The sequence below is a fragment of the Oncorhynchus mykiss genome, chromosome 27, assembly GCF_057628025.1.
Source record: "Oncorhynchus mykiss isolate SJ-2025 chromosome 27, ASM5762802v1, whole genome shotgun sequence".
Taxonomy (NCBI): domain Eukaryota; kingdom Metazoa; phylum Chordata; class Actinopteri; order Salmoniformes; family Salmonidae; genus Oncorhynchus; species Oncorhynchus mykiss.
Window position 1 is genome coordinate 24613954 of NC_143048.1, and position 127975 is coordinate 24741928.

At 42.1% G+C, this 127975-nt stretch overlaps 6 protein-coding genes across 59 annotated transcripts; 3 read left to right on the forward strand and 3 right to left on the reverse strand.

The window, feature by feature from the left end:
- The first annotated feature begins 4106 nt into the window (after positions 1-4106).
- On the forward strand, positions 4107-7281 carry lim2.3 (lens intrinsic membrane protein 2.3). Of its 2 annotated transcripts, XM_021588100.3 has the most exons (6): positions 4107-4302; positions 4401-4485; positions 5848-6035; positions 6395-6544; positions 6692-6826; positions 7118-7281. In XM_021588100.3, exons 2-6 carry the CDS (start codon positions 4439-4441, stop codon positions 7177-7179), a joined length of 582 nt encoding a protein of 193 aa, XP_021443775.1. In that variant the 5' UTR covers positions 4107-4302; positions 4401-4438; the 3' UTR covers positions 7180-7281. The 2 variants fall into 2 exon arrangements, with proteins under 2 accessions (XP_021443775.1, XP_021443776.1); XM_021588101.3 differs by lacking the exon at positions 4401-4485.
- A 518-nt stretch (positions 7282-7799) lies between these two features.
- hspa8b (heat shock protein family A (Hsp70) member 8b) lies at positions 7800-18242 on the reverse strand. Its single transcript, XM_036964715.2, has 9 exons — positions 17531-18242; positions 11407-11616; positions 11101-11306; positions 10776-10928; positions 10089-10644; positions 9709-9911; positions 9276-9474; positions 8531-8763; positions 7800-8349 (listed from the first exon to the last, which is right to left on the reverse strand). The coding sequence occupies exons 2-9, from the start codon at positions 11609-11611 to the stop codon at positions 8161-8163; spliced, it is 1944 nt and encodes a 647-aa protein (XP_036820610.1). The 5' UTR covers positions 11612-11616; positions 17531-18242; the 3' UTR covers positions 7800-8160.
- Positions 17972-27850, forward strand: LOC110507815 (zona pellucida-like domain-containing protein 1). The gene is made up of 11 exons (XM_021588103.3): positions 17972-19138; positions 23821-23885; positions 24224-24336; positions 24549-24775; positions 24905-25089; positions 25242-25314; positions 25425-25522; positions 25668-25748; positions 25882-26053; positions 26369-26471; positions 26663-27850. Exons 2-11 carry the CDS (start codon positions 23872-23874, stop codon positions 26680-26682), a joined length of 1086 nt encoding a protein of 361 aa, XP_021443778.2. The 5' UTR covers positions 17972-19138; positions 23821-23871; the 3' UTR covers positions 26683-27850.
- Positions 27851-28914: 1064 nt separating this feature from the next.
- Positions 28915-50154, reverse strand: sytl2b (synaptotagmin-like 2b). Of its 4 annotated transcripts, none has more exons than XM_021588038.3 (19): positions 49769-50154; positions 46328-46578; positions 43400-43554; positions 41116-41233; positions 39827-39893; positions 39559-39661; positions 38130-39059; positions 34981-37983; positions 33926-34039; positions 33740-33790; positions 33414-33508; positions 33195-33311; positions 32710-32879; positions 31056-31158; positions 30774-30935; positions 30311-30389; positions 30005-30113; positions 29562-29767; positions 28915-29421 (listed from the first exon to the last, which is right to left on the reverse strand). In XM_021588038.3, exons 2-19 carry the CDS (start codon positions 46426-46428, stop codon positions 29273-29275), a joined length of 5832 nt encoding a protein of 1943 aa, XP_021443713.3. In that variant the 5' UTR covers positions 46429-46578; positions 49769-50154; the 3' UTR covers positions 28915-29272. The 4 variants fall into 4 exon arrangements, with proteins under 4 accessions (XP_021443713.3, XP_021443712.3, XP_090079737.1 ...); XM_021588037.3 differs by having other exon boundaries at positions 49498-49838; XM_090223611.1 differs by lacking the exon at positions 33195-33311.
- A 1685-nt stretch (positions 50155-51839) lies between these two features.
- Positions 51840-73543, reverse strand: picalmb (phosphatidylinositol binding clathrin assembly protein b). Of its 50 annotated transcripts, none has more exons than XM_036964796.2 (23): positions 72632-73543; positions 65357-65499; positions 65003-65078; positions 64723-64840; positions 64224-64317; positions 63865-63976; positions 63526-63632; positions 63296-63337; positions 61820-61905; positions 60745-60868; positions 58832-58959; positions 58462-58562; positions 58142-58297; positions 57524-57607; positions 57071-57166; positions 56566-56670; positions 56373-56486; positions 56145-56175; positions 55935-56034; positions 55285-55347; positions 54227-54334; positions 53744-53848; positions 51840-53272 (listed from the first exon to the last, which is right to left on the reverse strand). In XM_036964796.2, the coding sequence occupies exons 1-22, from the start codon at positions 72759-72761 to the stop codon at positions 53756-53758; spliced, it is 2211 nt and encodes a 736-aa protein (XP_036820691.1). In that variant the 5' UTR covers positions 72762-73543; the 3' UTR covers positions 51840-53272; positions 53744-53755. The 50 variants fall into 50 exon arrangements, with proteins under 50 accessions (XP_036820691.1, XP_036820688.1, XP_036820694.1 ...); XM_036964793.2 differs by having other exon boundaries at positions 58832-58965; XM_036964799.2 differs by having other exon boundaries at positions 64723-64825; positions 72632-73512.
- Positions 73544-81450: 7907 nt separating this feature from the next.
- Positions 81451-86478, forward strand: LOC110507136 (zona pellucida-like domain-containing protein 1). Its single transcript, XM_036965150.2, has 10 exons — positions 81451-81715; positions 81837-82057; positions 82243-82424; positions 82604-82676; positions 82867-82964; positions 83437-83517; positions 83753-83924; positions 84159-84261; positions 84578-84607; positions 84871-86478. The coding sequence occupies exons 1-10, from the start codon at positions 81574-81576 to the stop codon at positions 85044-85046; spliced, it is 1278 nt and encodes a 425-aa protein (XP_036821045.2). The 5' UTR covers positions 81451-81573; the 3' UTR covers positions 85047-86478.
- The last annotated feature ends 41497 nt before the right edge of the window (positions 86479-127975 follow it).

Here is a 127975-nt window from a genome sequence, read left to right on the forward strand (position 1 = left end):
CTGGTTAAATGAGTAACGGAGACCTGTTGAACTTGCTCCATATGTGGATGTTTGACTTGATAGAAGGCACCATCTAGTGGCTGTTATATAGCATTTATCCTTCTGCCCAGTCATAAATTGCATGTAGGATCCACAGATAATTTTGCCATTGGGCCACACAGAAGCTATCACAATGTAGTTTTTTTGTCTCATCCTTGAGCTAGATAAGAGTCTGACTCAAAATTTGAACACTAGGAAATGAATTCACAATCTATCACAATTTAGGAGGTACTGTGTGGCTAAATTGGTAAGAGCATACTGCCAGCAATGCCAGGGTGGTGGGTTTGATTTCCGCATTGTGCTACATCCACCCATATGAAAAAAATGTATACACTCACTGATGTAAGTTGCTTTGGATAAAAGTGTATGCTAAATGGATTTCATATTAACAGAACTCTCAGCAAATCACTGGCTGTTGACAGACATGTTCAGCCTAAAGAAACACATAAAACATACCAGTCAACAGTTTGGGCACACCTACTCATTCAAAGGTTTTTCTTTATTTTTACTGTTTTCTACATTGTAGAATAATAGTGAAGACATCAACACTATGAAATAACACATAGGGAATCATGGAGTAACCAAGAAAGTGTTAAATAAATCAAAGTAGCCTCCATTTGCCTTGATGACAGCTTTGCACACTCTTGGCATTCTCTCAACCAGCTTCACCTGGAATTATTTTCCAAAAGTCTTGAAGGAGTTCCCATATATCCTGAGCACTTGTTGGCTCAATACAAATTTGGCCCGCAGTTGAATCTAGTTGATGATCCCTGATGTAAGCAAAAAAAGGGGGAAATTATAGGATGGGCAACTGGCGACCCCCAGCCCCCCTTTTGTAGACAGCAATTTAAGTCTAGCTATAGATTTTAAAGAGATTGAAGACAGAGCTGTTACTTGGCCACTCACTGTCTTCTTGGTAAGCAATTCCAGTGTAGATTTGGCCTTGTGTTGTAGGTTATTACCCAGCTGAAAAGTTAATTCTTCTATCAGTGTCTGATGTAAAGCAGACTGAAGCAAGTCTTCCCCTACGATTTTGCCTGTGCTTAGCTCCATCCCAATTCTTTTTATTGTGAAAAACTCCCCAAATCTACACTGGAATTGCATATCAAGAATGTGAATGTTCCTAAGTGGCCAAGTAACAACTTTGACTTCAAGCTCTTTAAAATCTATAGCAAGACTTGAAAATTGCTGTCTAACCATGATCACCAACAACTTGACAGAGCTTGAACAATTATGAAAAGAATAATGGGCTAATACTGTACAATCCAGGAGTGTAAAGCTCTTATAGCATACCCATACCGTGATGCAGCCACCCCCATGCTTGAAAATAAGTAGGCACTTACTCAGTGATGTGTTGGCCAGTAGCTTACCACCCTGCATCCCACTGCTGGCTGGCTTGCTTCTGAAGCTATGCAGGGTTGCCCTGATCAGTCCCTGGATGAGAGACCAGTTGGTGTTGGAGGGCCAGCATGAGGCACCCTTTCGTCTGGTCTATAAACATATCCCAATGCCCCAGGGCAATGATTGGGGACATTGCCCTGTGTAGGGTGCTGTCTTTTGGATGGGATGTTAAATGGGTGTCCTGACACTTTGTGGTCACTAAAGATCCCATGGCACTTATTGTAAGAGTAGGAGTGTTAACCCCGGTGTCCTGGCTAAATTCCCAATCTGTCTCTCATACCATCATGGTCACCTCATCATCTCCAGCTTACAATTAACTCATTCATCCCACCGCCTCTCTGTAACCATTCTCCAGGTTGTAGTTGTAAATGAGAATGTGTTCTCAGTTAACTTACCTGGTAAAATAAGGGTTAAATAAAATGTGTTGTGTTGGATTTGCCCCAAACATAAGGCTTTGCATTTAGGCCAAAAAGTGTATTAATTTGTTGTTGTTTTTCCCAGTATTACTTTAGTGCCTTGTTGCATACAAGGTGCATGTTTTGGAATATTTGTATTCTGTATATTTGTATTATTTTCACTATCATTTAAGTCATTATTGTAGAGACACTACAATGTTGTTGATCCATCCTCAGTTTTCTCCCATCACAGCCATTGAACTCTGTAACTGTTTTAAAATCACCAATGGCCTGATGGTAACATCCCTGAGAAGTTTCTTATCTTTGATGTGTCTGGGAGGTTTAATACATAATCCACAGCATACTGTAATTATTAACTTGACCATGCTTAAAGAGATGCTCAATGTCTGATTTTATATTGTTACCCATCTACCAATCACTGCACTTCTTTATGAGGTTCCCTGGTCTTTGTAGTTTAATCCGTGCTTGAAATTCAATACTTGACTGAGGGATTTTACAAATGTTGTATGAATGGAGGACAGAGGAAGGGTTAGTTAGTCATTCAAGAATGATGTCAACAACTCTTATTTCACACGGAGTGAGTCGATGTAACATATTTTTTAGAATTTTTCTTCCACTTTGACATTACAGAGTATTTGGAGTTCATTGTTGACAAAATATGACAATTCAATTAATTAAAAAAAAATATTTGACCTTTATTTAAGGCAAGTCAGTTAAGAACAAATTCTTATTTTCAATGACGGCCTAGTGGGTTAACTGCTTGGTCAGGGGCAGAATGACAGATTTGTACCTTGTCAGCTCGGGGGTTTGAACTTGCAACCTTCCAGTTGCTAGTCCACCGCTCTAACCACTAGGCTACCCTGCCGCCCCTGAATCCCACTTTGTAACACAATAGAGAATAGAGTGTGAAGAAATCCAAGGGGTATAAATACTTTTGCAAGTTACTGTACACATAGTGTACTTGATCCCTCTAGCAGTTTCATTTTTTTTTAAATCTTCAACTTCAACTTAAAAACAACTCCAAGTGTATTTTGAATGAATATATTCAATTACAATTAAAGTGTTTGAAATTGAAGTACAGTGTCTTTAAGTTTAATGATAGTGAACATGTACTATACTAAAAGACTGAAAAAACAATGAATATAAAGTGCACTTTTAATAAGTGTGTTGAAGTGTAATGATAGTATATTTATAGTATACTTAAGGTATAAAGTACATTTCGTATTTGAAGTACAGTATATTAATATCATTGTTTTATATATTTAAGTATACTTATAATTAAAATATTTCACTTGGGAACTCTGGACTTGAAACCCTATGGTTTGAATTGAAGAGGGCAGTCTATTTCTCACAGACAAAGGAGATCAAGGATCTGGAAGGATTCTGTATAAAGGAATGCTGTTAAGATCCCTCCAGATGTTCTCCAACATAAAATATTTTTAGGGAAAAAAAGTATTAATTGTTTTAAAAAATATATTTCTCTGAGCAATTGTATTAGTTTAAAATAATATAATTTCCCCATTTATTTGAGCATAGCTCAGTATTTGAAGTATTTATTCCATTGTCATTTTTGCTCATTTTTATCAAGGCTGTTAATAATGTAAGACCCCACTGTATATATAAAAATGTAAAAACACTCACTGATAAAATTTCATTTGATTATTTTCCCGCCTCCTAAACAACTTTACTCTCCACCGAAAATGTTGAATACATAATTATTGATTTATTTTACTGAAAATGTGTTAATTATGGAATAGCACTGAATAACTTGAATCATTGCTTTGTGATTATAAAATACATCTACCACCATTTGTTCAAGACACCTGCTACCCTAGAAAAGGAAAGTGTTACATACTGTAGTGACTCATATGCATCACAGTGTGTGTTTGAAGCTGATTTTTGGACCACAGTCTGAGATTTACTGGGCAGTTTAAATTCAATGAACTGGCAGGGGTTTTGGGAGTTCAATTGTAGTTTCAATAAAGATTTTAAAACCTTAACATCTGATGTTGAGAGAAAACATTATCTCAATTTCACTGAACTAACATGAGAGCCCCAACTATACTTGTGTTATTTTCTGCGTGAAATAACTACGTGAAACTTACTTTTACTGCATAGTGTGGGATCCTATTGCCAACCCATGTCCACTGTGGATGGTAGGGCAGTATTTTGAATTGAAACCCCTGTGTCATCAGTATTACTGTGACTTACCCAGGGCTTAAATAGTTTTGTATTTTCAGCAGATTCCCTAAAACACAAAACTCATCCCATGTGATTGGTTGTGGCTCAGCATGCTCTATTGTGCCCCGGGGCCGTTTGTTCGCCTGGTTTCCGACACACAAACAAAACTTTCCTGTCAGCCTGGGCAATATTTGGCTCCGGAGTGCTTTGACAACCCCCTTGTAATATTGGAATCTCTGACTTTTTCTCTAAAGGGATAATAAAGGTAAGTTATTAATTAGCTGAGTGGTGTGGGTAAAATGTCATGTTATGTGTTTTGATATAATGTACAGTAGGTGACTTAAAGATCATATTTCTTCATAGAAAAACAGAGAGAACAGAAGAGAGAGGACAGAAAAGAGATGACAGAAGAGAGAGGACAGAAGAGAAACAGATCAGTCATGTCAGGGTAAATACAGTATATCAAAGCTAAAACTACACTGCCGTTCAAAAGTTTGGGGTCACTTAGAAATGTCCTTGTTTTTGAAAGAAACACATTTTTTTTTTGTCCATTAAAATAACTGGTCTTCTTTAAACTGGCAGCTTCATTAAATAGTACCCGCAAAACACTAGTCTCAACGTCAACAGTGAAGAGGCGACTCCGGGATGCTGGCCTTCTAGGTAGAGTTGCTAAGAAAAGCCATATCTCAGACTGGCCAATAAAAATAAAAGATTAAGATGGGCAAAAGAACACAGACACTGGACAGAGGAACTCAGCCTAGAAGGCCAACACCCCAGAGTAGCCTCTTCACTGTTGACGTTGAGACTTGTGTTTTGCGGGTACTATTTAATGAAGCTGCCAGTTGAGGACTTGTGAGGCGTCTGTTTCTCAAACTAGACACTCTAATGTACTTGTCCTCTTGCTCAGATGTGCACCGGGGCCTCCCACTCCTCTTTCTATTCTGGTTAGGGCCAGTTTGTGCTGTTCTGTGAAGGGAGTAGCATACAGCGTTGTACGAGATCTTCAGTTTCTTGGCAATTTCTCACATGGAAGCCTTAATTTCTCAGAACAAGAATAGACTGATGAGTTTCAGATGAAAGTCATTTGTTTCTAGCCATTATGAGCCTGTAATCGAACCCACAAATGCTGATGCTCCAGGTACTCAACTAGTCTAAAGAAGGACAGTTTTATTGCTTCTTTAATAATAACAGTTTTTAGCTGTGCTAACATAATTGCAGAAGGGTTTTCTAATGATCAATTAGCCTTTTAAAATGATAAACTTGGATTAGTTAACACAATGTGCCATTGGAACACAGGAGTGATGGTTGCTGATAATGGGCCTCTACACCTATGTAGATATTCCATAAAAAATCTGCTGTTTCCAGCTACAATAGTCATTTGCAACATTAACAATGTCTCAACTGTATTTCTGATCAATTTGATGTTGTCTTAAATGGACAAAAAATGTGCTTTTCTTTCAAAAACAAGGATGTTTCTACGTGACCCCAAACTTTTCAACGATAGTGTATATAATGGCCATTTGAAAAGACCTTGCTCTAACAAACTGTCTAAAAGCAGTAGGCCTATGGTAAAACAAGTGGAATATGAATAAGATTATTAAGATTATTCTTTGAAAAAATATAATTGATTCAATGTTAAAACGGTCTGTAATGTCCATCCAGACCCTTTCAACTATTCAAAGCAAACAATGTACTTTATGTTGTGTTACTCTATGCTGTATTGACCAGCCATGAGATGTAATTGTATAGAGATGCTTCAGTGTCCCTGACAATTGTGTTGTAGGCTAACTGTCTCCTCTGTGTACATCAGTGTGCTTGGCAGGATGTACAGCTTCATGGGAGGTGGGTTGTTCTGCGCTGGAGTCGGGAACATACTCCTTATTATCTCCACAGCAACCGATTACTGGATGCAGTACCGTCAATCCAACAACTATATGCATCAGGGCCTGTGGCGCTACTGTGTGCCTGGGAAATGCATGACACACACAGATAGCATTGGTAAGCGCAACATGTCCCATTTGTCATCAAACGTACAGTAAGTGAACGAAAGGTCTTTATAAGGTCCTGTTCCATGCTGTGAATATCTAGAGTAAAAAAGAATTTCAACAAAGGAATCAGCTCCTTTTATTTGAGCAGGTTTAGTTGGGAATAAGTCACCATAATTCAACATTTGGTGCAAAATATAGAATATTGTGTAGTAAGTAAATGTTCAGTGATGTCACATCTGAGTAAAGTGTGAAATGTAATTCAGTACTATGGACAGGAATGCCACTAATAATATTAGTAGTAGTGCTTATTGGGTAAGTAGTACCTGTACTGGGTCTCAGCCTTGTCCTCTCTGTGCCCTCTGTCACCAGCGTACTGGGATGCCACCCGTGCCTTTATGATCCTCTCCCTGCTGGCCTGCTTCATTGGCATCGTGATCGGCGTCATGGCCTTCATACGCTCCTCCTCCTTCAGTGGGTTTGACAAGACCTTTGCTGCCGGCATCCTCTTCTTCATCTCCTGTAAGTGTCTCCTCCTTCTGTCATTTGTCCCTGTAACTCTCTTTCAAGCATAGAAATACAATAAATTACATATTTCTATGCTATCAAGGCTATGTTGATGGATGTGATGAAAGGAATAAGCAGCATTTGATTGACTACTCTCCACAGGCTTCTTTGTGCTGCTGGCGATGGCTGTGTACACTGGGGTGACTGTGAATTACTATGGGAAACGATACGGGAACTGGCGTTTCTCCTGGTCCTACATCATGGGTTGGGTAGCCGTGGTCCTCACCTTTTTCTCAGGTAGAATAATGTGGTTCTGCGTGTAGAGCTAAAAGGGCTTAATTTACTATTGTACATCCCAAATGGCACCCTATTCCCATTAGTGCACTACTTTTTATCAAGGCCCATGGGGCCCTGTTCAAAAGTAGTGCACTATATAAGGAGTAGGCTGCCATTTGAGATGCACCCTATGGCTCAGTCCAACAAGAGTCATTTGAAGAAAAACATTTTTGACATCAGTGGATAATCCAGTGGACAGTATACAGTATGCCCAGGAACTGAATGTTAATCTCTTCCTATTTTCTTTTTCAGGCATCTTCTACATGTGTGCCTACAGGATGCATGAATGCCCAAGAAACTCCAACTCACGCTGATCTGACAAACACACAGTTCACACCTGGGTTTACACACCTAACTACGTAATTTCCTGTTTACCTGACCACTATTGAATAAGCATAATAAAAGGATAAAACCAATTGTCTGTTTTTTCTATTTTCTATTGAGTGGTATTCATCTGTTTAATAATAAAGAATATGCACCAGTTATAATTTTGAAAGTTTCTTTAAAGCTGCAATATGTAACTTTTTGGGTGACCTGACCAAAATCAAATAGAAATGTGAGTTATAGATCAGTCATTATTGAAAGTCTAAGTGGTAAATATGTTCTATGTGCACCATTTCTATGCTTCCCATTCTTAAGCTTCGTTTTTGTGTCTTTTATTTTCAGTTTTGTACACCAGTTTCAAAACAACTAAAAATACAATATTTGTGGTTATAGAAAATATATTTCACAGTGGTTTAGATTGTACAATGATTCTATTTACTATAGGGGCTTTTTTTTACAAAATGAAATTAGGAGAACTATTATAATTTTTGCAAACAGGAAATGGCAGAGCTATTTCTGCATAGAGCAGCTTTAACATGTAAATTAAACCCTGATTGTCATCAATACTGTCACAGGTGTCGAAATTAAAGAAGAGACTGGTAGAAGAATGTGAATTCAAGAGATTTTATTTTTTAAGATTTACCTTTAGCCAAGAGCGCAGTGCAAAGGCAAAAACATTTTGCAGTCGCAGAATGCAACTGGTGAAAAACATGCTCTGTATAGTAACCATTTATTGGCTAAACTGAAAACGTTTGAAAACGTAAAACATTTAACAATAGGTAGAACAGTGCCCATGAAAAGACTCAATCCATGGTTGCTTTCAGCATAGATTAATGACCAAAATAAACAAAAAGTTGTCAATGCAGATTCTGAAAATAAAGGTTCAGTCCATTCCAAGCCATAGAATGTGGACCACTATTTAATGTGGACCACTATAATATCCAATCAAGAGTAAAATAATACTAAATGGTTTAGTCGACTTCCTCAATTGTTGGTCCAGAGGATCCACCTGCTCCAGGTGCGGCACCACCAGCCCCGGGCATCCCCCCAGGCATCCCCCCGGGCATCCCCCCAGCACCCTGGTACAGCTTGGTAATGATGGGGTTACAGACCTTCTCCAGCTCCTTCTGGTGGTGCTCAAACTCCTCCTTCTCTGCAGACTACAAGGAGAAAGAGGAGAAAGGAAGAGATAGCAAAAGAGAGTGCTCCAACCTTGTTCAACCACCAGACATTTGTTTAATCAAATTACAATGAGGTGAGGGACTCAGTGCTTTACTTCACTTTAGATATGAACATCAACCCACTCCATTCTGGTTGAAGAACCCAGAGCCCGTACTGTACCTGGTTCTTGTCCAGCCAGCTGATGACCTCATTGCATTTGTCCAAGATCTTCTGTTTGTCCTCATCGCTGAGCTTGCCCTTGAGCTTCTCGTCCTCCACGGTGGACTTCATGTTGAAGGCGTATGACTCCAGGCCATTCTTGGACGCCACCTTGTCCCTCTGGACATCGTCTGCAGCTTTGTACTGTTCAGCCTCCTGGACCATGCGCTCTATGTCCTCCTTACTCAGACGACCTGTGGAGAGAGGGGCAGACAATGAGATGGAGGCTTTGTTACCAAGCATTGTTAGAGAGGACATGCCTATTTAAAATGTTGTGCATACTTTACAATGGCATAGTTTTAAAGCTACATTCTGGGATTCAGATGTTCAAGAATCAATGGGTAAATATCAAGAATTGAAATGAACATTGAACAGATTTCCAGATCCCAGACCATAGCTTATGGTTGGACTTTTAAATATATATTAATAATAAAAAAATAATAAAAAAAGCTTGTTTAACTCCTTTTTTTGTAAACAATGTGATTGTAAACAAACACTGTATAGCCTCAAAACATGTTTAAAACTATATTTTAATATCATGGGATGGTCAGTCCTTGCATCCATAGCTATGTCTATACATTTGAGAGTGGTAGCATTTTTCCAGCCTCATCCCTCACCTTTTCCCCCAAAACAGTGGCAGGGTGCATGTTTTGTTATTGTTTGAACTGCCGATTTCCCTTTTAACTGTAAGAACTACTAAGTGTACCTTTGTCATTGGTGATGGTGATCTTATTCTCCTTGCCGGTGCTCTTGTCAGCGGCGGACACATTCATGATGCCGTTGGCATCAATGTCAAAGGTCACCTCGATCTGAGGCACACCCCGGGGGGCTGGTGGAATCCCACACAACTCAAACTTCCCCAGTAGGTTGTTGTCTTTGGTCATGGCTCTTTCCCCCTCATATACCTGAGGACAGGACACAGACACATTCAGGTCAACATTAAAGTGGATACATTCAAAGTCTAATCTTAAGTTGTAATGTAAACAATAACAAATAAATTACCATGTAGTTCAAGACTGGTTCAGATCCAGATTCAGCAAAAATGTAAAGTTAAATCTCAATTAGAGTATATGATAACATTTTGACTCCGATGGACACAATCCATTGAGGTACCTAAGAATGAGGTACCTCATTCTCACCTGAATGAGCACCCCAGGCTGGTTGTCTGAGTATGTGGTGAAGGTCTGTGTCTGCTTGGTGGGGATGGTGGTGTTCCTCTTGATGAGCACGGTCATGACCCCTCCGGCCGTCTCAATACCCAGGGAGAGTGGCGTGACGTCCAGCAGCAGCAGGTCCTGCACGTTCTCAGACTTGTCTCCGGACAAGATGGCCGCCTGGACAGCTATCAACAGGCACAGGGGTTGTCACTCATTCTTAAATCATCAAAGCATTTACAATGCCCTTATCCATATTCGGGCTTCTCTGGATGAAGGTTAGGGAAGGCAGAACAGGAAAAGACACAGCTGACCAGAGGGGTTAACTGGGCAAAGCTTTAGATAGAAAAATAAAAGAGCCTCACCTGCACCATAGGCGACAGCCTCATCAGGGTTGATGCTCTTGTTGAGCTCCTTCCCATTGAAGAAGTCCTGCAGCAACTTTTGGATCTTGGGGATGCGTGTGGAGCCTCCCACCAGGACGATGTCGTGAACCTGGGCCTTGTCCATCTTGGCGTCCCTCAGAGACTTCTCCACGGGGTCCAGGGTGCCTCTGAACAGGTCAGCATTCAGCTCTTCAAAGCGAGCTCTGGTGATGGAGGTGTAGAAGTCGACGCCCTCATACAGAGAGTCAATCTCAATGCTGGCCTGGGTACTGGAGGACAGGGTGCGCTTGGCACGTTCACAGGCGGTGCGCAGACGACGCACGGCCCTCTTGTTATCGCTGATGTCCTTCTTGTATTTGCGCTTGAACTCAGAGATGAAGTGGTTGACCATGCGGTTGTCGAAGTCCTCTCCTCCAAGATGGGTGTCTCCGGCCGTGGACTTCACCTCAAAGATCCCGTCTTCGATGGTCAGGATAGACACATCAAACGTACCGCCGCCTAGGTCGAAGATCAGGACGTTTCTCTCCACTCCCACCTAAAATGATTATAAAATGTTTTTAAACGCGAGTTAAATATGCATTTTTATGAAATTTGTCTCCCAAAACACTTGGATGCATTATAGTTCTAAGTATAGTTGTTAGTGTTGATAAACATATATACATTAACCTTCTTGTCCAGGCCGTAGGCGATAGCAGCAGCAGTTGGCTCATTGATGATGCGGAGTACGTTGAGTCCTGAGATAGTCCCTGCATCTTTGGTGGCCTGGCGCTGAGAGTCGTTGAAGTAAGCTGGCACAGTGACCACTGCATTGGTTATAGTCTGCAAGAGGAAAGATTCAGTATACACAAATTAGTAATGCTTCACTAGACAAGACAATCTTAATTTTTTGAATGTGTTAGAAAAATGCATTTATATTTGGTTAAACCATTAGGTAACATCCCAAAGACCATAACATGTGTTGCTATGAAGACAGAGTGATAGGCATGCTCACCTTGCCCAGGTAGGCCTCTGCAATCTCCTTCATCTTGACCAGCACCATGGAGGAGATCTCCTCTGGGTAGAAGGCCTTGGTCTCTCCCTTGTACTCCACTTGGACCTTGGGCCGTGTCGAGTCGTTGATCACTGTAAACGGCCAGTGTTTCATGTCTGCCTGGACGACACTGTCGTCAAACTTCCGCCCTATCAGCCGCTTAGCATCTGGGAGAAGATAAGGGGGTAAACATGAGTTAATGCCACAGATGGAGAGACTATGTAAAGTACATCTTATTTAATCAATTTCTCTAAGTTAATTTCTTACCAAACACTGTGTTTGTGGGGTTCATGGCCACTTGGTTCTTGGCTGCGTCCCCAATCAGCCTTTCTGTGTCTGTGAAGGCGACATAACTGGGTGTGGTCCTGTTTCCCTGGTCGTTGGCTATGATCTCTACTTTGCCATGCTGGAACACACCCACACAGGAGTAGGTGGTGCCCAGGTCAATGCCAACTGCTGGTCCCTTTGACATGGTGTCTGAAAAGGAAGAGATAACAAAACAAACTGTGTGGTTGGGCTGGGCAATATGACCAAAATCTCATATCCCGATACAGGTAATTTCATATCACAATATAGCAAATTTTTTGTAAATTCAATGAATAAGTAGTTTATATAAAATGACCACATCTAAAGGCCTATTTTTTATTACATTTTGAATTATACTCAACAAATAAAAAAGGTACTTATTCATATTTTATTATTTCTCCTTTTATTTAGAACTTTTGAGCAAATTTTCAATTAAGCATGTAACAAAATATTAATGTATAAAATCTAAAAAAAAAAGTAAATAGTAAACACTTCAACTACAGTTGCAAACAAAATAAATAGGTCTAAAATGTGAATATGGTCTAAAATATCCAAACCAAACATAATACTCTTGAATAGTAGAACTGTTTGAATTGTAGCAGCAAACAAATGAATACAGGCCTAACAAATATTGGTATATAAAATACCAAATGTAAACATGGAACACTTTCAAGTTTAAACTATAACAGCAAAATAAGGCTCACAAATAAATATATATAATATAACAAGTAAACAAAAAACTCCTTCAAGTTTGAATTATAGCATTGTATAAAAACAACCAAAGTGCTGCAAAAAAAAATGATATTTGGCAACATTGCTTCAAAATGTTTGCCTTATGTTGAAGAATCTCAGGGAGTTAGTTTTACAGGTTGAGAGCCAGGAATACAAGCTGGTCAACTCTTTCTGGTTTAAGTGATGACCTCTGACATGTCACAATGTTCCCACTTGTACTGAATGCCTGCTCTGATGGGGCACTTGTGTCAAGGATGCACAAGTATCTCTTTGCTAGCTTGGCCACTTGTGGGAAATGTGCCTCATGCTGCCTCCACCATTCCAGTGGGTTTGCCTCTGGACCAGCCTCCAGTTGGAGATGGAGGTTGAGCTCCTTTTCAATGGACTCTCCGCTTGACCGAGGGGGCGCATTGCTTTGCTGCTTTTTCAAAGTAGCTGCTCAAACTCTTCTTTTTCCTCTTAGCAGGACGCTCTGGCTCATCTCTAGCAGCTGCAGCTGATGGAAGGGGGGCTACCTCTACTGACGCTGCCTGTTCAGCCACCAGGCTCTCCAGTTCTGCAGTAGCTCTTGCCTTCATGTAGTCCACACTCTCTTCTTTAATGTATATGGTTTTAAACAGAAGGTCAACAAGAGAAGCCATGTCAAGCAGCTCATCGGTGGTCTGGTCATCATACTTCTCATTTAAGTAGTTTAGAATGCCCTCTGATGGTCATGGTGAGCGGAGTGTCATCATCTTGAGGCTTGAGTACCTGGTTGTTGAAAAGAAGGAGGACCAGTTTCAAGTAGGAAACACTTCTGTACTGCTCCCCAGATAAGGTATCTGTAAACTCCATGAGAGGACTCAGTGCCTTGTTCATGGACTCCAGAAAGTCCAAGTCCGACCAAGTTGGGACCAGATGTCGCATTTTCTTGTCGGCATGGAGGACCTGTGAGAGAGCTCTCCTGCTCCAAGACCCTTTCAATCATTTGTTGCATAGAGCCCCACCTGGTAGGGTTTTCTGTGATTAGGCAAGCCCAGTTCAGCTTGAACCTTGGCCAGTTCACATCTTCTCTTCCATGAATTAGAGAAGGCCAACTGCTCGTTGCACTTTGGGTAGTTTCACACTTCGCTCTGTGTAAATAAAAGGAGAAGATAAATGTAAGATATATACATTTATAGATTACACTTTACAGGACAGGTAACACATTCACTGCATTGTGTGTGTGTTTCTAAATGTGTTTAAATGTGCATTATTGTTGCATTGCTGAGCCATGTAAAAAGGAGAATATGTTTCTTTGTGACAGACAATAAAAGTTATTATTATTCACTTAAAACAGAATTTACTTTGACTACACCCCCATATTCATCCAAGCTTTTAGCATGCTTGCACGTCACATAAAACATAGCACCTTCAAGACATTCAAATACTACATGGCGTGGCCTACTAGAAAAGGTTTATTATTACTGAAATATATTTTTACATTGATTTAGACACTCACCAATGGCTAGATGAAGACGGTGGCCAAAACACTGTAAGCATGTCCAGTCATTCAGCTGAAGTGCAAGGATGTTGTTTGTGGTGTTATCCGTGGTGACACAGACTAGGCGTTACTCGCGCAGTCCCCACAACTCAAGAGCTTCCCTGAGACCTCTGGCTATCATTTCTCCCATGTGGTCATCTGGGAAATAGCCTGTCTGTAAACACCAACTGCAGTGTCCAGTCTTGGATGAAGTGTATCATCAGGCTCATATAGGGCTGTGTCGTTCGGCCCGTCCACATATGTTGTAGTAGCTTAGTACAATACCTTGTGGATTTCCCCCTCTACTTTGGCCCGACACTCTTGATATAAATGAGGCAACTCGACAAAAGTGTTTTCGGATTGGCATTTGGTACCTTGGGTCGAGTGTTCGCACCAACTCACGAAACCCCTGGTTTTCGACCGTGTAAATTGGGGCCATGTCTTTGCAGATGTAAGTTGTAACGGAAGCTGTTATCTCCTTCCATCTTGCTTTGCCATATGGTGTGTCGCGGGCAAAAGCCTCTTGCGACGTCTGAGTCGAGGGTTTGTTGATCACTCGACTGTACTTTGTTGGGACTCATCCGTAGACTCTCTCCATACTGTTTCATATGAATCTTGCGTAGGTGGCAAAATAGGTTAGTGGTATTTGAGCCTGTTGTCAGGACCGGCCTGCGGCATATTTTACAGAGGACGGTTTTCTGGTCCATGTCAGACTTTTCATACCCAAACCACATCCATGCAACCGAAGTAGCCCCTCTTTTAGTTATGAGCGCCTTATCTCCGTGCCCTGTGTTACGTTCACTTTCCTCCATGTTTGTTTGTGTTGAACATTTCCTTCCACATGGAAAAATATAGCCATAAAAAGGGTGATTTGTGACAACGAAATGAACGATAGAGCATAATATGAAACGATAGATGTTTTTCTGTCGTCACACAATATATATCGTCATATCTCCCAGCACTACTGTGTGGTATGAACTCGTTGACCCAGGTGAGTTATTCTGAGGGTAGACTCTAGGGGACAACTCTATACAAACTGGTCAAGTTGGGTCTATTTTAGTATAGACCCATGACACACGATGCTATTTTCTGAAAAGTTAATGCAATAGTAGCCACAACAGAGCCCCACCTGATTTGCGCCCCACATGTCTTTTCTTTGGGTTGCCTGTTTTGCATGTTATTTTGGCATTAATATGTCACATATTAGTTAGCAAACAATGTAAAAAAAATGAATAGAATAGAATCATTGAGTTAATAAATCTTCAATACAAACATGGTCTCTTTTTTGCTTTCTTGAGTAAGGCAGCTCCAAAATGCAGGTGTTTCAGCCTAGCTCAGTGCTTTCTGTGGTGGTGGGGCAGCCAGCAGAAAATACAGAATATAGGGGTTGGTAATGTTCTCTAGTTGCGCCGTGATTGGCTCAGTGTTCTTTCACTCATGGGGACACTACAGTACATCACTGCCAAATCTAAGGGTAGAGCTAGACATTTCCAGCCCCTTGGGTGCTGCCATAGAGTTACATTAGAAGTGCCCATCCAAGAAGGCACAGATAAATTGGCCACAGATAAATCAAACATTACACAACAAGTTGGAAATTCAACAATGAGTGGTTTGGAAAGAATCAGTGGCTAACTGCAAGCATTGCAAAGCAATCCCTAGCCTGCTATTCAGTGGAGTGGGTGTGTGATCCCTATTCTGTGTTTAAGGGTCGCTTTTCCAAGCTTAAACTGATTAACATCCAACAATGGCCTGCTGTTAGTGAAGCATGATTTGTGCCTCGCTCCAAACAACTTGACTCGGAACTGGGAAATCTGACTTCAGCCAGTTCAAGACAACTGGGAACTCGGGGAAAAAAACAAGCTCCGACTGGGAAAATACATTTTGAACGGTCATCCAACTCGGAATTTTAAGCAGGGAACTTGGGCCTCTTTCTAGAGCTACATCCTGAAGATCACTGACATCATCATGATTCAACCTTTGAGTTCCCAGTTGTCTTGAAAACACCATAAATCCAGAGAATGTCAGACTTCGATGACAAAATTTGTACACAAAAGGACCGCCGCACCACCTTCCTTTTCAAGTGAACACAACAATGGGAGTCTAAAAATGTCTTGTATGCTGCTGCATAAATGATGCAATATGCCAGGTAGATATGTATACTGTAGCCAAGAAAATCATATTTAGTGTATGTTGTGTAGTAAGCTGTTAGTAGCCCATGTGCCTCACCCTAATAATTTGGTATATTTTCCCCTCTTAATTTCACCTAATGTTCTGACTTGGTGATGAACATTTGGCCTATAAACTGTTTAAGAGAAATGTAATCATCGAATGTTGTAAGAGCTTTCATTGTCTGCTTATATGCCCCTGTTATTTATCCTACGGTTCTGACTTGGTGTACAGGGAGAACACTGTAAGAACGATTCTGTCGCTGTACATTTCAAAAGTGCTGAACAAAGTTATGACTACATCCGTCCTAGCTCGCTCATTAATGTCTTAACCAAAATTACGGATTGTTGTCCCCTTCATGCCATAGTTTGTACATCTGAATTGCCAGTAGAAAACAAAAAAATTTAAGCAAGTCAGCCTTATCAGCTGTTTTATTTTATTTTTAAAGGTAGTAAATGAGGCTAAATTAACTGTCATATGCCAGACAAGGCTTCGCTCATAGCCAGGTGTAGCAGTGGTAAGGTGTTGGGACTGCTGTTGGGACAGTTTTATGTGGGCACCGTTATAGTACAATTCATGTATTGTTTAGTGTTGTGTAGTGGCTTTGCTGGCATGCATCCCCCACATTTTTGGGATTGACATACATAACTTTGTTACAAAGAAAACAGGACAGGTTGTACAATTTAATGGTTATGATCTGATTTATTTCAGAAATTCTGACTTTGATAAAATGTAGTGTATTTAATTTAACTGCTAGTAATATTTGGTCAATTTCATATTCAAATGCTAATGGTCTAATTCAAAACCTAACTTTTTTCACTTTATAAATTAATTTAAACAATATGACACTACTTTAAGTGAAAAAACAAAATTCAAACTTGAATTTTCAATGAATACGTTTTGTTTGCTTAGCATCCCTGGCAATGTAAATAGTTTGTATGTATGCATGCATGCTTGTTTACGTGTGACTATTCGTATTTTGTTTGTTGATATTCGTTTGTTAATAAATAAAACACCAAAAACATCTCGAGCTTCATTTTAACTGAATAGCTAAAGCAACTCCATACTTATTATCACTTTAACCAAATGAACATGGATAGAACACATCCTGGAAGCTATTCCTCCCTATCACATATTTAAATATAAAACAAACATTTTGCCGGGAGTTTGTCACAGTGGACTCGCCCCTGCGCTGCGGCGGTGTGTTGGGAAATTGCTGGAACATTCCGTTCAGCTTCATCACCATCCAGTATTGCCAGCCAACTCACGTAGTCTAGACTAGGTAGGGTTTCCATTCAAATAAGTTTCACACGCAATTATTTAAACTAACATTTAACCAGCGCATTAAGCAACATCGATAGAACAAGCCAATGGTTCAACTGTATAATGTTGGAAGGCAAAACCCAGGTCTTCATACAACGTTAGCTAGTCTAACAAGAGAGCGCCCTTTAAACATCTAGCAAGCAAACTGATACTGACATATCCAATGATGTAATCGTTGAAACTATTGATGCATTAGAAAATAATGTAACAACTTTGAACCTGAATCTGGGTTTACAGGAGAAGTTGAATATGGCGATTATCCTACAGGAGACGTTGAATTTTGGAGAATAGCCTAACTTACTGTTCGTAATTTCCAACAACTATAATGCTGATATTCAACAACTTCCATTTGAAAATGCTTACCTTATTAAATATTACAAATCAGCCTGAAAATGTCGCTTCACCCTGATTAGTACAGAAGTACTCCTCGCAGAAGCTGACCGTGCTGGTGATTTCCGCAGAACAGTCTAGAACAAACTGAGCGATGTCGCTAGCCAATCAACTGCCAACAGTTGCTTCATCGCGAGGTCAAATGAACCAATAAAAATATTTCCACAGTAGATAAGTTAGTTGCTACAATGTTTCCTATTTTTAGAGGAACAGTGTTGGACCGTTCCACAATTTGAGTAGTGTAACTTGTTGAGAAACACCCCCATTTTATTTCACCTAATTATAACATTCTGTCATAAAGTTCACATGTTCATCTTAATGAAAAACATTTTTTCCCTTCTCAAGAGCAATTTTTTTAAATTATTATACTATAGCAAGTGCCTATTAAAGCAACAAGGTTGACTGTAAATCAGCCATAAATCCCCTTGTGACAGGGGGAATGGAAGCTTGTGTGTCACATGGAGGCACAGTTAGATTAATACAAGCTTCACTAAAAAAAGTAAATTGCTAAAGGACCAATTCAGCTTTTTTCATCTAAAAATCAAATCATTTCTGGGTAACAATTAAGTACCTTACTGTGACTGTTTTCCATTTAAAAGGTCAAAAAGAAACAAAAATAGCTTTTTAGCAAAGAGCAATTTCTCAATCAAGAATTGTGATGGGACTGTCTAGGAGTGGTCTGAGTGGGGAGGAGGAAACTGAAAAAAAACTGTTACTGGCAGAGAGGTTTGGAACTCTCTTTCTTATTGGTCTAACATCTAACTTACTGCCTGCTGACATCAGGCAGGCCAAAACTCTATCCTACCTAAGCATTTTCATAGTGTTATTCCAACCTCATGGAGTGGATATACAGTACCAGTCAAAAGTTTGGACACGCCTACTCATTGCAGGGTTATTTTTACTATTTTCTCCATTGTAGAATAATAGTGAAGACATCAAAACAATGTATGTATTAAACAAAAAAGTGTCAAACAAATCTAAATATATTTTATATTTGAGATTCTTCAAAGTAGCCACCTTTTGCCTTGATGACGGCAGGTAGCCTAGTGGTTGGGGCGGCAGGTAGCCTAGTGGTTATGAGCATTTGGCCAGTAACTGAAAGGTTGCTAGATCAAATCCCTGAGCAAATCTGTTGTTCTGCCCCTGAACAAGGCAGTTAATCTTCTGTTCCTAGGCCATCATTGTAAATAAAAAATTGTTCTTAAATGACTTGCCTAGTTAAATAAAAAAGTTAAAATGACAGCTTTGCACACTCTTGGCATTCTCTCAACCCACTTGGAGTTTTCCAAAAGGCACCTAAAGGACTCTCAGACCATGAGAAACAAGATTCTCTGGTCTGATGAAACCAAGATTGAACTATTTGGCCAAGTGTCATGTCTGGAGGAAACCTGGCACCATCCTTAAGGGGAAGCATGGTGTTGGCAGTATCATGCTGTGGGGATGTTTTTCAGTGGCAGGGACTGGGAGACTAGTCAGGATTGAGGGAAAGATGAACGGAGCAAAGTACAGAGAGATCCTTGATGAAAACCTGCTCCAGAGCGCTCAGGACCTCAGACTGCAGTGAATACTCACATAAAGAAGGTATTTCTGTTTTTTATTTTTTTAAATAAATTTGCAAACATTTCTAAAAACCTGTTTACGCTTTGTCATTGTGTGGGATTGTGTGTAGATTGTTGAGGATTTAAAAAAGAAATACATTTTAGAATAAGGCTGTAATGTAAAAAAAATTTGGAATAATTCAAGTTGTCTGAATACTTTCCGAAGGCACTATTTATATATATATATATACAGTGGGGCAAAAAAAGTATTTAGTCAGCCACCAATTGTGCAAGTTCTCCCACTTAAAAAGATGAGAGAGGCCTGTAATTTTCATCATAGGTACACTTCAACTATGACAGACAAAATGAGAAAAACAATTCCAGAAAATCACATTGTAGGATTTTTAATTAATTAATTTGCAAATTATGGTGGAAAATAAGTATTTGGTCACCTACAAACAAGCAAGATTTCTGGCTCTCACAGACCTGTAACTTCTTCTTTAAGAGGATCCTCTGTCCTCCACTCGTTACCTGTATTAATGGCACCTGTTTGAACTTGTTATCAGTATAAAAGACACCTGTCCACAACCTCAAACAGTCACACTCCAAACTCCAATATGGCCAAGACCAAAGAGCTGTCAAAGGACACCAGAAACAAAATTGTAGACCTGCACCAGGCAGGGAAGATTGAATCTGCAATAGGTAAGCAGCTTGGTTTGAAGAAATCAACTGTGGGGGCAATTATTAGGAAATGGAAGACATACAAGACCACTGATAATCTCCCTCGATCTGGGGCTCCACGCAAGATCTCACCCCGTGGGGTCAAAATGATCACAAGAACGGTGAGCAAATATCCCAGAACCACACGGGGGGACCTAGTGAATGACCTGCAGAGAGCTGGGACCAAAGTAACAAAGCCTACCATCAGTAACACACTACGCCGCCAGGGACTCAAATCCTGGAGTGCCAGACGTGTCCCCCTGCTTAAGCCAGTACATGTCCAGGCCCGTCTGAAGTTTGCTAGAGAGCATTTGGATGATCCAGAAGAAGATTGGGAGAATGTCATATGGTCAGATGAAACCAAAATATAACTTTTTGGTAAAAACTCAACTCGTCGTGTTTGGAGGACAAAGAATGCTGAGTTGCATCTAAAGAACACCATACCTACTGTGAAGCATGGGGGTGGAAACATCATGCTTTGGGGCTGTTGTTCTGCAAAGGGACCAGTGGCTGGGTCTTTCAGCATGACAATGATCCCAACCACACTTCCCGGGCAATGAAGGACTGGCTTCATAACAAGCATTTCAAAGTCCTGGAGTGGCCTAGCCAGTCTCCAGATCTCAACCCCATAGAACATCTTTGGAGGGAGTTGAAAGTCCGTGTTGCCCAGCAACAGCCCCAAAACATCACTGCTCTAGAGGAGATCTGCATGGAGGAATGGGCCAAAATACCAGCAACATTGTGTGAAAACCTTGTGAAGACTTACAGAAAACGTTTGACCTCTGTCATTGCCAACAAAGGGTATATAACAAACTATTGAGATAAACTTTTGTTATTGACCAAATACTTATTTTCCACCATAATTTGCAAATAAATTCATAAAAAATCCTACAATGTGATTTTCAGGATTTTCTTTCTCATTTTGTCTGTCATAGTTGAAGTGTACCTATGATGAAAATGACAGGCCTCTCTCATCTTTTTAAGTGGGAGAACTTGCACAATTGGTGGCTAACGAAATACTTTTTTGCCCCACTGTATATAAATGTATTAGATATGTAGTAGTAGAGTAGTGGCCTGAGGGCTACTACTCTAATCTGTAGTGAAATGTAATATAACGTTTTTAATTGTATATAACTGCCTTAATTTGGCTGGACCCCAGGAAGATTAGCTATATTTAACACAGGAAAATCACATTTTTGACTGCTCTGGGCCATTAGAAAATTTCTAGCCTGTCTATCTGTGGGTAATAGGGTTGACGTATTTGTATTTATTATGGATCTCCATTAGCTGCTTCCAAGGCAGCAGCTAATCTTCCTGGGGTCCAGCCAAATTAAGGCAGTTATATACAATTAAAAACGTTATATTACATTTCACTACAGATTTCACAACACATTAAGTGTGTGCCCTCAGGCCACTACTCTAGTACTACATATCTACAACATAAAATCCATGTGTATGTGTGTATATTATCATGTGTGTGTACGCATGTGTCAGTGCCTGTGTGTATGACTCTTCACAGTTCCCGCTGTTCCATAAGGTGTATGTTTATCTGTTTTTTAAATTTAACTTTACTGTTTGCAGTTACTTGATGTGGAATAGAGTTCCATGTAGTCATGGCTCTATGTAGTGCTGTGCACCTCCCATAGACTCTTCTGGACTTGGGGACTGTGAAGAGACCTCTGGTGGCTTGTCTTGTGGGGTATGGATGGGTGTCTGAGTTGTGTGCTAGTAGTTTAAACAGACAGGTCGGTGCATTCAGCATATCAATCTCTCCTCTACTTTGAGCCAGGAAAGATTGACATGTATATTATTAATTAATGTTAGCTCTCCGTGTACATTTAAGGGCCAGCTGTGCTGCCCTGTTATGGACCAATTCTCATGTTCCTAAGTCCCTATTTGTGGCACCTGGCCACACGACTGGACAGTATTCCAGGTGTGTCAAAGCTAGGGCCTGTAAGACCTGCCTTGTTGATGGTGCTGTTAAGAAAGCAGACATACCTCTCCCCATCTTACCTACTGTTGCATCAATATGTTTTCACATTGACAGTTTACAATCCAGGGTTACTTCAAGCAGTTTAGTCTCCTCAACTTGCTCAATTTCCACATTATTCATTACAATATTTATTTGAGGTTTAGCATTTAATACAATGCTTTTAGTTTTATAAACATTTAGGACTAACTTATTTATTCGAAGTTATGCTCGACCTGCTCAGATTTCCACCACAAAACACAAAAAAATTAACCAGCTCACCTGCTTTTACACTATGTATTAATATTGAAGTAAACTTGGAGTCACGCGATGACATGTTGTGTGGTCCTCCCACTACGACTAATCGGGAAAGCCTACAGCAGTTGTTTGTGCTTGGATGAAATTGAACAGGTGAACTAGAGTACACGAGATGAGAGCAGAGAACACGTTCTTGCTTTGTCTCCTCTCCTGCCATCTGCTTGTATCAAATGTATATGTCCCTGCTCCCATGGGAGGTGTGAAGTATAGCTTACTGGCACAGGGGAGCTACAGCTCACAGTACAGTAGCCTAGGCTTTGTTGTACTGTGGGAGAGATACGTTCCTTGATAAAGGACAGCCCAGCAGAAACCCTGACATAACCCTGTGAGTCAGATGGGGGAGCGAGACACACACACACACACAGAGAGAGAGAGAGACTCACTCTGTGAAAGAAGGTTGGGATTTAGCTAAAGAGGTTGCCTCACTTAACAATTGCTGCCAGTTGGCCTTTGTGTCTGGACTGGAACAGGTTGTTAGAGAAAGAAGAAATTGTGCTAAGCATATCTGCAGGGAAGAGTTCCATTATCAGAAAAATAATGAAAGATACATGATGGTGGCAGTCCTATATATGTGTTGTTGTTTATGGTTCTTATGTAATGGTAAAAGCAACACTAGGCCTACAGTAAACAACACCAATGGTGTGCCTTGGAGAAAAATAGATGATTAGACAGCAAAGGTGAGATCAAAACTGGCATTTATCGTTGGATACCACTAGAGTAATTTAGCATACGTTTTTATTGGGCTGTACTAATACAGGATATTGTAGTGCTGTCTCTGGGGGATCCAGGAAACTCCCTTTATGTTGGGGTGCCACACAAAATACCCTGTCTCTCTCTTCAATAGGTGTGTCTTTTATTCCTGAACAGGGAGAAAATTGAAAGATTTTCTAAATCCAATTTAGATGGCTGGCTGAGGCGCCTAACCGCCAAACCTGATACATTATGAAAACCATGCTGTATCAAATAATGACACGTTTATCACCATACAAAAACAATGGCAACAGAATATCTGACGACATCACTTTATACACCCTCCGTCTGCTGATCCCAGGGATCAAGAGCATAATTATAGTAATCATTGTAGAGTGTCGAATGTACTTAATATATACTTGAATTGAATGTGCTTATTACATTATGTCTGAGACAATTAATTATGTAGTCCTTACATAACACCATTAATGGCTATTCACACCTTTATAATAACACCTTCCATCCCACCTACCTTCACGTCTCCCTATCCCATGGACAGTATGTGCTTGGTGTGGACTTGATTGTAACTCAACTGAAACAGTTAGAAAATTACTTGAATTATGTCATCAAGTTGTTCCTCGAGCACTGAGCTCATCCTGTGGCAGTCTATCTCAGATGCACAACGCTGTTGAAGTACATTGGCTATAATCAACACAAAATCATACAATTACTGTCAGAGGATATTTAATGAAATTGTCTTACTTTAAAGTGCATCTGTGTCCTTCATTTCACCCCATGTTGATAAATCACCTTTAGTCTTGCATTCTAAAGCAGCATTGTAGGTATGTCTACTGACAGAGATCATTGGTAAAATATGAAAAATGTATAAAAAATACTTGATAATTGAAGTATATAGCAATGTTGAAAATACAACAACATGCAGTACTGAGATGTTTCTGAACATCCATATCTCATGTTACTATATCTTTTGTATGGGATATTCAGTCTCACGCCCCTCTGCTCCTCAGGAGGCCAGTATAAATATAGGGAGCTGGAGACACAGATAAAGACAAAGTAAGATGAACACCTACAGGTGAGTCTTTGACAACATATTTTTTTAGCCATTTCACTGGAATGTCATCAACTAGAATACATATTTGCTTATTTTCTTAATAATAGATGCATACAAATGTGTGCTTTAATTAGTGCACAAATGTAAGAAGTGTGCTTGTCTTTAATCTATGCAGGATTATTCTGTATAATCTATAATTTCCTGTTTATTTGTGATTTTGTAATTGGCTAGCCTTTTCAAAAGGGGATTGTGAGTTTATGGACAAAGTCATATCGATGTGTAATGTTTTTTCAGATAATGGCCTCAGAAGAGGTTGGTGAATGCCTTGGTCCTCATTGTGGAGTGTCTTGTACTTGCAGACTGAGAACAATGTGGCTGCCCCTGCTTGTGTGCCAGCTTTGCCTGATTCTGCAGAGTGAGGCCCAGACACCCAGCACTTTTTGCAACATGCACTCAACATTCAGACCACCAGGTTAGTGAATACACTGCTCAGCTGGTACAAGTACTTCCATCCCCTCTTATTTCAACAGAGGTTAGGGTGATGATAAAACAACATTTTCACACACATCAACGTCACCAAAATGTCAGGTAATTACTATTATAGTATTACAGTATTGCTGTTGTACCACATTGTGAGCTATTCCATTGTCTTATCTAATGGTTCATATCTCTGGTCTTTCCCAGTGAACTCGGACATCACAGTGACCTGTGGTACTGAGGTTATGGAGTTGAGTATCTTGTTATGCCCAGTCTACTTTGGTGGATACAACGAAACCCTGATGGCCCTCAACGCACAGTTCATCCTCCCCGGGTGCCATGGAATACCTGACTGGAACATTGACCCTCCAATCCTGAAATTCAATCTGTCAATAACTGCTGATGCTGTGGCTGTCTGCTCCAACACATTCAGGGTAAATCAATTACAGGAATGTATTTACCTGCTTAGTTAATTATGGTGAGAGAAAATGTGTTTTTGATTCTTCGTGTTGCCACCTATTGTTCTAAGCTGGGTGTTTTGAATCTCTTTGTCTTGACTCTAGATAACCAATGAAGTTGGTACTGGGTTATTTTCTGACTTCTCAAATGTCCAGTTTGTTAATATATCTGGCACCATCAACTCGCTGGACCCCAGTGCATCTATTGTCACCTACCGCCGACAGATCATCTACATGTTCTCCTGTCGCTACCCTCTGCAGTATCTGGTCAACAACAGTAAAGTCACAGTGTGAGTACTTAAATTCATCACCTACTCTACTGTAACTCCCAGTATAATTCTGCATAATTTTGTCTAATGACTCAAACAGCCTGTTCATTATTGAGTGTAAACCATGTACAGTATGTGTCACTGTAACATTCCCTCCCCTTGATTGTCCACAGATCGGGTGTGAGTCTTGCAGTGAGGGACAATGAAGGCAGCTTTGTCAGTACACTGAGCATGTGGCTCTACAGTGTAAGTGTCTACCTTCAGCACATTACTGCCAGAAGTACACAGTGCACTTCTATAGGATATGAAGCAATTGTGTTGTGCTTATAATAGACTGGTGTTTTGCTGTGAAACAGGACACTGACTACACTCAGCAACTCATTGTCCCAGAGAATGGAATAAATCTGAAGACCAGAATATTTGTGGGGGTGAAAGCCACCAGTCTAACAGAGAGGTAGGACTACAGATGTTGAGCCTTTTGTAAAGTACCGTACTGCAAAACATACCATTTCTCACAAATAAAAAACAAATATATTTAAGAAAAAAAGTGCTGTAGCTATACTGCATTCTAGAATCTGTCCCTCTGTTCCTCTCTAAAGGTTCCACGTTCTGCTTGACCGATGCTATGCAACAACAAGTCCCGTTCCCAACAACAGCACCTACTATGACCTCTTTGTTGGGTGAGTCAGTATTATTCACCCAGTTTAAGTTCTATAGATTTATAATAACTCTAACTGAAACCCAAGCATTTTTGGTTTCTGGTCACGCCTAATTTGTGTATGTGTATGACTCATATCTCTTATCTCATCAAAGGTGTACACGTGATAGAAAAACCAGGGTCGAGTTGAACGGAGCGTCTCAGAATGCACACTTCTCCTTTGAGGCCTTCCGTTTCATTGAACACAAGAACATGACCATCTCCACTTTCTACCTGCACTGTGTCACCCGACTCTGTGAGGTGTCCTCCTGCTCGTCCTTACTGCCCGTAAGTATCAACAATTAGAAAATAACACACGTCACTGCCTTCACTCAGAGAAACAAAACAAAACATTTTACAATTGTACACAGTGGCGGTCACAATCACATTCATAATATTGCCCTTGCTCTCTCTCTCTCGACATCCGGTTTGTCTATAACAACGTTCAAAGATTCCAGCTTAACACCTGTTGCCTAGAGTCTGGGTTTCCCAGACTATATTGCCCTCTGTTCTGAAGAACCCTAATTTATGATATTCTAAGCGTATCCAACTGAATAGATACATGTTTTACTTCCTGTCTGAACTCTGCCTGTTTGATCCCAGAACTGTTCAGGTTCCTCCAGGAAAAAGAGAGAAGCCCAGGGAGGGTTGGCCAACGACCAGGCCACAGTCTCCTCCGGGCTCATCAAGACCAAAGTGGACGACGGTGCGGCCATACTGTACCAGTGGTGTGATATGATAGCAGACATTAATGATATATCAGACATGAATTAATGACACTTGATGAGAGTGAAATTGATTAGTCATTTCATTGCTTATACAGAATGAGTAATTAAATGTATTGTAATGTAAGTCACTTCATTCTTGAACATCTTACTCTGTTTCCATCTCCTACAGGTCTTCCAACAGCTTCATAATGTAAGAAATTCTTCCAAGCTGCCCTTGATAATCACAGTCATCAAAGCCTATGCCTTTCAATAAAATAAAATAAATGCTCCCATTGGCTACAGTATGTTGATGTAGCCCTACTTTCTGCCCCTCCAACAGTCTCATTCCAGTCCCAGAGAAGCCCAATGGGCCGTGTGGCTGTCAATACTGCGGGGCTGGTTGTCATTTGTCTCTCCATGGCCCTGTTCATTGGTCTTTTCCTGAGGAGTAGAATGTTATCCATCCTCCAATGAGATTTGGTCTAGGACCAGGGAAACACTCAGTGGGGTACTTTACATCCCCAGAGCACGTAGACAGCTGTTATGAAGACACAATACAGTGGCAGGTAAAATGAGCAAAGGATGGTTAGTTCTCAATTTATGAGTAAAGGATGGTTAGTTCTCAATTCATGAGTAAAGAAGGGTTAGTTCTCAATTTATGAGTAAAGGATGGTTCATTTTCAATTAATAAGTAAAGGATGGTTAGTTCTCAGTTCATAAGCAAAGAATGGTTAGTTCTCAGTTCGTAAGTAAAGGATGGTTAGTTCTCAGTTCATAAGTAAAGGATAGTTAGTTCTTAGTTCATAAGTAAATTATGGTTAGTTCTCAGTTCATAAGCAAAGAATGGTTAGTTCTCAGTTAATAAGTATAGGATGGTTAGTTCTCAGTTCATGAGTAAAGGATGGTTAGTTCTCAGCTCATAAGTAAAGGATGGTTAGTTCTCAGCTCATGAGTAAAGGATGGTTAGTTCTCAGTTCATAAGCAAAGAATGGTTAGTTCTCAGTTCATAAGCAAAGAATGGTTAGTTCTCAGTTAATAAGTATAGGATGGTTAGTTCTCAGTTCATGAGTAAAGGATGGTTAGTTCTCAGTTCATAAGTAAAGGATGGTTAGTTCTCAGCTCATAAGTAAAGGATGGTTAGTTCTCAGTTCATGAGTAAAGGATGGTTAGTTCTCAGTTCATAAGTAAAGGATGGTTAGTCTCAGTTCATGGATTACAACGTTATACACGTTAGTGAGAAAGTATTAAGCAAAATTTCATGCATAATGTTACAGAAACATAGCATTTTATAATTGTAAGAAAGTGACAGCAGGGTACTAGAGGTAATCATCTTCTACACACCTAAATGTATAGTTCATAAATAAATACGGCATGTACAGATTTTTTGTATGAATCTTTTGTATGATAGCTGACTAATAGTCAGAGTAAATTCTGTGTGATAGCTATGTTGTATGCATTTGCTTGACAGATGTGTATTAAAGTACACAACAAAAATATAAACGCGACATGTAAAGTGTTGGTCCCATATATATGAACTGTAACTCAGTCAAATCTTAAAAATTGTGGCATGTTGCGTTTACAATTTGTGCAGTAAGAGAAAAGAGCAAAATGTTGACAAGCTTTGTCAGGACCTACACAGGTCATTATTTCAACTATTTGCCTTATTTAAGCAATTTCACCTGGCACCTATCTTTTGGTTTCAGTATATTCAGTAGCCACTAACAGTTTCATACAGTACTTATATTTACCCCTGAATCATGGGATGCATCCCAAATGGCACCCTATTCTGTTTTTAGTGCACTACTTTTGACCTGGGCCCTGATAATGCACTATATAGGGAATAGGATGCCATTTGGTACGCTGTTGATTTTTCTCTCCACTGCCCTGGCTCAGGTGCACCTGTTCCTTGTACACTCTGGGAGCCAGACATGAGGCTGAGGTCCTTTGAGACAGTGAAGACGGACCGTCAGCTGCACTGCAGTGACACGCTGGCACAGCTCTGTACCTCCCTCTGCTTCTCCAGTGTCATGGAGTTCATGAGCAACCAGCCGTCTCACTGACCACTTCTGTCATCATATATGTGTGTGTGTGTAATGAAACAAAAAATATAGCTTTTTTATGTCTACCAAAAAGATCCCATTCCAGAATGTTACCAACAGTCACAGGTTCCCAAACCCACCATTTCCTGACCATGTATGGTAAAATAATAGTGCCTGCTGTCGGTGTGTCTGTCCACCAGGTGGGGCTGGTTATCCAGAGTGCTCAGTGCTTTCTGCCCGAAGTGATCTGGCACATCAAGTACAAAGTCACATGTGAGGGCCATTATACAGGCAGCGATGTTTGAAGAGATGGGTACAGAGTAGACTGTTCATCAACGTCACACACAGACCACGGATCTACTAAAACTCTTCACTTCTTCTGGACACTAATCAAAACTTTGAATACTCATCATTGCACATTCTTTAATTGTGGTTAATGTTAGGATGAACATTCATGTCATGGAAAATTGTCATATCAAATATAAATAATGGAGTGAGTAAACTTGTTGTGATTGAGAATTAAACACAGAAAATAAGTGTGTTTTGACTGATAATAATCATATTTGGGTTGTATGATTATCATTAATATAACATTTGATCAACTTGTTCAGCAGATTTTTACAAAAGCTTCTTCATTCCTATATATTTCAATATAAAATGTCTGATTATTCTAGATTACACATCACATGTACAGTATATAACATAAAACGCAACAACGTTATTTGAACTGTGGCAGGTTGAAGACTTTCTCTCAGTCGTTCTCATTTCAGCACAGTCTTTGCTGTGGTTAGCATTCTTAGTGGCAGTACATCCTCCACCCATTCATTTGGAGAGGTCATCATTCGTTCCCATAGAGCTACCTCGTCAGCATTCGAGTCCATCCAATTCACCAACGCCCCATAACTTCTGCCTGTAGGGTGAGATGGAGAGAACCTAGGCTTAGCCAATGAAGTCAATTGAATAAAATGAATGTACAGAACCTGTGTTTCTGTGGAGAAATCTAGAATATAAAATAAAATCATATAATAGAATAGAATAGTCCATTAGTACCTGTGCCAGGCCCCAGTCTTAGACCCCCTAGGAGGTTACTGGCCAGCTTGTCACGGTCCCACACAGTCAGCTCCACGCAGGCCTCCTTCAGGTCCTCCTGTCTGAAGCCATCGTACACCATGGTGTGGTTAAACACCGGCTCCACCGTCCTCCTCAGCACCCGAGTTTTCTGTCGACTCTTTCTGCTCGTGTCCGGGAGCACAAAGCTACAGAGGAGTCAGGCAGTCTCACAAGTCAGGCAATTGTTTCAGAAATATTACATATACCTACAACTATCACGAGCAAAGTAAATGTGAAAGGCTGGAAATTGGGGCTAATTGATATGTCTAATGATAGGCCTCCACATTTTCTGTTCTCCCCAGATGCTGTAGTTGTCCTTGATCATATTGAGCAATTCATACATTTCAAATGTTGATATTATTTATGGCATGTGCTGTACGTACCACTTGACATATGGGTTGATGGTGGCCCCTCTGATGAGGGGAAGGTTCTTGCAGTCTTTCATCCAAATATGAACCTCACCTTTGTTAGAGGGGGGATCCTTTCCTGGGCCTAGTGGTTATAATCAAGCATGATTCAGTGAACTTGTGTACACTGTATCTTTCTGTTGCACAAAATTGATATTTGACTGTATGGTAACTAGTTACCGAAAGCAACACATTTTCTTCATAAAATATACCTTTTCTATTTAATAAATTGCTTATAGACACTGGTGATGGTTAAGACATGTCAGGCGTGCAGACTCTTACTGTGGGAGACTTGAGGCAGGAAGCGTATGGCCAGTTTCATCTCCCCTCTGTAATCTGAAGGCTGCAGACTGGAGGTGGGCTGAGGAGACCAGGCAGAGACCGCCAGCACAGAGAGTACAGTGAGAACACCCTAATTTACTAAATAGCACCACCACCTTACTGGACACACTCCAAACTACACTCACACTTCCACAACCCACTGTGTATAGCATGTCATGTCACACAATTCTATTTTATTTTATTTAACCTTTATTTAATTAGGCAAGTCAGTTAAGAACAAATTATTATTTACAATGACGGCCAACAATGCTAACATGCACAGCATGTCATGTCACACAATGCTAACAGGCACAGCCATTTAAATAAATAGCAAAAGCATAGAGATGGATTTCAGTCTTGGATGAATGTTTTGGCACAGTACTGAGACCATTACACAGACAAAGCAGGTGTGATGTTGTCTCACCCTGGATTTCAGAGCTAAGTAGTTCATCTGGGTGTGGTCAAAGTCCCATTTGGACAGGTCCACATCCACCTCACCCAGAAAACTGTTCCTGCCAAAGGTGTCGTGGTGCCAGACAGAGAGAATAAGGGTCTGAGTTCGGAGGTGCTCCATACGAAGCCGATACTGACAAAGGAACAGGAAATACTTTTTGTTAAAAGCACTTTATGTCAGACCTGATGTACATGTAATGATACATTTCTCTATTCAACTTAAATTATATATAGTTTTTAGAAACTCTCGTACTCTGAGGAGCTCGTTGAAAATGGGGTTGAGAGTCTTCTTCTTCACAGACGTTTTCCTCTTCCCTATGTTGGCTTTGTCAGGTACCAAGTAACTTTTAACATACCTACAACAAGAAACACAAGACTCATACACACAAAGCACCATGTATTTCAGCAGTGTCCAATCAATCATGGAGGAGTAAATAAGAAAGCAAGGCTATATAAACTCAGCAAAAAAATAAACGCCCTCTCACTGTCAACGGAGTTTATTTTCAGCAAACTTAACATGTGTAAATATTTGTATGAGCATAACAAGATTCAACAACTGAGACATAAACTGAACAAGTTCCACAGACATGTGACTAACGGAAATTGAATAATGTGTCCCTGAACAAAGGGGGGGTCAAAATAAAAAGTAACAGTCAGTATTTGGTGTGGCCACCAGCTGTATTAAGTACTGCAGTGCATCTCCTCCTAATGGACTGCACCAGATTTGCCAGTTCTTGCTATGAGATGTTACCCCACTCTTCCACCAAGGCACCTGCAAGTCCCCAGTCATTTCTGGGGGGAATGGCCCTAGTCCTCACCCTCCGATCCAACAGGTCCCAGACGTGCTCAATGGGATTGAGATCCGGGCTCTTCGCTGGCCATGGCAGAACACATTCCTGTCTTGCAGGAAATCACCACAGAATCAGCAGTATGGCTGGTGGCACTGTCATGCTGGAGGGTAATGTCAGGATGAGCCTGCAGGAAGGGTACCACATGAGGGAGGAGGATGTCTTCCCCGTAACGCACAGCATTGAGATTGCTTGCAATGACAACAAGCTCAGTCTGATGATGCTGTGACCCTCCACCTCCAAATCGATCCCGCTCCAGAGTATAGGCCTCTGTGTAACGCTCATTCCTTCGACGATAAATGCAAATCCGACCATCACCCTCGGTGAGACAAAACTGTGACTCGTCAGTGAAGAGCACTTTTTTGCCAGTCCTGTCTGGTCCAGCGACGGTGGGTTTGTGCCCATAGGCGACGTTGTTGCCGGTGATGTCTGGTGAGGACCTACCTTACAGGCATACAACCCCTCCATCCAGCCTCTCTCAGCCTATTACGGACAGTCTGAGCACTGATGGAGGGATTGTGCGTTCCTGGTGTAACTTGGGCAGTTGTTGTTGCCATCCTGTACCTGTCCCACAGGTATGATGTTCAGATGTACCAATCCTGTGCAGGTGTTGTTTCACGTGGTCTGCCACTGCGACTGTAGCTCTGTCTTAGGCGTCTCACATTACGGACATTGCAATTTATTGCCCTGGCCACATTTGCAGTCCTCATGCCTCCTTGCAGCATGCCTAAGGCACGTTCACGCAAATGGGCAGGGACCCTGGGCATCTTTCTTTTGGTATTTTTCAGAATCAGTTGAAAGGCCTCTTTAGTGTCCTAAGTTTTCATAACTGTGACCTTAATTGCCTACCATCTGTAAGCTGTTAGTGTCTTAACGACCGTTCCACAGGTGCATGTTCATTAATTGTTTATGGTTCATTGAACAAGCATGGGAAACAGTGTTTAAACCCTTTACAATGAAGATCTGTGAAATTAATTTGATTTTTACGAATTATCTTTGAAAGACAGGGTCCTGAAAACAGGGGAAGGGGCCTCGTATAATAGTTGCCACTGTACTCACGGGTCAGAGCGGCCCCTCTTAGGGTCGACGGCGGCCAGGTCTCGGCATTGAGCCACGAAGATGTGTAACTCCCTGAGCTTCTGAACGTAGTTGATGGAGAACTGGATGTTCCCCTGCACCTCCACACCTCCATAGTCCCCACTGTACATGGTCATCACACTGCCACTCAGCTAACATACATACACACACACACACACACAAACACACACACACACACACACACACACACACACAGTTAAAACCTTCTAAACAGTTTACATAAAACCTTAGCATTTCAGGCAGTTCTCATTAAAATCATGATGTGAAAAACTATAAAATGTGTGGTTAATGGGACAATTAAGAGATTTAATAAGACTGTTGATATTGTATAATCATGATAGTTGCCAATAAAAAATGCCAGCTAAGTTTGGTTAGGCAGAACATGTGCGTGCTTTGAATGTGAACAGTGGTTGCGTGTTAGCAGAGCATGCGTGAAGTGAACATACAGAGGACACAGATGCCATGCCAGAGGAGCTGCTGAGGTTAGTCATAGATCTGCCTGTCTTCTGCCTGCCTCCATGGTAACTGTCTTCAGAGGCGGAGTCAGTTTCTCTGCAATCACTCTAGAATACAGACACCATCGCTAGAATGCCCAGTGCACATACAGACATACAGTGTTCTTTGACCTAAAGAGCTCGCATGGAATAAAGATGTTGTGGCTTTACCTCGTTCTGCAGGAACGAGGGAACAGACTTGCTCATCTTCTTCAAATGTTCAGGGTCAGAGTAGAGGGATGAGGAGGGAGAGGGGATGGTGGATGCTGAGGGAGGACAGAACAGAGAGAAGGATGAGAGGCTAAAGGTTCCATAATACTCTCATAACCTTATTACAGATCACTTACTGTAGCTATTGAATTACCCAGCAATGCTAGCATTCTACAACACAGAATAAAAAGCCTGTATTCTATATTATATTTGGTATAAACTGTCTAACCCAATATCGACCCAAAGGCTAATTACATTTCCAAGAAAGGTATAAAACAATTCTTAACCATCACTGCTTTGCCTGAGGACATCAAGGGGAGCCAGTCTTCTTTCTTGTCCTGTTGGGAATTATGTAAAACATAGACAACATTACATTTTCATCCCAACATGCACTAATTCTGGTATATGGGCCAACCTGACAGCACCACTATAATGCTGGTATAGTGGTTGAGGAGACAAGGGACATTTCTCACGTGGTGGCATGGATGCTGTGATATCCTCAAGACTTTTGGCCAGATTTTGTGAGCGGGCCTGAGCTCTTTTCAATGCCTTCTGTATAGGGTCTTGATCCTCATCATTATTTTCACCTAAAACATCAGACATTAGAGAAATAGTTGCTCATACTGTACATGTAGATGCCTTCAACAAAGACCACACATAGACATGTTAAAAAAACATTACATGTGGCCTCTTTACACTGATCATTTACAAGGAGCATATAAAACATTAAGAGCACCTTCCTAATATTGAGTTGCAACCCCTCCTGCCCCCTCCCCCCTTTTACCATCCGAACAGCCTCAATTTGTTGGGGCATGGACTCTACGAAAGTGCCATTCACCCTCCGAATGGCACACAAACACAATTCATGTCAAAATTGTCCCACGGCTTAAACATCCTTCTTTATCCTGCCTCGTCACCTTCATCTACACTGATTGAAGTGGATTTAACAAGTGACATCAATAAGGGATCATAGATTTCAACTGGATTCACCTGGTCAGTCTATGTCATGGAAAGACCAAGTGTTCATAATGTTTTGTACACTCAGTGTATGTAGTCTGTTGTTTACAGATAGCCAAAGTGTCTCTAGAGTTAAGTTGGAAGAGAGAAATATGTTTGAAGTTGTAGAAAATATTTTTTTTACTGGCTATATTATATCATTACTCATAAAAGTAAACTCCGGAATGTATCCTGGAGAGGAATGCCTAACTCAAACAAAGCTAAACTTGGCTACTTAGTTGCTGGCTCTATCAGAGCACTATGTGGTGTCAATAAAGTTACAAAAGAGTATCGTCCAACCCACAAATGAAACACAGGCAGCTGATTCACTGCACACACTCTATTTACAATGAAACAGACAGGACACTGCATCCTGGATGCTGCCTGATCTAGAAAAACATCTATCAGAAGATTACTCCACAGGGAACCCAGATAAACAAATAACTATTATATGTTTTCATGATATATCACAGGTCACATAACACTTGTACTAAAACAACAGGGCGCTACCGTATTGATCATCAAAACTTACGGTTTGAACTGGTCCTGGAGTTGGACCAAGTTTCAGACGCGCTACTCGATGCTATTTCAGATGCACTTAATGATGACTCCCGTCCAGTGTCAGTGCTGCCCTGGTTTGACCAGAGGGCCAGGGGCCGCTGGGTTATCTTGCTGCTCCTCCTACTGTAGCGCTCCTCTGAGTCCACTAGGGTGCTGGATCTGACAAGCCCACCACTCAGGTCAAGTTCAGCCCCAGGCGGGCCTGCTGCCGGGGCCAGAGCAGTGTGGACGCTGGTCTCTGAAAACTCCAGGTAATAGGGGTAGTCTTTGGGAACAAAGACCCGAGTGCGAGGGGTCAGAGATTCAGACTCGTCCAATGATTTTGAGGACCTCCTTGGACCAGGAGGAGCGTGCTTGTCACCACTCTGTCGTATACTCTTGGGCTGGACATGACTAATATCCAGTGTCTTTTTAGGGTACAACATAGAAGTTTGGGCCTGTTCCTCATTCATGTCTAATGTGTACATACTGGTGGCGCGCCGAAGGGAACTTGCACGTCCACTTCCACTTGAGTTTCCAAAACTGTCTTTTCTAGCTTTATGAGACCGAGATTCCTTTCCTGAGGTGCTTTGGGGCTTCGGGGCCTTTTTATCTTTGGTGAAGTCCCGTTCTGAGTCCCTTGTTACCTGGGGGACACCAGGGGCTCTTTGCTGCTCTGACTCTATGGTGATTTGAGGTGGGAAGTTGGGTTTAGTGTCAATCATAGCTCCTGATCCCACCTCAACTGATCTAGACTTTGACTGGTGCTCTTTAGTGTCAATCATAGCTCCTGAACCCAGTCCAATCGATTTAGACCTTGACTGGTGCTCTCTGTCTTTGTTCCCCCTGACAAAAGATGGCAGGGGAGATGGAGAAGATGGTGAAGAAGGTGAAGATGTTTTCTTGAGCTGGCTCTCATCCAAAGGTAGTGTAGCACTGACCTTTTGTGGCTGGCTGGGGGCAGATTCAGGGTCAACACATTGCTTTAACTCCAGTATTGAGTTCTGGGCATCCATTGGCTCCTTATTTTTGGGGCTTTTGAGTTCGTCAGAAGAGATCGGCCCTCTGTTATTCGAAGTGGCCTCACCCCAGAAGTTGCAGAGATTCTTAAACTGTGAGCGTTTTGCTCCGAGGCTTGGGGACGACTTCTCCAGTCTCTGATCCATCGTGAAGACTGTGAAATTCTGTATTTTTCTGTCAGAGGAAAGGTTGGAATCCCCTTCATGGTCGCCGTCAGATTCATTGCAGATTGACCTCAGGTCAAACTCAGACTTGGTGTACCTTTTATTCAGCTTTTCTATGGCCGATGGAATTTGAGTCACGCTGGCGTCCCCTGCTTCTTTTGATTTACCCGTGTAAAATATAGGCCTGTTCTTCTCCTGCTCCCAGAAGGACTTGAGCTGCTTTATACGGTCTGCTTTGCTGTCCTGTTGAGGGGGAACCTGTTTCAGGGTGTGTGGGCTATTTCCTTGATCTTTAATGGTGTGGTCTTGTTTTTTAGTGGACACACTTGACTGTACATTGACATTGCTTTGCTGAGTTTTGGGGGAAAACTGTTCACTTTCTTTTCCAGCCTTGTGTCTAAACTTCTCAGAGTCTAGGCTGTTTGTAGGCTGGGAGAGTAGTTCAGGCAGTGGGCTGGGACTGGGCTTGGACCCGGCCCTGGATGGCATTTCAGGTTGGGGTTTTGGTATGGCAGGTGAGAGCGTCACAGGCTGGGGGTTGACTGTGGGCTGGATGAGCAATTCAGGCTGAGGACTGAGTGTTGATGGGGAGAATCTCTGATGTTCTGGGCTGAGTCTGGACTGGGACAGCGTGTCAGGCTGAGGATGGAGTCTACTTAGATAGAGTATTTCTGCCTGTGAGCTTCTTCTGTCTACTGTCATTGGGGATCTTCTGAGATCTTCTTCTGTTAAAGTCAAATTGTCCTCCTCACTTTGAGCCCCATGAATGTAGCTATCATCCCAGGTTGGCAGTGTACGTATCTCTATAGAGGGAGCAATAACAACACTATTTTGGGGTCTGTATACCTCCTGTTTGTAAGGGCTAACACTCGGCTGAACACTTCTCATATCTCGACTAGCAGTGCTTTGTTGAGTATCTAGGTTTAACTGTTCATCTCCTTTTTCATCCCTGAGATTCTTCCTCAAAGACCCCTCCACACCGTTTGACTCTGGGACAGAAATAGTTCTATGAGACTTCTCTGCTAGTGCTCTCTCTTTTTCTTTCTCCATTGGTTTCTGTCTTTTGTCAATGATTGATCTACTGATGAGTATCTTGGGCCCAGTGTTGCCCTTCTCCCAGAAGGACTTCAGGTGGGTCATTTTGGGTGGTTGATTTTCATCTTGGACCTCTTTCTGTTTGACTTCTTGTGTTGTGACCTGTGGTCCAACAGCCTTGGCTGGAGGGCCACTGACCTTCTTCACATTCTCTTGCCTATCTATCACATCCTCTTCTCTATCTAACATCACTTGCTTGATCTCCTTCCAATATGCTGCTCTCAGCCCCTCAGACTTGAGCTGGTATGATCTTAATGTATTCAAAGGTGACTGGTCCGTAGGTTGATCCATAGAGGATTCCGACTGAGAGCCATCCTTTACCTCTGGTGTTAAACACACTGACACTCCTCCTCCAATACTTTGCATATCCAGGCTGGGGTCAACATGTAGGAGCTTTCTCTTCCCCTCAGGAGCTTTCCTCTCCGTCTGCTGAGACCTGCTCTCAAAGGTAGGCCGGTCATCTGTATCTGTTTTCACAGAGCTAATCACGTCTTCCTCCATGTCTGGTTGATCGCTCTCAGTCTTCAGCCAGTCGTTGCTGTCTGTGCTGCGGCTGAACCACTCTAAGACTTTAGAAATGGAGTCGCCCTGCTCCGCTGTGGGCTGGGGACTACGAGGGGCTGATTTAGAGGCAGGTTTGTGGTTTACTGTTTTTTTATGAACATGCTTATCAGGCTTATCCCCAGAGTTATGGAGATCAGGATGTTTCCATTGATCTGAAGAAAAAAAAAAAGATTAGACATTTCAACAGTATAACAATACCCTTGGGCCAAGAACTTTAATGAATTTGAATTCATCTTCACACTGGTTTTAAATTGTAGTGTGGGCTCCATGAATTTTCACTTTCTGTCTTTGGACTTACCCACAGTGGTTGGAGGCAGACTAGGGTCCTCCTGTCTGATTGAGGTGTCCACATTGCAGGTTCTTATCACCTCCTTGTCCTGCATCTCAATGAGTTGAAAGGCTGCATACTGTGAAGGCTGGTGGTGAGTAGGGGCTGTTAGTTCTGAGCTCGGAGAGAGTGGTATGGACAGAGGTTTTGAAAATGGACCATCAGACCTCTCTCTGCCCTGAGGAGGACCCTCACTGACAAACTCTCTCTGGATGAGACCATCGCTACCTTCACTCTTCTGATGACCTGTGTAGGATGTATCTGTGTGTCTGTCATTATCAGAGTGTGTGGCTGGTCTAAGGTTCAACAGCCTGAGAGGCTTTGGCTCACTCAAGGGCCTCAATGGAACTTTGGAACTCTCAGTTTCCCTAAGATGAGAGGGGGTTCTCACTAGGTGTCTGACAAGTGAGTTATCTGAGGGCTCTGCTCTCCTCTCTCTTTCATGGGCCTCTTTCGCTCTCTCAAAATCAGTATTGGCGAAGACTAGGGTTAAAGGCTTCAGTGGCTTGTGGGAGTGGTGACTCAAAGTGTTCGGTTGTTGACTGGAGGGAGATACTGGAGTAACATTGTTCTGTAACTCAGAGATGGGAGTTGGATACATTTTCTGTGACTGAACGTCCAAAGCCCCCTGGCTAGACTGGTTTGAGCCACAGCTGGAGCCATGTTGGAGACTTCCCTGAGAGGCAGGGGCGATGACCTTTGACCCAGCTGGATGACCCTGCAGCCCAGGAATGGAGATATCACTGCCCGTGAGAGAGCTCTGCGAGTGCCGGGAGAGGATGGTTATTTTCTTGGGCACAGGCCTGAATCCTAGAGAGGACCCCTCGGAGGTGGCAGAGCCTGCTGAGTTGTGACTGGTGGAGTCTGCTGTCATGAGAATGATCAGGGGAGATAAGGGCTCTGTGTGTGTGAGAACACAATGGTGGAACATGAGGAGATGTGATACTGTGATAAATTATTTCCATGTCAGAGGCCTGGTTGGCATCAGTATCACCTTACTCCAGATGTATGATCTTAATTTTACCTATATTGCCACATCAAAAATAATCCAGCAGCAACAGGATTTGAACGTTTAGTCCATAATGTTGCTTGGTCATGATTATGCTATTAACTAGCTAAAAGTAGGCTAAATGAAAACTGCAATACTGTTAATATAGCCATCTGTTTTTTGTGAATTTATGCAAAATTACGAAGCTCATCTGCAGTGCAGGAACATTCTCAGCAAAAAAATTATGATCAAATTAAGATCCTACATCTGTAAAGCACTATTGTGAACCGGGCCAAAAATTGTTCTCACACTATCCTGAAAGATCATGTTATTCAATTTGACTCAACCTCCTATTCTTCAATGTACCATAATGCTTGATTGTGTAAAAAGGTATATGCACTGCACTCTAACCTGCTTCAGATGCTTTCTCTGTCTCTTGATTTCCATTGGACTGTTTTTCTGTCTTCTCTACCTCTAGAATAAGGGATGCTCGATTGAAAGGATTGTGCCTTGGCTGGAATGAGAAGAGAAGAAAATATATATTTCACAATACTCTAAAAGTCATACTGTGATATGATGATTGGAACAACAGAAAAAAATCTGAACAGCATGAAAATACTTTGTTTGTTTATTCTGTTCATGCTTCACATATATTCTCTGCAAATGAAATCTCACCTACCCTTCCCGGGGACTGCACAACTGAATTCATTCTCTCTTTCTCTGCATCTGATACATTGAGGCTTTTGCTGCAAAGGAGACAGAATGATCACTATCAGAATATAATAGGAATTGGGGTTTATACTATAGATGAGTAGCCCTCAGAGCACCAGGATAAAACATTTTTTTAAAGTTTTTAATTAACTTTTATTTAAGTAGGCAAGTCAGTTAAGAACAAATTATTATTTACAATGACAGCCTACCCCAGCCAAACCCTCTCCTAACCCGGACAGCGCTGGGCCAATTGTGCGCCGCCCTATGGGACTCCCGATTACGTCCGGTTGTGATACAGCCCGGTATCAAACCAGGGTCTGTAGTGACGGCTCTAGCACTGTGATGCAGTACCTTAGACCGCTGTGCCACTCGGGAGCCCAGATACACTGTACTGGATGTCAAATCAGATGGACATTGGAGACCACTGTTACACTGTGGCCTTGTAAGGAAAGGGCTTAGTATCTGCACTTCCTCATTCAATTCCTGAGCACCTCTGTGACCGGCTGTTCAGTGAACAAGCCTCCTGCATAACTGATGCCTGCTCACATGTGATTCATTGTGACATCAAAGGGAGGCAGAGCTGTGGAAGAGTCGACTCACCTAGAGATCTGGCTGCTGCCCACTGGGAGTCAGGGAGGTCAACACAGCCCATATGACCTCATGCACAGCATGCCAAACACACCAAGCTTCACTACAAGACTTATAGAAAGCTTCACTTTGTATTTACTTTAGGAAGTGATGTAAGTTATAATACAAGTGACTGGGCAGAGAATAATACAGGCACGTTACCTGTACATTAACAGCCACACATAAAGTTACAGGCCTCTCTAGTTGAATTACTTGCTTCTCAAAATAATAACTTTTCGTAGCATTCCCATACTGACTGACTCCTAGCCTCGTGAGACCACATCCTGTAAATATAACAGAGCAGATAGATTCCATGTAAGCGTGAGCACCACCTATGTTGACTCAAATTGAGATTGAGTCACACCTAAGACACACACACGTGCATCCCTGCGCGTGCACACGCGCGCACACACACACACACACACACACACACACACACACACACACCACAGGACTCACTCTGTGCAGGCAAGCGCTATGATTGATCACTCATGCTGAACTACTATACTGACCTAGCCTCAAGGCATGGTTCTGAGACTGGGTAGAGTAATGGGGTACAGCAGAGAGAGGGATGGGTTAGGACGGAGGATGGAGGGGTGGGACGAGGAGTGCAGTGGAGCAGTGGATCACCTGTTCTTCTGGGGCTGTGTTGGCTGTGTTGGTGCCTCCAGGAGCCTGGCAGGTTTTGGAGGGGGGGTGATGTCTGAGACTTTACCGCTGACTGCTCTGGGTCTGGAAAGAAACCCATCTGCAGGACAGACAGACATACAGATAAAGACTGACAGACAGGGAATACAGTAAGTGCTTACAGTATACTCTCTATAAACTCAATAACCCTGCTGATGATCTGAACATACCGTACAAACCCGATAGCATAAACTTGACATATTAATACAACATTCAGCACTTTTTAATTTATTTTTATTTCACCTTTATTTAACCAAGTAGGCTAGTTGAGAACAAGTTCTCATTTGCAACTGCCACCTAGCCAAGATAATGCGTAGCAATTCGACACATACAACAACACAGAGTTACACATGCAATAAACAAAACATACAGTCAATAATACAGTAGAACAAAAGAAAACAAAAAGTCTATATACAGTGAGTGCAAATGAGGTAAGTTAAGGAAATAAATAGGCCATGGTGGCGAAGTAATTACAATATAGCAATTAAACACTGGAATGGTAGATGGGCAGAAGATGAATGTGCAGGTAGAGATACTGGGGTGCAAAGGAGCAAAATAAATAAATACATTCCAGTATGGGGATGAGGTAGGTAGATAGATGGGCTGTTTACAGATAGGCTATGTACAGCTGTATGCTCCGACAGCTGGTGCTTAAAGCTAGTGAGGGAGATGTGAGTCTCCAGCTTCAGAGATTTTTGCAATTCGTTCCAGTCATGGGCAGCAGAGAACTGGAAGGAAAGACAACCAAAGGAGGAATTGGCTTTGGGGGTGACCAGTGAGATATACCTGCTAGAGCGCGTGCTACGAGTGGGTGCTGCTATGGTGACCAGTGAGCTGAGATAAGGCGGGGCTTTACCTAGCAGAGACTTGTAGATAACCTGTAGCCAGTGGGTTTGGCGACGAGTATGAAGCGAGGGCCAACCAACGAGAGCGTACAGGTCGCAATGGTGGGTAGTGTATGGGGCTTTGGTGACAAAACGGATGGCACTGTGATAGACTGCTTCCAGTTTGTTGAGTAGAGTGTTGGAGGCTATTTTATAGATGACATCACCGAAGTCGATGATCGGTAGGATGGTCAGTTTTACGAGGGTATGTTTAGCAGCATGAGTGAAGGATGCTTTGTTGCGATATAGGATGCAGATTCTAGATTTAATTTTGGATTGGAGATGCTTAATGTGACTCTGGAAGGAGAGTTTACAGTCTAACCAGACACCCAGGTATTTGTAGTTGTCCACGTATTCTAAGTCAGAGCCGTCCAGAGTAGTGATGCTGCACGGGCAAGCAGGTGCGGGCAGCGATCGATTGAAAAGCATGCATTTAGTTTTACTTGCGTTTAAGAGCAGTTGGAGGCCACGGAAGGAGAGTTGTATGGCATTGAAGCTCATCTGGAGGTTAGTTAACACAGTGTCCAAGGAGGGGCCAGAAGTATACAGAATGGTGTCGTCTGCGTAGAGGTGGATCAGAGAATCACCAGCAGCAAGAGCAACATCATTGATGTATACAGAAAAGAGAGTCGGCCCGAGAATTGAACCCTGTGGCACACCCATAGAGACTGTCAGAGGTCCAGACAACAGGCCCTCCGATTTGACACACTGAACTCTATCAGAGAAGTAGTTGGTAAACCAGGCGAGGCAATCTAAAGTATATAAATATCTCCCTTTAAGCATCAGCTGTCAGAGCAGCTTACCAATCACTGTACCTGTACACAGCTAGTCTGTAAATAGTACACCTCATCCCCATATTATTACTTACCCTCTTGCACCCCAGTATCTCTACTTGCACATCATCATCTGCACATATATCACTCCAGTATTAATGCTCAATTGTAATTATTTCACCTCTATAGCCTATTTATTGCCTACCACCCTACTCTTCTACATTTGTATACACTGTACATAGATCTTTCTATTTTTATTTTATTTTGGGTTATTGACTGTACGTTTGTTTATGTGTAACTCTGTGTTGTTGTTTTTCTTGTACTGCTTTGCTTTATCTTGGCCAGGTCACAGTTGTAAATGAGAACTTATCAACTGGCCTACCTGGTAAAAAAAAATATATATATATAATAATTACATAAAAAAAATATATATATATATATGTTTTACTCTGATGTATGGCTTTTTCATTATACTGCAGTATGTTTGAACTGCACACATACTTATCTTGCATGAGAATGACTTACTGTATGCAGCGCTCAATTAGTGTTTGAACAGTGTTTTTGACCCACCTAAAGAACCTGCTTTCCTCTGCTTCATGGAGGCCAGGATTACTTCGGAGCCATGAATCTTTTCCCGGTGTCTCAGAGACTTGGCCTCGTAAAACCACTCCCCTGTCAGGTACTTGAGCCTGCTGTTCACTGGGGCACTGGTTTTCTGCAGCTGCCTGATGGGAAAAACACACCCAGGTACATCACAGTATACAGGGTACGGTACAGTTACCCATTAAACACATTACATAAGCACAAAAGGTGGAACACAGTTCAGTCAAGGATGTGATTCTGAATAATTACCTTTAGGTAATGCCATTGATTTATTCTGGTTGAGAGACACACTATAGGCTAAACGTTGACGGGAAAGGTACATTTACCACCACATGAGTTAACAATCTAACCCAATGGAACACAATGCAGCGCTTGTGCTAAATAGTTCACATTCTTTTTGAGGAGAAAACACTTATTTAAGGGACTCTGCTGTCCTAGCTTCAGGAGGAAGCTGGTCCCACCATTGGGGTGCCAGGACAGAGAAGAGTTTGACTGGGATGAGTGAGAGCTGCCATCCTGTAGGGGTGGAGAATTCTGGATAAGTTGCAGGGGTTTGATGGCACAAGTGGGGAGCCCAGTCAACCTCGAGTTACAGTAGTCCAGACGGGAAATTACAAGTGCCAGGATTAGGACCTGCGCCACTTCCTGTGGGAGGTAAGGTCGTACTCTACGGACGTTGTAGAGCATGAACCTTCTACCAACTCGACTCCTCTGATGTCAAAAACTACAACCGGTATCTCTTCTTTGGGGTGGCAGGTAGCCTAGTGGTTAGAGCTGACAAGGTACAAATTTGTTGTTCTGCCCCTGAACAAGGCAGTTAACCCACTGCTCCTAGGTTGTCATTGTAAATAAGAATTTGTTCTTAACTGACTTGCCTAGTTAAATAAAATAAAAAACCTGCAGGAGTGAGTCACTGCTTTGATGTTTGCAGAGAACAACAGGGTGTTGTCCAGGGTCACACCAAGGTTCTTTGCACTCTGGGAGGGGGACACCGTGGAGCTGTCAACTGTGATAGAGAGGTCTTTGAGCGGGAGGAGGAAGAGCTCGAGGTGGTTGGCTGACATCCAAGCTGAGATATCTGCCAGGCTCGCAGAGATGCATGTAGCCACCTGGGTGTCAGAATGGGGAGAGGAAAAAAGTAGTTGTGTCATCCGCATAGTAAAGATAGGAGAGACCTTGTGAGGATATGATGGAGCCGAGTGACTTGGTGTAGATAGAGAAGAGGGCCTAGAACTGAGCCCTGGGGGAAACTAGTAGTGAGAGATACGTGGTGTAGACAAAGATCCTCTCCATGTCACCTGGTAGGAGTGGCTGCCAGGTAGGATGAAATACAAAAGTGTGCAGAGCCTGAGATGCCCATCCTTGAGAGGAGGATCTGATTGTTTATGTTGTTGAAGGCAGCGGATAGATCTAGGGGGATGAGAACAGAGGAGAGAGAGTCAGATTTCGCAGAGCGGACAGCCTACGTGACACAGAGAAGACTAGTCTGGTTGAGTGACCCGTCTTGAAGCCTGACTGGTTAGAGTAAAGAAGATCGTTCTGAGTGAGATAGCGAGAGTTGGTCAGAGACAGCACGGTCAAGTGTTTTGGAAAGAAAAGAAAGAAGTGATACCAGTTGTAGTTTTTGACATCAGAGTCGTCGAGTGTTGGTTTCTTGAGGAGGGGGAACGACTTGGGACATTTTGATGTCAGAGTGGATGCAGCCAGTGGTCAAGGGTGAGTTGATGAGGGAAGTGAGAAGTTCTCCAGAGATGGGGTCGAGGAGGCAGGTGGCAGGGCAGCCGGACCTCAATACTCACAGCATTTCATCTTGAGAGAGAGGGGAGAAAGAGTTCAAGGCGTAGGGTAGTTCTGTGGGAGTGAGACTAGTGGACTCAATAGGCTGAATGAATGAGGAGCTTCTTTTCAAAGTGATTGACAAAGTAGTCCACAGAAAGGGAGGAGGGAGTGTGTGGCGGATTAAGAAGAGAGGGGGGGTGGAAAAGAGAAGGTAAACAACCCTGGTCATGTGAAAGAGGGGTAGCACATTAATACATACGATTGGTGTTAATCCTTTTACACTAAGGCCATGGCTGAACACAGACAAGTCGACCATACAGAGTCAGTCTCCAGTCTTCTACTGTTAGAAATAGACTTGTCTAGCCAACTCCATTATAGAATCAAAATGAATAGGCCTTTGTTTCTCAACTTTTTTCTCACTGTGGAACTGCTTTGACAAGAAGGCTTAAGACTAAGCTAATTTAAGATCCAGTTGTCCTTAGTTGGCACGTCTGAATGTGTAATGACATGACAAGAAATTCTAAGACTGTCTGAGTATACATCAACATGACGTTGTTTATGTAGTGGATGTGCCTCAGGATTCCATGGTTAAACGCAGTGAGGTGTATATATGTGTTCTACCTCTGTGGGTATCTATTTCAGACCATTGAGCCTGCATTTTTCTCTCCCACGTGGTTCTGTAAAGTTGAATCGGAGGGTCAATCTAATTGCTTATCTCACATTGAGGCCTCTCTGTGGTGGAGGCTGTGTCCATATCTGGCTGAGTTGTTATTATATTACAGACAAACGAACATCACTTCACCAGCCTTTTAACCTCTCCCACACAGGTGGGGGGAGGTTGACAGAGAAACCACTCTCCTCATAGAATGAAAGGGAACGAATAGGCACTAAAAAATACAACAATATTGAATACATTACATTATCTAAAACAATATAGCATATTTACATGCAATACACAAAGCATGTATTTGATTACATAACTATAATTTTAGCTAGAGGGTGGAGAGGCTAAGTGGGGCAACACAAATGTTTTATCAAAATATGTGGGAACTAGGAAATACACAAATGACACAGTCGTGGTTCAGAGCTGTGAGAATAGGGCTATCACAAACTCACTTGATCCTCTCCTCCTCTGCTTTCTTCAGCTCTTCATCTCTCTTCAGCACAGTCATGATCATCGACTGTTCCTCCTCCGTCAGATGGCTCAGGTCTATCATGGTGACTCAGGTTCTCTCTCGCCAGGGCTGATGTGGAAAGGGCTTGGAGTTGGGCCCTGAGGCCTGTTGAGGCAGTCCGTGATGGGATGTGATGGGCAGCGTCTGTCTCTAAGCTCGGAGCTCCAGAGGCATCGCTCAGGTAGCTGGCACCTGCAGAGTTGATAAGAATATTCAAGGTGTGAGCTCCTGGAGGCTTTGTTTTCATCATCCCATAATTCACACATTGCTCATCATAGTAAAACAGTGCCTCTAAGCAACAACAGACACATGACCAAAGGCTTGAGTATGTGATCATAGCATGGCCTTGCTCTTGGGGAAAACATTTCCAAGCAGGTGCTTTTGAACTGATGCTACATTACAGCATAGTATATTTTGTCCTTAGGTAAGGTTGATAAAACTGTTCATGTCAAGGTTAGGCTCTATATGGAGAATGTTGACTGTAAATGAACAGTGAACAGTGAATCATGCTGGATCAAACACTAATTCAGTAAATCATGTTGGATCAAACACTAATTCAGTAAATAATGCTGGATCAAACACTAATTCAGTAAATCATGCTGGATCAAACACTAATTCAGTAAATCATGCTGGATCAAACACTAATTCGGTAAATCATGCTGGAACAAACACTAATTCAGTAAATCGTGCTGGATCAAACACTAATTCAGTAAATCGTGCTGGATCAAACACTAATTCAGTAAATCATGTTGGATCAAGCACTAATTCGTTAAATCATGCTGGATCAAACACTAATTCGGTAAATCATGCTGGATCAAACATTAATTTGGTAAACCATGCTGGAACAAACACTAATTCAGTAAATCGTGCTGGATCAAACACTAATTCAGTAAATCATGCTGGATCAAACACTAATTCAGTAAATCATGCTGGATCAAACACTAATTCGGTAAATCATGCTGAATCAAACACTAATTCAGTAAATCATGCTGGATCAAACATGAATTCAGTAAATCATGTTGGATCAAACACTAATTCAGTAAATCATGCTGGATCAAACACTAATTCGGTAAATCGTGCTGGATCAAACACTAATTCAGTAAATCATGCTGGATCAAATAGTAATTCAGTAAATCATGCTGGATCAAACACTAATTCAGTAAATCATGCTGGATCAAACACTAATTCGGTAAATCGTGCTGGATCAAACACTAATTCAGTAAATCATGTTGGATCAAACACTAATTCGGTAAATCATGCTGGATCAAACATTAATTCAGTAAATCATGCTGGAACAAACACTAATTCAGTAAATCGTGTTGGATCAAACACTAATTCAGTAAATCATGCTGGATGAAACACTAATTCGGTAAATCATGCTGGATCAAACACTAATTCGGTAAATCATATTTTTTTATTTAACCTTTATTTAAATAGGCAAGTCAGTTAATAAGAACAAATTCTTATTTACAATGACAGCCTACACTGGCCAAAACTGGACGACGCTGGGCCAATTGTGCACCACCCTACGGGACTCCCAATCATGGCCGGTTGTGATACAGCCTGGATTCGAACCAGGATGTCTGTAGTGACGCCTCTAGCACTGAGATGCAGTGCCTTAGACCGCTGTGCCACTTGGGAGCAGAAAATCATGTTGGATCAAACATTCTAATTCATTAAATCATGCTAGATAAAACCTCATTAATTTAAGTTGATGTGATTTGTCTCTGAGGTCACATGGACTAAGTGTACTCTGTATTATTTTATCTCAACTACAAAATACTCTGATGATGCAGTCAGTGGGTGGAGAGTTTAATTACTGTGCTTTAGATGTTTCTGAACACCGGGGTGATCAACGCCTTGTTAAATAAATTGCGTACAGTGAGTGAAATAAGGTAGTAATCATGATTTACAGTCATTGAGAAACAAAAGAGTAAGTTGAGTTGACAGTCTGCTGAAATCAGCATGAATATAATTTGCCATACCTATGCTGGGTGTAATGAAGCCCCAAATAGATTAGGACATATTCCTTTGTAAACCATCTGACGAATAGGCTGCGTTCACACAGGCAGCCCAATTCTGATATTTTTTCCATTAATTGGTCTTCTGACCAAGCACATCAGATCTTTTCACATCAGATCTTTTTCAGAGCTGATCTGATTAGTCAAAAGTCAAATTATTGAAAACATTATCAGAATTGGGCTGCCTGTGTAAACACAGCCACAGAATTCCATGCTGAAAACCCTAATTCAAACATTTATTTTTTCCTTCTCAATTAAATTCTGTTGACTTACCTTAGTTTAGATGGGTTGCCTACTTTACTTAAATCAATCAATAAAAATCTCTATAAGATTAGGGTCAACTCTGATATAAATTATGAATAATTTGTCCTCCATTATCAACTGTTAACATATTGTAGTGTCCACTGCCTTAATACAAACCCAGCAACCTTGTGAAGACTTCTGAGTGAAAATGACTTATAAATATTGGGCAAACAGCTAAAAAGCTTACAGCTAAACATTTGTCAGATAAAAAGATACATGAGTATGGAAGCCTCATATGTGTGCTACCTGGGTTCTGTCCTGTCTCATGGATTTCGACATTGATGTTAGCTATTCACATTATAGTTAAATGTAAAACATTTCATAAATTTCATATTGTGGGTGTGAACTGTCAGTAAATCAAAGAGATAGGCTTTAAAACATTTTTTTTTATAGTAGCCTACAATAGTAGCAGAGAACAGTCGATAACCTATAAAATGGAAATGTTTTGTGCAATGTTATGTTTTTGCCTGCTTAATCCGTCTCATAACTAAATTAGTGTAATTGGATAATTAAATTGCATAGACTCATGTCTTCTTCTCAGAAAGAGAAGCCCTAAAGCTGCAGTATCGTAGTCCTCTTTAAAATAAGTTTACATTTGTTGTATGTAGGAAAACAATAAGATCAGCTTCGGAAAGAAAAATAACATTTTATTTATATATTTTAATTGGCACCGGCACATGATGCTGGCTTGAAAAACACCATCCTAAAAAGTAGCCCACATGAAGAATAAGAATTAATACACAGGCCTCTGAAGTCTAAATTCCTTGTATGATAATTTCTTACTAACCTTAGGATATGAGGCAGCTCGTAATCATTTTCGTTCACAAGTGTTGCCTTCAGGACAGTGGGTATAGACAGCGATTAAAATGTCTGTGTTATGTCAATAACTTGAGTTTTATTGTTTCCCAAAAGTCATTGTGGGTAAGGCTTCACAGCGCCTTCATGTTCTTCCTCATCAGACGTTAAAATCTGAAGAACAATAGATTGATATCTTACTTTGTAACTTTTTGGAGAGACAAATATAGGCCAAACAAAAAAATGTAAATAAAATGTTTTACCTTGTTTTGGAAACTACCTCTGTCTGTAGAGAAATTCGGACATCCACTGGAGGTAGGTGGGTCAGACTCAGGGAGGTGTGTGCTTCCCTCAAACGGGTTTAGTGCCCATTATGACTAGTGGTCACTGTTCAATGCCAGCAGTCAATATTGATAGCAGCCTATACTGTAGAAACGTTAAGTGTAAGAAGAGCAAACACCATTGAAAATAAAGTTGTCCAATAAAAATTGTGTTGTTGAATTTTCATACGGGAATCTTAAACATATGCTAATGTAATCGTATTACACTGCGCCAATGGAAATATGTACAATTGTGTAAAAGGAACACGAACAAGGTGCTAATTTATTATCCGTGTCATGTGGCATAGTCCCTGCCAGTTGTGAAATTCTTAACCTCAAGATCCAACCCACAAAGTAAAGATGATTGTTGAGATTATGGCAGTGAGTCTGTTTGTCAAGGAGGAGTGTAAACCGGAGGCTTGATGGAGCACAGGTGTTTCAACACGCTGCCCTGGACAAATGCAAAAGTGAATGTTGATAAGTAAAACACTGTAAATAGACTCCAAGTGATTGCATACATTCTGTTGGAGTAAACTACCTTTCATCCAAATGCAGTATACAGGTATACAGTAAACTAGAATAACCACAATAGGTCTGTTTTATAGAAATTGGACACTGGGTGGCAGTCTTGTTCAGATAAAGTATACAAGGAAAGCTGCAAATAATTTTAGTGGAGGCTGAGGACATAAAATATTAAAATACAGAAGGCAAAAAGTCATCCAGAAGCTAAGAGAATCCACATATACTACATGACCAAAAGTATGTGGACACATGCTTGTCAACCATCTCATTCCAAAATCATGGACATTAATATGGAGTTGGTCCCCCTTTGCTGCTATAACAGCCTGCACTCTTCTGAGAAGGCTTTCCACTAGATGTTGGAACGTTGTTGTGGGGACTTGCTTCCATTCAGCCACAAGGGCATTAGTGAGGTCGGGCACTGATGTTGAGCGATTAGGCCTAGCTCGCAGTCAGTGTTCCAATTCATCCCAAAAGTGTTTGATGCGGTTGAAGTCAGGGCTCTGTGCAGGCCAGTCAAGTTCGTCCACACCAATCTCGACAAACCATTTCTGTATGGACCTTGTCTTGTGCACGGGGTAATTGTCTTGCTGAAACAGGAAAGGGCCTTCCCCACACTGTTGCCACAAAGTTGGAAGCACAGAATCATCTAGAATGTCATGGTATGCTGTAGCGTTAAGATTTCCCTTCACTGGAACTAAGGGGCCTAGCCCGAACCATGAAAAACAGCCCCAGACCATTATTCCTCTTTCACCAAATGTTACAGTAGGCACTATGCATTCGGGCAAGTAGCGTTCTCCTGGCATTCTCCATCCCAGATTCATCAGTATTACTTCCAGATGGGGAAGCGTGATTCATCACTCTAGAGAACACATATCCACTGATCCAATGGAGTCCAATGGCGGCGAGTTTTACACCACTCCAAACGACGCTTGGTATTGCACATAGTGATCTTAGGCTTGTGTGCGCCTGCTCGGCCATGGAAACCCCTTTCATGAGGCTTCCAACAAAGTTATTTTGCTGACGTTGCTTCCAAGGGCAGTTTGGAACTCGGTAGTGAGTGTTGCATCCAAGGACAGATGATTTTTACGCGCTGCACGCTTCTGCACTCTGCAATCCCATTCTGCGAGCTTGTGTGGCCTACCACTTCGCGGCTGAGCCGTTGTTGCTCCTTGATGTTTCCACCTCACAATAACAGCACTTACAGTTGACTGGGGCAGATATTTGACGGAAAGGAGCCATGTTGAAAGTCACTGAGTTCTTCAGTAAGGCCATTCTACTGCCAATGTTTGTCTACGGAGATTGCATGGCTTGGTTGCTCAGTTTTATACACCTGTCAGCAACGGGTGTGGCTGAAATAGCCAAAACAACTCATTTTAAGGGGTGTCCACATACTTGTGTGTATATAGTGTATATACTAACCGTAGTGCCAAAGATGCCATCACTGTTGCAATATTCACCAACAAATTGTAATAAAAATGTTTAAGAACATCACTTTGTGGAAGCTGCTCTTTATTAAAAAAAAAAAAAATAACCTGTCAATGTCTGCTACACGTTTTAATTACATAAACAAAAATATAATCCACGCAAGACAAACGCAGAAAATATCCTGAATCAAACGTAGGTAGAGTCAGATTAATTGAATTGCTTTCATATTTCATACATCTTTCACTTCCCTCTCCGTTGAACAGTCAGTTTTATATACACAGAGCACCGATCAACAGTGCCCCTCTCTCACCCTGTTCCACTGGATCTTTATACAACTAATTTACATCAAAACTGTAACCCTTGTTTAGTGTCTGCAACCCCCAGACACACTCTCGTCTGGCTTCCAGGGAGTCAGAGCTGAGGTGGTGCGGGTAGCATGGAAAGATATGTTCAACATGAAAGCAATTCTTTCACATTCAGAGTAAAGGCAGCCATTAAACGGTCAGTGAGTCAATGGCATGCCAAGCTTAAAGCAAAATGGATCCCACCCCAGTGTGATGCTTCAGAATCGTGGATTAAGTGTTTTTCAACTAGACAGAAAAGTTGTTCCATTGCAAAAAACCCTAGGCACAGAATTGACTATATAGATTACTGACTCATACTGGAACCCCCTACTCCACTTGCACAGGGGAGATCATGAAATTTGACCTAGTAAAACTGTTCTTATCACAAAACTTGAAGAATATTTAGTGCTCTATCATTCCGTTTATAGGTGTATTTTATATAATATCTATTTTATTTTCTCTACATCTCCAATGAAACCATCCAACATCCATGTTAAATGCTGAGACACTCCCACAGGTACTATAGATTACACTATAGATTTTCTTCCTCAGTTTTAAAACCATATCATAAATAAATAAACAACACACAAGGAATGTCTACTGTAAACACAGTAAAAAAGACAAAAAACTAAAACAGGTGTAAACGTCATTAGCATCACTACTCAGTGACAGTTAAATAACTAGGAAATGGATCACTGATGATCGAATCAAGAGATGGAAGGATTCCTCTCCTCTTTTTCTTCTTGTCCCCCCTCCCCCTCCCCCTCACACTAGATTAGAACACCAAGCTGTTACACCCAACCACAGTAGTATTTCCAAATACATAATATCAAAGTTTCTCAGCACCCATAGCAGAGGATACAATGGATGAGGAACCCCTATAGGTACTTTTTAAAAACAGCAGCATCACTTGACGTCTTGGACAAATGACAGAATAACGACGGGTGGTGAATTATTTTCTTCCCATCGTCAGTTGGAGATGGTTTCCATGGTTTTCCTCCAGTCATTGCACTGTTCGTTGTGTTCTTGACATGTCTGTATTTGGGGTGGGGAGAGGGTGAACGTTTCTCTGAAGAGTTAGACTGGCAATGAAGACAAAGCTTTGCTGCTTCATTTTCTTCATTTTCTGAGACACGTCATATTACATGAACTGCATCTGTGGATGGAAATCACCATACAAGGATTTATTAGAAAATAGTTTTACCAGCACGCTCACGGTGGTGCTGAAATGGTCAACTGAATAAATGCAATGAAAAGGCATCAGAATGTCCCCAGAGCAAAAGCAACTGTCACATAAGATACAGCTGATGAATCAAGATTTCAGCAATGGCAACCTATATCAGCAAAGACATACTGGTTAGTGTAATTGAAAGTTTAAAAACATCCTGAAATGCATCTGCCAATTGTTTAAGCGAGCAAGACACAAACCAACTAATCAAGCCCATATAAAGCGCACGAGATATAGCGAGAGGAAATAAACAGCAGTGGTTGATCAGATGGAAGAAGCAGTGTGTTTGCAAATGAAGGAAGAGATGATAACAGTAAGAGAAGAGAAAAAAAAGAGAAGCATTAGTGTGAAGCCACGCTGCGCATGCATGTACATCCGCAAGCACACAGCATGCTGTACCTAAGAGACGCTCTACAAGAAATCCTTGAGAGAGAGCTGTGCAAATGGGTCCTGTCCGGGGGCTCTGAGAGGACTCTGGCTGGAAGGACTAGAGGCTGCAGAGGGCTATTTCAGGGAGAGGGAAAAACACACAGGAGGAGCAGAGGTCAGAGAGAGGAAGACAGTGTGTGTGAGTGAGAGAGAGGGGGAGCGATCAGATTGAATGAAAGAGAGGAATGACGGGTGAAAGAGAAGTTTCACCAAGAAGGGAAAATAATTGGGGACTTGAGGAAACTGATGACAGACAGATGTCCCTCTCCTCCTGAGGAGGTAAGCGTAAACTGGAACATTGTTGTTTTCACAGGGGGTAGTACACACACAGACACAGAACAGATACTGTAACTATACACCACACAGCACTGAATACACCTGGACACTGAACTCACACAACCCTACAATAGACATTTACCATCACACACGTCTGATTATTGTACAAACACACACCTGGGCACTGGAAACAGAGCCGAAGGGGTTGGGCGGCCTCATGATGGGCTGGTTGTACATCATGTTGGGTTGGTTCATCATACCCATAGAGCCAAGCTGTTGGGGTGGCTAAAGACAATATCATAGAGAAACATCAGGCATAATATACATGTTACAGTAGATTGCATAGCACAGAAGGATGGATGTATAGCACTTATTACTGTTACTCCAATTACTACTGCATGCCTATTAGTTCTCAGTGCTAGTTATACTGCATGGCTATTAGTTCTCAGTGCTAGCTATACTGCATGGCTATTAGTTCTCAGTGCTAGCTATACTGCATGGCTATTAGTTCTCAGTGCTAGCTATACTGCATGGCTATTAGTTCTCAGTGCTAGCTATACTGCATGGCTATTAGTTCTCAGTGCTAGCTATACTGCATGGCTATTAGTTCTCAGTGCTAGCTATACTGCATGGCTATTAGTTCTCAGTGCTAGCTATACTGCATGGCTATTAGTTCTCAGTGCTAGCTATACTGCATGGCTATTAGTTCTCAGTGCTAGCTATACTGCATGGATATTAGTTCTCAGTGCTAGCTATACTGCATGGCCATTGGTTTTTTTAATGACATGACTGTGTCTGCATGTTGCATGTGTGGGGGTGAGTGCTAACTACTGCATAGCTAAGTCCTTCAGTACTAACTACTGCATGGCTATGTCCCTCGGTGCTAACTACTGCATGGCTATGTCCCTCGGCGCTAACTACTGCATGGCTATGTCCCTCAGCGCTAACTACTGCATGGCTATGTCCCTCAGCGCTAACTACTGCATGGCTATGTCCCTCAGCGCTAACTACTGCATGGCTATGTCCCTCAGCGCTAACTACTGCATGGCTATGTCCCTCAGCGCTAACTACTGCATGGCTATGTCCCTCAGTGCTAACTACTGCATGGCTATGTCCTTCAGTGCTAACTACTGCATGGCTATGTCCCTCAGTGCTAACTACTGCATGGCTATGTTCCTCAGTGCTAACTACTGTATGGCTATGTCCCTCAGTGCATCCATCTGACAGATACTGACCATGCCATATCCCCCCACCATGCCTGTTGGTGTTGTGGCAGGGTAGGCCATGACTGGGGGGGTCTGTGGAGACACAAACACACCAATGAGAGCCTCCCGGGTGGCGCAGTGGTTAAGGGAGCTGTACTGCAGTTTCTGCAGAAACTCTGGGTTCGCGCCCAGGCTCTGTCGTAACCGGCCGCGACCGGGAGGTCCGTGGGGCGATGCAAAATTGGTCTAGCGTCGTCCGGGTTAGGGAGGGCTTGGCGCACCAGCGGCGCAGTGCGCGCTAGCCAAGGTTGCAAGGTGTTTCCTCCGACACATTGGTGTGGTTGGCTTCCAGGTTGGATGCGCGCTGTGTTAAGAAGCAGTGCGGCTTGGTTGGGTTGTGTATCGGAGGACGCATGACTTTCAACCTTCGTCTCTCCTGAGCCCGTACGGGAGTTGTAGCGATGTAGCTACTAAAAACAATTGGATACCACGAAATTGGGTATAAAAATAAATACAAATATTTCAAAAACACACCAAAACACAACATCTTCTCTCACAGATAATCCAGCAGACTAATGTCAAATCAAGATAACAACTTCTTAACAGAAGTGATACAGTAGCTAAAACACTCATCACAGGCAGGTAAGAGTACTGTAAGAGGCCAGTGTAGTGTGTATTACCATGGAGACGGGGTTCCAGGTGGTGTTTGGGGCTGCCTTGGGCTGCCAGTTGCTTCCGCCAGTCAGCCTCTTCTCCCCAGGCTGGCTCCAGTGGATGTCACTGTAGATTAAGACAGCTAATATTAGCACTGGCTCCTAACTGCTGCTGGTTATACAGAACAGTTCTTCATCTAGCACTGACCTGTTGAAGAGACTGAACAGCTCACTTACTTTTTTGTTGTGCCATTTCCAATCCCGAGATCTACAAGAGGATAGTAATATAAATGTGAGATGTACACATCCAGAAACAGTTAATTCTACTGCTATAGCTGTGTGACATATTGCGATCTAACATATATGAGTCAAAATATCAAGACACCATGATTCACTCAGGCAAAGATGAGAGTTGATCTATTTTAATCTGAATTAAATATCCTAGCGTGACGTTGTGACACTTACTGCCCACCAGGTTGGCCAGGGAGGAGTCCAGGTCAGCTCCGACCAGTTTGTCTGACAGCTGATTGATGGAGCACAGGGCCTGATTGGAGCCGACCATGGTGGGTTTCAGGATGTCTAAGGAGGACAGAGAGGTGTACATTGGTTGGATGTGAAACACCATGTCCATCAAATAGTAAAATATTCAACACCTCACCATCAGAGTCAATGCTGTTAACGCCGGTAGCTTTGGCTCCAAAGACTGACTCGAAATCCACCTGGAGTGCTCCTGGGGGGGGGGCCTGTGATGTTGTGGAGTACCCTGTAAAGAGGTCAAAGGGGAGGCTGCTCAGAACATGGCAGGTGCAGTGATGGATAAGCATTATCCATTGGTGTTAAAGTCAGACCTGTTACAGTACAGCTACAGGTTCACCAGTACTCTACCTCTGAATAGACCTGCTACAGTACAGCTACAGGTTCTCTACCTCTGAATAGACCTGCTACAGTACAGCTACAGGTTCTCTAGTACTCTACCTCTGAATAGACCTGCTACAGTACAGCTACAGGTTCTCTAGTACTCTACCTCTGAATAGACCTGCTACAGTACAGCTACAGGTTCTCTACTTCTGAATAGACCTGCTACAGTACAGCTACAGGTTCTCTAGTACTCTACCTCTGAATAGACCTGCTACAGTACAGCTACAGGTTCTCTAGTACTCTACCTCTGAATAGACATGCTACAGTGGAGGGCTCAGTGGGGTAGGGAGCCTGGTGTGGAAGGTGCTGGGCCATGGACACTGGACCACTACAGAAGGAGTCTGACAACGTCAAAGGAGGACCAGGAAGAATAAGAGAGCAAAGGAAAGCATTTCAAGGCACGGCAAGAAAGGCAGGCAAAGTGACAGTACAGACAGAAAGGAGACAGTTAACAGAAAATAGTTAGCAGTTGTATAGGGACACTAACAGGTAACAAGTAAAACTAATTCTAACAAAGTCAAAACAGGAACTGCACAAGGTATACAAATATCCTATTGACACTAAATTCCTCAAAATCGTCAGACTATCCTAACCATAGAGTTATTATTGGGCCACTAAACACATTACATGGGTTGAGGGGCGTATGTTTGCCTATGGGCTCAGGAAACATAGGCTGGGATGGTGAGCCATCGTAGTACCTGAGATGGAGTGTTCTATCCGCACTGTGCGTTTGTAATTGGTTGAAACGGACGAGTTTGTGTCAGTAAAGGGATTATAACGATCTAGAGAATCAAAAATAATATTGGTAAGTGAAACAGATTTCAACTTATTAAGAGGATACTACAACAGAAAATAATACAATTATTGGTTTGAAAAATCAGAATCTAGAAGCAATAGCCTATTTGAATACATTATGAAACAATATATATCAGCAGCAGGAAAACCATCATTTGAACATAACCAACTTGGTCAGAATTAACTTAGACATGGGTTTACTAGACTGTAAAATAAATTTGAGACCTCAATGTATGAAGCGTCATATTAGACTGGGAGCCTATCAAAAGAACATAACCAGTAACTCCACCGTCACAGTGTTAGCTTGTGGTTCTATCCTTAGCACAGTCCTATAATGGAAACATGGCATGTGGTTGCCTTGCATTTTAAGGTACACAACAAACATTTAACTTTAGAAAGCTATGAGATGATTTACATACAGACAGAAGTAACAACAGTACGGCTTATGGGAGACTTCCTTCAAACAGTCCCACAGAGAGACACATGAAGGGTATTTCAGGAGGAATAAAGAGTATCTTTACCACCAAACATTTCATGACCAGACGTCCTAGAGGAATAGCTAACACCGTCGGAGGACACGACAGGCAAGTGAGCGGCGGCATCGACAACGACTTTTGAGAGGAAAGGGTTAAGGTTTGGCATGGAGTCATCTCCAGCTTCAGCAGAGGTGAAAGGATCTAAGCAGGCAGAGGAGAGAAAGAAAGAGAATAGATAGAGAAGAGGAGAACAGGGGGATATCAGAGTCAGACGCAACAGGAAGAGAGGGAGAGCATGCAGAACAGGTCATGGTAGAAGACAGCAGACAATAGAGGGGTCCTGAGGTGGTGGCTGTTTCTCCTACCTGCCCATGCTGTGGCCACAGGAAGCCCTGTAGAACTGGCCTGCACTGAAGGGTTAAAGGTCTGCTGAATGTCAAACAGGTCACTCTCCATCTTCAGAGCACTGAGGAGAGAAGACAGCAGTGATGCAATACCTGAATCAACACTGGAAATGTAGCTGAACATTAGAATTACCAGATACACACAGACGTATTGAGGTATAGGTTCCCTCTAACAACAGATCTAGAATAAGAGCACTCTAAATCCTAAACTTAACCACTAGGAGGACAAAGAAATATCAGTGGTTATCATCAACTTCTAAATAATCCACGCTAACCTCTCTGGTCAACCACATGAGTGGGTAAGCTTCACAGCTCATAAGTGAAAGTTTACCCATTGGAGCAGCTGGGTGTGGAGAAGAGGTCTATGGCCGGGGCTGTGCTGATAGTGCCCCCGGTGGTGGAGACCGGAGACGTGTCTGTGGTGGCGAAGGAAGGCCTCTTAGAGAGCTCCTTCAGCCTCTGTTCCTGGGTGGAAAGAGTCCAAGTCAAATACAAACACTCTACAGATGTAGAATGTAGTGCGTAGACTGGAGGTGATGGTTGTAGTTATGTACAGTACCAGTCAAAAGTTGGGACACTCCTACTCATTCAAGGGTTTTTATTTTCACTATTTTCTACATTATAGAATAATAGTGAAGGCATCAAAACTATAAAATAACACATATGGAATCATGTAGTAACCAAAATAGTGTTAAACAAATCAGAATATATTTTAGATTCTTCAAACTAGCCACCCTTTGCCTTGATGATAGCTTTGCACACTCTTGGCATTCTCTCAACCAGCATCATGAGGAATGTTTTTCTTGAAGGAGTTCCCACATATACTGTGCACTTGTTGGCTGCTTTTCCTTCACTCTGAGGTCCAACTCATCCCAAACCATCTCAATTGGGTTGAGGTCGGGCAATTATGGAAGCCAGGTCATCTGATGCAGCACTCAATCACTCTCCTTCTTGGTCAAATAGCCCTTACACAGCCTGGAGGTGTGTTGGGTCATTTTCCAGTTGAAAAATAAATGATAGTCCCAATAAGCGCAAACTAGATGTGATGCTGCAGAATCCTGTGGTAGCCATGCTGGTTAACTGTGCCTTGAATTCTAAATACATCACAGACCGTGTCACCATCACACCCCCTCCTCCATGCTTCACGGTGGGAACCACACATGCAGAAATCATCCGTTCACCTACTCTACATCTCACAAAGACATGGCGGTTGGAACCAAAAATCTCAAATTTGGACTCATTAGACCAAAGGACAGATTTCCACCTGTCTAATGTCCATTTCTCGTGTTTTTTGGCACAAGCAAGTCTCTTCTTATTATTGGTGTCCTTTAGTAGTGGTTTTTTTGCAGCAATTCAACCATGAAAGCCTGGTTCACACAGTCTCCTCCGAAGAGTTGATGTTGAGATGTGTCTGTTACTTGAACTCTGTGAAGCATTTATTTGGGCTGCAATTTCTGAAGCTGGTTATCTAATGAACTTATCCTCTGCAGCAGAAGTAACTCTGGGTCTTCCTTTCCTGTGGCTGTCCTCATGAGAGCCAGTTTCATCACAGAGCTTGATGGTTTTTGCGACTGCACTTGAAGAAACTTTCAAAGTTCGTGAAATGTTCCGGATTGTCTGACCTTCTAAAGTAATGATGGATTGTTGTTTCTCTTTGCTTATTTGAGCTGTTCTTGCCATAATTTGGACTTGGTCTTTTACCAAATAGGGCTATCTTCTGTATACCACTCCTACCTTGTCACAACAGAACTGATTGGCTAAAATGCATTAAGGAAAGAAATTCCACAAATTAACAAGGCAAACCTGTTAATTGAAATGCATTCCAGGTGACTTCCTCATGAAGCTGGTTAAAATAATGCCAAGAGTGTGCAAAGCTGTCATTTAGGCAAAGGGTGGCTACTTTGAAGAATCTCAAATCTAAAATATATTTTGATTTGTTTAACCCTTTTTTGGTTACCACATGATTCCATATGTGTTATTCCATAGTTTTGATGTCTTCACTATTATTCTACAATGTAGAAAATAGTGAAAATAAAGAAAAACCCTTGAATGAGTAGGTGTGCCCAAATGATACTGTATGTAGGCCATACTGGATCGACCAAACGAGGCTTTGAATTGTTCAAATCATTGTCTGCATAACTGCAACATATCAGTGTAATTCACATGTAGATGGGACAGGCAACACAAAACCATGTCCATTCTCGTCAAATTCATGTTGTGATCCACGCATCATGACGGCTGTACCTTCAGTGCTTTGAGACGAGCCTGTTCCTCCTCCAGAGCAGCCTGCTTCTCCCGCTCATCTACTTTAGTAAAAGACATCCCTGTACTGGCCAGCGAGGACACTGCGTTGGATAGAGTACTAGCCCTGAAACAACACACAACAGTAAACACCCCTCGGCAGAATACTACAGCAACCCTGGCTGAAAACATCAATAACCATTACCCTCAATAATAATTTAACCAATATTGTGAAAGTGTTGCATGCTAAATGCTAACGATAATGCTAACGCTAAATACTATGCTAGCTAGCTACTGTTACACAAATGATTGTGCTCCTATGGTTGAGAAGCATATTTTGAAATCTGAGATGACAGTGTTGTTAACAAAAGGCTAAGCTTGAGAGCTAGCATATTTATTTCATTTCATTTGCGATTTTCATGAACAGTTAACGTTGCGTTATGCTAATGAGCTTGCCGGGATAAATACACTCCTGGATACAGGTTTTTTTGGTAGCCAAACATGACGCACCAAACGGAGCGATTTCTCCTAAACAAATAATATTTCAGGAAAAACTGAACATTTGCTATCTAACAGAGTCTCCTCATTGAAAACATCTGAAGTTCTTCAAAGGTAAATTATTTTATTTGAATGCTTTTCTGTTTTTTGTGAAAGTGTTGCATGCTAAATGCTAACGATAATGCTAACGCTAAATGCTACGCTAGCTAGCTACTGTGAGCTAGCATATTTATTTCATTTCATTTGCGATTTTCATGAATAGTTAACATTGCGTAATGGTAATGAGCTTGAGTCTGTATTCACGATCCCGGATCCGGGATGGGTAGATCAGAGAGGTTATTAAGAGCTTGGTGCACAAAGCAAATCAGTTATTATACCGGCAGCCACTTCTAGGCTACCTGCAGGGGGAGTAGTGGACTCAGTGCCAAAGACACTCCAGTGTGAGATGTAGGATACGTCCCAAATGGCACCCTGTTTCCTATGCACTACTTTTGACCAGGGCCCATAGGGCTCTGTTCAAATGTAGTGCACTATGTAGAGAATAGGGTGCCATTTGGGACGTATCCCATCCTGTACATACCTGCTGGCAGCAGTGGAGTCTTTGACTTTCTTCCCCTCTAGAGAGGCCAGGTGCTGCTCCAGAGCTTCCAGGAGGCTACTGGGAGCCTGTTGTAATGGAGAACAGCAGTTAGTATAGGCCAGGGTTAGAAACATGCAGTTAGACAGTACTGTACAAACACAACCATCTAAGGCAGTGATGGGCAACCTGGTTACTGTACTGTGCATACACTAGCTTTTTCCTGACAACATTTTCTGAAAACGTTTAACTGGTCATGTCACGTGGTGAGGAAAAACTCAGGTCCCTAACTATACTGTCCCATATACCACTATACCTTAGTTAATGGATTCTAGCTAGCACTTAGTTTACTGGGAAGTGTTTAGCTCCTCAATATGGGACAAATACTAACTCGAGACTTCAGGTGAAAGCCACATTGGATGAGTGATTTTGAAATGTGTGTAGATGACACGGCACTTTCAACATCCTACAGTATGTGGTGTTGAATTGGCAATGTCTAAGCACACCTGGGCAGTATGTTGGATGGGCTATGTGACAAAGAGAACTGTGTATACAATTTGTTTCACTCCTATAAAACACAATATCAATGAGATACAAAGTCAGAGTAGAGGCATGCAAAGACAACACCAAAGCAAGTCACAGACACAGAAGAAGAGTGAGATGAGAATACTTACACAAACTGTGAACTAAAGGTGGAAAGATAAGGGGAAATACAGAATATAAAGGTGGTGATGGTCAGAGATCAATATCTATATTGAACTGTAACTATAATGTATTTGAAGGGTATAACACTGTTGCAGGTGCCTCATAAAACATACAATAGGGGACATAACACACAATTAGTGTAATTGTACTTTCAAGGAAAAGTATGATCCTTGGTCGAGGAGGGATTTCCCATGGAAATACTGTAATATAACCAGTGTCACTGCAAAGACTGACTGTAGCACAACAGGTGTGGGGTGCCATCTATTCAATTTCCTGTACATTGTGTGAAATCTGAAGTACTGTAAGATACAGTCAGTTTGGACTCTTAACAGCTTAACACCTTTATTTACTGTAGATAGAGCCTAATCAAGAGGGGAAGAAGAAGAAAAAGTGAGAAATATGCCTCAATTGGCAACATGCGCTAGAGGACTTCATGCACTGAGCAGTGCCTTATCTCTGGGAGACGTGTGCAGGGTGGAGTAAATAGTGTGGAGGGACAACAGAGCTGATTAAATAAGAGGAGTTAATACTGAGATAGAGAGACACACAAAGAGAATACAGAATGAGAGAAAATAGAAAGTGATAGCAAGAAATAAGGGAGAGAAAGTGAGAGCCAGAGAGAGAGAGATGGAGACTGTAGGAATCTAACTGTCTTTTCAGTAGACAAACGGATAGAGTAAGTTCGGTGTGTAGGTGTTTTGTGCAGAGAATGTGTCTAATAGGTTATATCAGCAGAAGTAAATCCATCATTCAGTTTGGAGTGTAAAGTCTTACCTGGGAAAGGTCTGGAATGTCTCCTCGATCAATCCCCACCTGCTGTCAAATGAATATGTGCAAAGTTATAGTGGTGCTTCTAAATTAAAACGTTTTTTCTACCACTATACAATTTCTGCCACCATAATTTTCTCACAAAAAATGTAAATATATCAGGGGTTTTCCCCTTTAATAAATGGTATTGAATGAATGAATAGCATCAAACTCAAAGCAGGTAAAGAAGAAATCACCTCTGCCACTTTAAGGAACTCTGAGATTCGGGTCATTCGGGTCAGGAACTTCTTGTAGATATCCAGGCCCTCTTTACACTGGGTTTTCTTCATGTCAAAGTACTTCTCTGTGGAAAAAAAATTACAATTAAAAATAAGTGGGTATTAGCGCTGAAAATCTGTACACACACTAGGGATAAACTCTGTAGAGAATTTAGTCTCCATTAGTACAATTTAGTTCTGTACATATCAAAAGATCTACAGTACAAGGATCTACAAAGCACTTCTCCAGACTAAACATTTTAAAAGAGTATTGATCAGAAAATAGTGGAGTAAATCAAGTTGGAGTTGATGTTTTACCCAGCAGGTTGATGATGCCTTCGTTATATGCAGCGAAAAGCCTAATGGAATCTTTGAAGAGGAGCATGAATCCTGCATTGATCACTCCGTTTGTTAGCTCATTGGCATTAACCTGAAGAAGACACATCATTCAGTTTCACATAAGCCATAAGTTGCCCTTTTAACACATAATGACTTTGGCATCGCTGACAAACAATAAAAGAGCAGGTCAGTGAGGGGGAAAATAGCCTGTATCCATCTCTGGTTTCAGCACTGTCCATTCAGTAATCAGTATGCCTGACAATATGTTAGCCCCAGGAACCCTCTCATATTACAGTACATGAGCAGCACGGTTCTGAGGAGGTTGACCTCAGACTCACATTGAAGTCGAGGAGGGCGTCCATCTGGCTTTGTATGATAGGGATGGTCTTCAGTAGCTTCTCTGTATTCATGGTCCTCATCACCCCATCCACCCTGTTGAGATGTGTGTATGTGTAGTGTTAGATAGATGTTAGAAGCACAAAGGACAGAGAGGGAGGGAATCAGTGAGAATAGCCTCAGCCAGTCAATTTGTACTGCATGTTAACAAATCGTTCCCAGAGTTACAAAAATACTGTGATTACTAGATGGGATATAAAAAGCTTTGAAAATGTTGGAAAAATGATGACATTCTGTTGTTAAAATTGACAGGAATATTCTTAATTAAATATTTGAGCTGTCAAATATTTTAAGTATTTTTTTACACCAGCTAGCAGCTCTGCAAGGGGAAAGTGTTTATTGTAAGAAATTGTTTGAGCCTTTGAACTCCATTGACATACATTCGGGTCAGTCAAAAACAAACACACCACTTTCTTCGGTTATATGTTGGGAATTTCTTACCCTCGCTTTACTTTAGTGAAGTCAAAGGCAACCTGTCTGTATGACACAGCCTTTTCATTCAGATATCGACTGTACCTCCGGATAAATGTGGACATATCGTAGCCTGGGAGAGAGAGACCTGAGAAGTGATATAAATCTTACAGTTGTCATGAAAACCTACTTGAGAATCATGCTATATTCGTTCAAAAGTTAAATTGTTTCCTCTTATAAGTATTTGTCACTGTAACAGTTAAGGATGAGTTTGAGAAAAGCATTTGAGAGCCAAGGCCTCATACTTTACCTTGTAAACCACTTTTGTCCAAAAAATTACTGAGGTTGAATAATGTGTTCCTTGAAGCCAAGTACTGCACAAAGCGCTGTATCAAAGAAAAAGAGCGGTATCAATACGTGTTCTTACATTTTCATTGATCTACAGAAATAGAATAGGACTGGAGTACCAGAGTAATTTCCAGATGTTTATTAAAATCGCCTGGTTAGCAATTGATTGTCTTATTGTCTGTGACCTGAAAACTTCAACACTATAGCATTGCTGTTATAGATATAATATACTGTATATTACAGCAAATAATGGAATGAGTGATGAATGTAGCCATAGACAATGTTTCATTGAGTGGTGATTGTAAGCCCAGCTCACCTCATTACCGTAGACCATAAGGTGGTGTGTGGCGATGAGCGACTTGAAGACCACCACCCAGCTCGTGCTGGTGGTCCTCTCAAACAGTGAGTCAGCCAGCTGGGGAATGTTCACATTCATCTCATTGGTGCAATGGATCAGGTCTAAAGATGAGAGACAGACAGAGAGGGAGAGAGAGAGAATGTTAGCGATAGCTTGATGTCTAGGAAGACCATGGATAATTGATGTCAAGTAGTGACTTATGGCCACTGGCCAGTAGAGGTTAAAACAACTGTGGATACAAGGCATTTCCCCTATGGGGGAGTTGAATTTTGGGGTAAAGTTAGTTAATATTCTATGAATGACAATGTTTTGAAAATCTGTGTAAACAGGGACTCAGGCACTCTGCCCTCAGCTGCAATCTCATTCAATTAGCTTTAATTCAAGGTCTGGCTAATTGCCTAACTACACTCAAGACACTTAATTACTATGCTACGGTACTACAGGCTGCCTCTCTTTTTTGGCACGGTAATTCCTCAAGAGGGTCTACTGAAGTTCAATAGATGAAAGCCTGATGAATAAGTCACCATCTCTAAATCAAACAATATATTTTTGGTCAAATACACTATAGATACAAAGGTATGTGGATACCCCTTCAAATGAGTGGATTTGGCTATTTCAGCCACACCCGTTGCTGACAGATGTTTAAAATCGAGCACAAAGATATGAAATCTCCATAGAAAAGACATTGGCAGTAGAATGGCCTTACTGAAGTGCTCAGTGACTTTCAACGTGGCACCGTCATAGGATGCCACCTTCCCAACAAGTCAGTTCGTCAAATTGCTGCTCCGGTCAACTGTAAGTGCTGTTATTGTGAAGTGGAAACTAATTATTAGAATCAGGTGCGCTAGATTAGGGTAGGATTGAAAACCTACAGGACAGTAGCTTTCCAGGAACAGGGTTGGAGAGCCCGGATGTAGAGATTGGGTGATGCCAGTCAAACCTGTGCAGTCTGCCCATCTCCTATTCAGAGTTAGACTGAGTGATGAACAGATTGACAGTATAATAACCAGGCCTGGCTTTCTGGCCTATATTCTCATGTTTTCAAAGGAGGGGGGTCTAAGTAGGACAGCATAACCTTCCAGAGCAGCAGTTAGCATGGCTAGTTGATTATCCAGGGAAGACTGGGACTGGGGTGGGGGATGACAGTGCTGTCATGTTATAGACACTAGACAGCCTGCTAAATATTCACCGGAGTTCGCATTGATGATAGCACTTTTTTTAACTGCACCTTGATGGTGTCATATGTTGCAACACTGCTCTAAAAGTAGGTCTAACACAAATCATACTGTATGCAACACTGTACATGAAGACTGTAGCACAACAATTAACCATTTATGTGCAATTGTGTTGCAATCTCTAACGATATCTGGTATATTGTCAGGTAAAGCAGCCACACTGAGAACTCCTAAATATTACTGTGTGGACAGTGGGCCAGGAACGATGACAGTGTTATTTTAACAGCTCTTTATAGACGGCCTAGGCGGCCTACTCTTCTGTCTGTGTATGAGAGGCTGTAAGTGAGTCTAAGGTACAGTGCATTCATAAAGTATTCAGACCCCTTGACCTTTTCCACATGTTGTTACGCTACAGCCTTATTAAAAAATGTATTATAGTTTTTTTCCCCCTCACCAATCTACACACAGTACCCCACAATGACAAAGCAAAAACAGGTTTTTAGAAATGTTTGCAAATGTATTAAAAATAAAAAACTGAAATATTACATTTACATAAGCATTGAAGACCCTTTACTCAGTACTTGAAGCACCTTTGGCAATTACAAACTCGAGTATTCTTAGGTAAGACGCTACAAGCTTGGCACACATGTATTTGGGGAGTTTTCCCAATCTTCTCTGCAGATCTTCTCAAGCTCAGGTTGGATGGGGAGCTATTTTCAGGTCCTTCCACAGATGTTCAATCAGGTTCAAGTCCGGGCTCTGGCTGGGCCCCTCAAGGACATTCAGAGACTTGCCCCGAAGGCAATCCTACATTGTCTTGGCTGTGTGCTTAGGGTCGTTGTCCTGTCGCAAGGTGAACCTTCACCCCAGTCTGAGGTCCTGAGCGCTCTGGAGCAGGTTTTCATCGAGGATCTCTCTGTACTTTGCTCTGTTCATCTTTCCTGCGATCGTGACTAGTCTCCCAGTCCCTGGCGCAGAAAAACATACCCACAGCATGATGCTGCCACCACCATGCTTCACCGTAGGGGTGGTGTCAGGTTTCCTCCAGACGTGGCGCTTGGCATTCAGGCCAAATGGTTCAATCTTGGTTTCACCAAATCAGATAATCTTGTTTTTCATGGTCTGAGAGTCCTTTACGTGCCTTTTGGCTTCCATCTGGCCACTCTACCATAAAGGCCTGATTGGTTGTCCATCTGAAAAGTTCTCCCATCTCCACAGAGGCAGTCTGGAGCTTGATTAGTGTCCATTGGGTTCTTGGTCACCTCCCTGTCCAAGGCCCTTCTCCCCCGATTGCTCAGTTTGGCCGGGCGGCCAGCTCTAGGAAGAGTCTTAGTGGTTCCAAACTTCTTCCATTTCAGAATGATGGAGTCCACTGTGCTCTTGGGGACCTGCAATGCTGCAGAAATGTTTTGGTACACTTCCCCAGATCTGTGCCTCGACACAAGTCTGTCTGGGAGCTCTATGGACAATTCGTTCGACCTCATGGCTTGGTTTTTTATCTGACATGCACTGTTAACTGTGAGACCTTATATAGACAGGTGTGTGCCTTTCCAAATAATGTCCAATCATGTCCAATCAATTAAATTACATTTACCATAGGTAGACTAATCAAGTTCTAGAAACATCTCAAGGATGATCAATGGAAGCAGGATGCACCTGAGCTCAATTTCGAGTCTCATAGGAAAGGGCCTGAATACTTGTATTGTAATATCTAAAAACCTGTTTTCACTTTGTCTTTATGTGTGTTATGTGTAGATTGATGAGGGGGAAAAATTATTTCATCAATTTTAGAATAAGGCTGTAACGTAACAAAATTTGAAAAATTCAAGGGGTTTGAATACATTCCGAATGCACTATATTTCACATTGGACGGCTGATCGCGTTTGGGTGAGCCAACAGACTTCTGAGCCAACTTTCACTCATCCTGTCATATAATGGCTCCTGTACCTCAGGAGAGTACTGTAGGCCTAAGCTCAACTAACAGGTGTGAAACAACAGGCTGGCTGGCTGAATCAATTCACAACTTTAGCATAGATAGTCCATAGATTCAAATGTGATTAGAAGTGGGCACTTTCAGAGCACACAGTTTTCCAGTTGTTCCAGAGGTCAATGTCTGCAAAAGGAACCTAGGAAAAGCAATACAATATGTAGCTAGCCTACTACATTCTTCAGTTGGGGTCTGAACCAGCAACCTCCATGTCATTGTACCTGTGTGTCATGCAATATGCTCCTATAATCATGATAACAATGACATATGAAAGGTAACCTATTATCCATAACCTGCTTGCAGAAGAGATACAAAATCTTTGAGATTTAATCACATATAATTAAATGAGTTATAGTTGGAATTAATTAATGGACATTTATTGCATTCACTTTTACTTTTGCAATGGCAGGTGCTCTGCTGTGTGACGAGTAGCGTTTCTGAGGATGGTCACACAGATTAAAAAAAGGTCTGATGTTGCCATCAGAGTTAAATATGCAGTACCAGTCAAAAGTTTGGACACCTACTCATTCAAGAGTTTTTCCTTTATGTTTACTATTTTATAGAATAATAGTGAAGACATCAAAACTATGAAATAACACATATGGAATTAAGTAGTAACTGCAAAAAAAAAAGTGTTCAACAAATCCAAATAGACTTTTATCTCCCTCACCAACTTTAAACATCTGCTATCTGAGCAGCTAACTGATTGCTGCAGCTGTACATAGTCCATCGGTAAATAGCCCACCCAATTTACCTACCTCATCCCCAAACTGTTTTTATTTACTTTTCTGCTCTTTTGCACACCAGTATCTCTACCTGCACATGACCATCTGATCATTTATCACTCCATTGTTAATCTGCAAAACTGTAATTATTCGCCTACCACCTCATGCCTTTTGCACACAATGTATATAGACTCTTTCTTTTTTTCTACTGTGTTATTGACTTGTTTATTGTTTACTCCATGTGTAACTCTGTGTTGTCTGTTCACACTGCTTTGCTTTATCTTGGCCAGGTCGCAGTTGTAAATGAGAACTTGTTCTCAACTAGCCTACCTGGTTAAATAAAGGTGAAATAAAAAATAAATGAAAAAATATATATTTTATATTTGAGATTTTTCAAAGTAGCCACCCTTTGCCTTGATGACAGCATTGCACACTCTTCACATTCTCTCAACCAGCTTCATGAGGTAGTCACCTGGAATGCATTTCAATTAACAGGATGTGCCTTGCTAAAAGTTGATCTGTGGAATTTATTTCCTCCTTAATGCGTTTGAGCCAGTCAGTTGTGTTGTGAGAAAGTAGGGGTGGTATACAGAAGATAGAGCTATTTGATCTTTATTTTTGCCTTGATGACAGCTTTTCAACATTCTTGGCATTCTCTCAACCAGCTTCACCTGGAATGCTTTTCCAACAGTTTTGATGCAGTTCCCACATATACTGAGCACTTGTTGCCTGCTTTTCCTTCACTCTGCGGTCCAACTCATCCCAAACCATCTCAATTGGGTTGAGGCAGGGTGATTGTGGAGACCAGGTCATCTGATGCAGCACTCCATCACTTTCCTTCTTGGTCAAATAGCCCTTACACAGCCTGGAGATGTGTTGGGTCATTGTCCTGTTGAAAAATAAATTATAGTCCCACTAAGCGCAAACCAGATGGGATGGCGTATCGCTGCAGAATGTTGTGGTAGGCATGCCGGTTAAGTGTGCCTTGAATTCTAAATAAATCACAGACAGTGTCACCAGCAACGCACCCCCACACCATCTCTTCCATGCTTTACGGTGGGAACCACACATGCAGAGATCATCTGTTCACCTACTCTGTCTCTCACAAAGCCATGGCGGTTGGAACCAAAAATTTAACATTTGGACTCATCAGACCAAAGGACAGATTTCCACCGGTCTAATGTCAATTGCTCGTGTTTCTTAGCCCAAGCAAGTCTCTTCTCCTTATTGGTATCCTTTAGTAGAGGTTTCTTTGCAGCAATACTACCACAAAGGCCTGATTCACGCAGTCTCCTCTGAACAGTTGATGTTGAGATGTGTCTGTTACTTATGAAATATTTATTTGGGCTGCAATTTCTGAGGCTGGTTACTCTAGTGAACTTATCCTCTGCAGCAGAGGTACATCCAGTCCTCATGAGAACTAGTTTCATCATAGCACTTGATGGTTTTTGCGACTGCACTTGAAGAAACTTTCAAAGTTCTTGAAATTTTCCAGATTGACTGACCTTCATGTAAGATGGCGCCGGAGCAGAAGGCAGACATTTTACGCCTTAAAGTAATGATGGACTGTCGTTTATCTTTGCTTATTTGAGCTGTTCTTGCCATAATATGGACTTGGTCTTTTACCAAATAGGGCTATCTTCTGTATACCACCCCTACCTCATCACAACACATTGGCTAAAATGCATTAAGGAAAGAAATTCCACAAATCAACTTAACATGACACACCTATTAATTGAAATGCATTCCAGGTGACTACCTCATGAGAGAATGCAAAAAGTGTGCAATGCTGTCATCAACGCAAAGGGTGGCTAGTTTGAAGGATCTCAAATTATTTTGTTTAACACTTCTTTGGTTACTACATGATTCAATGTGTTATTTCATAGTTTTGATGTCTTTACTATTATTCTACAAAAACTTGTGGCAAAGAAATTCACGTTATGTCCTGAATACAAAGAGTTATGTGGTGTGTTGGATTTGCCCCAAACATCACTGAGTACCACTCTTTATATTTTCAAGCACGGTGGTGGCTGCACCATGTTATGGGTATGCTTGTCATCGGCAAGGACTAGGGAGTTTAGGATAAAAGTACATGGAATAGAACACAGGCAGAATCCTATAGGAAAACCTTTCCAACTGACACTGGGAGAGAAATATTAACCTTCCAGCAGGACAATAACCTAAAAAACAAGGCCAAATATACACTTGAGTTGCTTAACAAGACAACATTAAATGCTCCTGAGTGGCCTAGTAACAGTTTACTAAAAATGTCTGTCAGGTAATTACCAACAACCAACTTGACAGAGCTTGAAGAATTTTAAAAGGAGAATAACATGCAAATATTGGTCAATGCAGGTGTGCAAAGCTCTTGGAGACTGACACAGAAAGACTCACAGCAAACGTAAACACAGTAAATGCTGCCAAATGTAATTCTAACATGTATTGACTTAGGGGTGTGAAATGTGAATACATATGTAAATGAGATTTCTGTACTTCATTTAATACATTTGCTAAAATGGGGTGTTGTGTGTAGATGGGTAAGATTTGTTTTTGATTTAATCAGTTTTGAATTCAGGCTGTCACACAACAAAATGTGGAATAAGTCAAGAGGTATGAAAACTTTCAAAAGGCACTGTTCATGCATTTCCCTCAGCAGTGACAGACACACCTAGTAATGATAATAATATGGAATACACTTTGCATATTGGACTGAAAGCATTATCCTTGATACTTCCTCTAGGCCTACTGTGAAATATGAACAAGGTAGTTTCTACCTCTGAGCTGTTCAAAGGTGTTTTTTATACCCTTTCCTATGGTAAATATATCAAATAGACCTACTGAATTTACTCCCTGGAACATATATTTTCGGGGGCATTTTTGTATAGCCAAAACGTTTATGTACTGTATCATGGAGAACTGGTCAATTGTAAGATAAGATACACCGACTGATAATTACATGATAACTGTTTAGAGCAGGGAGCCTAAAGCTATGCGAAATGAAATAAACCGCTATACAGGCGGCTAGAAAGCTTGCTAATTTGACAGTAATGTTAATGATGAGTAGGAATACCCTGGAACTATACAAAATATATCTGATATTAAAAGTACTGTTGTTAACGTCCAGTTAAATAATGTTACGAGAATTATCATTGTGCGATCTCGTTTTTCTACAATATAACGTTATCCTTGATACATTTTGACAGGAACTAGCAATAACATTAGCCTATCCATTCAGCCTTTGGGCCTTGTGTAACCATCGCCATAATTCAAGAAATGCAGAACTCTGACTGGTTTTAATGAAGAATGACACATTATATCAGAAACACTTGATTAATTCGATACTTACAATCCAAATGTTTCTTTTTCGGGCCCATTATTTCATGTGTGGTGGCCTTGCATACTGTTTTCGACACAGCAGATCCAGTTACACTGTGCTGGGCTGCAGTTATCCTGTCAGTAATGCTCTGCCCCGACATCTTCGTTTATTGATGCAACAAAGAATTTGAAAAATCACAATATGTCTATAAAGTTACAAATTAATTGAATGATATAATCTCTACGGTTGACACCTCCTGTCCACCGCCTATTTAAAAATAAAATAAAGAAAGGGGGAAAACAAAGAAAAAGACAGGGCGACGAGGCGGAAGAAAAATGATACAAAGAAATTCAAACGTATCCAACGCTTGACTATTTCAGTCTTATGTTGATCCAACTGACGCCTTTGATCAAATAGATTTCATAAATAAAGAAGCGGCGGTAGATTTGGTGGGTTCTCTCGCTGACTCATTCTCTGCCCATCTCTCATCCCGATCTCTCGCTCACTGGATCCCTGTGTGTCTCCTGTCTTCGTATTGACACTCCTGCTGTGTTTAAAGGACTAGAAGCATTCAGGGAAATGGCGGGCCTGCTCTGCTCTCAGAAAGGTTAGGATGTATGACGTTATACGAAGCATGCCGACCTGGAATCAGATTTTACATCCATAATCCATAACATTTTATTCTGTGCAGGTGTCCACAACTGATTGTGGTCTTGGTGGGAAATTAATATGCCAGACCACAGCAATTAGGCCTAAATCAATATTCTGCAATAATTTCATAATATTTTCACATTTCTCAAGGTAAACTGGGCATATGCCCACAGTTCTTTTTTTTTTTCTTGCAACACATTTGTCCAAGTCCCACTCCCTGCAGGCTGCTATTGAAGCTTTAGTGCTGATTAGGCCTAGGCTACACTGCCTGGGTTCTTCTTCTTCTTCTTCGAGGTTAACTGGCAGACTGCACTCATAAGGTGTATTGCCGCCACCTACTGTACGGGGTAGTAAAAAATACCCCAAAAACAAAATCTGTTTTGGATGAACAAATTCCTACCATATACCGAAAATAAAAAACACGAACCAACGCTACTACCCTGAATTTCAAACCAAACCAAAAACGGAACTATTCAGATCCCTACACTGGCTCAGGAACCTGAGAGGGGAACCTCTTTATTCAGTACTCCCTGTAACATTTCGGCTGTAAAGACTGTGGGACATCCACTACCATCTCCTCTCTACTCACTCCTTCAGCTATTTTCACTTCCTCCACATAGAAGACCTGCTGGATGGCCCTGATCCTAGCTGCTGCGACCTCCTTCATCCATGCAAGGCACTCTGGGAACATGATTCCCATCACAATTACAACAACATACTTTATCTTACTCTTCAACTACTACATATTTATTCCTTCGACAAACACTTGCCACGTGTCCAAACTTTGTATAATTGTAACACTGCAGCGGCTTCTGTACATATGGTCTCACCGCATATCTCACATACCCAAGTTTTACATAAGTTGGTAGAACTACTTCATGAAACGACAGTAAGACCGATAGGCTTCGCTCCTTCTTTCTGTTTATCAGACAATTCAAGGGAAGTGCATCTACCACTCCTAGAATGTCCACACAGCCTCTATGTCCAACGAGACACCAGAGATGACACATTTAACCGGTGCCCTACTCTGAAAATCATAGCTTTCCACATCATACGTCAACACCTTGTTGAGCCGCAGAGCTTTCTCCTTTTGCACTTTTGAAACACACAAAATCAACATCATACCACTCCTGGTCACTCTGAACGATTCCACTTTATCTAATTCGTCCTTCACCATCTTCGAGACTGCAAACTGGTCACCCCAAAAAATATCCTTGCTTGTGAATCACTCTCCAACCATAAACTGCTGTTCATTTCCAACTTTAGCCCTTTTACTCCACTGTTCTTCACCATCGTCCACTCATTCTCACCAACTGTACTCGCGACAAGAGAATCGCACAATACTTCCGCTTCCGCCATTGCTCCTCCAGTCATCCCCCGGACTCCCTCATACTTTGCTGTGATAGATGCAGGAGTTTGTGTTCACTGGCTGCGTTGAGTGCGTTCACACAGGCTGCGTTGTGTACGATCTGATTGGTCAAAATACTAATTTGTGGAAAAATATCAGAATTGGGTTTATGTCTCATATAGAAATAGTTTAGAGCCCTTTCGATAACTAAATTACTGTTAAAGTTATTGGATAACTTCATGTTAGATTTATTTGAACCATTTTGTAATAATTAAAAAATGACAGAGTAGACCTAGAGCCACATATTTTATTCTAATATGGCTATGGCTCTGAGTGGGCCTATACGTCATAAAAAAAAGCCATTTTTGTGTGTTAAGTGCCTTGAGACAGTCTGTAATGTACAGAACCTCACAGGGCAAGAGATAATGTTGAAAAAAATATATTTCTTCATTTTGTCTTAACAGTCCAATAGCCTACTGTATGTATTTATGTTGCTTTCCATGTATGTTCTTAACTTATTATACTATAATTACATCAGATTATTGCAGGTGAATCCATCATGACTTCACTATGTCCTCTATTCTCACTGCACTAGATATGTAGCCCATTATTCATTTCTCTTATCCTGCTTGCCTTTCTTCTCTATTTTTAATGAAGACAGATGACTGATAGACCTTACAGTAAAATGCTTACTTATAGGCCCTTAATCAACAATGCAGTTTTGAGAAAAATACCAAAAAATAAATGGAAGTAACAAATAATTAAATGCAAATAGTCTGGGTAGCCATTTGATTAGCTGTTCAGGAGTCTTATGGCTTGGGGTTAGAAGCTGTTAAGAAGCCTTTTGGACCTAGACTTGGTGCTCCGGTACCCCTTGACGTGCGGTAGCAGAGAGAACAGTCTATGACTGGAGTATTTGACAGTTTTAGGGCCTTCCTCTGACACCACCTGGTATAGAGGTCATGGATGGCAGGAAGCTTGGCCCCAGTGATGTACTGGGCCGTGCGCACTACCCTCTGTAGTGCCTTGCGGTCGGAGGCCGAACAGTTGCCATACCAGGCAGTGATGCAACCAGTCTGGATGCTCTCGATGGTGCAGCTATAGAACCTTTTGAGGATCTAAGGATCCATGCCAAATCTTTTCAGTCTCCTGAGGGGGAATAGGCTTTGTCGTGCCCTCTTCACAACTGTCATGGTGTGTTTGGACCATGATAGTTTGTTGGTGATGTGGACGCCAAGGAACTTGAAGCTCTCAACCTGCTCTCAACCTCCACTACAGCCCTGTCAATGAGAATGGGGGCGTGCTCGGTCCTCCTTTTCCTGTAGTCCACAATCATCTCCTTTGTCTTGATCATGTTGAGGGAGATGTTGTCATCCTTGCACCACACGGCTATGTCTCTGACCTCCTGCCTATTATAGTCTATAGTCCTATAGTCTAGCCTATGTCTCACTTTTGTCAGTGATCAGGCCTACAACTGTTGTGTCGTCTGCAAACTTAATGACGGTGTTGGAGTCGTGCCTTGCCATGCAGTCATGGGTGAGCAGGAAGTACAGGAGGGGACTGAGCATGCACCCCTGACGATCCCCCGTGTTGAGGATCAGCGTGGCAGATGTGTTTTTACCTACCTTTACCACCTGGGGAAGTCCGATCAGGAAGTCCAGGATCCAGTTGCAGAGGGATGTGTTTAGTCCCAGGGTCCTTAGCTTAGTGATGAGCTTTGAGGGCACTATGGTGTTGAATGCTGAGTTGTAGTCAATGAATAGCATTCTCACATAGGTGTTCCTTTTGTCCGGGTGGGAAAGGGCAGTGTTGAGTGCAATAGAGATTGCATCATCTGTGGATCTTTTGGAGCGGTATACAAATTGGAGTGGGTATAGGGTTTCTGGGATAATGGTGTTGATGTGAGCCATGACCAGCCTTTCAAAGCACTTCTTGGCTACAGACGTGAGTGCTATGGGTCAGTAGTCATTTAGGCAGGTTACCTTAGTGTTCTTGAACACAGGGACTATGGTGGTCTGCTTGAAACATGTTGGTATTGCAGACTCAGTCAGGGACAGGTTGAAAAAGACACTTGCCAGTTGGTCAGTACATGCTAGTAGTACACGTCCTGGTAATCCATCTGGCCCTGCGACCTTGTGAATGATTTAAAGGTCTTACTCACATCAGCTACGGAGAGCGTGATCACACAGTCGTCCGGAACAGCTGATGCTCTCATGCATGCTTCAGTGTTGCTTGCCTCGAAGCGACCATAGATGTAATTTAGCTCGTCTGGTAGGCTCGTGTCTCTGAGCAGCTCGTGGATGTGCTTCCCTTTGTAATCTGTAGTAGTTTGCAAGCCCTGCCACATCCGACGACCGTTGGAGCCGGTGTAGTGCAATTCAATCTTAGTCCTGTATTGACACTTTGCCTGTTTGATGGTTCTTCGGAGGGCATAGCGGGATTCCTTATAAGGAACCCTTGCTGTGTCTACTACAGATATCAATTACTTTGTGTATATTTAATAAGAGAAACTCATGGGACAGGCTCATATAAAGTTGTTTTACACGCTATAACCTCGGTCCAATGGTAGAATGACGTTATGGCTTTTTAGAAATATTACTCACTGAAGATCAAATGGCAGAGCAGTCTTTGATGAGGGCTAGGTTTCCATGGTGGTGTTAAAGCTGGAAAGTCTAATTAGACTGAAACTCTTACCAGTTTTGCGATGAACTCGGATTGTAGGATTTGCGTGTCTGTTGGGCCAGGTTGTGTTTAGAAGGTGATCTGATAGAGACTGTAATATCTGGCAGATCTCACAACTCACCTAAGCGACCTTGGAGATTTCAGAACACTATAAAAAAACATTCTCCTAAAGCCCAGAGGATGAACCTCAGGGACATAGGGTCAGCTATGGTACAGTGTAAGAGCATGACATAATCTCACGAGGCAAATTTTTGAATGACCTTAAATGACCTTAAATGGTGGTTTTAACAATATATTCTTCTTATTAAAAGTCATGACTCAAGTGGAACACATGGCCATGTAGGACATGTGTTAGATGGTAATGATTTCATGATATGTATAGATGTAGGATCTTAATATACTACAAGTTTCATTTCCTGGAAAATTCTCTGCAACAAAAGTAATCAAATTAAGATCCTATATCTGTATACAGATGTAGGATCCGTATACAGATGTAGGATCTTCATGTGATCACTCTTTTGTTGCTAAGAATCTTTCATTTCCACTTAAATGTTAGACTTGATTTTCCTTTGTCACGCCCTGACCGTAGATTGCTTTGTATGTTTCTATTTTTAGTTTGGTCAGGGTGTGATGTGGGTGGGTATTCTATGTTTTGTTCTATGTTTGTATTTCTATGTGTTTGGCCTGGTATGGTTCCCAATCATAGGCAGCTGTCAATCGTTGTCTCTGATTGAGAACCATACTTAAGCAGCCTGGTTTCACCCTTGAGTTGTGGGTAGTTGTTTTCTGTTTTGTGTGTATCACCTGACAGGACTGTTTCGTTCTCGTTAGTCCTCGTTGTTATTTTGTTTAGTGTTCAGTTTTGATTAAATTTGCAATTGTGAACACGTACCACGCTGCATCTTGGTCCTCACCTTCTTCCACCTATGACGATCGTTACAGCCTTAAAGAAAAATTAATCAACCCCTACAAAAAAATCCACATAATAATTCACAGTTCCTGTTGCTGCAGGATTATTTTCCTGCTTTAGTAAACTGGCTCAAATTGAGATCCTACATCTGTCCATTTATTGTGTTCATGGCCATCTAATCCGATTTGTTCTCAATGGCAGTTGTGTGCGCTTCATATTTCATTACAGCCCAGGGTCATCATATGGACAGATGCTAATGAATAGCAGATTCCCCTCGTCTGTTGTGTGCAGAAGGTTTTGTGACCAGCAGTGGCCTGGCGTCAATCTAGCACAGAGCGTGGCATTTGAGGGAAGCATGCTATCAATACACTGATGCTCTATTGGGGTGCATAAAGTATTATGGGGTATTGACAAACAAGCAAACACATGATAAACACACACAAGGACAATGCACACATTCAGATCTATGATCTGAATTTGGTCACCCTGTTGCAGGAGAACTTTCCGCAATGCAGGAAATGTTAAACTTGTAGTGTATTTGTGGTTTAAAAAGGCTTCTGAAATGTGTAATTTCACACACACAAGAAAACATTGATCCAAGGCGGAAATACACCAGACATATTTCATGAGTAGCCTACAACATGACACACTGCTCTTCATAAGTGAATCAATGCAAACACCAATGTTATCTTGCTAGTAACTTTAGATATTATGCTCTTTATATTGTATGCCATTACACAAGCATGTTATCTTACAAAAAATTAAAAAGCTAAAATTATGTAACAAATAGCCAAAAGCATGTTATGTTACAAAAACATTCTCTAAAGTTGCCATTTACATTCTGTTCTAGAGGTGTTTCAGGAGAGATAGGTTAATGGGTGAGGAACCAGAGAGCCCCTGACCCTACACTCACACTAGGCCCCAGCTCATCTGGAGAGAATGCCTTGAAGTAGCCCAATATTAGACCTCTGATTAGTTATTTCATTAATCTGGGGTATAATATTGGGCTTTGAAGAAGCCTGTCAGATCAGGTTGAGAATCACAGTATGTTCCCAAATAGTATTCTGTCTGATGATAACACATAACAGCCGATGAAGCTGTTAGGGAGATGTGGTGTAAAAATGTCTCAAAAACATAATATTGTAATAACTTCTAAATTGGGACCATTCTGGTCGCAAATGCTCTTAAATATTTTGCTTTGCGACCTGGAGTTTTGATTTCACCCACATAACACATTAATTGAATGGCAACATACACAGAAAGCCTAATTCTGATTGTTTGCCCAATTATTGGCAAAAGAGCTGATCTGATTGGTCAAAAGACCAATTAGTGGGAAAATATAAGAATTAGGCTGGTTGTGTAAACTCAGCATATGTTTGTGTGGTTGGAAGCAAGCAAAGTTGTTCAATTGCATAATTTAGTGTCCTGTGCACTCTTTCATTTTATATTATTATATGAGTGGCACCACTGAATTTTTTCAATGGAGGAGAGAGAGGACGGAAGAGAGAGGACGCAGGAGTTGAGCAAATCAAATTAAGAAAAGGGCATTGTATCATTTCACCTCACCCGTGAGAGTTAAGAGGAAATTCTGCAATTTTCAGAAGACAGTAGAAGTTGATAAAAGTGCTTCAGGAAGTTATAAAGTAAAACGTTGGTCATCAGTATATAGACCATCTTTGCTTAATTGCTTTAGTTTTAAAGATTAAATGATTAAGGAGGCTGTTATATATTTCACATAGGTTCAGGGGCCAATCACAATGGGAATACAAAAAAAAAGATTGGTAAATGCATTTAAAAAATCAGACAAATCACATCATGTTTGCTTTGTATTCCCATTGTGATTGGTTCATTGACAGAGGCAATATATAGTTTTATATTTAAATCTTATCTGTTCTGTTTGCTCCTCAATTCATGCACCTTGGTTGGATCTAGGAGAGTGAGGTAGAGGCAATGTTAAATTCACTTCACTTACACCTGAGAACTACGAACACACTGCCAAGTCTCGTCTGATGATGCTTCGCTGTACCAAGAGTATTGTAATGAAACAGCAGGGAGCAGGTCTCGAACCCTCGACCTTCTAGCCTGAGGTCTGGTGCGCTATCGACTGTGCCGCAAAAGCATGCTCGTGTGGCGGGGTCGATTTCCGCGCTTATAAATCCAGGGTCGTTACATACAGATTTAATCTACTTGCGGGTCGCTAACTATTTGTTTGATAGCAAAACAACCTTGTCCAGTCATGTTACCTTGACTTGACCTGTATGGTTTAAGATAAAGAGGCTTATGTATAGCTTCAAAATAAGGATTCAAATAGACCTAGTATAGGCCATATATAAATCAATTTAAATTCATCTATTTTCTGGTGATCCTAAATACTGTTTGGTGTCCTCCTAACTTTTGTTGGGAGCACCAGTGCTAACAATGACAAAAGTTAATTTGGAGCCTAATTTAGAGTTTTTGTAATCAAAAGTCATATAATTTAATGTTAAAGACTTTCAAAATAAAACTTCCAAGTCTAAGTAGGTCCAAACTACACCATAAACTCTTCTGTTAAAATCGTTGAATTAACTTTACCCTAAGTGATACCCTGTGCATCACAATGACCTACACACAGCCCTGCATTAGACCATGCAGACCAGACGTGAGTTGACTTTTATGTCCATGTGAATGTAGGCCGCGGCCTGCTCTCCTCAGCACCTGATGACAGCTTAATTCCCAGGCCGGGCCCCCTGCTGAGGAGGCCGTTTGTGTGGGATGACAGACGGAGATCAGGCCAAGGGGAGATGAGTGGGAACCCTGCGAGCCCGCTCAGGTTTCGTGCACCGTGAAAAGATTTGTCCAGGCCATTCACCTCTGATGGAGTTTCCCATGTTCTGCTGGGAAGCACTTTTTGTTGAAGTGTTTCCATAGCGAGTCCCCATTTCTCTCTATCTCTGCGTGGGCACGCACATATGCACTCACTCACGTATGCACGTTGGCACACACACATTTTGTGGAGAGAGCTGGCCCGTCCATTCGGTTGTTTGCTGCAACCGAGATCACATGGAGCACCGGTGAGCTGGTCACTACACAGACCAAGGTAAGATGGGTTCAGGCCCAGAGCAAGAGGATAAGAAAAATAAGGGAACAGGATAAAAAGGGGTTGGGTGGTCTTGGAAAGAGGGGACTTGTTAGAATAGTTAGGGCACTAGAGTAAAGTAAAAGAGGGGCAGTAAGGTGACCAGGGCAAGAGGGTTTATGTTATGAGGAGGTCTAGACATGAGGTGTTGGAGGACTTTGGGGGCTTGAAAGGGCTTTTAAATAACTTGAAGGTACAGTACAGTTTCAGACATTCTTGCAACACAATAGACATTTTGAGGGTTATAAGTTGTGACATTCTGAAGGATGGAAATGTGTGAACCTCGCTCTCTAGGTGGTAAGATGGAGCGCTTATGTTTGATCCTCCTGCTGATGGGTAGGACCACTTCAGTCTTGGCACAGTTTAATGGATACAACTGTGATGCCAACTACCACAGTAGGTTTCCCGGTGAGCATGACAGTCATTTCATCTCTATGTAAATGATCCTCTCAAATAATTTTCACTTATTCTTAGGTCTGAGAATTGTTGTTAGAATTACTGTTTATCCTTTATATCTCTCTCTCTTTAGCGGAGCGCGACATCAGTGTGTACTGTGGGGTTCAGACCATGACCTTGAAGATTAACTTCTGCCCAGTGCTGTTCTCCGGCTACACAGTTGCAGATCTGGCGCTCAACGGTCGCCATGGCGATACCCACTGCCGGGGCTTCATCAATAACAACACGTTCCCCACGGTAGTACTGTTCAGCATCAGCCTCAGCACACTGGAGGCCTGCGGCAACAGCCTGGTGGTGAGGAACACACACACACAGACGGACACACTCGCGCACACACATATACATTTATGCTTTGTACTCACACAGGTGTATGACCAGCATAATGTAATGTGTTTTATAATGTGGGAGCACGTCTTGCTTGAGTCTATGGTAGGTGTTGTACCAGATTGTGTATTTAGAGACAATGTCCCTGTCCTCAGGTCACAACATCCTATGGGGCTAATGCCTACAGGAACATGTCACTGGTGCAGATTGGGAATATCTCAGGGTACATCGACACTCCAGATCCGCCATCCATCATCAGCTATCTGCCCGGCCTGCTGTACAAATTCAGCTGCAGCTACCCCCTGGAATACCTGGTCAACAACTCACAGCTGGCATCGTAGGTGCCTGTCATAAACACCTGAAGAGCTTATTTTGAAAAAAACTGAAGTATTGAGTACATATGTAGGGATATTTCAGTATTTTCATATTCAGTGCAGACTTCAATAAACAAAAATTCAAAAAGCAAAAGCATGTTTACCTGTCTGAACTGTACTAAATTATTTGAACCTTTTCTAGGTCATCTGCTGCAATATCAGTGAAGGACAGCAATGGTACCTTTGTGAGCACCTTGAGTATGATCCTTTACAATGTGAGTACACAACATCAGTGTCAGACTTCATAACAGGTCCCTCATAGTAGGAATCCAATGTCAAATAATAGCTAGAACATGCTCCCGTCAAAATACCAAACAAATGACGAGACATTTCTATTGGGTAGAAATAGACATATAATACAAATAAAACCTTTTTTTATTCATGGACAAAATCATGTTTGTGCAGGACTCAACCTACAACCAACAACTCTCTATCCCAATGGCCGGACTGGCTTTGAAAACACGAGTGTTTGCTGCAGTGAAAGCCACAAACCTGGACAAACGGTGAGAGAAGGAGATCTTCAGATATTAAAAAGTTATATTTTTTGTTCTAGTTTCTATTATTCACAATACAGATGGGGATATGATCTGAGAAGCACAAAGATTTCCAACATAATGTGAACAGAAAACTATGATTCCGCCATGATACGTGCTGTTTTCAAAACGAATTGAATAGCTGCAACCTGCTGGGACTTTCTCTCACATAACCTGGATGGCATAGAATTCTTATAGTAGTCAAGTACAACTGCACTATGTCATGCACAGTATGCCATACACATACGCTATAATTTAAGACCAATCCTCTATGCCCCATACCAATTCAGTTCTATCCTCTTTGGTTCATTGCCATTCAGCTGTCCTCTATGACTGTGTGAAGGCGCCAGTGGTGGTGCTAAGAATGTCTGATCTGTCCTGTTGTGTTGTGTGGTTAGATCTCTATCCTGTATCAGCCCCGTACTGTTTTGTCTCTCTCTAGATGGAATATCTTGATGGACTACTGTTACACCACTCCCTCAGGGAATCCCAATGATGAACTGCGCTATGACCTTTTCTTTGGGTAATCACACTTTTTCTCAAATGATGCCTGGATAAACGACAAAAGTGTCCCATTACCCATTCACCCTCAACCACTTATCATAGAGGCCCTACAATGGGTTCTCATGATGACTGATAGGACATTTTTCTCATTGAGCAGTTAAAACAGGTCTAGATGTTTCAGTAGTTTCAGTGCATTTTGTGTGTGTGTGTTTGTGTGTGCGTGCATGCTTGCGTGCGATGCTCTTTCCAAACAGCTGCTATAAAGACCCACAGACCACTGTTTTTGAGAATGGGAAGAGTCAAATGGGTCGTTTCGCCTTCGAAGTGTTCCGTTTCGTCAAACACAGACACCAGAAGATGTCCACTGTGTTTCTGCACTGTGTCACCAAGCTATGTCGGGTAGATGACTGTGTCCTGCTCATGCCGGTAAGAACATTTGACACCTTACCAAATGATGTGTTCAACATCAGCACAGTCAATAGGGTGAACTACAATGCTCTGCAAATATCAGAAAACATGTACCACCTATCTTGTCTTCTGATCAATATGAAGCTTCACATAGTCCAGTAATACCTGAGCACAATTTACTATTCCCTATTGAATACAGTATCTTATAAAGGGGTATGTGTCTGTCATTTTATATGAATCTAATATTGCCAGATCTGTGGGCGTCGGCGTAGGAGGGACATAGAGGATAGCTTGGAGTCTCGGCCGTCGTCTGGGGATGCCATCATCACCGCTGGACCCATCATCACCAGGATTGGTACGCAGTACACCTCTTCATCCATAACCACTTTAACTTAGACTATAGTTTTGTCTGACTTTAATTAGATTATTTTGATATCCATGATATAGTTGTAGATTAAGTATTAAAACTGTATGATGTGATGTAGCCTATACACGACAATCCCTTTCGATTATATACTGTATAGTCTTGAAATATATTGATGGAGGGTGAGGTGGGATTTGACAGTATAATCAGTGGTTATTCAGTACATTTTATATAAAAATAAATGGTTGTTTTCCTCAATAATGTTGAAACTATGAAAGCATCAATGATTGATTTAGTTTCTTTTCAGATGAAACTCCAACAAATAACTCACAACTTGGTAAGCTCTCTCGCTTTGTCACTGCTTGTGCAATGCCTTGAGAGGTGATATATTTTTCTAATCGATAAACTCTATGACCTTTATACATTATTTTTACATTATTGATACATTCTCTAGCTTCAAAATAACATTTTGACATCCATGGATTTACAGCGGAAGTGACTCATACACGTTTTACCACTAACTGTGGTCATTTTAGCCTATATCAGTGAGAATTTGTGTTGGTCCATACTTACTCTTTGTGTGTTTGTGTGGTAATCCAGCTTCATCGAGTGGCCCCTCCCTAACGTTGAACCCAGTGACCAGTGCTCTGCTGTCGGGTGTGGTCATTCTGGGCGTGTTCAGTCTGGGCTTCTTCCTGCTCTCGCTCCGCCTCCTCCGCAGACCCCCCCTCCCTACAACCACACCATCAGAAGCATGGAACCCTGGCTTCAAATAAACCTTTGGTGTGCGTGTGCTCTCTCTCTCTCTTTCTTTCTCATTCTCATTATCGCTCTCATTCTCCCCCTCACTTTTTTCTCTCTCTCTCTTATCCATCTAACTATAACTAATACCTACAGTATGTATTTGCACGGCAGTTAGAATAGGCAGGTGCATATAAGCTATATAAGCATATAAGTAAAGATAACTGTGATCTAAAATAATGATTCTAGAGTAAGAGGAGGTTTAGCCACGAGCAACAGTTTCACTCTGTAACTATAAAGTAAATAGATCAATACATAATAGGAGCAGTTATTGTAGAGTGGGACCTGTATTTCCTGAAATGTATACTTAGGTACTCTATCTTTCCTGAACATGTACTTACTCTCCGTTTCTTACTTACTCTTATCCGGCAGCTGTAACAGTCACTGTCATGCCAAACTCTCAGTCACATACTCACATGTACATACACATAGTCAAACGCATATTGATACTGTAAATAGTTAATTCCTCCTTTGTGTACAAGGGTACAGTATATGTTCAATAACAATTTAATGAATTGTTTTCCTGTTCTTTATTTTGATCTATTGATAGACCAGTGTATTGTTTTTTACAGGTAGTGTGTAATAAAACTGACCCAGGTCAGTATGTAAGGCTCATTTCCCATCTATTCAATACCTTAGTGTCTTTTTGTCATCAATTGGGGCAGCAGGGTAGCTAGTGATTAGAGAGTTGGACTAGTAACTGAAAGGTTGCAAGTTCAAATCCCCCAGCTGACAATGTACAAATCTGTCGTTCTGCCCCTGAACAGGCAGTTAACCCACTGTCATTGAAAATAAGAATTTGTTCTTAACTGACTTGCCTAGTTAAATAAAGTTTATTTAAAAAATATATTTTTAATTGCTTGGCACAGGATCAGTTACATTAAAGAAATGAAGGGTCATACAAATAACCCTGACACACGGTGATGACTGCTACTATCCTCTACAAAGACCAACACCAAAATGTTACTTGTTGTAGCTATGTGATTTCTATAACATACTACCTGTCTTAAGTGTAGTACTAACACGTGAGGAGAATTGAAGAAGTCATACATTTTATATATATGATCAGGATTAATATTTATATACCATATGTACTTATTGGTATTCATTATGGCTGAAATATTGACTTCCACATAACTTGAATATTTGTGACATCAATGCTTAATTAAAACAATAACATTTCTTGCTCAAGTCAGGACTTCAGCCTATGTGCATTTTTTATTTGAGAATGATGTGTTTTTTCCCCTTTTTAGGGAATTTGCTATTTGACCTTCACTGATGTGGAAAGTTTAAAAAAGAAAGCAAAAAATGTACTGTAATTGCCTAACTTCGTATTATGTGTTTAAAGTTATAATCATGTTGAAAGGAGTTGCATGTGGGGGGTTATTTTTCAAATAAATCTTTTACATATCAGTCTGCCTAATGATATTATTTACTGGCCATATTTATAGTGTATCAGAATTATTTTTAACACTGATGTTGTGCCATGTTTTAAACTTCAAGCTAGAATTCAATCGAACCTGATTGTGTCTTTTACCCATGGTCAAATAAAATCTGAATAAGTGCACAGGCAGTCTGTAAACAAAGATACAGCATACATATTGCTAATTTTGATTGTATTCCAGCAATTGCAATTAAATTCTATGATGATTGTGATCTATTTTCCTCCATATTACAGGCATATGGTCGCAGTGGCCTGCTATCACGTCTAACTCCATGCTAATTGTCGAAATGTAACCTACACAACAATCCTGTAATCTGGGCCCTTTATTGCGCTAATCCCATATTTCAGCAGCTATTATACATTATATTCTCTGTCCACAATGGCCGCCGATGACTGAGAGGAGAGAAATGAGGGCAGTCATCACCTTCTGGATTTACTATCTTTGATAAGCTATTGTGCTTTTTTTTCTTGGACATTCAATATTCAACCCAAGTTCAGGTCACTGCCAGGTCCAAACCCAGGCTGCGTTTAAACAATAAGGCCTGAGTAGGTGTGGTATATGGCCAATATACCGCGGCTAAGGGTTGTTCTTATGTACGACACAACACGGAGTGCCTGCAAACAGCCATTAGCCGTGGTATATTGGCCATACATCACAAACCCCGAGGTGCCTTAATGCTATTATAAACTGGTTACCAACATAATTAGAATAGTAAAAATTACTTTTCATCTGTAATGAAAAGCGCTATAGAAATTGTATTTATTATTATTGTTTATTATTAATCAGAATAAATGTTTTCCCTTCCCAGGTGGCTCACCTGACAAGACCAGGTTACTACCTTCCTTCATGCAGTTCCATTCAGTCCCACTTCTGATTCCAGACCAAAGTAGAAGGGCCCCTAGATGTAGACATGATGAATAATATGTATGTGCACTCACTCTTCGAAGTCACACAGGGCACATTTTTTGGTGATATTTCTTGGTGACATCTACATCATATTTGGTTTTATTTGCATTGGTGTCACATGATAGTATCCCCTCTGTCACATGCGTGAGTGAATCACAGTGGCGTCATTCCATGGTGAATCATATTTGTGTACTTTCCCCAACACTGTCAGGAAGAATTGAATTTGTTCAAATTGTTTATGATAACTGTAATCAGTACTTGCTCAATGTAATGTATTTGAAATGATCATATTAACAAAGGGATATACTTGATTAGCATAGGGCATTTAATATGACGTTTTTAATCAGAGTATAGTAATGTGATGTAAATTATCCATCCACCATAAAAAAAAAAATAAGAACACAGATGAAAGCAGAGCCTTCAGACAATCCCTCGTTTATCAATTTATCTCATTTTAATGGCTATATACTATAGTGCTGAAGCTCCCTCCCTTAAAAGTGGATGAAAACACTTTACTTTGTCGACAGTAGACAATCATTATTCAGATAAGAGACTAAAGATGTAAGGTCTAAGCTATTAGAAAAGACAACTTGTACTACAGATTGCACACATCTAGGAATGCGGAGTCATCCCATAGTATTTTATGCTAGTCTTGAAATTGTATTTTACACCTTGGTTTAGATGTTTAAATGTTATACTGAACATTTAACATTTATATTGAAATCTGTGTGTTTTGCTGCAGATCTTCAGTGAAACAGATTGGTGAGATGGCTTTATCCAGCTTCCTCATTCTGATATTGTGGGACATGATCAGGCCCTCACCCCTGCTGAATGTGCGTTTTGTAACTACCAGGCATAGTAACTACATTGACTCTCCATTTCACCTCTTGTTTACTGTAGCTAAGCCTCACCATCTTAGCTTTATATAAGACAGTGTTTATGATAAAAGGATTTGAGACGGTTAGGGTTAGAGTCTTGTTAAGTTGTTATTTGAATCATGTCTAAAATAGCTAGATTGCTTCAGAGCAGGGACACTTAAACTACAGTGGTTTATCTGTATGTATTGGCTCAGAATTCATTTGAATGTCTTCAATCTCATTCAGTGTCTTTCTGCATCTATCAGAATACACAGCCATCTCTGTGGTCTGTGGGACCTCCTCCATTGACCTTGCTACTCAAATCTGCCCTGCCATCTACACTGAATACAATGAGAGTCTGTTGATACTGAATCACATCATGGATAACACAGTCTGGAAGGGAACTCTGGACACCAGAGTGAATCCTCCTGTCCTGAGATTCAGCTTTCCATTCGCCAAGGGGATGCCTGCGGGAGTGTCTTCTTGATTATTAATAGGAGAATGTTTCAGTATGCTCTCCTTCTGCCCTGGAGGAGTGTTGTGTTAAAAAAAAAAAGATTTATATAGCCCTTATGAGCTAGGGCAGGCCTGCCCAACCTTCCTCCTGGAGATCTACTGTCCTGTGGGTTTTCAGTCCAACCCTAATTTAACACACCTGATTCTACTAATTAGCTGCTCAACAAGACCTTAACTAGCTGAATCAGATATGCTAAATTAGGGTTGGACTGAAAACCTACAGGACAGTAGATCCCCAGGAAGAGGGTTGGGCAGCCCTGTGGAACACTCGCAGCACCACTAACCTTGACTGAGGGGAATGGGGGAGCAAAGAATGAGGTTTTGACCCCTGTGAATCTTTTAAAACTTTTGAAACGTACCTTATCATGAGCTAGAAAGTAACACTAACTTGAAAGTACATTTAGACTAAAGTAGGGAATAAGAGATCTCATTGTCTGGTTTGCTTGTACACACTATTGCACACAGCAACCTTCAAAGCCACATAGTCAACATACTTCGTCAACAACACTCAGGTGGACATGTACGTGAAAAGATTTACTGGATATATCGCTTACATTTGAAAATCAGACAGCAATTGAAATTGGGTCAGGGTGTGACTAGGGGGGTGTTCCTATCTAGGTTGTTGATTTCTATGTTGGCCTGGTATGGTTCCCAATTAGAGGCAGCTGTTTATCATATTTAGGCAGCCATCTCCCCACTGTGTTTTGTGGGATCTTGTTTTTGTGTTGTTGCCTTTGAGCACTTCATGTACATCACGGTTCTTTATTTTGTCTTGTTCAAAGTTTCACATCAATAAATATGTGGAACTCAGATCACGCTGCGCTTTGGTCCGAGTATGCTTCCAACGACGATCGTGACAGACATGGCAAAGTGCCAACTTTCCAACGTGCTGCCACTTTCTAAAATAACTGCAATCCCATTCCAACATGTGTAAACCTGTCTGATCTTATGTAAGTGTGCTTTTATAGTGGTGCCATCTTCCTTTCTTCCTTCACCAGGATGCAAACTATACCACACCCCTGGTTATCCCTCCTCTGGGTATTGAGCTGAGGACTAATGTCTACGTTCAGGTTTTAGCTGCCAACCTGACTTCCTAGTAAGAACCTTCTCGTTGTGTTCCCTCTTAGCCTTAGTAATAATTACTGTCAGTTCTGGTCCAAACTGTTAAATGTGTATAGAGGGTTCTACTTGTGATCTGAAATGTTTGAGTCTGTTCTGATGACCTCACTCTTTCTCTACAGATACCATGTGCTTCTGGACCGATGCTACGTGTCCATCTTAACATTCATTAATCTCTTTGTATTGTTAGACAAAAAAAATAACCCTCTTCAATCAAATTTGGAGAAAGTGTTAGTAGCCAAATTCATATCAAATAGTTAATCATTTTAAGACTGGGCTTGATTAAATGTCTTTCCTCCTTAGCATTCAGACAGTGTACCTTCTCACTAAAGAATTTAACTATCTCCATCCATGTTCTTTTTCTAGTGAGTTCAATGCAAAATGGAGGAGTAGCCACTTTGTCTAGGCACCAAGGTGTCTTATAAATAACATTAATACGATTTTTAGATCAATCATTAATACTCTTTCTGTATCCATCGGTGTGTTGTCCTGCCTGTGTGTGAGCAATTGTGAGATTCACCTTTTTTGTAAAGGTGCTCCATAGATCAGATGTCCACCATGCTGGAGAATGGAGACAGCCATAGGGCTATTTTCTACTTCCCTGCCTTCTGCTTCATTGAGCAGGCAGCAGAACCAGACTGTCTCCACCTACTACTTGCACTGAATCACACGCCTCTGTGATCGCACCACCTGCAGGACCTTCAAGGTACAGTACCATTGATCTGACCACACAACGTTATGTTCCATCCATCCATAACACGTCACAGCTTTGGTTGTTGGCAGCTTTACAAATTCAAAATAAAGAGAAGGTTACAAAGAAAGTTAGAAAATGACCCTTTACTAGTGGGTTGCCTCCAGAAGTCACATTTGAGCTGTCTAAATTTGCAGCCTGGTCTCATAGACTAGATGGAACATAGTAAATGAAAAACCGGTACACTGAAATTATTTTGATGTTACATGAGACAGAAGGTTATTTAAGGCAAAAATAAAAGGAGGGTGGTTGGTCGGGGTGGATAGATAGGAGTATGACGCAAATGTCTAGCAACCAAAGTGTTCTATTTCTAACATATCATGAAAATAGTAACTTGTAACATATCATATGAAATGGATGCTGAACTTCCACAAAATAATACATACATGTATCGTACATGTCAAAAGGTAACATATCATACTAATTTGAGTGTCCCAAATTGTATTATACTATGTTACGTCTACCCTTGAGTCCAGGTTGCAGCATACAGTTTGTTGCTATATGTTAGGTATAGATAACTGTACACCTGGTGTTTCACTGTATAAACAATTATTGAGGAATAGCATGGTCACTATACCAGCACAATACTCACTTTTCTGTACTCTTTCTTTCTCTCCCACCACATAGCAATTCAACAGGAGGCGGAGGAGGGCTGCAGAAACCCCCATCGGCCAGGATGGGATTTCAGATGAAGCTCTCTTCACCTCAGGACCCATCAAGACCATGGCAGAGAGCTGTATGTCTACTCTCTATGTATCTAGGTTATATTATATGTACCAATATGCCCATATTAGGACCACATAGCTTTCCTAAAAGACGTGTTAATGTAAAGATAATTTCACCATGTTCACTAGGCATATGTGGGCAAATAAGTATTTAGTCAGCCACCAATTGTGCAAGTTCTCCCACTTAAAAAGATGTAAAAATATGTAATTTTCATCATAGGTACACTTCAACTGTGACAGACAAAATGAGAAGAAAAAAATCCAGAAAATCACATTGTAGGATTTTTAATGAATTTATTTGCATATTATGGTGGAAAATAAGTATTTGCTCAATAACAAAAGTTTATCTCAATACTTTCTTATATACCCTTTGTTGGCAATGACAGAGGTCAAACGTTTTCTGTAAGTCTTCACAAGGTTTTCACACACTGTTGCTGGTATTTTGGCCAATTCCTCCATGCAGATCTCCTCTAGAGCAGTGTATGTTTTGGGGCTGTTGCTGGGCAACACAGACTTTCAACTCCCTCCAAAGATTTTCTATGGGGTTGAGATCTGGACACTGGCTAGGCCACTCCAGGACCTTGAAATGCTTCTTACGAAGTCACTCCTTCGTTGCCCGGGCGGTGTGTTTGGGATCATTGTCATGCTGAAAGACCCAGCCACGTTTCATCTTCAATGCCCTTGCTGATGGAAGGAGGTTTTCACTCAATCTCATGATACATGGCCCCATTCATTCTTTCCTTTACACGGATCAGTCGTCCTGGTCCCTTTGCAGAAAAACAGCCCCAAAGCATGATGTTTCCACCCCCATGCTTCACAGTAGGTATGGTGTTCTTTGGATGCAACTCCGCATTCTTTGTCCTCCAAACACGACGAGTTGAGTTTTTACCAAAAAGTTATATTTTGGTTTCATCTGACCATATGACATTCTCCCAATCTTCTTCTGGATCATCCAAATGCTCTCTAGCAAACTTCAGACGGGCCTGGACATGTACTGGCTTAAGCAGGGGGACACGTCTGGCACTGCAGGATTTGAGTCCCTGGCGGCGTAGTGTGTTACTGATGGTAGGCTTTGTTACTTTGGTCCCAGCTCTCTGCAGGTCATTCACTAGGTCCCCACTTGTGGTTCTGGGATTTTTGCTCACCGTTCTTGTGATCATTTTGACCCCACGGGGTGAGATCTTGCGTGGAGCCCCAGATCGAGGGAGATTATCAGTGGTCTTGTATGTCTTCCATTTCTTAATAATTACTCCCACAGTTGATTTCTTCAAACCAAGCTGCTTACCTATTGCAGATTCAGTCTTTCCAGCCTGGTACAGTTCTACAATTTTGTTTCTGGTGTCCTTTGACAGCTCTTTGGTCTTGGCCATAGTGGAGTTTGAAGTGTGACTGTTTGAGGTTGTGGACAGGTGTCTTTTATACTGATAACAAGTTCAAACAGGTGCCATTAATACAGGTAACGAGTGGAGGACAGAGGAGCCTCTTAAAGAAGAAGTTACAGGTCTGTGAGAGCCAGAAATCTTGCTTGTTTGTTATCGAGCAAATACTTATTTTCCACCATAATCTGCAAATAAATTCATTAAAAATCCTACAATGTGATTTTTCTGGATTGTTTTTCTTCTCATTTTGTCTGTCATAGTTGAAGTGTACCTATGATGAAAATTACAGGCCTCTCTCATCTTTTTAAGTGGGAGAACTTGCACAATTGGTGGCTGACTAAATACTTTTTTGCCCCACTGTATATGTTTCTGCCATTTCTTCATGATTACATGCATTATATCAAAGCTTGCAGGATCAATATGGCTGTGTCTAATTGTACCATCAGTAGAAACCTTCGCTATAGCATGATATCAACAAACATACGGAAAAGAGTTCAGGTGGGCCTTCACATTTCAGCAAACAAAGGAAAGGAGGGGTGCACAACAACAATGACAAAAATCACCAGAATGGCTTACCAAGAAAAACTTCCAAAAGGACTAATCTGAGGTAAAAAGGATTTGGAGCACTCGACACAAAAGGCAGAGATTGATTTGTTATTGCTCACTTTAATTCATTGTACAGGATGCAGACAGGTGACTAACGTTTTGACGTCAAGCTGACGTTTTCCTCAGTGACCTGGCTATTGCACTTAGCTCCTATTTATAGCCTAGTGGCTCATTGAAACACAACAATATAAAACAAATTATAATGGTGAAAGGTAAATGGCAAATTATAGCTCAAGCGTTCGGACAACTTTAGTTCTTACTCATTTTACAGCCGCTTGTAGACCAAAGGCTACTGTACTCGAAACCAGAGATCCTTGTCTCGTTGTAGAGTTGTGGTCAGTTCTATTTCATGTGAAAATCAGAAAATTATTGAAGGTTCTGTTAATTTAAACTTTCAAAACTCACAGAAAATGATGGCCAATTACACATTGATTGACTGGGAAGAAATGGAAGTGACCCTAATTCAACTTGTAATATAAAAATGTAGGGTTACAACTCTGGGTGAGAAGTTAAGGAGCCTATTTGATGGAACGTGCAAACAGACTGCCTATTCATTATCATACAGTAAACATTTGATGTATCTGTTCATAGCAGTATGTGCTGCTCTTCCAGCATCTTTCCACTAGGGGGTATCTAACCACCATTTTCAGTTTTTCAGCATAGGGTTGATGTTGGAGAGTCTTCGCTTACTCTAACAAAGGATATTGTGATAGGTAGGAATCCTCAAAGATAAGCAGGTGCTGTCTGCAATGCAGTGGTATGGAGTGCCTTTATTGTTTAGCTGGCATTTCAGTCCATAGCACCTTTAAATTAGAACATGATTCACTAGGGATGTCTCTTTTTAAAGTAATCTTAGCACCATATTCTTCACAGGTAAAGTGAGTGGCCTGCCTTTGTTTGATAATGGTGTCCTAAAAAATACAAGGTGAATATGTGGTGTGACCCTATGAAAAGTGATCTGCCTGAAACGGGGGGGGGGGAGTTTAGAAACTGACCTCAGCCTTGTTAGAAAATTATCTAATTATGAATTCACACCCAGTTAAGTAGGCCATCACAAACTCTGTGACAGGATGACCCATTTTAAAACAGCAGAGGATAAATCAGTTGGGTAAGTATCCTCCATAATGATTTGTGTAATTGTGTGTTAGGTATAAATCTCCCCTCTCTTTATAAGGGCTTCTTTATAAGTGAATTAAAACAACAAGGAGAGGCGTGTGCTTCTCTAATAGCGTGGACATTAACCTTTAGCTACAGATGGGCTCTCTAAAATGTTAATGCTCTGGCGGGAGGGATCTAGTCTGGAGTGGTTGGTTTGGAACTCTGTGTTCTGTTTGGTTGCTCTGATCCTGTTGCTACTGTATTTGTCTGGGCCTAACTTGACAGGCCAGATGGAACACATGACCATTACAGTAACACAATAATGCATGTTCATGATGTGATTTGTGTTAGGTATGTGCCTGTTAGTATTGTTGGGGGAACCAGCTGCCTGTAACCAGTGCCTTGCCTTCCACAGATTTGTGTTGCTTTCTATACAGTACAGAATAGAAATAAATCATGCATTCAGTTGAGATTCAATTTTGCCAATGTGGGAGCTTTATAGGAAATCTTATGTGGTTATAGAGACACTCAAAACAAGAAACAATCACTATCTCATGTGCTGCACTGTGCTCGCGGTAAATAAAGAGTAGTCCCACCAGGCACAGGCCTCAATTCAACATCTATTCCACGTGGGTTCCACGTCAACAACGTTGATTCAACCAGTGTGTGCCCAGTGGGGTGAGACAAATTATTCTATTGATCTGTCTGTAAAGATAATAATACACTAATTCAGCTGTACATTCTTTGGGGGATTATATTACTGAGCAACCATTTGCATGGCACTGTGTTTGAATTGGTCAGACAGGACATGTATGAAGGATCAACAAACCTGGCCTGCTGTAATTCTGGTCAGCCGTATGACGAGTTAGTCTATAATTTTCCCTTATGAAATTAACAAAGCCTTCTCTGTGTTTGCTTTCTTTAGTTACAGACACATCGCCAAGGTCTCTGTCTGTCATAGAGCTCTGTATTCTTACAAATTTGAAAAGAGTGTTCATGTTGGCATGGATACCAGGCAGGTAAAATTCATGGCCCTTAGATCAGATATGATCAGCTGAAGATATATTAGATTACACATTAGATGTGGCCCCAGAGACACTAGTACACCAGATTTAGATGTTTGAAAGTTTTATAATAGAGGAAAAGAAGATTCTGTTTTGTGTGTGTGTGTGTGTGTGTATACAGTGCCTTCGGAAAGTATTCAGAACCCTTGACTTTTTTCACATTTGGTTACGTTACAGCCTTATTCTAAAATCCTCAGCAATCTACACACAATACCCCAATGACAAAACAAAAACAGGTTTTTAGAAATGTTAGCAAATTTATTAAAAATAAAAACAGAAAAAACATATTTACATAAGTATACAGACAATGCAATGAGACTCGAAATTGAGCTCTGGTGCATCCTGTTTCCATTGATCATCTTTGAGATGTTACTACAACTTGATTGGAGACCACCTGCGGTAAATTTGGAAAGGCGCACAACTGTCTATAAAAGGTCCCACAGTTGACAGTGCATGTCACAGAAAAAACCAAGCCATGAGGTCGAAGGAATTGTCCGTAGAGCTCAGAGACAGGATTGTGTCTAGGCACAGATCTGGGGAAAGGTACCAAAAAATATCTGCAACGTTGAAGGTCCCCAATAACACAGTGTCCTCCATCATTCTTAAATGGAAGATGTGTGGAACCACCAAGACTCTTCCTAGAAGAGTTTGAGAGTTTGAGAGGATCTGCAGAGAAGAATGGGAGAAACTCCCAAAATACAGGTGTGCCAAGCTTGTAGTGACGTACCCAAGAAGACTCGAGGCTGTAGTCGCTGCCAAAGGTGCTTTAACAAAGTACTGAGTAAAGCGTCTGAATACTTATGTAAATGTGATATTTCCGTTTTTTGTGAAAAATTAGCAAACGTTTCTAAAAACCTGTTTTTGTTTTGTCATTATGGTGTATTGTGTGTAGATTGACGAGGGGAAAAACAATTTAATCAATTTTAGAATAAGGCTGTAACATAACAAAACGGGGAACAAATCAAGGGGTCTGAATACTTTCCAAAGGCACTGAATGTGCACACGCGAGGTGTGTGTGCCATTGTGTGTGACTGACATCTCGTTCAAAGAGAAACCTGACCAACAGCTCTGGAGGTCGCCGTGGGCATCTGTTTAGATACAGAGCCTAGACTCTGTTTTAACCAGGAGAAGTGTGAGAAGGAAAAGGCTAAAGGTTTACGGTCACGCAGAGGGGATTTCTAATCTTATGACCCAAGCACCTGGTTTAGATTTGGAATTCCTCAAATTGTTCCCTATTTTCAGCAGGTATGTGGATTTGAGACAACAAGAGTTTGGTTTCTGGCTTTGTCTTTATGCAAACAGTACAGCAGACAAAGAAAGACAGAAATAATATTAAATCCCAAACGACAGGGTAATACTACTTTAGAGGAATAGGCCTGTTTGTCTTCTTGACCGGTACACAAACTCTTAACACATATTTTAAGAGGTTACTAGAATATTATTAAACGATAGGTACCTACAGCAGAGTAGAGTGCAGAAAACCCCTGTGGAATTACTAGGTGAAGTGGTGGCCCAAGAAACAGGATTTGAGTGTCAGATTCACAACCCATCAGGAGTCCTCTACACTAAACCCCCTTTAAAGGATGGTGAGGCTTATCTGTTGAGTCTGGTTTGAGACTTTTACTTATTTCAGAAAAAACCTGAGCAGCATTGATCTCTTCCTGTCTCTCTATGAAATACATTTTTATGCACAGCAATTCCCCTATTCCCATCTTGATATATTCCTTAGTCTTAAATACATCTTCTGAAATGGGAAAGGTCATCATCACCCTGTCCTGCTTCATCTTAACATCTTTTTCAAGCTGTCCACCATTCTCTCAACATTGGGCTACTTGTTAATGATTGATGTGAACACCTCTTAATGTGATGGATGAAGCCCCCGATGCATGCTGGGATAGAGGGCAGAAGGCTCCTCTTGACTACTCTGTGAGTGTGAATGAGGGGAACACGCCTTGTGTCTGTCTCTCATGGAACAAAGGCACATTTAATTTAAACCCCATCAATAATGCATAGCCAGGCAGACAGAAAGCAGGGAGGGGCTGAGGCAGGGAGGGGGCTGAGGGGCTGGGAGAGCATTGAAGAGCACCAACCTCCATTTGGTAGAGGCAATATTTTCTTGAGAATTTATCTGTCAGAATTGTACACAGTAAAATCTTAGCTTTGGTTTTATCAACACGTATGGCTCATTGCTTTTACAAAAAAGATGTTTCCTTTTAAAATATTCTGGTGCATGCCCTACAACCTATATTGTCAGCAAAAGGGAAATATGTAGAACAGATAAAAGTGCTGACAGTGTCTAGCCAGTGCATATATTATGGCAGACCCCCTGATTTTGCAATCACCGAGTTAGTAGTCAACAGACTTGGAGGCAGAGAGGGGAGTAGGCAGGACAGGAGGGGGAGTGGTTGAAGTGAAAATGTTGTGTGGTGCAATCAGCAGAGAATTGAGACCGGGACTATTAGTGTGGAGTGTGTGGCTGGCTGGCTCTCTGTACCCACACCCTGTCTCCTATCTATTCTACTGGAGGAATGCATGCCCACTTAGCCCTGCTGACCCAACACTAATGCAGTCTACAGGGGGGCGTAGGGGGAAGCAGGCCAGCCACGCCCACATGGCATTATCAGAGACACCCTTGGTGCACTCACACAACACAAATGCCCTCTGACACTCTGGCTGAGATGGGCTAACGTGCCCAAATCCCTGTGTAGGCCGCTGGGAGACCTGAGGAGCAGGATTACCTTTCATAATTCATAGAGGGAGCCAGACATCCCCAAACTGGTGGCAGACGGCCTGGGGCGAGGGCCTGCAAGGCTAAACCAACCTGTTTCATAATGCATGCAGTACACAGCATACCATGACCCAAACTCACAGACAGATGGGCAAACCCTCAGATATTCACAGGCCAAAGATGTGTATTTAGCTTAGCCATACCCTCATACGTGTACATTGACACTTTAACCTGCCAGGCACAGCCACCAAGTTGATGGGGTCCATGTAATTGCATTTCCTCCATGGTGAAGAATGAAGAAGCCCCCCTTTTGGTCTCACTCAGGTATTTTGAGTGATTAGGCATGAAGGCGGAACTGGCAAGCTGATCAGGCATAAAGCGCTGGCAAACAGCACGGCACTAAAGAGTTAGGAGAAATCCCCCCTCAGTGCAGTCAAGCGTCAACTCTCAAGGCAAAGCCCTGCAGAGCAAATTGTAATGAGTTAAGTGCAGTGGTGAAGCTAATTGCAAGGCAGAAACCCCTGCAAAAAAACACTTTCCTATTTCTCCTTTGGGTTTCTCAAATGATGGTCTTGACTCTTTAGATTGGTCTCAGGTTGTCCTGAAATGTCAGAACTGTCATTTATTGTAATTGCCATATTACGATTATTTGGATAAAATGTAAGAAATGCTGCCTGGTGCATGGCTGCAATCCAATCCATGATATATGGGCCTACTCACTCAGTCTCAGACATTAGCACAAAATGTAACTGAGTTTCATTGTTTCCCCTTGTGCTGTTGTAGTTTTAATGTATTTGTTCATTATTTGTTAATACTGTCGGTCACACTTTAATGGATAGTCCGGATTGTCATACTATCAGCAAACTGTTGATAAACAACTGCTTCCTAAGGGTTCAGTTTAGGGTTCGGATAAGGATTACGGTTAGGGTTAAAGCTAGGGTTAGGGTAACTCCATAGTTAGTTGACATGTTACTGATAGTCTGTAGATAGTCTGTCGAGCAGGGCTCTCCAACCATGTTCCTGGAGAGCTACCCTCCAGTAGGTTTTCACTCCAACCCCATTTGTAACAAACCTGATTCATCCTATCAACAAGCTAATTATTAGCATCGGGTGCACTAGATCAGGGTTGTAGCAAAAACCTACAGGACACTAGCTCTCCAGGAACAGATTTGGAGTGAAAACCTACAGGACACTAGCTCTCCAGGAACATATTTGGAGTGAAAACCTACAGGACGGTCGCTCTCCAGGATCAGGGTTGGAAAGCCCTGCTGTAGAACATCTACAGATGGACTATCGAAATACTTTCTTTTTTGTTGTTGTCAATGCTCTGTTCGTTTTCAATGCCCTGTGTAGTTTTCAAGACCCTGTTGTTTGCACAGCCTTTGAAATGCAGCTCCATGTTTTCCCAGACTGACTCCTATTACTCCTTCTGATAGAATGTGAAAGAATAGAGGTGCTTAATGTGCCCTACCTCATTTCTGACTCCTCATTTCAGGTGAAAAAATAAATGCATGTGCTATTACTTATTTTCTTCGCAATCATTCTTCTGCCTGCGGGGGTGAGTTGCACATGCCGGGAGCACACTCTCACTACCTCTCGCTTATTTATCATTCACACAGCCTCTCACCGCCCACTCTCTGTCTGTCTTTCTTTTAACCTTTGATGAGTTCATCTAACAAGATATTTCTATGAATAAATGAAAGCTTAAGCATAATTTTACTTAACACACCCACCTGTTAGACAGAATTGTTCAAGACAATAGATTAGACATCTGTACAGCATGGTTTTCATTGGTGAAAAAATGGTTCCAAAAAGGGTTCTTCGGCTGCCCCATAGGAGAACCCTTTTGTGTTCCATGTAGAACCCTTTCCAAAGAGGGTTCTACATGGAACCCAAAAGGGTTCTTAATAGAACCAAGAAGAATTCTTCAAAAGGTTATCCTATGGGGACAGCTGAATCATGCTTTTTTTTCTATGGGTGTAAAGTCAGCTAAAGTAAATAAGGCTGCTGCCATTAAGCCCCAGATATATCTTATCATTGTGTGAAGCTTCAGCAGACCTCTTGGATTAGCTACAGGTGGCTAAATGCCATATTTTAGTGGTACATCAGGGGAGTAAACCCGGACTCTCGCTTCTCCAACCAAATAATATTCTATAACCATTCAGTTCTTGTGAAGTATGGTGTTTTCTTTTTAGCATTTTCAAAAAGCTTCTAGGTTCAGGGAGCACCATTTTTAGATGGTGATATCCCTCAAATCCCATGGTAAAACCACAAAAGCAACCTGCAAATAACTGAGTAAAAGTACTCTCTGTCAAGATGTTTCTGAAAGGCATCAGAGAGATTGATGTGTGTTTCAGATCGTTAACTGGGGAGTAAAATTATTTAAAAATGTGCGTGTCTACCAACTGTTCTCCACCCTGTTTAGAATGCAGTGGAAAGATGAGATCCCTGTGGGAGCTGAGGAGCTGGAAGCCCAAAACACAAATAAACCTTTCCCATGACACATCCCTGAAAATAGGGAGAAATATCTGAGCTCTCTGCATCATCCTTCAACCCGCATTTTCCTGTGAGTGCTGGAGGCAAGGCACATCACCACCATTTGATTAAAGATTTATACCCTTTCTGACATGTTTTCTCTCACTTTCTGAGGGCCTTATGTGAGATGGTCTGCTGGGAGACGTAATTTAAGAGAGGGGTGTGGCCTCGTCTCATTTGTTTTGCTGTAGTTGTTGTTGTGGTTGTGTACTTGTGGCTGGGTTGCCAAACAACAAAAGTAGTCATGAATATATTCAGCGTGGCTCATTTGGTTACATGGGTTATGAAGGATTAAATGGTCAACATAAACAGAACCTGACTGTGCGGCTTCCTTCTGTAGGTGTCAGTCCGTCTTTTCCCTGAAGCACTGGACAGCAGCCGTCAGAGACTTCTAATTGGTGTCTCTTTTTCTCTGAGAGTGGAAACATCCAGAATGTTTCAACCTTTTCATTCTCCACTGAGCTGTGGTGGTGGGAGTAGAACAATTAAAAAGGGTTTCCTTGTTTCATGGTAATGAAATTAAAATGAATGAATAATGGGATGAAGGTGTGTTCTGGAAAATTCCACATTAAACATTCAATGGGTTTGGCTAATCTTTTGATGACGCACAAAGAGAGAAGGTGCAGAGAGAAATAATCTGTTCTTTAATTAGTTAATCAATATTGTATCTAAGAAGAGAGAGAAAGGGCAGTATGATCCTTTCAAACTCAGGTGGATTAAGTAAAATAGTGTGAGATTATTTTTAGAAGATCTAATGAACCTCAGTGTATTATTTTAATGTTTTATACTGTACAGTCAAGTGTTTTGGAGAATTTGAGGCCTATATCTTCCACTTTCTGTTTCATTTTGTTTACATGGTTGGGGTATGTGGGTGTGTGTGTATTTTGGTATGTGTGAGTGGGCTTGTGCGTACATGTGTGTGCATGCTCATGTGTTTGATTGTAGTGGATAGTCATGGCTGTAGAGACATGATGGACTGGCTTACAAATGCCTCATTGTCAAAAACAGAACTCTGGACATGAGGTTTCATCTTTGAATAGAAAGTGGGTACCGGCTCGGGAGATTGTGGGAAGGCTGGAGGCCTGACCTCTGACCTTGTGGTGGAATGGGGCCGGTGCTGGCGGGATTAGAGCCCTGCTCTGTTAAAACGGAGAGAAAGTGCCAGAAGGCTTCATGGAGCCAGGAGTACGAGCCAGACACAGTCCGAGTAATACTAGAACTCAGTGAGTTCGTCATCGCAAGAAGCTGCAGTACCAACAAGGGAAATCAACCAGTTACAAGAGGTTTACTGGAGCTAATTTCCTGAGCTAGCACTGCTGTTGTGGCCTGGGGCATGGAAGGCACATTGTAGCAGTTAGTAAATACGCTATTAACATATGTAATTGTTGTACTGTATGTGTGTCTATAGTTTTGTTCAATGTTGTGTTAGTGTATGTAAGTTGTTTTGTATGAAACTTTGTTCCCTCTGCTGCTGTTGGACCAGGTCTCTCTTGAAAAATGTATTTTATCGCAATAAGAAACACCTGTATAAATGAAGATCATTTTTTAAAAGTGGAATCTTTAAAACTGAAAGATAATTATTGTTAATTGAGAGTGCTATGATACAGCTAAACATAGCCTGCTATGTAGTTCCACCTCCACTTCCACCTCCTTCACTTACTCTGAGTAGAGATGGAAAAGAGACTTCCTCTATATCAATGTTTTTTTTGTCATCAGAGATGGGCCAACCCACTCATTATCAGTCCAGCAGATTCTCTGGGTGAGAATAGTGGATGGCATCAATGAATAATGGTATTAACCCTCACCTCTGACTCCCTCATGTACCGAAGCAGCATTGTGCTGCCGTGCCGACAGATAATAAGAAGGACAATAAGCTTCTGGTCTATTTTCACGGAAGAGAAGACAGTTTGGAAAGCAAGCATGCCTCAATGTAACAGACACACCTTGAAATCTGACAATACCTCTTTGAGAGCTCCACAAGCTTTCATTTCATGCTCCTTTTCGATTCTCTTCTCTCCATTTTTCAATTTCGATATTTCCAGTACCTCTCTTTATTTTGTACATTTTGGTGTTGTTGGATGTGGCCATGGACATGGTCCACAAAAACAGTTGTTCCTCAAGTAAAGAACCATTGCAATAGGAAGCAGATGGCATGCATGGTGGGGGCATGGTGGATCCATCCATTAACTGTTCCTTCCAGCTTGCACACAGACCTGAATGATGTCAGAGGGATTTGTGTATTCTTTGTCATTTGAATGTTTGTTCATAGCAAGACGGAAATTGTGCAATGCAGGGTCGTTTCCAGTGATCTAAGATAATGAAACAACAATACATTTAGAGTTCCATAATAAAAGGCAATATTATGGTGACATGAATTGTTCATGTGTTATGAATGCAAGTGCAAACCCCCTTCAAGTTGTGTTACAGATAGTGTTTGTCATTTTCACTCATCACCTTAGCATTCTCAGAAGGTTAAATCAGCAGTGCCTTGTTGCAGGCCGTATAACATTATGTGACAAAACAAAAACACAGGCAAAATACACGAGACCATTTGGATGAACCGATTTATTGTGCACATAATAAATTGGCCTCTCAAGCTTGATGAAATTAATCTTCCTCTGAATTGCCTCTGAAATGTCATAATTGTCTAAGTTTGCCTCTCACACATCAGTTTGGTTATGCTGAGTCGATCTGCAACAGTTTCATTTATTGAGGAGTAAGAAGTCGAACCACACTATTTGGAATCTCAATAGATTGCCGATGAAATGCTAATTGTCTACCAGTGCAGACATCATTGTACATAATTCATCATACATCCATGTGTAGCCATCCACTAACACAAGACTGTTTTGTTACTGTAGTCTGTTGTGCCGTTGGTGCGATTTTCGACGTGTGGAGAACATGGAGCCCTTTCAATTTGGCCTTGAAGACTACATCTGATCCTCCATTATATTGATGTAAAGTATTGGGTGGCAGGCACACAATGTATCAGTTTGAGCACTTTAAGTCATTATCATGGTGCTGGCCATGGGCCTCTGCTGTTGTATAGCATAGGAATCTGATCCCCATGGGTAAAAATCTATTCACAGTAGTACCACACTCTTCAACACATTTACCAAGACCTGAGTCAGAGAATTTAAAGAGTGTTCAAATAGATTTAATTTACTTTGGGAAAAACATCACAATGTTAGATGTTGGAATTGATAGATTCAAGTTGTTTTCATACAGCAAACATCCTTAAATAATCATAATCGGGAGAATATATTGGATTCCATTTCCTTGTCAGCTATTTTAAAATCAGAACATATTTCCCTATGAATGAAACTCCCCAGTGTGAGATGAAACAAGATTGCACAAAATAACAGTTTAAAAAGAGCATCAAATAAAATAAACCATTTACCCATGTATAATACTTACAGACAAGACTTTATGTGACTACAGGCTACATGTAAATTCATTTATTATTTTCAGATGTCTTATATTGTCTGGATTCCTACAATAGGCCTAGATATCAAACGTTTACATATGCTGCTTCAAAACCACTATACCATCACAAGGATTATCAAAGGTATTGCTATGGGGAGGGAAATATTGCCAAGATGGGCTTTACTGTTACCTGCTACTTTTTCAGAGACAGGTCATCAATATCATAAAGACTATGTTTCACTAGAGCAGGTTAGGTTTGAATGGGACAGTTAGATAACCTACACATGAAATAAATGCAACAAAGTATAAAAATTAGGCCCAAAGTGAAATAGTTTCAAATAGGCCATTGAGGGAGGCAGTGGAGGGTGTGATGAGTGAGAAGGCACCAGAGCAGGGACACAGGGGCTTGCTCAGTCCAGTGCTGAATTACTTAGAACCCCCCCCCCCCTATTTGTTCCTGCACCGAAACCTTTCCTACCAAAGGTAATTAAAATCCGCAGCAAGCACTTAACAAGATTAATGCCATCTTGATTTCCAAAATAAGCACCACATTCAGGATTTAATGAACTGCAGCTTCAACAATTTTTTTCTACGATGAATCAATAACCGAAAGGCAAGATGATTCATTCAAGTCAATAGGATCTTAGCTCTGTCTGCTGACATCACACACAGTTCTTCATCAGGGGGGGTTAAAATATGTGGCTTAGGATCTCAAAATATGTTTGTGCTAGGAGGCACTGCACTCTAATAAATTCCCAGGTTTTCGAGAATAACACAAACAATGTTCATCAAAGTATATCTCCAGGCTTATGATGCTTAGTTTAAAAGTGTAACCTGCAGTTTGTGTTTACTCTTAAACATTAATATATCACCACACAGAACATTTGCTGTACACACACATTATGTGCACATCACCTGCTGAACAGCCTCTTTTAGGCCATATAGCAATGCTTTGTCATGGGCTCTCCGCATGAGTCAGTGGCGCATTTGTTTTGCAAACGATATTCATTGCCATGCTAATCTTAGTTTGTTTGGAGCAGAGGTGTGAAAGAGGCCCTCCAAATTGTGTTCTCGTAGGTTGTAAAAGGGTAGTCAGAGCATGAAGGTACTGGTCATCATGTTGTTATTCAGCGCCCAGGGCAGTCAGAGCACGAAGGTACTGGTCATCATGTTGTTAATCACTGTCCAGGGCAGTCAGAGCATGAAGGTCCTGGCCATCATGTTGTTATTCAGCACCCAGGGGTTGTCAGAGCATGAAGGTCCTGGCCATCATGTTGTTATTCAGCGCCCAGGGCAGTCAGAGCATGAAGGTCCTGGCCATCATGTTGTTATTCAGCGCCCAGGGCAGTCAGACCATGAAGGTACTGGTCATCATGTTGTTATTCAGCGCCCAGGGCAGTCAGAGCATGAAGGTCCTGGCCATCATGTTGTTATTCAGCGCCCAGGGGTTGTCAGAGAGAAAGAGATAACATCAGCCTGGCCAGGGCCATCTTTAAAACCAAACACACTCTGGCTCCTCTCTTCCACACGACCGTTGTAGAAAAACAAAACTGGTATTTCTACTAGTAACAGGCCCTGGGGCTTAAGTCACACAAATCCCCCAGATTCAAATGTCACAGGGCTTACGTTCTCTGCTGTTCTGCTCTGCCCCTTAGGCCAACCATCAGTGGCGTGTATTCATGGGTGCCATGGGAAGCCAGGCTTCCCCAATAAATCGGCAAAAAAAAGAAATGTTTGCATCTCTATTTTCATAATTTTCATTCAATTGCCAAGAGGCTGAATGTATCTCACCTGAGAAAGCATCAGAGCGAGCGAAACCGCAACCCCCTGGGCCTCTACGTGTAGGCCATCTATCTGATGCTGTCTGGTTATAAAGAGTATGACATTGTTACCGCCCATAGCATTGAACGCAAGGGAAGCCAGAGAGCATTTGGCCTCCCTTGATAAAAAAACGTGTAAAATAATAGACAATCAGCGGTGAATTTAACTGAGTGAACTAATCTGTGAAGAGAAGTACGTTTTGATTTTGGCTCGCATCAAAAGAAATACGTCATTGACAGAAACAACTTGAATTGTTGCATCTCATTATTTTATTTGTCACTGTATTAGACTAACATGTTGACCAGACCAGACACGTCGCGTGCGCGAGGGTCGCAAAATAAATGTAGAAATCCATGTTATTCAATTATTGCACCCACACTGCTCGCGCGCGCCAAATCAAATCAAACGTTTTTGTCACATACACATGGTTAGCAGATGTTAATGCAAATGTAGCGAAATGCTTGTGCTTCTAGTTCCGACAATGCAGTAATAACCAACAAGTAATCTAACCTAACAATTTCACAACTACTACCTTATACACACAAGTGTAAAGGGATAAAGAATATGTATATAAAGATATATGAATGAGTGATGGCACAGAACGGCATAGGCAAGATGCAGTAGATGGTATCGAGTACAGTATATACATATGAGATGAGTAATGTAGGGTATGTAAACAAAGTGACATAGTTTAAAGTGGCTAGTGATACATGTATTACATAAAGATGCAGTAGATGATATAGAGTACAGTATATACATATACATATGAGATGAGTAATGTAGGGTATGTAAATATTATATTAAGTAGCATTGTTTAAAGTGGCTAGTGATATATTTTTACGTCAATTTCCATCAATTCCCATTATTAAAGTGGCTGGAGTTGAGTCAGTGTGTTGGCAGCAGCCACTCAATGTTAGTGGTGGCTGTTTAACAGTCTGATGGCCTTGAGATAGAAGCTGTTTTTCAGTCTCTCGGTCCCTGCTTTGATGCACCTGTACTGACCTCACCTTCTGGATGACAGAGGGGTGAACAGGCAGTGGCTCGGGTGGTTGTTGTCCTTGATGATCTTTTTGGCCTTCCTGTGACATCGGGTGGTGTGGGTGTCCTGGAAGGCAGGTAGTTTGCCCCTGGTGATGCGGTGTGCGGACCTCACTACCCTCTGGAGAGCCTTACGGTTGTGGGTGGAACAGTTGCCGTACCAGGCGGTGATACAGCCCGACAGGATGCTCTTGATTGTGCATCTGTAGAAGTTTGTGAGTGCTTTTGGTGACAAGCCGAATTTCTTCAGCCTCCTTAGGTTGAAGAGGCGCTGCTGCGCCTTCGTCACGACGCTGTCTGTGTGGGTAGACCAATTCAGTTTGTCCGTGATGTGTACGCCGAGGAACTTAAAACTTACTACCCTGTCCACAACTGTTCCGTCGATGTCGATAGGGGGGTGCTCCCTCTGCTGTTTCCTGAAGTCCACAATCATCTCCTTTGTTTTGTTGACGTTGAGTGTGAGGTTATTTTCCTGACACCACACTCCGAGGGCCCTCACCTCCTCCCTGTATGCCGTCTCGTCGTTGTTGGTAATCAAGCCTACCACTGTAGTGTCGTCCGCAAACTTGATGATTGAGTTGGAAGCGTGCATGGCCACGCAGTCGTGGGTGAACAGGGAGTACAGGAGAGGGCTCAGAACGCACCCTTGTGGGGCCTCAGTGTTGAGGATCAGAGGGGTGAAGATGTTGTTACCTACCCTCACCACCTGGCGGCGGCCCGTCAGGAAGTCCAGTACCCAGTTGCACAGGGCGGGGTCGAGACCCAGCTTTCTTGGGAACAGGAACAATGGTGTCCCTCTTGAAGCATGTGGGAACAGCAGACTGGGATAAGGATTGATTGAATATATCCGTAAACACACCAGCCAGCTGGTCTGGGCATGCTCTGAGGGCGCTGCTGGGGATGCTCTGAGGAGCGTCTGCGACGCCAAGAGCTCTGCGATCACCATATAAGTTCAAAGATGAAAAAGCCTGGAAGGAGGAGAGATGACTAGAATCGATTCAGTTGACCGTTTCATGTGTGGATTAATTGTCGAAGTAGAGGCATTTCAGGTAAAATAACAACTCAATGTTTATATCCCAGGACAAATTAGCTAGCAACAGCAAGCTAGCTAAATAGGACAAATTAACGTTATCTAGCAAGTTTTTTTAACTTCACCTTTATTTAACCAGGTAGGCAAGTTGAGAACAATTTCTCATTTACAATTGCGACCTAGCCAAGATAAAGCAAAGCAGTTCGACACATAAAACAACACAGAGTTACACATGGAGTAAAACAAACATACAGTCAATAATGCAGTAGAAACAAGTCTATATACGATTTGAGCAAATGAGGTGAGATGAGGGAGGTAAAGGCAAAAAAAAAGTCCATGGTGGCAAAGTAAATACAATATAGCAAGTAAAACACTGGAATGGTAGATTTGCAGTGGAAGATTGTGCAACGTATAAATACAAATAATGGGGTGCAAAGGAGCAAAATAAATAAAATAAATACAGTAGGGAAAGAGGTAGTTGTTTGGGCTAAATTATAGATGGGCTATGTACAGGTGCAGTAATCTGTGAGCTGCTCTGACAGCTGGTGCTTAAAGCTAGTGAGGGAGATAAGTGTTCCCAGTCTCAGAGATTTTTGTAGTTCATTCCAGTCATTGGCAGCAGAGAACTGGAAGGAGAGGCGGCCAAAGAAAGAATTGGTTTTGGGGGTGACCAGAGAGATATACAGTGGGGCAAAAAAGTATTTAGTCAGCCACCAATTGTGCAAGTTCTCCCACTTAAAAAGATGAGAGAGGCCTGTAATTTTCATCATAGGTACACTTTAACTATGACAGACAAAATGAGAAAAAAAATCCAGAAAATCACATTGTAGGATTTTTAATGAATTTATTTGCAAATTATGGTGGAAAATAAGTATTTGGTCAACTACAAACAAGCAAGATTTCTGGCTCTCACAGACCTGTAACTTCTTCTTTAAGAGGCTCCTCTGTCCTCCACTCGTTACCTGTATTAATGGCACTTGTTTGAACATGTTATCAGTATAAAAGACACCTGTCCACAACCTCAAACAGTCACACTCCAAACTCCACTATGGCCAAGACCAAAGAGCTGTCAAAGGACACCAGAAACAAAATTGTAGAACTGCACCAGGCTGGGAAGACTGAATCTGCAATAGGTAAGCAGCTTGGTTTGAAGAAATCAACTGTGGGAGCAATTATTAGGAAATGGAAGACATATAAGACCACTGATAATCTCCCTCGATCTGGGGCTCCACGCAAGATCTCACCCGTGGGGTCAAAATGATCACAAGAACGGTGAGCAAATATCCCAGAACCACACAGGGGGACCTAGTGAATGACCTGCAGAGAGCTGGGACCAAAGTAGCAAAGCCTACCATCAGTAACACACTACGCCGCCAGGGACTCAAATCCTGCTCCCCCTCCTCCCCCTGCTTAAGCCAGTACATGTCCAGGCCCGTCTGAAGTTTGCTAGAGAGCATTTGGATGATCCAGAAGAAGATTGGGAGAATGTCATATGGTCAGATGAAGCCAAAATATAACTTTTTGGTAAAAACTCAACTTGTCGTGTTTGGAGGACAAAGAATGCTAAGTTGCATCCAAAGAACGCCATACCTACTGTGAAGCATGGGGGTGGAAACATCATGCTTTGGGGCTGTTTTTCTGCAAAGGGACCAGGACGACTGATCCGTGTAAAGGAAAGAATGAATGGGGCCATGTATCGTGAGATTTTGAGTGAAAACCTCCTTCCATCAGCAAGGGCATTGAAGATGAAACGTGGCTGGGTCTTTCAGCATGACAATGATCCCAAACACACCGCCCGGGCAACGAAGGAGTGGCTTCGTAAGAAGCATTTCAAGGTCCTGGAGTGGCCTAGCCAGTCTCCAGATCTCAACCCCATACAAAATCTTTGGAGGGAGTTGAAAGTCTGTGCTGCCCAGCAACAGCCCCAAAACATCACTGCTCTAGAGGAGATCTGCATGGAGGAATTGGCCAAAATACCAGCAACAGTGTGTGAAAACCTTGTGAAGACTTACAGAAAACGTTTGACCTCTGTCATTGCCAACAAAGGGTATATAACAAAGTATTGAGATGAACTTTTGTTATTGACCAAATACTTATTTTCCACCATAATTTGCAAATGAATTCATTAAAAATCCTACAATGTTATTTGCTGGATTCTTTTTCTCATTTTGTCTGTCATAGTTGAAGTGTACCTATGATGAAAATGACAGGCTCACTCATCTTTTTAAGTGGGAGAACTTGCACAATTGGTGGCTGACTAAATACTTTTTTGCCCCACTGTATCTTCAGTTGTTCCTTGAGGGCTAGAGCCATGAAAGCTAAAATACTTAATTAGTTAAAACTAGCTCAATTGCCTTTCACACACGTTTTCTTGCCCAATACAGTCATGGTACAGTAGTCCACCTCAGTTATAAAGGGGAGGATCACTTTTATCAAATCAAATCAAAGTTTATTTGTCACGTGCGCCGAATACAACAGGTGAAATGCTTACTTACAGGCTCTAACAAATAGTGCAAAAAAGGTATTAGTTGAACAATAGGTATGTAAAGAAATAAAAACAACTGTAAAAAGACAGTGAAAAACAGTAGCGAGGCTATGAAAGTAGCGAGGCTACATACAGACACCGGTTAGTCAGGCTGATTGAGGTAGTATGTACATGTAGATATGGTTAAAGTGACTATGCATATATGATGAACAGAGAGTAGCAGTAGCGTAAAAAGGGGTTGGCGGGTGGTAGTGGCGGGTGGCGGGTGGCGTGACACAATGCAGAGAGCCCGGATAGCCAATGTTGATCGGTTGGTCGGGCCAAATGAGGTAGTATGTACATACAGTGGGGAGAACAAGTATTTGATACACTGCCGATTTTGCAGGTTTTCCTACTTACAAAGCATGTAGAGGTCTCTAATTTTTATCATAGGTACACTTCAACTGTGCGAGACGGAATCTAAAACAAAAATCCAGAAAATCACATTGTATGATTTTTAAGAAATTAATTTGTATTTTGTTGCATGACATAAGTATTTGACCACCTACCAACCAGTAAGAATTCCGGCTCTCACAGACCTGTTAGTTTTTCTTTAAGAAGCCCTCCTGTTCTCCACTCATTACCTGTATTAACTGCACCTGTTTGAACTCGTTACCTGTATAAAAGACACCTGTCCACACACTCAATCAAACAGACTCCAATCTCTCCACAATGGCCAAGATCAGAGAGCTGTGTAAGGACACCAGCGATAAAATTGTAGACCTGCACAAGGCTGGGATGGGCTACAGGACAATAGGCAAGCAGCTTGGTGAGAAGGCAACAACTGTTGGCGCAATTATTAGAAAATGGAAGAAGGTCAAGATGACGGTCAATCACCCTCGGTCTGGGGCTCCATGCAAGATCCCACCTCGTGGGGCATCAATGATCATGAGGAAGGTGAGGGATCAGCCCAGAACTACACGGCAGGACCTGGTCAATGACCTGAAGAGAGCTGGGACCACAGTCTCAAAGAAAACCATTAGTAACACACTATGCCGTCATGGATTAAAATCCTGCAGCGCACGCAAGGTCCCCCTGCTCAAGCCAGCGCATGTCCAGGCCCGTCTCAAGTTTGCCAATGACCATCTGGATGATCCAGAGGAGGAATGGGAGAAGGTCATGTGGTCTGATGAGACAAAAACATAACTTTTTGGTCTAAACGCCACTCGCCGTGTTTGGAGGAAGAAGAAGGATGAGTACAACCCCAAGAACACCATCCCAACCGTGAAGCATGGAGGTGGAAACATTCTTTGGGGATGCTTTTCTGCAAAGGGGACAGGACGACTGCACCGTATTGAGGGAAGGATGGATGGGGCCATGTATCGCATGATCTTGGCCAACAACCTCCTTCCCTCAGTAAGAGCATTGAAGATGGGTTGTGGCTGGGTCTTCCAGCATGACAACGACCCAAAACACACAGCCAGGGCAACTAAGGAGTGGCTCCGTAAGAAGCATCTCAAGGTCCTGGAGTGGCCTATCCAGTCTCCAGACCTGAACCCAATAGAAAATCTTTGGAGGAAGCTGAAAGTCGGTATTGCCCAGCGACAGCCCCGAAACCTAAAGGATCTGGAGAAGGTCTGTATGGAGGAGTGGGCCAAAATCCCTGCTGCAGTGTGTACAAACCTGGTCAAGAACTACAGGAAACGTATGATCTCTGTAATTGCAAACGAATGTTTCTGTACCAAATATTAAGTTTTGCATTTCTGATGTATCAAATACTTATGTCATGCAATAAAATGCTAATTAATTACTAATTAATTAAAATCATACAATGTGATTTTCTGTATTTTTTTTTTAGATTCCGTCTCTCACAGACCTCTCTACATGCTTTGTAAGTAGGAAAAGCTGCAAAATCGGCAGTGTATCAAATACTTGTTCTCCCCACTGTATGTACATATGTACATGAATGTATAGTTAAAGTGACCGTGCATATATGATAAACAGAGAGTAGCAGCAGCATAAAAGAGGGGTTGGGGGGGCACACAATGCAAATAGTCGGGGTAGCCATTTGATTACCTGTTCAGGAGTCTTATGGCTTGGGGGTAAAAACTGTAAATCCACTCAATCATATATAAATACTTTTTTTTATCGTTTTGGTGCTATTTTCATAAATATGTGGTGAATTTTCTAAACTCTTAGTACAAATCTCCAAACTGGTTACACTTGTAATGCAGCAAGTCTCAGATCAAACTTTTTATTGTGCATTCATTTTACTAGAAGACATCTTTCACCACACAACCATTGATTCAAAATATACATTACTGCAAAATACCATGAGAATCTTGATTTTAGTGCCAAAACATAACAACAATTAAATCAAATAGCAAAAAATGATAGATGTTTCTAAATGGCTAAAGTACCGTAAATTACAGTAGATATAATTACAACATAGGTGTACTGTAATCAAATGAAAGAAATGAAAGAAACATAATGTTTAGCAGGCACTAGTTTGCATCAAGCCTGTGTTGATCATTTGGCCATAGCTTGTCATCGACATCGCAGTAAATTGTTTCATTATTCATGCACCTGGGGAAAAACATTTTGGCATAGCCAATCCAATCCTGACATAGGTTTGAATTGATGTCATTGTATGCCTCATCCATGGCCTGAAGGATGGTGGTACGCTCATGGCAATCATACACATTCCACCTATATTGTATTCATGTATTGTATTTTACAGTATTGTATTGCACTTATGTATTGTAGTGGTCCTGTACGTGGCCCAGTTCGTAAGAGCATAGCACTAGCAGCGCCAGAGTTCTGGGTTCGATTCCTTACTGTTATCACTTTGGATAATTACAGTGCTGTTTTTTTAAATATGTTTTATTTCACCTTTATTTAACCAGGTAGGCCAGTTCTCACTGTATTGGCCAATTCATTTTTTTCCACATCAAAAAGACCCCAGAAAATTCATTTTGGATACATGTTAAATGTATAGCGGATGCATTAGTTACATACAGTATCTCTGAACTTGTCAATATCCAATTTTTTAAAACTTACTTTGAAGTAAAATCAGAATAGTCATCATCATAATAGTACATTGCAGTATATATCATACTTTATACACTATGTTTATACTTTACAAACATACATTTTCATTATGTACAATAGTTCTCAAAATCTGTAGTAGACAAACCTGTGATTATCAATTAAGAGCCATCTGATTAAGTAATAGTAAAATGTATTTTAACAAGTAAGAAGAGAATCATATTAAAAGTAAAGTGAACATTACATTGTGAAAAGCAATTACTTTTATACAAACATGTATTGCAATGTGGAACATGTAATTTTAGATGAAATTACAGGAGGTTGGTGGCATCTTAATTGGGCAGGACGGGCTCCTGGTAATGGCTGGAGCGGAATCAGTGGAACGCTATCAAATACATCAAACACATGGTTTGATGCCATTCCATTTGCTCCGTTACAGACATTATTATGAGCCATCCTCCCCTTAGCAGCCTCCACTGATGATGAAACACTGATTAAGTTTGGTGAAAAAGTGACTTTTTAAAAAAGTCTGGTGAAAAAGTGACTTTTTAAAAAAGTCTGGTGAAAAGTGATTTTGTGTGTTGTACTTAGTCAATTGAAATGTGCTAGAGTTTTGAAACAACTGCCTTTTTGATGATCTGTTTTGAGTTTTGTACTAAGAATTGTGAAAATGTATCACATACTTAAAAAATACAATAAAAATAACAGTATATTCTTGTTTTGAGGCCAAAAATTATAGACTACCCTTGCCTAACATTTCTTGTATTGATTCCCTGTCTACAGAATGCAGTATATTGTAATTTGTAAGGGATTATTCTAATTTATGTAAAGCCTGGAAATATGGGAATGTACAGGCAAAAAAAAGTGGTTCAAAAACTACTCCACAGAAAATACTTTTTGATGTAATGACAGCTCTTTCAACCCAAGCCCAAAAATGGTATCTGTAGATTCAGCTGCTTGCTCTCTGGTTGAAAAATAGTGTCTTTAATGTCGGAATTCTGAGTCATCTCTTTGATATTCTTGACGTGCCCTTTTCTCTCAAATCTATCAGGTTTTGCCTTGCTTTGTCTGCTATCTATCTCCAGCTTTTGCTTTAGAGATTAAATGGCTAATAGAATGTCAACCTGCTTTCTTTCTCCCAAAGATTTCTGTTTGGATTTGGATCTGTAGTGAATGATGGTGAACAGAAAGAGAGACTATTTCAACATCTTTACCTCTGAAGTCAAACACAGCTGGGTCAGAGGATTAGGAGGCAAATGTTTTCCAATGCTTTCAATTGTTATAAAGCTACACTACAGTTAATAATTAGCAGATAAAACTGATGATGAAGCAGTGAAACCTTGATTTTCTAACTAAAGTGTAGTAAATACAGTAGTAGTAGTCAAGTAATAAACTATTATAGGTAGCAAACATATTTGAATACATTTGGGAAGTCCACTGTCTTCTGCGACTGAATAAAAGGAATCAGAAAAAGGGTCCACAGGCCCAGACTTGTTAGAGGCAAGACAACACATTAGCAAAGTTGGAGAGGAATACAAGTCAAAACATAGACATATCCATACTCTTTGGCTGCTTGGCAGATGCTAAGGTTATAGCAGGTCTGTGAGCATGCCCAAACCATCCCCATGATAGACACAATGTTTATAATTACATATCAAAATCCAATAATCCACTGCAATAACGATAAATTGGACTAGTCTCCTAAATGAATGTGGGATTTGATCTGGATTCACATTAAAGCGAGGAAAGTTCCTCATTTAATGATTTTCCTGTTTGCCTGTTTAAAAACACTGATTAAAATGTAAACACAATCCAGAATTGACCTGTACCATGTCTGCATCCATTGCATGAGTTTGTGCTGTTATAGAGTTGGATTAATTAAATGCTTCGGACCATTGTTGCACATTGGGAGAAATGTGTAATTAGGCATCTATAAATCACACCTCAAACACACAATTTTCAAAATCTATCATTTGTGTATTTTCTGGGTTTTCTTTCTGACTAAGCCTGCAGGTGAAGAAAACATAAATACGATTGATTCCAGAGGCATTGTGCCATCATTAGCTGACAAACCAACAAATAATTGTAGGTTTGGGTGAAGCATGAACATTAGTGACAGCTGACTGATGCCTGAAGTCTAGCAGACATGCCTATGTCTTCATGAATAATTTCTCCACCTCTCTAGCGATCAGCGAGTAACATTTAGGGGTATAACAGGTAGCAAGCCAATAGCACAACACATTACAGCACAGCAGCATGCATTGCAGAATACACAAATAATGACACAGACTGAGTAATAGAGGCTGGGAGTAATTAGCCCAAGAGGAACAATATGATGGGCCTAACGACAATAAAGATGCAGCCTGCCTTGTTGCTTTAATAGATATCATCAACAGCACATGTTTACTGATTACCTTAATATAATTACGGAGGACTTGAAACGGATCATACACAGAGATCCATCTCCTGTTTTTTTGTAACTATGAGGAGGATGAGTTCTGAGAAAAAGATGCGCTCTACAGAGAACAATGATATTGATTCCGACTCTTCGCAGAGGCAGAGCTAACCTGCCATTGACCACTGGCCGCTCGCACACTCAATCAGATTAACTAATGAAGCAATCATTGATTGGAGACTCTGCTGCTGGTTGACACAGGGCCGGCCATTAAGTGGATCCCCATCTCCCATGGCCACAGCACAGACAGAATATCAGGGTCGCGGTGTTTTCCGTCCGCTTTGTTCCACGGCCTTGTCACAGAGCCTATTCACTGGGAGACTAATCACTACACCACTGGCCCCTGGAGGAGAGGTGGCCTAGGCCTCCTGCTTCATGGGACCTGCAATCTCATGTCCCCAAGGCCCAGTCAGGGGACAGTATGGCCTGTCTCCAGTGGTGATCTGTCATTCAGGGCAGGTGGGGCAGAAAATATGGAGTGCTGCGCCGTGATTGGCTCAGTGTTCTGTCACTCATTGGGACACTACGTCACCACCAAGTCTAAGGGTAGAGCTCTAAAATTCTGCCCCTTGGGTGCTGCCGTAGAGTTACATTAGAAGTGCCCATCCAAGAAGGCTCGATGTCATTGGCCACAGATAAAATTACATCAAATCACGTTATATCTACAGTAGCTAGATTGGACAGATCATGTCAACATCATACTTTCAAAATCTTAGCTAGCAGTCATCATCATGAACCAAGTCGACAACCTACTGGCAAATCCTTTTTATTTCTCATATGAAGAGAAATAATGAAGAGAAAATATAGATAAAACGTATCAGTGCTCATCGGCCATTGGACATAAACCTTACACAACAAGTTGGAAATCGCAAATTCAACAATGAGTGGTTTGGAAGGAATCAGTGGATAACTGTAAGCATCGCAAAGCAATCATTAGCCTGCTATTCAGTGGAGTGGATGTGTGGTCCCAAGTCTAAGATTAAGGGTCTCTTTTCCTAGTTTAAAATTATAAACATTCAACATTGGCCATGCGGTCAATGAAGCATGAGATGTGTAGCGCTCAAAACAAGTGTTAACTCGGAACTGCAAAATCTGACTTTAGTGAGTTCAAGGCGACTGGGGACTTGGAAAAAACAAGCTACGACTGGGAAAAATACATTTTGAACTTTCATCCAATTCTTAATTGGGAACTCGGGCCTCTTTCTAGAGCTACAACCTGAAGATCACTGTCAACTTTTATTTTCGGAGAACACAGGTGTCTTGAATGCACCATACATCCAGAGAATGCCAGACTTTGATGACAACATTTTCCTATGAAGGACCGCCGCGCCACCTGACTGTTCAAGTGAGCTCAGGACAACAAGGTGTCTGGTATGCTGCTGCATACATTTTATTTTAATTTTACCAGGCAAGTCAGTTAAGAACAAATTCTTATTTTCAATGACGGCCTAGGAACAGTGGGTTAACTGCCTGTTCAGGGGCAGAACGACATATTTGTACCTTGTCAGCTCGGGGATTTGAACTTGCAACCTTCCGGTTACCAGCCCAATGCTCTTACCACTAGGCTACCCTGATGCAATATGCCAGGGAGATATGTATACTGTCGCTAAGAAAGTAATACTAAGTGTATGTTGTTGTCACGTGTGCTCCCTCTCCGGCGTCTAGGTCACCAGGCTGCTCATTATGGCGCACACCTGACACCATTGTTACACGCACCTGCACATCATCAGACTCACCTGTACTCCATCACCTCCCTGATTACCTTCCCTATAAATGTCACTCCCTTTGGTTCCTTCCCCAGGCGTTATTGTTTCTGTTCCAGTGTCATGTCTGTGCGTTGTTTGTGTTTCTTGTTTTGTATTTAGTTGAGTTTATTTATTAAAACACTCACTCCCTGAACTTGCTTCCCGGCTGTCAGTGCACTCGTTACAGAATAACACCTCACCTAGGGAAGCATCAGGGAGTTTTTTGGGGTTTCTTTTGTGTCAGTGGGAATGACGTCAGGTCCAGGAGCCGCTACAGGCTCTCATGCCTCAGCCAGATCGCCAAGCTCCCCTGCCTCAGCCGGCTCGTCGGGCTTTCATGCCTTCGCCGGATTGCCTGGCTCCTCTGCTTCCACCAGCTCGTTAGGCTCTCATGCCACAGCCGGATCGCCAGGCTCCCCTGCCTCAGCCGGTCTGTCAGGTGAACACGCCCCAGCCAGCGACAGGTTCCCACGCATCAGCAGGGGTGATCGGTCTGCTCCTGATCCCCAGGATCGTCTCTTTGGTTGGCATTCTACGGCTGGAGCCGAACGCGCCGGGGAGGGGGTACCGTCAGGTATGCTCTCTCTCCGGCGCTCTAGGTCGCCATGCTCCTGCGTCTCAGCCGGGTTGACAGGTTTCCTGCGCCTCAGCAGAGGTGACCGGTCCGCTCCTGATCCCCGGGATCGTCATTTTGGTCGGCGTCCTACGGCTGGAGCCGTGCGTCAGGGAGGGGGTACTGTCACGTGTGCTCACACTCTGGCGCACCTGCGCGTAACGATGGTGACAGATGTGCGCCATAACGAGCAGCCTGGTGACCTAGAGGCCAGAGTGTGAGCACACTCAAGTCCTTTTGTTCACCTGACTTAGAATTCCTCACAATCAAATGCCGACGTGTGTAAAATGCCCTCCCCCACCCTCCTTTCGGAAAAGCTGACCACGACTACATTTTGTTGCTCCCAGCCTATAGACAGAAACTAAAACAGGAAGCACCCGTGCTCAGGTCTGTTCAACGCTGGTCCGACCAATCGGATTCCACGCTTCAAGATTGCTTCGATCACGTGGACTGGGATATGTTCCACATAGCGTCGAACAACAACATTGATGAATACGCTGATTCGGTGAGCTAGTTTATTAGCAAGTGCATCGGTGATGTTTGACCCACAGCGTCTATTAAAACATTCCCCAACCAGAAATCGTGGATTGATGGCAGCATTCGCGCAAAACTGAAAGCGCAAACCACTGCTTTTAATCAGGGCAAGGTGACCGGAAATATGACCGAATACAAACAGTGTAGCTATTCCCTCCACAAGGCAATCAAACAAGCTAAGCGTCCGTATAGAGACAAAGTAGAATCGCAATTCTACGGCTCAGACAAGAGAGGTATGCTGCAGGGTCTATAGCCAATCACGGACTACAAAAGAAAAACCAGCCCCGTCGCAGACCACGATGTCTTGCTCCCAGACAAACTAAATAACTGTTTTGCTCGCTTTGAGGAGAATACAGTGCCACTGACACGGCCTGCTACCAAAACCTCTCCTTCACTGCAGTCAACGTGTGTAAAACATTTAAACGCGTTAACCCTCGCTAGGCTGCAGGCCCAGACGGCATCCCCAGCAGCATCCTCAGAGCATGGATATATTCAATCAATCCTTATCCCAGTCTGCTGTTCCCACATGCTTCAAGAGGGCCACCGTTCCTGTTCCCAAGAAAGCTAAGGTAACTGAGCTAAATGACTACCGCCCGGTAGCACTCACTTCCGTCATCATGAAGTGCTTTGAGAGACTAGTCAAGGATCATATCACCTCCACCCTACCTGACACCCTAGACCCTCTCCAATTTGCTTACCGCCCCAATAGATCCACAGACGACGCAATCGCAATCACACTGCACGCTGCCCTAATCCATCTGGACAAGAGGAATACCTATGTAAGAATGCTGTTCATCGACTACAGCTCAGCATTTAACACCATAGTACCCTCCAAACTCATCATCAAGCTCGAGACCCTGGGTCTCGACCCCGCCCTGTGCAACTGGGTACTGGACTTCCTGACGGGCCGCCCCCAGGTGGTGAGGGTAGGTAACAACATCTTCACCCCGCTGATCCTCAACACTGGGGCCCCACAAGGGTGCGTTCTGAGCCCTCTCCTTTACTCCCTGTTCACCCATGACTGCGTGGCCATGCACGCCTCCAACTCAATCATCAAGTTTGCGGACGACACTACAGTGGTAGGCTTGATTACCAACAACGACGAGATGGCCTACAGGGAAGAGGTGAGGGCCCTCGGAGTGTGGTGTCAGGAAAATAACCTCACACTCAACGTCAACAAAACAAAGGAGATGATTGTGGACTTCAGGAAACAGCAGAGGGAGCACCCCCCTATCCACATTGACGGGACAGTAGTGGAGAGTGTAGTAAGTTTTAAGTTCCTCGGCGTACACATTGCGGACAAAATGAATTGGTCCACCCACACAGACAGCTTTGTGAAGAAGGCGCAGCAGCGCCTCTTCAACCTCAGGAGGCTGAAGAAATTTGGCTTGTCACCAAAAGCACTCACAAACTTTTACAGATGCACAATCGAGAGCATCCTGTCGGGCTGTATCACCGCCTGGTACGGCAACTGCTCCACAAACAACCGTAAGGCTCTCCAGAGGGTAGTGAGGTCTGCACAACGCATCATCGGGGGCAAACTACCTGCCCTCCAGGACACCTACACCACCCGATGTCACAGGAAGGCCAAAAAGATCATCAAGGACAACAACCACCCGAGCCACTGCCTTTTCTCCCCGCTATCATCCAGAAGGCGAGGTCAGTACAGGTGCATCAAAGCGGGGACTGAGAGACTGAAAAACAGCTTCTATCTCTAGGCCATCAGACTGTTAAACAGCTATCCCTAACATTGAGTGGCTGCTGCCAACATACTGACTCAACTCTAGCCACTTTAATAATGGAAAAATGTATGTAATAAATGTATCACTAGCCACTTTAAACAATGCCACTTTATATAATGTTTACATACCCTACATTACTCATCTCATATGTATATACTTTACTCTATACCATCTACTGCATCTTGCCATCTTGATTTAATAAATGTATCACTAGCCACTTCATATAATATTTACATACCCTACATTACTCATCTCATATGTATATACTGTACTCTATACCATCTACTGCATCTTGCCTATGCCGTTCTGTACCATCACTCATTTATATATTTATATGTACATATTATTATTCATTCCTTTACACTTGTGTGTATATGGTAGTTGTTGTGAAATGTTTAGGTTAGATTACTTGTTAGATATTACTGCATGGTCGGACCTAGAAGCACAAGCATTTCGCTACACTCGCATTAACATCTGCTAACCATGTCTATGTGACAAATAACATTTCAGTTTGTACATCTCAATTGTCAGTAGAAACCACATTTGTTTAAGCAAGTCAGCCATATCAGCTTTTTTTTTTTAACAGGCAGTATATAAGGCTGAATAAACTGTTTCGCTACCAGACAAGGCTCTACTGATAGCCAGGTGTACTAGTGGTAAGGGGACTGCTGTTGCGACTCTGCTGTTGGGACAGCTTTAAGTAGGCCCTAACAATTTGTGGGCACCGTTTGTCACCGTTATAGTGCAATTTATATATTGTTTAGTGTTGTGTTGTGACTTTGCTGGCATGCATCTCACATATATTGTCACACCCTGGGCAAAGTATTTTGTGTTTATCTTTATTTATTTGGTCAGGCCAGGGTGTGGCATGGGTTTTTGTATGTGGTGTGTATGTATGGGGATTGTAGCTAGTGGGGTGTTCTAGCTAAGTCTATGGCTGTCTGAAGTGGTTCTCAATCAGAGGCAGGTGTTTATCGTTGTCTCTGATTGGGAATCATATTTAGGCAGCCATATTCTTTGAGTTTGTGGTGGGTGATTGTCCTTAGTGTCCTGATGTCATTGGTCTGTGTTAGGTTACACAAGTATAGGCTGTTTCGGTTTTCGTTAAGTTTATTGTTTTGATAGTGTTTGTGTTTAGTGTGTTACTTCATTAAACATGGATTGCAATAGACACGCCGCATTTTGGTCCGACTCTCCTTCTCACCAAGAAAACCGTTACAGAATCACCCACCACAAAAGGACCAAGCAGCGTGTCAACAGGCAGGAGCAGCGCGAGGAGATGCGCAATAAGGATTTCTGGACATGGGAGGAAATCCTCGACGGGAGAGGACCCTGGGCTAAACCAGGGGAGTGTAGCCGCCCAAAGGTGCAGCGGGAGAAGAAACAACAGGAGCAGCCCAAAGAGGAGTACAGTATGGAGTATACGACTTGGGAGGAGATCGACAGGTGGGCGGCCGACCCAGGGAGAGTACCGGAGCCCGCCTGGGATTCGATGGAGCAGTGTGCGGAAGGTTATCAGAGAATGGAGTTGGCGAAGCAGGCACGGCGGCGCGGAAGGAAGCCCGAGAGGCAGCCCCAAAAATTTATTGGGGGGGCTAACAGGGAGTATGGCTACGCCAGGTAGGAGACCTGGGCAGACTCCCTGTGCTTACCGGGGGGCTAGAGAGACCGGACAGGCACCGTGTTATGCAGTGGTGCGCATGGTGTCTCCAGTGCGGGTGCATAGCCCGGTGCGGTATATTCCAGCTCCGCGTGTCGGCCGGGCTAGATTGAGCATCGAGCCTAATGCCATGAAGCCGGCTCTACGCAGCTGGTCCCCAGTGCGTCTCCTTGGGCCGGCTTACATGGCACCAGCCTTGCGCTCGGTGTCTCCGGTTCGCCTGCATAGCCCAGTGCGGGCTATTCCACCTCGCCGCACTGGCAGGGCGACCGTGAGCATTCAACCAGGTAAGGTTGGGCAGGCTCGGTGCTCAAGAGCTCCAGTGCGCCTGCACGGTCCGGTTTTTCCAGTACCACCTCCACACCCCAGCCCTCCGGTAGCAGCTCCCCGCACCAGGCTTCCTGTGCGTGTCCTCGGCCCAGTACCACCAGTGCCAGCACCACGCATCAGGCCTACAGTGCGCCTCACCTGTCCAGCGCTGTCGGAGCCCTCCTCTCCAGCGCTGTCGGAGTCTCCCGCCTGTTTAGCGCTGTTAGAGCCTTCCTTCTCTACAGCGCTGCCGGAGTCTCCCGCCTGTTCAGAACTGCCAGTCTGCATAGAGCTGCCAGTTTGCAAGGAGCTGCCAGTTTGCAAGGAGCTGCCAGTTTGCAAGGAGCTGCCAGTCTGCATAGAGCTGCCAGTCTGCAAGGAGCTGCCAGTCTGCAAGGAGCTGCCAGTCTGCAAGGAGCTGCCAGTCTGCAAGGAGCTGCCAGTCTGCAAGGAGCTGCCAGTCTGCAAGGAGCCGCCAGAGCTGCCTGTCTGCAGGATGCCGCCAAAGCTGCCAGTCTGCAAGGAGCTGCCAGTCTGCATGGAGCAGCCAGGGCCGCCAGTCTGCATGGAGCAGCCAGGGCCGCCAGTCTGCATGGAGCAGCCAGGGCCGCCAGTCTGCATGGAGCAGCCAGGGCCGCCAGTCTGCATGGAGCAGCCAGGGCCGCCAGTCTGCATGGAGCAGCCAGGGCCGCCAGTCTGCATGGAGCAGCCAGGGCCGCCAGTCTGCATGGAGCAGCCAGGGCCGCCAGTCTGCATGGAGCAGCCAGGGCCGCCAGTCTGCATGGAGCAGCCAGGGCCGCCAGTCAGCATGGAGCAGCCAGGGCCGCCAGTCAGCATGGAGCAGCCAGTCAGCATGGAGCAGCCAGTCAGCATGGAGCTGCCAGTCAGCATGGAGCAGCCAGAGCTGCCAGTCAGCATGGAGCAGCCAGAGCTGCCAGTCAGCATGGAGCAGCCAGTCAGCATGGAGCAGCCAGAGCTGCCAGTCAGCATGGAGCTGCCAGTCAGCATGGAGCAGCCAGTCAGCATGGAGCAGCCAGAGCTGCCAGTCGACCAGACTCTTCCAGATCTGCCAGTCGACCAGACTCTTCCAGATCTGCCAGTCGACCAGACTCTTCCAGATCTGCCAGTCGACCAGACTCTTCCAGATCTGCCAGTCGACCAGACTCTTCCAGATCTGCCAGTCGACCAGACTCTTCCAGATCTGCCAGTCGACCAGACTCTTCCAGATCTGCCAGTCGACCAGACTCTTCCAGATCTGCCAGTCGACCAGACTCTTCCAGATCTGCCAGTCGACCAGACTCTTCCAGATCTGCCAGTCAGCCAGGATCTGGTAGATTCATCAACCTGCCTGAGCTTCCCCTCAGTTCCGAGCTGCCTCAGTCCCGAGCTGCCCCTCAGTCCCGATCTGCTCCTCAGTCCAGTGGGGTTCTGGGTGAGGGCTACTAGGCCATGGTCGGCGGCGAGGGTGGACTATCCAGGGACGCGAGGAGAAGGGACTAAGACATTGATTGAGTGGGGTCCACGTCCTGCGCCGGAGCCGCCACCATGGACAGACGCCCACCCGGACCCTCCCTATTGTTTTGAGGTGCGTTCGGGAGTCCTGTCACACCCTGGTCAAAGTATTTTGTGTTTATCTTTATTTATTTGGTCAGGCCAGGGTGTGGCATGGGTTTTTGTATGTGGTGTGTATGTATGGGGATTGTAGCTAGTGGGGTGTTCTAGCTAAGTCTATGGCTGTCTGAAGTGGTTCTCAATCAGAGGCAGGTGTTTATCGTTGTCTCTGATTGGGAACCATATTTAGGCAGCCATATTCTTTGAGTTTGTGGTGGGTGATTGTCCTTAGTGTCCTGATGTCATTGTTCTGTGTTAGGTTACACAAGTATAGGCTGTTTCGGTTTTCGTTAAGTTTATTGTTTTGATAGTGTTTGTGTTTAGTGTGTTACTTCATTAAACATGGATTGCAATAGACACGCCGCATTTTGGTCCGACTCTCCTTCTCACCAAGAAAACCGTTACATATATATATTTTTTTGCACCACCAAGATTTACATGCTAAAATCACCACTGCCTGTGTCATATCATACATGCTGCTTCTCCACAACAGAGCACAGAGACAGAAACAAGATTAGTATCTAGGCTATAATGGTGTAATTAATGCACAATGTCACTCTGCTGAAAGTCCTGCTCAATGCCTTATATAGCGTATTCAGAGCAAGAGATGATAAAACACACTTAGGTAATCAATATATCATTATGTTACAGTCACTTAAGATCCCTGAAATAAGTCATAAAAACTCATCAGTAATGTAATGATTTCAACCCATGAAAGATTCACTGTGTAGGTATGTGTACTGCCCCTAGATATAACTAGCTTTATTCTACAAATCCATAGCAACGCATGGTTCTTTGTATTCACCCTGATAGCAAGGGCAATGCCACAAGTTGTCTCAAAAGATATCAAAGTGAGAACATTCTCTTTCATCAAATAAAATATGTGCACACCGGTACAGTGGCCTAGATATGACATTATATACTGTAATTAATTATTCTCTGTGAAACCTTATATCAAATGCTTTCCAGTGAATACTAAATATGACTATGTATTCACCATCATTCTTTCCCTCCTAAACAAGAATACATTTTCTCTAGTCATTTTTCCTGCTTCTACATCTGCATCGCTTGCTCTTGGGGGTTTTAGTCTGAGTAACTTGTCTGTATAAGCACTTTGTGACAACTGATGATGTAAAATGGGCTTAATAAATACATTTGATTGATTTAGTATTGTACTATTTTGTGTGTGCCTTTTACAACTATCAAAGCTACATTTGCTAGGATTTGCATAATATGTAATTCGTCATCTATAATACAGAAAAGAATGCTGTATTATCTTGCAATCTTGTACAGTATGTGGAGTTCGAGACTCTTAGAGATAGTTTTAAATGTTCCTGTTCAACTATCTCAACTATTTATGTTGGCCATCCATTCCTTCAGACGTTCAGTCTTGGAGTTACTTGCTTTAGCCTTATCTACCTAGCTAACCTATGGGTCTCCCGAGATCCCAGCTCAAGTGCCAATTATACCAACCTGTTTTTCTTTGGTAATTGAATGCCGAAGTCTCAGGCATTGTCGCCATTCAGACCCAATCATTCTCATCCGTGCAGAAGAAAATAAATATTTACATTTTTCTTCCTGTGCAGTCAGGCATATCACTCTCACAGAATATTGCATTTCGTTTTTCACCACCAGCGCACTCAATACATCCTTACAAAACTATACTTGAAATACTTCCCCAGCAAGATATATTTTCAACCCACAAATCGGCTTTTTACTCTAGCATAGCCACTTAGTTAACAGCACAGTCAGATTTCACAATGTCTGGTTTTGTCAAATGCAAACTCCATAATCTCACTCACTTCTGATTCTAGCTCCAACCAGAGTATGTGAGCGGAGCGTGCCCAATTTGACCAGAGCGTGGAGCGAGATTCCCAAAGGCTGGACAATCGGTCTTCTCGCCCGCTACGATTTTTCTCCAAGTAGCGCTCACTTCAAGAGTTCAGGGCATGCCCTTACAGCTTGCATTTGCAGTCTACTTGTGTGCTGCTATAGCCCCTTGCTTTAGCTACTGTCATGGAGTTCGCTAAATATTTTCATAAAGAAACTGATAAAACACACAGATTCTAAATTAAAGTAATTTACAAAGATGAGGACCAAGAGCAAGAGAGGGAGTGCGGTGATTTAGTGTCCACAACTAAAGAATAATTGTGGAATCTGAAAAGGCACATATCCCAAAAGCATGCTACATGCACATGCTAAAAGTAATTAACGAGGTGGGTAGATAACTAAGTGTATCATTGTGGCAAAGTATTTATAAACTAAAAATCAGATCTCTTTAACGTTTCGTTCATGTTCGTTCTATTACCTATACAATAGGCCATAATTGATTTTTGCCCAATAGGCCTGGCATATTTCCACGTTCAATTAGCTTTTTATTTGATTGGGTTATTTTGCCTAAAAACATTTAGGCCTACCTATAGAAGAAAAAAAACTGCATCTCTGCCCAGCCTGGCAAGCGTGGCCAAAATGATGTTTAGCAGTGGCTCTGCAAGTGTGGAGAGGATATTCTACGCTCCTGTCCGGCTCTCCAGGCACCATAGCATGAGCCTGAAGCCACAGACTGGCCAAACTCTGTTTCTAAAAAATGAATTCTAAAAATGAATTCAAAGGCACTATTAAGTCATTTTTCGTTTAATTTGTATTTAATTCTAAGTACATCACAGCCTATATGCGCAATTTATAGACTATAATGACTGAATACAGCAAATTGTGGTTTAAATGCTAGGGCTTTATGTCCCTACCAGCCTATTGTGTTGCACTCGCAAATGCTTCACAATGTAATTCTTTGTAGGATATAGCCTTGAAATAATTGAAATAATATAGCCTTCCTAAATAATTCACTCTCGTTCCTTCTTATACTCCCTGCCTGGCTCCTGACCTATTTAGAATGTTTATATGCTGTTTAATATGACATGTCGCCTATTTGAAATGATGTTCACTTCTTATATTCACCATTTCATGTTTATTCAAATACGTTTTATTAAAATCCATATGGTTTGGTTTCAATACTTGAAACCCAATTGGTAGGTTCACGTTATCTTGCAAAAATAGATTGGTGTTGGTTTAATTGTGATTTTAATGAATGGAGCGAATTTGGAGCAGCGTTTTTTTGTTGTAGCTGTGAGCCGGAGCGGTTTTTAGCAGGGTGGTAGGACAGATGAGCTAAACTACTTCTATGCTTCGAGGCAAGTAACACTGAAACATGCATGAGAGCACCAGCTGTACCGGAAGACTGTGTGATCACGGTCTCCACAGCCGATGTGAGTAAGACAATTTAGACAGGTCAACATTCCCAAGGCCTCAGGGCCAGATGGATTACCAGGATGTGTCCTTCGAGCATGCGCTGACCAGCTAGCAAGTGTCTTCACTGACATTTTCAACCTCTCCCTGACCAAGTCTGTAATACCAACATGTTTAAGCAGACCACCAGTGCCTGTGCCCAAGAACACTAAGGTAACCTGCCTAAATGACTACCGACGCGTATCACTCACGTCTGTAGCCATGAAGTGCTTTGAAAGGCTGGTCATGGCTCACATCAACACCATTATCCCAGAAACCCTATACTCACTCCAATTTGCATACCTCAACACAGGGGCCCCTGAGAGGTGCGTGCTCAGCCCCCTCCTGTACCCCCTGTTCACTCATGACTGCACGGCCAGGCACGACTCCAACACTA

What these genes read in the sequence shown, in the direction of transcription:
- LOC110507815 (XM_021588103.3), top strand. An exon ending in TGAGCATGTGGCTCTACAGT is followed by an intron (nt 25,315 to 25,424) that starts GTAAGTGTCTAC and finishes GCTGTGAAACAG; the next exon opens with GACACTGACTACACTCAGCA. An exon ending in GCCACCAGTCTAACAGAGAG is followed by an intron (nt 25,523 to 25,667) that starts GTAGGACTACAG and finishes TCCTCTCTAAAG; the next exon opens with GTTCCACGTTCTGCTTGACC.
- sytl2b (XM_021588038.3), bottom strand. Translation starts at nt 46,428, where the DNA reads ATGATAGACCTGAGCCATCTGACGGAGGAGGAACAGTCGATGATCATG. An exon ending in ACACAGCCCCAGAAGAACAG is followed by an intron (nt 39,894 to 41,115) that starts GTGATCCACTGC and finishes TCTCCTTTGCAG; the next exon opens with CAAAAGCCTCAATGTATCAG. An exon ending in AGAGAAAGCATCTGAAGCAG is followed by an intron (nt 39,060 to 39,558) that starts GTTAGAGTGCAG and finishes TCACACACACAG; the next exon opens with AGCCCTTATCTCCCCTGATC.
- picalmb (XM_036964793.2), bottom strand. Translation starts at nt 72,761, where the DNA reads ATGTCGGGGCAGAGCATTACTGACAGGATAACTGCAGCCCAGCACAGT. An exon ending in ACATTCCAGACCTTTCCCAG is followed by an intron (nt 61,906 to 63,295) that starts GTAAGACTTTAC and finishes CCATTACAACAG; the next exon opens with GCTCCCAGTAGCCTCCTGGA. An exon ending in CCTGGAACCCCGTCTCCATG is followed by an intron (nt 55,348 to 55,934) that starts GTAATACACACT and finishes GTGTCTCCACAG; the next exon opens with ACCCCCCCAGTCATGGCCTA.
- hspa8b (XM_036964715.2), bottom strand. Translation starts at nt 11,611, where the DNA reads ATGTCAAAGGGACCAGCAGTTGGCATTGACCTGGGCACCACCTACTCC. An exon ending in CCTACGGCCTGGACAAGAAG is followed by an intron (nt 10,645 to 10,775) that starts GTTAATGTATAT and finishes TAATCATTTTAG; the next exon opens with GTGGGAGTGGAGAGAAACGT. An exon ending in CACCATCACCAATGACAAAG is followed by an intron (nt 8,764 to 9,275) that starts GTACACTTAGTA and finishes CTCTCTCCACAG; the next exon opens with GTCGTCTGAGTAAGGAGGAC.
- lim2.3 (XM_021588100.3), top strand. Translation starts at nt 4,439, where the DNA reads ATGACAGAAGAGAGAGGACAGAAGAGAAACAGATCAGTCATGTCAGG. An exon ending in AACAGATCAGTCATGTCAGG is followed by an intron (nt 4,486 to 5,847) that starts GTAAATACAGTA and finishes TGTGTACATCAG; the next exon opens with TGTGCTTGGCAGGATGTACA. An exon ending in CATCCTCTTCTTCATCTCCT is followed by an intron (nt 6,545 to 6,691) that starts GTAAGTGTCTCC and finishes TACTCTCCACAG; the next exon opens with GCTTCTTTGTGCTGCTGGCG.
- LOC110507136 (XM_036965150.2), top strand. Translation starts at nt 81,574, where the DNA reads ATGGAAATGTGTGAACCTCGCTCTCTAGGTGGTAAGATGGAGCGCTTA. An exon ending in TGAGTATGATCCTTTACAAT is followed by an intron (nt 82,677 to 82,866) that starts GTGAGTACACAA and finishes ATGTTTGTGCAG; the next exon opens with GACTCAACCTACAACCAACA. An exon ending in CGCTATGACCTTTTCTTTGG is followed by an intron (nt 83,518 to 83,752) that starts GTAATCACACTT and finishes CTTTCCAAACAG; the next exon opens with CTGCTATAAAGACCCACAGA.